The 144,179-nt window shown below is 46.5% G+C and overlaps 4 protein-coding genes across 5 annotated transcripts; 3 read left to right on the forward strand and 1 right to left on the reverse strand.

Annotated features, from left to right (window-relative positions):
* Window positions 1-495: 495 nt before the first annotated feature.
* On the reverse strand, window positions 496-17,353 carry LOC142556981 (acyl-coenzyme A thioesterase 13-like). Its single transcript, XM_075668464.1, has 3 exons — window positions 17,041-17,353; window positions 7,349-7,536; window positions 496-4,359 (listed from the first exon to the last, which is right to left on the reverse strand). Exons 1-3 carry the CDS (start codon window positions 17,107-17,109, stop codon window positions 4,197-4,199), a joined length of 420 nt encoding a protein of 139 aa, XP_075524579.1. The 5' UTR covers window positions 17,110-17,353; the 3' UTR covers window positions 496-4,196.
* Window positions 17,354-19,671: 2,318 nt separating this feature from the next.
* Window positions 19,672-37,291, forward strand: LOC142556983 (glycine receptor subunit beta-type 4-like). Its single transcript, XM_075668475.1, has 5 exons — window positions 19,672-19,743; window positions 26,449-26,620; window positions 31,739-32,069; window positions 34,508-34,783; window positions 36,545-37,291. Exons 3-5 carry the CDS (start codon window positions 31,806-31,808, stop codon window positions 37,067-37,069), a joined length of 1,065 nt encoding a protein of 354 aa, XP_075524590.1. The 5' UTR covers window positions 19,672-19,743; window positions 26,449-26,620; window positions 31,739-31,805; the 3' UTR covers window positions 37,070-37,291.
* Window positions 37,292-44,073: 6,782 nt separating this feature from the next.
* On the forward strand, window positions 44,074-93,660 carry Nmnat (nicotinamide mononucleotide adenylyltransferase). Of its 2 annotated transcripts, none has more exons than XM_075668477.1 (8): window positions 44,074-44,442; window positions 55,580-55,733; window positions 58,303-58,451; window positions 71,716-71,804; window positions 80,673-80,774; window positions 84,271-84,343; window positions 86,773-86,831; window positions 87,229-87,330. In XM_075668477.1, the coding sequence occupies exons 1-7, from the start codon at window positions 44,364-44,366 to the stop codon at window positions 86,793-86,795; spliced, it is 669 nt and encodes a 222-aa protein (XP_075524592.1). In that variant the 5' UTR covers window positions 44,074-44,363; the 3' UTR covers window positions 86,796-86,831; window positions 87,229-87,330. The 2 variants fall into 2 exon arrangements, with proteins under 2 accessions (XP_075524592.1, XP_075524591.1); XM_075668476.1 differs by lacking the exon at window positions 84,271-84,343 and adding an exon at window positions 90,988-93,660 and having other exon boundaries at window positions 44,080-44,442.
* A 2,762-nt stretch (window positions 93,661-96,422) lies between these two features.
* On the forward strand, window positions 96,423-103,219 carry LOC142558067 (uncharacterized). Its single transcript, XM_075670230.1, has 3 exons — window positions 96,423-96,810; window positions 97,846-97,978; window positions 102,992-103,219. The coding sequence occupies exons 1-3, from the start codon at window positions 96,708-96,710 to the stop codon at window positions 103,134-103,136; spliced, it is 381 nt and encodes a 126-aa protein (XP_075526345.1). The 5' UTR covers window positions 96,423-96,707; the 3' UTR covers window positions 103,137-103,219.
* The last annotated feature ends 40,960 nt before the right edge of the window (window positions 103,220-144,179 follow it).

Consider the following 144,179-nt stretch of genomic DNA (forward strand, 5'->3'; position numbering starts at 1 on the left):
GACAACACAAGTAAGGACGTTTGAAGGTGCCAGCAATGGATACATATTCCGAAACTGTTCAACTGGGAAGCAAATTCGCAAGGGCTTGATGTAAACACCGAGGGAGGAAGCACAATCTTATTCAACAATGAAACGGTATGTCGTAGCATTGAAGCATAGCCACAAGGGGTGCTGCTGATGATCAGCCACTTCCATGGTCACCTCGGGCAAACATCTGTGTGAGGTGTTTTACTGTGGCGGCATATCGCAGCTTGAGAAGCGGTGAGAAAACTCTGCTGCACAACCGAGTGACCGTGTTGAAAAATCCTTCCTTGACCTTGGTGCTCCTGTGTCACTTCTTTCATAGGTAGGCTCACTACTTGTCAGCCTATCCCAAAACTCTTGTTTTGCTTCCTTTTAATACACCAACAAGTAAGCTGATATTCGGTGTTTCACACTGTGTGTCACGACAGGTTTGCCTTCAAATAAAGAAATAAGAACCACACAAAATTTGAATGCTTTCCCGCACCAGGAAAATATCCTGGTGCTTTTATTAGTCGTAAGTATTCCAACAAAGTTCGATTGCAGGACTAGTGGAGTTGCTTTTACTAAAGAAAATGCCACGAGTGACTGCACTGTAGCAGTTATTGGACAAGATTCTATAAATGTCACCATTTCTTGGCATGTTTTCTAGACTTGGTGACAACCTGAGAGTTCAACACAAGCTTCACCCACAAAACTGAAATGCAACTTCCCCTTGTGGCTCCACACTCTAAAACAGTTACCATGAGATACCAAAATTCAAGTTCAACTCCACTGTGACACCATGAGATTGAGCATATGTATTTGCATGCGCATTTATAGAAAGTCTCCAAGAATTGAGCAGCAGTGTTTAAATCACTGTGTGCTCAGGTTGTGACCAAGTATGCAAGCATTTCGTTAACAAATTGCGTTTTGTAATGTGTCTCTGATCATAAGTAGAAAACTCAAATTTTATTTTCAGTCACATTCAATTAACATTTTTATCACGTGCAGTGGGACAAACAGAACATAGATTTTCCACTTCAGGGTCTTCTGACCTACCTCCTATCTACATTTACAAATGTAATTTAGAAACATCCCTATAGTTCCTTGCTACATGGCATCAACATAATAGTCACAATAACTGCAATTTTCAAACTTCTCAATGCAAATAAAACATCACAATAAGGTGGTTCCCATGTACCACATGGCATCATATACCATCTCTGAGCACATTCAAACATGGGCCACATGTGGGAAACTAAGGTCAAGCAGGAGCCAATCTAACAGAAAAATGAAAAATTTTTAGCAAAACTGCGCCTGAAACAGCTGGTTATCAAAACCACGACATGCACACTAAAAAAGTACAAATTTGATAGAACACATCCTTGGGGTTTGAGATGAATGCTCAAGCATATGACCAACTATTGTGATAATCAGCTCATTTTTAATGAGGGATTTGTAATGACCCCACAATGTTAATTTGTGTTTTGAATGTCAGCCCACTTTACTATCTGTGCTTTCAATGACAAAACAGCATTCCATCAAACTATTGATTAAATTTGCACTGTAATGTTCACGAATACTTTACTGTCGGCTTTTTATCCGCCATGGTTGCTTAGTGGCTATGGTGTTAGGTTGCCAAGCACAAAGTCGTGGGATCGAATCCCAGCCACGGTGGCCACATTTCGATGACGGCGAAATGCAAAAACAACCGTGTTGCACATTAAAGAAAACCAGGTGGTCAAAATATTCCAGAGCTCATCACTACGGCATCCCTCCTAATCAAACTGTGGTTTTAGCATGTAGAGCCCCATAATTTAATTAATTTTTATCGGCTTTTGACTTGTGTTGCGTGATGTGTTCGACTATATATATATTTTATTTCAATTAGCATTTTCATTTCATTTCAAATAATGAAACTTGAATCGGGGGCAAGACATTTGGGCAGCCTCCATCATAGCTTTCTAGAGCATGGGAGTGGTGCACTTCTGAGACCTATGGCACTGCCTGGCAGAGGAACCTGGAACGGCATAGTTGCTTGGGAGCAAGGGCTGCCAAGTGAACAAGATGCCTTCACTTGTTATGCAGAGCTCCCCATTTCTGATAACTGATGTCTCATTTTACCTTAATTAACTCTGGCCAATGACAGAATGCATGAGCACATGTTTTTTGATCACATGACAAGGCAGCTGTGCTGTTTCATCAGTACATGTGCTGATAAACAGCTGTTCTTGCTACTGCGGCCTTGCAGCCTGGTAGCTATCATGGCTCCCCATTCTTTAGGCACTCTCACCAGAAAGGGGGTACTGCACCACATGCATGGCTATGACCACAAGTGCCGATGCCTTGTCCACCTTGTAACACATGCACAGAAGCAACTGTGTCATTCAGGCTTCCTCCAGTAGGCGGCACTAAACAGTTTTGGAAACGTACCACTCCTGCACTTCAGACGGCCATGGGTGTGCTGTACAGGATACCCTCTCCGTCACAAATGAAATGTGACCATTTGCAAGGTGCTGTTTAACAGAACCCTCCTGTGAAATAAACTACTTCTGCTAGCTCTCCAGTAGTATTACAAATATTTTCATCAGTAGTAAAAGGTCGCTGGAGGATTGCTGTTACTTGCACACATAAACAAGCTCTGTAGTTTATTACACTTGCAGACACTTTCTTTATCTGGTTATGAAGCCAATAGTTAAGGAACCAAAAGCATGCAACATTGCTGTTGAAAAGAGTCCAATGATTTCATTTATACTTGCTGACTTGAGAGACAGAAAACATGTTACCATCTACTAAGGCATGTAGTTTGAATACGTGTAATATTTGCGAGTAAACATGAATTTCTTATTCCATAGTTTTCATTTTTGAGTGTTAGAATATGCAGTTTTGGAACACGTTTTAGACATCTCTGAACGCGAAATCCCATTAGTATCATTACCTGGTGACTGTTCTGCGCTGAACTCCTGCTCAGCTCTCTCCAGTGACTTTTGACAAACTTCAGCAACAAATTGCCGTAGAAAGAACTTAGAAAACTATGTGCAATGTTTGTCAATCATCTGGCGACACCAAAAACATTCCAAAATGCAAAGCTGCTTACGTACCTCTAGGTATGAGAGAGCAGATTTTTTTTTAGGTATCAGTAAACCACTAAAAATGTTATAAGGTGCTTTATTATCATGAATGCGAAACCTGACACCATATCGCTTTGCAAGTACAAAAAATCTCAGGTGACACAGCGCTCAATGTACATTTGCAAATAGATGCCTTAAAAATGCAAATGCTACACAGTGAGTCTAAGCAGCCTGATGGGCCAATTGAATGTGACTGTGCAAACTATGGCATGATACATGAGGTGAATGAAGTACAGATATGACGTCCATGCTATGCTACCTGCACAGCAATTTCAAAACGCTTTATTTTTTTAAATTTCCAGTGAGCACACTTAAATTTCTATACCTACCTACTTTGGTCAGACTAGGTCTACTGGCAGTAACTTCTTCTACAGCATCAGTAGTTTAAGGGTTTAAAACCACCACTCAATTCATTGAAGTGTGGCTGCTTCTGTAAAAGTAAACAAGTTACTTGACATCAGAGAAACCAAAAGCAGCACCAAAAATGTCAAACTACTTGGAGTAGCGATATATGTGCATAATGTCAAGACCTAACGCTTTGCCTTCATGACCAGAAAAGTTGTCTGCAAATGTAGTGTGTGAAGACTTCAGCATGTAACAATATGTAACAACAACAACAACAACAACAACAACAAGTGAAGTCATTTCCCGCCTTCCTGATATTGTGCAACAGTACTGTTCACACAAGCTTGGATGTTCTCTTATGCAACCAACAGAAAACTAACCAAGCCATTCTTTCTCTGCAATCCATTCCACTTTCACATCATACGAAAATTGGTAACCAGTAGATGACAATACTGCATCAAGACGGCAAGTTGGGCCAGTTAGTTAGGATTCATAGTAAGGTTCGAGACAGCGCAACACAAGATGAGGACAAAAGAATAGGTATAAAACGGCGACACAACACTGTGTCATCGTTTTATGCCTTCTTTTGTCCTTGTATTGTGTTGCTCTGTAACGAACCTTAAGATGGCAATACTCTGCAGGGAGTGCATAACGCACCAGCATGGAACGACACACTTTGTGAAGAGTTTCAGTCTTGTACCAATATTGTTGACACTGCTAATTCTCAGGAACAACTAGTGCTGTCTGTGTCCCTTGAACAAGTATCTTCTGGGTGGTTTTGTCCAAAATGTCCATTTCAGCAAAGGCCACTCTACGCCCAGCGCGGATGATCCGTGCCTCCATCAGGATGGTGTCTCCCAGTTTGGCAGGGCGAAGAAACCTGAAACACAAGAGAGAAAAAAATTCAGGAGAAATAAAAAAAATTCAGGTAAATCCTCATGCATTCATCCAAACAGAACAGTACAAATGGGGCAGTGTGATCTATTCTCACTCTTGACATTACCCAATAATACAAATGAAGTTAAATTCTGAGATTTTATGTGCCAAAACCATGAATTGTGCGGTGGAGAGCACGGGATTTGTTTTGGCCAGCTGGGTCTCTTTAATGTGCACCCAATGCATGGTACACAAGCATTTTTTGTATTTCGTCCTCGTGGGAATCTGGCCACTGCTGCTGGAACGATTAACCCGTGACCTTGTGCTCGTAGCACTGCAATGCCATGGCCACTGAGCTACTATGGTGGGTCTATTACACCATAGATTGTTTGTGCTTGTAAATGCGCGGTGCTGTATATAAGGAACAATACACTGTGTTTTTATTTTGTTGATTCCTAAGCAAATAACTATAATACTACAAGACTTGACTTATAACTGCAGGCAAAGCGTGATTGTAATAACCAAGTGGAACCGATGCTTCCTCTGAAGCATTGCATGCTAAGTATGAAACAGAATACAGTCATTCGTGAGACACATGCAATGTGGCTTGTCTAATGACTTTGATGCACGTGCGTTAAACTGTGGAAGATGGCACTACTGTTCTGTCCATTTAGCGAGACTGTTGCAGCGTAGTGGTTATAATGTACGGCTCACAACTGGGTCACAAGTTCAGACTCCATCCAGAGACAAAGACTTGTTTTCAGCACTTTGGCATGTTGTGATGACTGACTGAAAGAAGCGCCACTGTTTGTCTATTCTTACTTAATCCTTGTGAAGTTGTGCTGTTTTTCTGCCATACACTTGGACCAACGTACCCATATGTCACCTCTCATGATCAAAGGAAGGCAGTGTGCAGAGACCAGTTTGTAATCCACTGAACGGCTATGACCATTCAAATGAAAGCACACCACCATGTAATGCTCTTAGCACAAGGGGTTCATGCCTACTGTTGCAGACACAGTTTTCTTTTTGCCCATAATAAATAGTAGAGCGCATCAATGTTCTCAGTAGCAGGGAAGGCTATGACAGCTGATCTGGGAAAATTAAATACTTGGGCTCGCATACTTCTTGGTTACATGGAAGAGGAACACTGTGATGACTCGATGGATATGGAATTCTTTGGTGAACACAAGTTTGCGAGTTTGATTCCTGTCTGAGACAGGTCACCTTCTGATGACGGCTGAATGCAAAGATATTGTGTAGTATGTGCCAAAATTTAAGTACACATTAAATGGGCAATAAAGGGGAACAGCAAGTCAAGCCATGTTAGTAAACCGTGCTTCTGGAATAGCGAAATGGCACCTCTTACTGTGAGAAGGAGCTAGGTAAGCCAGAAGAGAAACAGATGCAAGAAACGGGCGGCTTTCCACACCAGTTTGCCGTGGCATCATGCGTTCTAGCATCCTATGGTATGGTTGGGCCTGGGTCGGTCGGTGGTCAGTCAGTCGGTTGCTGGGCGGGTCCTTGCCAAGTATATTCAACCTCACTTTAAAAGTGCTTCTGGTGCCGGGAATCGATCTTCAGCCCACCGGCGCAGCAGCCTGATGCTCTAACCATTAAACCACAAAAGCATGTATACTTCTCTCATGCCAACACCAACGAGCCCTCTCAGATGGTTGCCACGTGATGATTATCATGAAGGTTCTCCTACTACTGACCTATACCCACCACAATGGGGGGATCGGCAAAGAAAGAGGCTGTACATATGGTGCAAGCAACTAGCCCTTTGAGATGATGGCCATGTGTTGATGAGGATAATGGTTTCCATACCACGGTGTATACCCACAATAGGATATCAGCGAAGAAGTGCGCAATGCATATTGTACCTCCAAGTGGCTCTTTCAGGTGATTGCAGTATGTTGACGACCACGATATCCTACTATGGTACAGAACCACAACAAGGGGTACAAGGGATCGGCCAAGAACCGTGTGTTGATAATGAAGATTCATCACCGCATGTTGATGATTATGACTTCCATACTATGGCATATATAATCAAGGAAGGATTGGAAAAAGAGTGTGTCCATGTGATGATGATGTTCACGATTTCCTACTATGGAAAAGACCCACAACATGCAAGCACGAAGCACATCAGCATGTTGATGATGCTAATGATTTCCATACAATGGCTGCAACCACAATGGGCAATCAGCTAAGACGGGGACTGTATATTTAAAATTTATAAGCACAAATATTGAAATATAAGTCAATATAAAATGTCACATTTTGTAGCATGGGTGAGTGAGAGCATATGCGTGCACCAGTTTCCTTTATGCCAAAGACGAAGGAATAAAATGGCCACATTTCTAGCATTTTTTTAAAATGCTTGATGAAAGCTTCGCTTCGCACAGATTCCAACAAATGCGTTGGATATGCATAATTTTCTTTCATCCTTCATCTCATCGTTTATTGCATCCTCCTCCACACATTGACCTCGTTGCTCTCCTCTCCACTGGCACTCTTTTGAGTTGTGGCATCCCATTCTGGAACACGCCTGCTGTCTCGCTTATGTGCTGGATTTTCTGGCAGCTACATTATAACTGGTTTTGGGTCTCGTACAGCTTAGCTACTAGCAGTATCCGCTTATATTCAAGTTCAATGGAAGAGTAAATGGAAGTCATAAAACACTAAGCTATATCCAGTCCTGCACTATTAGTGGTTATATTATAAGTGGTCTGAACTGTACTATGCTGTACAAGTAGGATGTGAAGCTATAGTCTGAGGTAGCTATAGTCTCTACAGACAGACAGACAGAAAGACAGACGGACGAACGGACGGACGGACGGACGGACGGACGGACGGACGGACGGACTGGGCAGGGCAGGGCAGGGCAGGGCAGGGCAGGGCAGGGCAGGCAGGCATCAAGTGTTTGTGGTCACAGCAATGTGTGTGTCAGTGTAATTTACAGAGCCTGCAGTGTACAGGTGACTCACCTTGCTTTCAGCTCAGTGGTGGAGAACAGCACATTGTCCTCATAGGCAGTTTTTAAAAGTGCACATGTATACAAGTCGATCAGGGTAGTGGCCATGCCACCGTGCAGGGCGCTGTTCAAGTTGCAGTGTGGCTTTTCCAGCTGCAGCTCGAGGTGAGCCACTTGGCTCTCACAGGAGATCAGCTTTACCTGTGACACGTGAACAAAGCAAAGGCCAATGAGCAGCAGCCGGTGCTTTTATTTGTAAAAGCTTAACTGTCCACTAAATGGAAAGCACCAAATCACTTTATACTGATGAGGTATTGATTGGGAACTCCCTTTTTCTTTAATTTTGTGGTAAGAAGTTGACTGCTATAAGAAAAAAAAATAATGCTTCCAACTTATGAATTTCATGCCAAAACCTGGTGCTGGAATGTTTGTGTGGGGTGACAGGTGTATCTGGAGCTGTTGTGGTGCAGTAAAAACTGATGAAGCTTGCTAAATTCTTTCCTTGGATCCTTTAAAATACAACTTAGTCCATATTTACCAATAAAAGATTAGATAAACCTGAGCAGATGACTGTGAAATTCATAATGTTATGGCACACTGGTGCGGGAACTTCAAGGTGACATAACTACACATCTTTTGTTATTGCATCTTTTCTAGCTTATGCCTTCTGTGGTCGTAAGACGGATATTTTCTTGGTATTGCAGAAGGGCACTTATACAACACAAATCTATTGTCTTGTTAGTGTTCCATTTATTCAAGATTTAGTGATTACAGTTATTTTCTTCTTGCTCAAATTTGACAACAAAATTGCATTTTTGGACTGTGCCATTTGATAAAACACTTCGCATGTTTTCTTGCTTATGTTTGTCAGGAAAAAAAAGAATAATCTTGTCATGTGCACTCCTTCTTATTGGAGAAGCATGCTGCCAAGGTCTTGCCACCTATGCATAACTGAAAGTCCAGCCGAACTGTGCAAATAATACAGTCAGGTGCTTTATTGATTTATGAGGTGCAAAATATGCTATATCATTGCAAATTGTCAGCTAAACCAAAGCAGCACTGAGTGTGAAATATCTTAATGTTGTGAAAATAAAAATGCAGGTGAGTAGGTATATACCGGACCAGAAGATTAAGACATGAAGTGGTTAAGTGCGTGAGATACCAAAGCAGGCTTGCACAGTTGCTAAGGAACAGTGCTTGTAAGCTCAAAGAATAAATGATGGGTTGTGAAGCCACACTGTTAGCTGTACCGCTTTGGCCACCTTATTATAATCTAATGCTAATAAAGACAAGATTTGTTGAGTTGAACTGTGAGAGCCCTGCTTTTCATATGCAAGCAACAGATCAGTGCATAAAAAGCCAAAGTGTGTAATTGGCGTGGTAAACATACTAGGCAACACACCAGCACGGCCCTACTTCTTACTACCCTCTGTGACAACCTAGGAATTCAGTGCAAGCTCCACCAACAAATCCACATTGCATCTGACAACTGTGCCTTCCCGATACTTCCCAACAATGCCCAGCATTTAAACAATTTCAACTTCATCATGCCATCACAGAAATGGGCAAGCCTGATTGGCTGGCACAACCATATATACACATATACGAGTTGGGTTGCTCTGTATCTGCAGACGCATTCCTAGGTGGCCAACAACCGTGAAGCTGAACTGCTTGTAGAGAAGCAGACAGTGTGCTTCAGACATACCTCATAATTAACCAGCACTAACAATGTGCTAGAAATCTTTCATTCAGTCATAGGCTCTCTAACACCTGCTCACATGCTTGCTTATGAGTGCACTCACTAACTTTCATTCCACAGCTGCGAGTATGATGATGATGCCATATAGGGTCTTGTGGTGCAACGTTGGCCAAAGAGCAGCAAGAATGCTATGATTTAATCGATGGCGCACTCAATAACAAAGGGTATTTGTGACATTGCTGCATAGTGGCCTAAACATATTCGTTGTTAATAGCATAAAATATGCTATATGTGTATTGCTACTATGATGATGACATGTGAGGTATGCTGAGAGGTAAGATAACCTATGGAGGGTCATACGCTAAAAGATGAGCACCAGTAGCATTACTGCCTAACGCTGACTTTAAATGCAAGTTCATGGATGCACACACTATACCAAGTGGCACTGTCGCAGCGGCAGCCTCTAGTGAACAATCATGCTGCGATCTCCTGGGCTGATGACCTGCAATGTCATATCATGTAAAAAGCTTAAAACTTATTTGGTGTTCAAAAATGGGCCTGTACCTTGTAGGAACATTGCTGGGTGAAGAGGAATGTGATGTTTATAGGCTAAAGGAAACTACTTTTTATGATGAGGTTCTGCTTCCTGATATTTTGTTTAAGCATGGAGAACTGTAAGCCTCTCATAACAACTACCACACTTTGGAGGATCAGCAGTTGGCAAAAAATTGTGAGTGCCCTATGTATGCCCTATCCCAAGTCAACAGAATAGGACATCAGTTTGTCTTGTTTTCGTTATGGAGGGCCGAAATGCTAACTGTGGCTTGATAAGGTGGAATTTATTAAGAGATTAGTTGGTCCCACATATGTTGTTAATATGACCTCATTTCTTTGCATATGAGGGGCTTCCAATCTACGGTAGAAACAGCTACTGAAGAAGTGTTAGGTTTTGTTGTTACTGATGTGGCAATATTACCCTTGATGCCGCTATTGCCAGGAACCCAGAATATAATGACGTGTTGATGAGATGCAAACATAATGCACAGGATGGAGATCAGCAAAATGCAGGGTTTTTGTTCTTTTGTAGAGGCATTAACGCTTGAACAACCCTTAATGAATTGGTGAATATTGCTACCTTTTGTAGTTTGTTTGCTTAATCTGTTTTGCAGCCATGAACAGAGCACAGGCTTCAGCCATGAATATGCTTGTTTCCCTGTGCAGAACAAGATTCTGAGGATGGACAGACTGCAGCATAAGAAACGCCAACATGTAAGCTTGATGCACCTTTATAAAATTCAGGACACAAGTACTTCTCAGACCTGCAAAACCTGAGTTTTCCAGGTTTTCCTTGAGTGATTTTGCAAATTTCCCTGAGTGACACTGAACTTTGTTTTATGTCAAGACGATCTGACACCATGTTGCCCAATGCTATTACTTTCTAGTAAGCATGTAAAAAAAAATTAAAAACAACTTAATCTAGTTTGAATAGTAAGGAGTAGTAGTGTTTACTTTATTCAAACAGAACACAGAAGGGAGGGGTTAGTAAAATGCATAACGAATATATATCTTTAATAAAAAGGTAAAGCCCCTTGCAAATCGAGTCGAACATATTCAAATACGAATAAAATAAGATGCACACAGAAGCAAATATTTTTGAATATAAGCTATTTCCATCAGCTGGTAGCAAGTTCATTGCCTTCGAACCATGTCACAAGTGAGATTCTCTCTCAACAATTTAGAAACTCAACCTCAACTGTCCTGACATACTCTCAGCCCATGCACAATGCCTGTGCTGCATTTCACTGGCGGCGAGATAATCAAAATGACGGCGGTGGTACCTTTGATTGATGCCGTTTCGGACCTGCGGTTACGGAAAGAACTCCGGATAGGCGGACGGCGAAGGGTTCTTGCGTCCGAAACTTCATACATTCTCATACATTGACTCTAAAGGGCACGTGGTTGTGTCGCGAAGCCATCCGAATTATCGGGAATGTCTCAAAAATCGCGCGCCCGGAAAATCGGTCGCTGACTGTACACAGGCAACTCCGCCAGCCGACGACACGGCGTCAAAGACGATTCGTCACAATTTCTCTGTTACTGGAGCCAGCATTAGCGCGACTTTCGTTCCCTAAAATTACTGCTAATTTTCCCTGACAGAAACACAAAATCCCTGAGTTTTCCCTGAGTATTTCCAGACTATTCGATATCCCTGAGAATTTCCGCTTTTCCCAGTTGGTAGACGCCCTGCTTCTCCTGCAGTTCCCTGAAATGCGTGTGGAAGTGAAACTCAGGAGAGTGCTTCGTGACTTCTACAAAGGATGTGTCACATTGTACAAGTTGCGAGTGCGATGGCGCTAACAGCTTCCCTGGAGCCATTAGGCAATGTTCTAGAATTGGGACACCCATTTTATCACTAAGTTTTCTGACCTACATTGAAGAAAACCAGCTTCTTCACTGAGGGTAGATTACCGAATAGTTCCGCACATGTCATATTGTTAGTGGATGCGTAGCAAGGATGTCGAGAGTTAGACTGTACTTTGAGAAAATATGCGAAACTGCTGTACATTCTTTGTAGGTGAAGAGACCACTCATTTGATTCAATGTATATACTCTCAACAGGGCTTGTTTTTAAGGTGCCTGTGGCCAGGCGGATATCCAGACGGTGGATGGGTTCCGACGCCTTTAACGCGCTCGGCACTCCAAAGTGCTATACCACGGCACCGCAATCCAAGCAAATGGACGTTGGCTTTGATGTGCACACAAGATGGTTGGAGTGACGTTCCCTAAAGCCACATTGAAATGGGTCAAGCATTTTGGTGCTAACAGCTTCCCTAGAGCCATTGTTCGAGGATTGGGACACCCATTTCATCACTAAGTTTTCTGACCTACATTGAAGAAGACTAGTGCGCCTTGTCCTGTCTGTGTTCCTTCCTGTGTGCCGTCACTATTGGCGCATCATCTATTGAAAACATTTTATTGACCTCTAGGAAATGTAAAAGACTGCAATTGGTCATTTCCTCAAAAAGCTTACAAAGGCAGCTTGTAAGTGCTATAGGACAGTAACAGTCAGCCATGAAGAATCTTTACAGTGCTTCAAAACTGGGATAACAATCTATATGGAAGATACCCAGCAGACCAGATAGTATTGACAAGCATCGGTAATGTGATTTGTGTGTCAGAAAGGAGGTGCTTAGTCATATTGTACATGATTCTCTCAAGCCCTGGTGCAAGCTTTAAGTTTGGCAGTGCTTAGAAGCACGGTTATAAGGGTCATTTTGGCTAGATTTCCAGTTCAGTAGCTTAAATTCATCTGTTTCTGTATATTTCAGAAAGTGTTCCAAATAGTGGGTGGAGCTACAGACATGCTCAACATGTTCACCAAGATCGTCAGCCTTGTCTTCCAACTTGTTTTCTTGCTCATCTACCAGGGGAAACAGATGGATTTGTTGACCCTTAAGCCTCTTTAGGCCCTTTCATACTTGTGCCTCAATGCTGGAAAGGAACCTCTCCCAGCTTGCCCTCCTAGCTTGCCATTGCATATAGGACAGGCCTGTTGAGCAGAATTTCTCGCATAGAAACTGCTTCAAGGGGTGTCTGAAGTGCTTTATGTGGGCAAGCAACAGACTTGCTGACAATGATTGCCACTTCACCAGAGGATGCAATACGGTCTCCCCAGTCTTTTCAGAAGATGGCATATTGCCGAAGAAAATTTGTTTGATTGGTATTTAGGTGTGTCTTCTGGACACAGAAAACTTTAGGATGATATTCGGTTAGTAGTACAGCTTTGTCATTAAGGTAGTGAATGAATCGTTTAACATTCAAACTAATTATCCGTGTAATCATCGTACTGATAGAAATGTGTTGTGTATGCCAGGTAGAAATTCAGATTCGTGATCAAGGATCTTTGTTTGGATTCTTGATCTTTCGTTTTTCTTTTTTTCCGCAGTCAAGAGTCCGCAGCCAATCCAGTCCTTCAGCACCAAAGGCAAAGATTAGTCTTATTGGCTTCTCAGGTTTGGTACTGTGGATGATGTGGAAGTGGGGGAAGTTCTCATTGAGTTGGACTAAAAATTTATGGCTTGCTTCGGTGCATACCCGCTTAGCAGCAGTACGATTGGGTAAGGCAGGAAAGGATTGCTCATTCATAATGGAGTATATTATGTTATATATTATGTTTGGCAGTGGTGGCACCACCCACCATGGAGCCCAACGAGGGGGCGCTACAAAATTTGGTGATTTGTGACTTGTGCACGCCAGCTGTACATTGCTGCTATAACCTAATGCGTTATATAGAAGGCTGAATATGTTGCACCAGGTTAACCCAAGCCGCCAAGAAAAAAATGGGAGTAAGTGGAGTAGAAGACAGGAAAGACAATAGGGAAGGAATACGTTAGGCTTTTGGGAGGTACAGGAAAAGGTAACCACCGATTTAATCCATGTGAAGCAGAGGTCAAAGAGGTGTGGTGCCTTCGCCGAGGGTCCGTAAAGGTCTAAACACTGGTAATCGGCTCAATCCCCAGGACCCCCTTTTCCCTGGACATGGCTAAACCACAAACGGCTACACGCGGAAGGGTCCAACACCCATGTGCTTGGGTCTGTGGTGCTACAACCCATCAAATGCCTGCTGACGCAGATGCCCTTACAGGGTGTGAATATGAGCAAGTACCAGTTAAAGTAAGTGGCTGAAAGTGTGAACGTGAGGGTGTGCTACAGAGACAGAGGAGGAAATAAACATTTCTTTCAGAAACCCCACGTTTGGTGCCAAATATGACTGAACGAAAAATTGTTGCCACAGCCTCAGTGCTGCACAAATTTGCCAACCAGTATTATGAGCCTCTTCTGCGACATTACCTACTCTTGTAGAAATATACGTTCTTGCACCTGCAGCCTAACATTCAGTGTTAATGTTGAAGCTGCTCATGGCAGATGTTGAACGTCCTGCTGAAATGTAAGCAAGGCATGCCCTTACAATACCTGCTGCACCAACACTGCAAGGTTCAAAGGCTTCAATGTTAGCATTATAAAGGCCAATAAGGAAGAATAGAGGGAGAGTTATTAATCCATTAACTCCAATCTAGGACAAAATTTTTCACAAAATGTTCAATGTGAAACTGCAGTTGGCCTAGATTAGATTTACAGATGCAGTTCGGAGAGCCATGCTTACGGATGTGGTCTGAGGATTTGAAAGCCTGTGCATATGAGTATATGTCAATGTTAAGAAACTGCTTACAGAGAAGCTTTGAGGCACTCCACTAACTTGCTGATTGAGGAAAAGTACCAACTAAGATTCAATAATCACAACTATGCATCCCTAATAGATGTGGGCCTCGTAATGAAATTTGTGACAACATATGCTGTAGTGGCCTCGCAGCCATTTTGAGATTGTCATCTTTTGTGCACCAGAGTACAGGGCATTACAAGAAGAAAGAAACTGAAAAGAAGTCAAATGATGTCAATGCGTTCAATGAGGAGTGAGCCGCTATTGAGTAATTGAGCATTTGGTGTTTCATGCAATTGAGCAAAAGCTTTGTAACCAACATTACAGGTCTAGAAAAAATCCTTTTCTTGGCAATGTTGATATTTTCTCAATAAGCATACATTTGAGAAAGCTTTTTGGACTTAAGAACCTGAAGTTTCAGCCATTATCAATGCTGACACACTTAAAAATTCATTTAAGGCTGACTTGAATTGACATAAGTATGGCACATGAAATAAAAATGACAAATCTAACATTAAAAGGCATTAATATGGCAGTAAGAATTATTAGGCAACTATGGGCAATGGATGTTGCAGTAGAGATTAGGAAGCAGATTTAGAAAGGTTATGTAATGCACAGAAGAGAAGATTGATGGTCTATTAAATTAAGAGAATGGGTGCGAAGGGAAAGGAGAAGGAATTGAGGACAGCAGAGGCTTAGACAGAGTGATCAGATCAGAAAATTAAAAAAAACATAAAATAGAGTCAGCTGGTGCACAACAGCTTATAACCTGAGAGCGCTGGAAGAGGTCTTCGTCCTGCTACAAACATAAATAGGTTGTGATAACGACTGAATATGGTAAAGCACTAAGGAGACAACCAGTCTTAGGAACCAAGGGAATCATAGTCATTCACAGGTAGCCCACACTATTATAATGTTGCAGTTCTGCTATGGATGCAATGTTGAAGCTCTACATAAAATAATATGCCTATATAATGTGTAGAAGTTCACTATATAAATGTTTGATATATCACATTTGTATAATGTTAATGTTCAAAAGAGTACTTCCTGTTAGTGCTGGAAGTATAGCATCAACAAAAATTTACTCAAATGTCATAGCCCATCGGCTGAGTATACTTCTGTTGTTGTGTCTTATTGTTCATTCTTGCCAGTTTTGCTGAAACAAATTACTCATTTAATTAACAACAAACTTTTGCTTGTTTACTTTCTAAATAGCATGCAAATATAACAGCACATGAAACATGCTTTGCTGTGTAAGGCAAGTTAATTACATGTTTTGATAAGAGTGAAAATAAATTCATACACAACATGAGAAGATATCCTGCAAGTGGTAACAGCGCCTACAATCTGTGAATGTTAAACGCAATGTTCTGAAGGCTGAGCCATTTGTTTCAATCACTGACCAACTTTTTGGTTCTCCACATATTTGTAGCGCACATCAAAAGTTAGCATTAACACTTTTACACCAGAAAAATGAAGCCTGACACATTGTGCAGCATGCCAACAACCTACACTGTCAACAGTCTATAGAAACAATAAGCTATGCGAAGTCAAATCAAGATTTCTTCACACAAGGTTCGAGCCACAAGTCATCATAAGACAACAGGGCAAGAAACAGGGATGAACCAGTTTTTATTTTTGTGAAGGCATGCTTCACTGATACAGTAGTATGATTTCTCAGAACTATTGTTCCCTGCACTTTTTTAGCAAAGTTGTGTCGGGAAGTTCCCATGTTTTTTGAGCAGTGGCAGTGTGGTTGCTATTGAGGAGGCTCAAGCATATTGTGCAAAGCAGAGTCGGCACAGCATACAGCACCACACTTTGAATATGGCAGAGAGTACAAAAGTACTGAGCCCGGATATAGTGCTGTGTTTTAAAAGACTTTGATTTGGCAAAAGAATTGCATGAAATATTGTTACACATTTTGTAGCTTTCAGGCAGTAGCAAATGCTCTCATGACTTCTGGAGGGTGACAGCTCCTATGTGCAGCTTTGACGGCTTCGATATTATTGTCCCCTTCAACGTATGGCACGTACCTATTACCTATGCACGCATCCATGCACGTACTCACGTGGGGGGGAGGGGGAGGGGAATTGACCATGATTCGCTGCGTGAGTTGCTAGGATTTGCATGTTTTGTTTCCGTTTCCTGCTGTGATGGCACATAACCACTGCGGGGGTCCAATATATCTACATAACTTTTTATTTGTCGCGGTCCAACTCTAGCACTCACGTAGACCATCGTGCGATGAACCACAGGAAAATAGGGGTAATTCGTAAACTTTTAACTGAGCCGTGTAGGTGCAGTGGCCTCACATGTCGCCAACAACGTCGCGCGCTTGGTCCACGAAGCTACACAGTGCCGCGATTGTGTAGCGATGCCTTTTCCGATGCTATTCCTTTTCGCGCTTTCTCATTCGTCAGGGCGACGCACGCCCCCTGTTTGGGTCAAACGTTCGTCAACGGTGGATGATCAGAGCGGCATAGAATCGAACGGAAGGAATCTCCACGTGACGCGTCAAGTGTTCGCATGTTCGTCTATTTGCTAACTTTTAACGATTCAACGACAAATGATCATAATAGTTCGGCAAACAGCTTAGTTGGGTCGGTTAGCGCGGCTTCGGAAAAGTTAACATAGTAGCGGACTGATACGAGCAGACTTTATCCGTATCCTATGCAGATATGAGGGCTGGGCACGTGGGTTTGCTCTTATCCGTACCGTCCACAGCACGTCCTGTTCCGATCAATCATTACGTGTCTCGGTAAAGTACAAATAACACATCACCCACCTTGTGTATAAATGACTGACAGTAAGGCAAGTCTTTGAAGCTTGCGATCGCGTTAATTGCACGCTGCATGTTCTTCACGTGTGTCTGTTGTGAAACGTGAGTAAACCAATCTTCGACGAAAAGCACATAAGCATGGGTTTGCCCGTTGAACGCTGTCACAGGCTGTTGTCACACGGGAATGAGACCACTACGCGTTTCACGTCACGTTGAGTTGGAGGACTGGTGCCGCTCCATAGATCCCTCCATAGATCCTAAGCTTCCGGCTAGCTTCCGATAAGGCTTCCCGCTCTGTCTATCGAGGTTTCCGTAAATAAATGCAGATCTCGAAGGCTTGGCTATAGTTTTGTTCACATTACTCTAAGGAATTCATTGCTGGGAAAGCCATGTACTAACTCTATTGGGAAAGCAATGTGCTCACATTATATATAGGGCACACATTCAATTAACAAGTGTTCTAAAAAATATCGCAGCCGTATCGTCTCGCTTATGCACGCAGTGCGCAAGAACATAACCTTCGAGCTCGGTTTTCGTACGTTTGAGGGAGCTGTCGCTTTGCGCGTATTTCAACTCGTGCAAATCTATGACGTGTTCTCGGCTTTCAAAAAGTACCTCCGTCGCTTAAAATCCGCACTTTAAATCTAAAGGGCGCCACTCTGGGTTTAAACACCACTTACCAACCTTTAGGAGGCTAAGGCCAGAAGCATGACCTTCGAGATTCTAAAGCACCACACTGTTGCAAAAGAGAAAATGAGTGATGGAGAAGATGAAAATGTGCTATTTTCTTGAACCCTTTTTAGACAGCATGATCCAGTACCTCAAAAGAGGAAAGTGTGCCGTGGTCTGCACGGCTGTCGTGTACCGCACTCTCAGAGGCCACGCAGAGGCGCATAGAACGGTGCACAACTGGACAGCGCTTCACATATCACACACGCGCATACATACATACATACATACATACATACATACATACATACATATGTATACTCTAATGGCAAAAATCATGGGGTTTTAGGTGCCAAAAGCACGTCCTGATTATGATGCACGGCGTAGTGGGGGACTCCGGAATAATTTGGACCACCTGGGGTTGTTTAAACTAAACCTAAGTACACGGGTATTTTCGCCCCCCCTCGAAATGCGGCCGCCGTGGCCAGGATTTGATACCACGATCTCCGGCTCAGCGGCCCAACACCAAGCCGCTCAACCACGGCGGAGCGAATATACAGCTTCGCTTGTGTTCTAGGTGTGCTAGTTTCTAGGAGTGCTAGTTTGCCATTTACAGCTTCGCTTCTCAAGCTCCAAGCTTTTGGACACAGGTGCCGCGAAGCACTGGATCTTAGCCATATACAGCTTCGCTGTAAAATGCGTCCCAATGAAACTTCTATCTCACAGAGGCCCGATGAGGACACGGATCTCGACGAGACGGTCATTAGAGGAATCGCCAGTCCACGGGATTGGCCAGTCGTTTCAGCAGGTGCGAGAGAGAAAATCTAGGGGCGTTTGCGCCTGAAATTTCTCCCTTTGCCTAGGTACCACGGAGGAGCAGTTTCTTTGCTCGTTCTGTCCCTAGGCGTGCCCTGGCGTGCCGGACGAGACGGTCATTGTAGGAATCGCCAGTCGTTTGTCGGGTGCGAGAGGGAAAATCTGGGGGCGTTCGCGCCTTGAATTTCCCCCTTTGCCTAGGTACCACGGAGGAGAAGCCGATTTGCTTGTTCCGTATGCGTGTGTGTATTGTGTTCCGGCTCACTGCTCATCGCGATCACGCCCGATCCTGATCGAATTTCGCGGTCGTGATTGCCTCCTTTGGACAAAATGAGCGAGAGACCCAATCACAGTCGAGAATTTCGATCCGGATCGGTGCCGATCGCAATCAGAAGTATACGTGTGACACTGGTAGTGACAGGGCAACGCCATATCATACTCGCCTTCACGGGAGACCACTGACCAAACGACAACAATCGTTCGCGCCAGTGCACTGTGCCAGCAGTCCACGGGATTGGCCAGTCGTTTCAGCAGGTGCGAGAGAGAAAATCTAGGGGCGTTTGCGCCTGAAATTTCTCCCTTTGCCTAGGTACCACGGAGGAGCAGTTTCTTTGCTCGTTCTGTCCCTAGGCGTGCCCTGGCGTGCCGGCATTTTGCCATGTGCCGGCTGGCGATCCGTGCGTCGTGTACAAGTTTTCCTCGTGCGTCTCCTTGGTGTTGCTGGCACAGTGCACTGGCGCGAACGATTGTTGTCGTTTGGTCAGTGGTCTCCCGTGAAGGCGAGTATGATATGGCGTTGCCCTGTCACTACCAGTGTCACACGTATACTTCTGATTGCGATCGGCACCGATCCGGATCGAAATTCTCGACTGTGATTGGGTCTCTCGCTCATTTTGTCCAAAGGAGGCAATCACGACCGCGAAATTCGATCAGGATCGGGCGTGATCGCGATGAGCAGTGAGCCGGAACACAATACACACACGCATACGGAACAAGCAAATCGGCTTCTCCTCCGTGGTACCTAGGCAAAGGGGGAAATTCAAGGCGCGAACGCCCCCAGATTTTCCCTCTCGCACCCGACAAACGACTGGCGATTCCTACAATGACCGTCTCGTCGGATCTCGTCAAAGCCTGCCACTATAAACTACCTTCGTGGGACCGGGAGCGGGATTTTTTGCTCACGTATTTCAAGACAGGACGCAGAAAGCAAGGGACTGAATTTAGGTAAGAATTTTTTTAACGAATAACAGTTTTTGTGCAAGTCGGTAGAACATAAGATAGCTGCACTGTAAGTTATACTGCTGTTTCTTCTTGTTCTAATTTATTTACTGTTAGGTGCAAATGGTGCGCTTATTCAAGCCAGGAATCGTGTCGATTGCAGTGGGCACAAAAAGCTTACTGCATATATAACGGTCCAATTTGGTCAACGACAACACTTCAACAAAACGCTTAACATGACAAACATGTGCGTAATCACATTCGTCTTCTTCATTAATTCAGACGTCGGAGGATCGAAGATCCCGGGCCCTCCACACAGAAAAAACAAAAACGGGAGTCCGGTCTGACGATTGTACAGGGAGTACACCATAAGAAAAGATTACACCCTTTGAGTCGTATCTTGCCACGCAACGATAAACGTCATCTGTCTTGCCCGCATTTCCTTTCTTTAACGCTACGAGCACGGTACTTTCCAGTAATGAACGGCATGCGCGTTATCAGCATGGTATAGCATTGCCGACAGGAAAAAGTATCGAGCGCCCAGTTTTCAAGAGAGGACACGCAAGCCAGGCAGATGACGATAATCGTTGTGGGACAAGATAAGCCCCAAAGGGTGTAAACTCATTTAAGAGTGCACTCCGTGAATTCACATCGGGTGTCCTGCAAGGCTTGCGGCACCACATATTACTGCCGGCAGCAGTGAGTTGCGTCGCCAAGCAGCGGCAGCCTCCCACAAAAAAGCGACAGCGGCGCAGGTGGATGGACATTCGGACTTATGGCCGGACGCCCCACGGATATCCGTGGATGCTTGGGGCATATGTACGTGGAGTACCGTCGCGTCGGCTGAGGCCAGGTTGTGTCGAAAACGCACGTGCATGCAGTCACCCGTGTATCTGTGCTCTTAAAGTGCAGGAAATGAGGCCCGGGAATGGGGGAATGCTTGGAAATAGGATTTTTCGTCATATTTTGAATATGGTATTGTTTGAGATGAGTCGGGTATTTTCTACGTCCTGTTTGTAAAACCAAGTTGCTTTTGTTTGTGATGTCGCCCATTCACCGCTTTAGCACGTTTCGTCTCGACACGCAGTTTTCCTGCAAGGTCTAAATACCAAAACGACACATGCTTTTAATTTATTTTGTCTTGTGACTGCCGCAGCATGGCCTTAGTTGCCTTTGTGCCACTAAACCCAAACAAACTAACTAACTAACATGCTTTTAATTTTTTTCTTCACCTGATGCCGTCTGGTGGAGCTTCGTCCGGGAGGTACTGCTGCTTACCTGGTGCAACAACATTGGATGAACGCACCAAAATCCCGGAGAGAGCGCACATATTGAGAAAAATAAACATTTCCTAATTTCACAAGGCGTCTTGCGTCTACTTTATGAAATTGCATGTTGCACAGATTAGATGGAGGCTTGTATAAATAGGAAAAAAAAATCCTCACCAAGATAGCACGCGGTTGAGCAGTAGAAGCAAAAACAAAAGCCGCGCTCACCAGCGCAGCCGGCGTAACGCGTACCAACTATAGCGTTCAAAACGCGCGTGCGCAAAACCGAAACCAAATGTGTTCTAATACCAGAGGCTTGGTGCGCTACAGTCGATTCGGCCGTTAGACCAGGCACACTACAGGGGAACCAGGATACGCTATGCCCCCCCCCCCCCCCCCCATAAATCACTCACGAAGGCAGATGCCACTGATTGGAGGCAGCTCCAGACATGACGTTTTCCCAATTTAAACCTACTGATTGAAATGTACCCCGTCAGATAAGCAGCTAAATGCCCGGGATGCGGTCAAAAGCCCACCTTGTATCACAGCACATGGGAATGCCAACTTATAACAGCAGTCCACGAAATCATAAATCCAAGTGCGGAGCAATGGGAGGCACTGCAGGCCAGCGACCGCTGCGAGGACCAAATGGACCTCGTGGAGCGAGCACACAGGGCAGCTGAGGCCGTTGGAACCCTGGACAAAGAGCACCACCCATGCCCAGTCAAGAGCGTCCAAGATGCGTCCCTGATGGACCGTGATAGACTACAACAAAAGATCGTGCAGAAACCAATAAATGTTTTTTGATGCGGCTACTGCTGCTGCTGCTGATGATGATGATGATGATAGACCCTATGGGAGTGTGCGCTCTTGTTGAATGTCCTTTTCTATGACCATGGCTAGAAGTCCTGGCGCTGACTTCATTAGTTGAACGGCGAACTTCGCTCCTCGGTTGGTCACCTTGCCGGCGTCATCCGGAAAGTGGACGTTCCCGTAGTTCCCAGTTCCCGGCTGCGTGGACGGTGCTCCGAGTAACTTGAGGCTTATTTGGTAGACAGGCCCGCACCTGCAGCACGGTTTGCTGCCACTGCCACTCTGTCGTGCTGTCCACGGTTCGGGCGCATTCCACCTATTTCATACGGGCTCGCTTCTATCCCCCAGCGTCTTGTATCGCTAGCCGCGCTTCTGTACAACCAACCCCCCCCCCCTCGCCCCCACAAAAGAAAGAAAGAAAAATTGTCGAGGCTTTCGAAATTAATACAAGCAATAACGCTGTGAGCTTTGCCACATCTGTTTCACTGCCGAAAAAAAGAGATCCTGTTTCTATCGCGGTTGTGGCCTGTGACGGATGCTTATGCTGAACAGTAATCAATGTTGCGACGGTGGTTTGGTTCCCCAGTTTTCTTCATGTTGTATGATGGTATATATGTATAGTGGCCACGTCCAGCAAGCAATCAGTTGTTAATAACCGATAACGCTGTTTCTTCGTCTCCTCTGTCGTCCTTCGTGCCGTAGCTATTGCTCTTATAACTCATGTTAAGCAGTGCCAACTAGCGCACCAATCGATTCTTTGAATGGGTACGACGCAACCCAGAAGAGACAAGCGAACTCACGGGCGTGTTCGTGCAAGCCGGAGACCTCCGCTACACACTTCTCTAAGTGCATCGTGCTTTCGTCGCACATAGCGGCTTCATTGTTACCTGAGTCGTGTTTCCATCAGGGACGCAGAGGATAGTGTCACGCAGTAGTGACGGGGAAGAACACAGCAGGAATACTGTGAACAATTCAGCAACCTTTTAATGGGTGAACCTGTGGTCACGAAAGTAATTTACACTCAAAGCACAACGATAGCAGCGAACATAGTCGGCGATCGTTGGAATCTGATCAGCGGGTCAAGCGCGTCGGCATTTATACATGAGTCGTCGAAGTATCCAGAGTAATCGCTGATGCCCGCGTATCCTCCAGAAAGTGCTGCACAATTCGCGTCGCGCATACAATCAAATTGCACAATGTTAAATGACAAATGGACAAATAACGATGAGAACCATTCATAGCATTCAAGAAACTTCCGATACGTGCAGGCGTGTCTTGCGCCGAGCGATTACGTTTAACATTTGTGAGCCGATGAAAAGGGGTCGCACGAGAAAGATAAACAAGTACACGTGTCAATAGCACCTATCTTTCCCCCACCGAACGTCTATCACTCTATATATATGCATTCACGGGAAGTGAAGAACACTGGTTGAGCTAGGAATGTCTCTTGAGCCAGCGTTTTAACAATGCTACGAAACAGAACTCTACCATGTTTCGTTTAGACTTAATTAAGGACTTAAAGGGGCCAAGCTGGGCTGGTGCGAAACCTTTTGGGCCCGGGCCCGGTCCGGTTCATGTTTAAAACGGCCGGACCGGGCTCAGGCGGCCGGTGCATCGCACTTGCAGGATCCAGCCGGGTCCGGGCTAGAAAAATTGGCGCGTACAGAGGTCTAAACAAGGTTCCGCTCGATGACATCCTCGCCCGCCGGCGGGGAGGACATCCAAGGACCTTATTCAAAGCATATATTAAGCCCTACACATCAGGCTATTTTTTTTTAAATTCGCTTTGGTTGCCCCGCGGCATGAACTCAGTATGAAATTAAGTGCAAGCATGTAGGCCAGTTTCATGCAGACACTGCAAGAGTGACTTATATAATCGTGGGTAGCCCAGCGTTCATAGTCTTCAGCTTGATCACTTGTCAGTATCGCAGCTCAAAGTACACTTTCTCGAATTGTCTTTGTCCCAGGGCATGTCCAATGTAGATGGCGGGAATCCGCTGCAGACGCATGAGAACACTTCGGACACTGAACAAACGTCTTCTTATGGTTGACCCCGAGCACTATATGGAGGGCTAAAGCCCCTCCATACACGTTTCCGCTGAGGCGGTGGCGCGTAGATGCAGGGGCTTTATGGAGGGCTAGTGTAAGAATCGCCCCAGCTCGATGTTCCCGGAGAGGGGTTTCCTCCACTCGAGAAAGATTGTGGAGAAGAGAGCATGCAAGCATGCGGGGCAAGCGGGCACGGGCTTGTCCCGCCGGAGGATAGATTGTTGGGCAATTAGAACAGAGTGAAGGTCAGAGGGAAGGAAAAGAGGAGTTATGAGTATCGAGAAAGAGTGAGCGATGCGGTCCGCCGGGTCACTGTTGTGGTCACCTGCATCCAGTGGACAGTAATGCTCGCATCTGTACAATTGTGAATTTTGTGTATCTGCTCAAAAACACGCAACGTTTTTCTTACTTGCTCGGGCTGCTTAACTGCGCCGATGCTGTCAGTGTAGAGTTGGTTCCGGTGATGTTAGGCGAGTTGACAAGGGTATCATCGCGTCGTGCATATAGCCTGCAGTCAAGATAATAAGGGGTCTGAAAAGTCTGTTGCATAGTTGCGAGAGTGGCTTGGATCTTAGGGTGCACCGCGGACTTGAGAAAGCTATTTGCGTTCCTCTTGAGCCTAACCGCCGCGTCCGTGTAGATCATACACAATGCCCCGTAGGTACGGTGGTTTCAGTAGTTGCAAACGGTTGAACCAGCCGGTGGAGCTTGTCGTCTTGTTAGTGTTTATTGATGTATAATTCCACGGTGGAAGATTGTCCATGCTCACAGTCACGGCACAATCTCCATAGAAATAAGGAAAAGATATGGAGCGCCGCGACTGTCGGTATGTGGTATCTTTTAATTCTCCCTTGCTGTTGCTGTTCGATAGGGTCAGAAATGTTGTTAAGCTGTGCCTGCTCTTGGAGCGTGGATGTAGGTGTTAGACGAGGGAGGGTCATAATTTCTCTCATGGCACTTCTGTTGATAATTCCATCTTTGTCCCACTAGCTGTTGAGCTGTCGGTCGTAGGAACTGCGCTTGATTTATAATTAATGCGAGGCTGCAGGACGGAGCGCACGAGGCAACGACCCACGTGAGTGCGAGCCCCACCACTCCGTGGCGCAATTATGCTAATCAGCTTAACTATTTCTGCTGATGTTTCGCTTATCTTCTTGATCCACTTCGCGCTAGACCCCGACGCGAATTTCCCGGTCAAGAACCCAAATACCTCCTGCCTCGGGAATCAGCGGTGAGCCAATCTTGAGATGGAAGTCGCTAATTCGCAATCGCAAACTACAACTTCTTGCCAGCTTTGTTGGCAACGCGTATGTAGCAAGATTTGTGTATCGATATCCGGAGTCCAGCGGTCTTCACCTATTCGTGTAACACGTCAATTGTTGGCATTATATCCCAATGTCTCTGTGAGTGAGCCACTAGTATGACGTCTTCGGCATACATGAGAAATCTTATATTATCAACGTCTTGGAGTTTACATGCTGGAGGCATGGTTTGCAATATTAAATTATAACGGTGCCAGAGCCGAGCCTTGTGGGATCCCACGGTTTGATGTTTGCATCAAACTGGTGCATGGGCTGCGATCATGAGAGTGCGGTTCATGAGAACCCACCATACTATACTATACTATACTATATATACTATAATATACTATACTATACTATACTATACTATACTATAAGAACCGAATTCATGTCTTTCTACACGTATACAAAATGGTCGGCTAGATAACAGTGAGTGCACTATTTTGCTCACCTGAAGCGGCAAGCCGAGTGTGTGCATGATTCGATCGTAGAATGGTCTCGCGATTTACATTATCATGCGATTATCGACGTGATTCTTCTTTAGAAGTAATCAGGCTATTACATCCAAAAAAGAGTCACGAGTCAGCGCTTAAGCCATTTCAGCGTTCAGAAGTGTTCTTAGCGCAGCTCTGTCGAGGGCTCAGAAGGATAGGTTCGGGCTGATTTGCTGCATCCTCGGATGAAGTGGCGCTGTGTATTGTTTGGCAGTTTCACGTATAGTATCTCGCTTTGTGGCAACTTCTTCTCGTTAATACGTGCCATGCATTCGACAGTTCGAGACGATGATTGCAGACATTGGCAGATAACCACAATTGGCCCAGAAACGAGCGGTATATCAATAAAAAGAAAGAGTAGGGAAAATTGTAGTGAAATAACAATAATGCTGAAGCCAGGAATTATTATTCGTATTGTTAAATTCAGCCTAAGTATTTACTCAGAATAGAGGAATAAGGTAGCTCAAGATCATCTGCCGGCTGCTGCGCCATAAAAATCCCAAACCATCATCATCATCATCAAGATCACCTACGCCGTATGTATGCCTGCCCCCCAGGAATTGTATAAAGCCCCATCACCATTACTGCCGCCGCGTTCGGTCCGTGTCTGCCGCTGCTTCATTGCCAGCACTCGGAAGTGCGCCGCTCGATCTCAGCGTTCTCGGTTCCCTAGCTTTCTTTTTTCCCAGATGGGGACAGGTTTAGTGAGAAGCGACAAGGTAGTGACGACGCCCTCGAAGCGCGACGCGCCGCGGTCCACTTCGATGCGGGGCCGATTTCCCGCAGGGCTCGACGGCTGGACCGATCGGGGCGCGAGCCGGGCCGACTCGAGGGCCGACAGCCACGGGCGTGCTTCCTCTGGCGGCCGCCTGCTGCTCCTGCTGCTGACACTGCTCAGGGACTGCGCCGCGTTCTCCGCGGAGGAAGCGGCTCTCTACACTCAAGTCGTGGGCTCCAGGCGAGTATACACCTCGCGCGCGTTCGAGTCCTTGGTACCGTTCACTGAGGAAATTGCTCCCTATAGTGCGCCGTGGTCCCTGACTTGGGGACCACGGCGCACTGCTACGGAACACGACGAAGTCGTGGATTCCATTTCGGGCCGAGGCAGCAGCAGTGCGATCGTGTCAAAAATGCGACAGTGGTTGCTCGCGTGCTTATATTTAGGAGCACGTCTAGCGGTCCCTCACCTGCAGGATTGGGCCATTGCAAACATACATATTTCGGTAAACCGCACCCGAGACGACGGCGCTTTACTCTTTCTACTGTATGAACGAAAACTGAGCCGTCCTTTGTGTCATCTTCATAGCGCAGCTATTTAATAGGATAGACGCAACCAGCCAGCCATCTTCCGTCCGTGTCTGTCTTGCAGTTATTTTTCCGTGTCATTTAGTCAGCTCAGAGTTTATAGAATATCGCCGAACTTTACCGTTTTGTGAGGCCATGGGTGAAATAGGTTCCGTAGTCCAATTAATTGACATTTGTGGTTGCTACGTCGTTGTAGTGATCACCATCAGGTTGCATGTTCGTCTTCCGCCTACTAGGTAGCTGTGTCTACGGACGAAAGGTAAAAAGAAAAGAACTCTTCTTTCTTACATTTCTGTCCACTCCTGTTATATAAGGCGTCGCTGCCTACCGCAGCGCCATGAGAAGGCGCGCGCTTGGAGCCGCCCAAGGGGGAGGAAAAAGAGGATGGAATAAACGCAGAGGATAAGTAATGTCTCCATTCTTGTCGTACTGAGTAATATGCACGATATAACATAATTGGCGACGAAGATTTAACAACCCATGTGCTACCGGCTTGCCCTTCATCTGTGCCGTCGATTGCTGCATATCATCCTCTACAATGAATATTTCGGGGCTACAACCGCCACCCCCGTTCCTGTCATCACCTGGAGACCCAGTCATCCCATGGGAGCAATGGATTCAAGCGTTCAAGAACTACATAGTGGCGTCGGGCGCCTCCGACCTACCTGCCATGCGTCGGAAGGCGATTCTGCTCGACTGCTTGGGCTTGGAAGGACAACGCATCTTCCAGACCCTCACGTCGGAGGACGACCCGCGCTTTTTGGCTTCGAGCGCCACCGGAGGGACGTTGACGACTCCTGCCCCAGATGGGTTCGACTGCGCTGTTGCGACACTTGAAAGTCACTACAAGAGCTCTGTCAATGTCACCGCAGCGCGTCACCGTTTCCGTCGACGTGCACAAGTCCCAGGTGAGACTGCGCTCGATTACGTCACCGTGCTACGAGGCCTCGTAGGAGCGTGCAACTTCGGTGACTTGGAGAACGACATGATGCGCGACCAGCTTATAGAAGAAACTACTAGCGAATACTTGCGTGAACGTCTTTTACTGAAAGAGTCTCTTACGCTTTCTCGGGCCCTTACCATTGCGAGACAGCATGATCAGGTGACTAGAGAAGCGAGAGAACTTGCACGACATGAAGCACAAGTGCATCACGTTAAAAACACAAACACGTCAAATATGGGAGAAAAGCACTGTGGCGCGTGCACGTGCTATACGACGCCAAGTGAAAGTCGTCGAGCTCTGAAAGAGCAAGGGTGTTATCGTTGTGGCTCTTGGGAACATCTGGCGAATAGCTCTCACTGCAAAGCTAAGACACATAAGTGTCGCAGATGTGGAGAGACTGGCCATCTGGAAAAGCTGTGCAAGTCTTCCCGAAAGTCTGAAAAAAAATTCAGCATGTCACGGAAGGCGACGCAGATACAGCTGACACGGACGATCACATAAGTGTTTGTCACATCTGGAGTCGTAAGAAGGGAATTTATGCAGTGTTGGAAATTGAAGGAATTTCCGTGTCGTTCCTGATTGACACTGGATCATCGGTTTCAATCCTAGCCGAAGAACTTTACCGACGCCATTTCGATACTGTATTTCCTCTGACATCAACATCCGTCCAGCTCCTAGATTATTCTAAGTCAGCAATTCCTATAAAAGGATGTTTCATTGCTCCAGTTCCATTTCATGGCCGTTGCACTTCTGTCCTTCTGTACGTTGTGTCGGGAGGAACAACAATTCTTGGTTTAGATGGTATCGCGGCGCTGGATATGAAGATTCAAGGGTCACCTCTCAGGTGTCTGCTAATGACGCAAGAAACTCCTGTGCTCCCTCCTGAATTACGTTCCGAGTTCGAGCACTTGTTTGAAAAGCAGCTAGGAACTGTCAAAGGTTTCACTCACAAGGTCAGAGTTCGCGCATCTGTTCAACCAGTGGCCAGCAAACTGAGACGACTACCACTCGTCATTCGTGAGCAAGTCTCGGCAGAAGTACAAAAATTACAAGCTCAGGACATCATTGAGCGCGTTGATTCTTCAGAGTGGGTCTCGCCAATTGTCGTAGCCAGAAGAAAGGATGGCTCGATTCGCATGTGCGTAGACCTACGAGAGCCAAACGAAGCTATAGTAGTGGACAGTTTTCCCCTTCCACAAACTGAGGAACTTTTGAACAGCTTCGCTGGTGCACAGCGATTCTCCAAGCTAGATTTAGCTTCTGCATACCATCAGTTACCACTAAGTCCAGAGAGTCGTGATCTTACGACGTTTATAACCCACGACGGACTATTTTGCTTTAAGAGGGTGTGCTTCGGACTGGCATCGGCAGCCGTCAGCGTTTCAGAAGATGATGCATATGGTCCTCCAAGGATGCAAATGCGTCTTGTTTTACATTGACGACATAATCGTGTACGGACGCTCCAGAGAGGATCACTTGGTCAATTTGCGCACTGTTTTGAAACGGCTCTCTGACGATGGCCTCAGGCTCAACTATAAATGTGTTTTTGACGTCACAGAGTTGACTTTCCCAGGCCATGTTGTCAGCGCCAAAGGGTTACTCCCACTGATGTCATCTATCGAGGCGATAACCAAGGCACCATCGCCTACAAATATTAATGAACTTCGCTCGCTGCTGGGACTCGCAGGCTTCTACTCCAACTTCATCCCGTTTTTCTGATGTTGTGGAGCCAATGCGTGTTTTTCTTCGAGGAAACGCGCCTTTCGCTTGGAATGCGGCAGCCCAAACCGGCTTGGAGCAGCTGAAAACGTTGATAACATCTTGCGAAGTTCTTCACCTTTTGGTTTCCCTGTTACCTGTGTACGTTACAACTGATGCCTCGGGATATGGATTAGGTGCTGTGCTGCAGCAGGACAAACGGTCGCGTTCGCCTCACGCACTCTTCAACCGCATGAACGGAAGTACTCCGTCAGTGAACGTGAGGCCCTTGCCTGCGTCTGGGCCTGCGAGCACTGGCACGTTTACCTGTGGGGCCGACCTTTCACCTTGCGGACAGACCACGCTGTTTCGGTTACGCTGCTCTCAACGAAAGGCACAGGTCACCGTCCGTTAAGGATTGCGCGCTGGTCATCACGGTTGCTGTGCTACAACTACATCATGGAATACAGGATGGGTAGCGAAAACGTCGTGGCTGACGCACTCTCCCGGCTGCCCGTACAGAGTTTCATCCATGATGAACCCGACGAAGAATTTGTCTCTTGTCCCCAGTATATAGTTACCATGCAAGAGCTTCAAGAAGCAAGTGCCACCGATCAGGCTATCTCTCAAGTTAAGCAGTTTAACACTATACTTCTTGGCCTGACAAGAAATCCTTGTCAAAAGAGCTGCTACCTTACTTTCACGTGCGATCTGAACTCTCTGTTGTTAGTGACATTCTTTGCCGGGGTGACAGGATTGTCGTGCCTTCAGCTTTGACCCGCCGTCTTATGGATCTGGCTCATGAGTCACACCCAGGAATTAGTCTTACCAAAGCTCATCTTAGGGAGTCATATTGGTGGCCGTGCATGGATAATCACATTAAAGAACTTGTACGCACATGTGTAGCCTGCCAGTCATGTGACAAATCAGCACGTACATCTGCAGCCCCAATGCAACCCGTCACTCTTCCCGAGAAAGCCTGGGACAAAGTTGCTATCGACATTGTGGGACCTTTCACGCAAGCTCCAGCTGACTGTCGATTTACCATTACGCTTATTGATTATTACAGCAAGTGGCCAGAGGTGACTTTCGCACGCGATGCGGCCACGTCTACAGTGACTAAATTCCTACTTGAACTTTTCGCAAGAGAAGGATATCCACGTGGTATCGTATCCGATCATTAACCACAATTTTCTTCAGCGAACTTTGAAGATTTTCTCACAGAGCGCGGAATCACTCATTACTACTCTTCTGTGTATTACCCGCAAGCTAACGGTTTAGTGGAAAGATTTAACAGGGTATTAAAGTCCTATATTCAATTAGCCCTGTTAGAACGTCGTGAGATAAGAACAGCGATGTTTGATTACCTACAAACATATCGCTGTACGCCTCATGCGACTACTGGTGTTGCACCCGCTATTCTTGTTCACGGACGCCAACCTCGCACCAGACTTGACATTGTGGGATTCCCTGACAAATGTTTCACCAATGACCCTTCAAAGGCACTACAACAGTTGAGAGAGCGCATCAAAAACAAGCAAATGACGTCGAAGCGCTACACCGCCAAGGAACCCAACTTCGCCATTGCGCATTCTTAAGGAGCTCTCCAACATGGCGCCTGCAAAATCTATAAACTTAGGTGCCAGCTATTTCTCCGTCTTAATCTCCCGCATTCAGCGTATTGGTTGAAACAGCCACAAGCTGCACACGAGTTAACGGAGCTAAAGAAATGGTAGGAATTATGTTTTACGTGCAGGAATATCTTTCATATAGTTTCAGCCACAGCTATTCAAACGCACTGTATGGGAAACTAAAATTACCCCTGTTGCAGAACCCGAACACTGATTGGTGAAGAGCGCAAATCGTTCTGCTGATAGTCGCGTCGCCTATGGACAACGCTATTGTAAAATGCAAATTTTCTAGCACAACAAAATAAGACATCCGCACGCAGTTTACGCAAAGACAAACATCATTTTCAATCGGCACTTCTGCCAGATCAGGTATATTTCAAACACATTTTAGCGGCTGATGGATGACAACCAGTTTCACGAAGTTTGAAGCGGAGTTTCGGAACCGGTGTCATTGGTAAACTTTGCCCGCTGACGACAGCGTGTGAATACGTGCTCGCAGGTACAGCAAGTCTTCGCCACCGCAGACGGCTGACAACAAGACCGAGGTCTTCATCCAGCTCGAAGTGATGTTTGTGGGCGACATCCGGCAGGCGGCGCTGGGCAGCTTCGAGCTTCACGCCTGGGTGTCGCTGTTGTGGCGCGACTCGCGCATCAACGCCGAGATCCTGCGCCAGCTGGGCCACCGCATCATGCCCGAGTTCTTGGCGCGTAGCGTGTGGCGGCCCAGCGTCGTCTTCGAGAGCGTCGGCGAGGTGGCCCGCTGGGACGAGCCGGACGTCTTCGTCAGGGACGACGACTTCCTGCTGTCTCGCCAGAGAACCGTCTTCCAGGTGCGAGCGCTGTCAGACTCAGCCAGGCACGGCGAAAAAAAAAAAACAGGAGAAAGCGAGGCCTAGCGTTCTCAAACCAGAGAGAGAGAGAGAGAGAGAGAGAGAGAGAGAGAGAGAGAGAGAGAGAGAGAGAGAGAGAGAGAGAGAAGAAACCTTTACTTAGTCGGACAGTTGTGTAGGGCCGGGTTACATTGGATGGTCAGCAGGTTAAGCCTACTGGCGACCTCATAGGCATGCTTGAGGATCGGTCTTGGATGCCCGGGCCCAAGCTGAGCAGCAGGGTCTCCTATAGTCATCTGGAAGCAGGATTTCGCCGAATTATGCAGGGGAAAGGTTTTCGTTGCACCCTCAGAGTACATGGTTGAGGGTATAGCTCTCGCATCGCATAAACGTAGCATACAGTCGGGAGAAAACAGCGTTCTCAAACCCGCCTTACCTGAAGCCGCCCCAGTAGCCCATTTCCTGCTGACTGTTCAGCACATTGCACATTGAGAATTTTACCTAGCTGGAGAATAAAAAAAAAGTTGAAGGGCACGTAGGTATCTCTACGTGGATGAATGCGAAAGCATTGGGACAAAAGGTAAGGGTATATATATATATATATATATATATATATATATATATATATATATATATATATATATATATATAAAAGCTGATAAATAGTTTGCAACGCGAGAACAATACTATTACCTTTAATAAAACGAGTCGTCATCGGATAGACGGCTCAATGCTTTTGCATTCGTTCACGTAGGGATAACTACGTGCCCTTCAATTTTTTTTTTATTCCCAGCTAGATAAAATTCCCAATGTGCAATGCACTGTCAGCAGGAAAGGGGCTAATGGGGTGGCTTCAGGGGAGGCTGGTTTGAGAACACAGTTTTCTCCTGATTGCATGCGGTGATTATATATAATCACCGCACCTACTGGCAGTGGTCCAGTGCCGTCAGCGCCATCGCGGAGGGGAGGGCAGTGTGGGAACGTTGCCGTGATGAGCGGCATCGGATGCAGCCGTGGAAGAAGGCGACGAACGCGTCAGCAGCGGCACGAGAACATCTCTGTGACCACGTGACTTTTTGGACCATCTCCGGGGACGCCGCCGGATATTTTTGCTGCGTGAGCCATATAATGCTTTAGCATTAAGGAGACAGATGATACCCGCGTGAGCGCAGGCTACAAGGGATGCTAAGGATGCTAAGGATACAAGGATGCAGGCAAAGTAGATGCTATATAAGCTGCGCGTTGTTTCTTACGGTCCGCTTCTCTCAGATTTAACGCGCTAAGGCGCTACAAAGAACTACTTTCATTTTACATTTTTTGATAGGCACTTCTCCCGGGAATGCAAGCAACGCTCAGTCAGCTTGGCTGCGAACCGGTAAATAAACCTAGTGGTAAAGCGCCGCTGAAATGCTCAAACGGCTCGGTAGCGTTCTGCTTCCCGCTGAGCATGAGCGTTACGCGCATGCGCACTAGTTTCCGCTGCACGGCTGTGTGGGAATTGTAAGGACACACTGGTCTCAGTGGAGTGTTCCGCAAACGCTAAGCTAAAGCTCTGTTATCGTATACGCATGTCGGTGTGCAACGTTATGTGTCTGCGTCGTATATACTGAATGGCTGTACACTTACGTGAAAAAAAGGGGGGTGGAGAGAACTATAAGGACAAGTGAGCCGCACATATATGGTGGCCACCGTTACCTTATTACCGGGATACTGTGGATGTAAAAGACCACGCCGCGTTGCTGCCAACTACTTGTGACGCTGCGTTGAAAAGGAATGCGTCATAATATATATCCCGTTGCACTAATACTATACCTGTGCTAAACAAAAGCCGAATGTAGCCCTGATGAAGATTAATCTGTCATTTTCGACATCATTTAGGCATGACAAACGGTAGAGCATGCTGTTCATTGCAATATAAGTTGGGCGTGCTGATTGAACTCACCATCACAAGATGTCATTGCCGGCGTCTTTCTTTTTCCTGATATATATTATAAATAAGGCTTCGCATCTGTGGTGTCACTGTAGTAATTCGGTTAATATTACGTGATAGTCATTATCGAGCATGGAGAGATTATGTAAACTCAGATTATAAATCTCAGGGCGCATGCGCACTGCCTTGCCAGCGCCATGTTGCCAAGAGTCTCCCATATTGCCCATTCGTCTTAAGGTTAAGTCAGTCAGTCGCGCTACAGAATGAAACGTGATGAGGCCGTCCTTCGATTCAGAGCTACCTTTTCGTCCTCTAACACCCACCGCCCTCCACAGTGGAATCGGCGGCGTATAGAGAACTTCGTTGTCACTTCGATCTCTTCAGGAGCAATGCCGGAGGCATCAATGTCCTACAGTCGCCTCGACGATACGTGATCGTATAACAAAGGCGACGATAACGATGGCGAAAGCGTGTACAATTACATTTGGGGTGCGCGAATTCTCCGCAGGTCCTGTGCCTGGGCCAGCGGAACAACTTCATCCTGGGCGTGACCGTCTGCAGCCTGGTGGTCAAGCTGCTCCACGAAGCCGACAGCGTGCCCAGCCTCGTCTGGATCGGCAATGACACGGCGAGCCCGTTGCGCGGGCAGTACGACAGCGTCACCGTCCACGGGGACGTGCGACCGTTCCTCCACACGCTCGTCAAGGTCGAGCCCGTTCAGCGCGACGATGCGTCCGCCGTCGGGGGCGCTCCCGCGGTCGTGGCCGACTTCCACTTCTCCAAGGTGCAGACGAGCTTTCAAAGCGAAAGCTTTATACTGGCCGCGAACTTGCGATTTCGCCGTGGCCGTGCTCCGAGGAGGCACATGACGTCACACCGCGTTCCTCGTGGTTGCGCTCGCCTCCGCTCGCTTCGCCAGCTGCGTCGCATGCCTCACAACATGTCGGAGGATTGAAAAGGAGAGCTCGCGTGCGCCGCAACCACAGTTGAGGCGGCAGTATGGACGGCGACAATTCTGTTTAGCAGGAGGAGGCCTGGAATCGACATCGGAACGAGATGAAGAGGAAACGAATCGCCCAGGAAACAGACAAACAGCGCGACGAACGACTGGCTAAACGCCGCAACATAGCTAGACAACCAGACTAACCTGGACTTGCAATCAAGATTAACCAAGGCTAACCATGCTATGTCTTAGCTTTTACTACGTATATCCTGGCATAGCCGAGCTAAGCCACTGCCAATTTTTGAATATGCGGTTACGCTGTCGCATTCGCATCGCAAAAACGAGTAGAGGGAGACCGTTCTACCTCCTGCTCTTCTCTTCGTCCTGGCTACCCCAGTGACATATAGTGCTGCATGCAAACCCGCCGTGGTTGCTTAATGGCTATGGTGTTGGACTGCCAAGCACGAGGCTGCGGAATCGAATTCCGGCTACGGCGGCTGCGTTTCGATGGGGGCGAAATGCGAAAATATCCGTGTACTTAGATTTAGGTGCACGCGTTAAAGAACTCCAGATGGTCGAAATTTCCGGAGTCCTCCACTACGGTGTGCCTCATAATCAGATCGGGGTTATGACGCGGAAAACCCCATGATTTAATTTTTAATAGTGCTGCTGCTACTGCCACTGCTACTGTATACTAGGACCATCTCTGGAATAGCAAAAGTACTTTAGGCATATCATGCAGCAGCTGTAGCTGCAGTACGTGTAACTGTAATAACATTCTATGTGCATGGTGCCGATACTGTATACTATATAATGCTAGTCAAAAGACACACGCATCCCGTAGCGTCTGTCTAGGTCTCGTTCACGTGTGTTGTCTTCTCACTGAGCTATCAAGTTGACCACTCAGTACTGTAACTATCGAGTTACGTATTGTTAAGTTGCAATGGGGAAGGATAGAACTGGCAAAAGCGTGAGTTAACAATTGAACTCCGTGTTTGGGTGAACTTGGAATTTGTGCAAAAAAAAAAAAAAGGAAACGAGCAGTGCTCGATGCACATTTATATGTATACTATAGCAGCGCGAGCACACTTGGTCGTCGAAATTTCAAGTCGCAGGACAAGTCCGTGAATAATTGTACATTAAAGAGTGATCTCTAGAACTGGCGTACACTTGAAAAAAAAAAGTACGTTATTTGCGTTGCACGCTCAAGCTGATTAGACATGGCTCTTTGCTAAGGAATCGGCGAGAACATTCAAAATTATTTTCGGGTTTAGTAAGTTCATCTTGCACTGATTTACACTTTCATAAGTGCCAATCCAGTAAAAGATGTAGCTGGCAATAAGCAAAACAATGTACACGCGTGCCTATGCTAAGTGTCCCAGCTAACGTATAGCCAAGCTGTTAAACAATGGAAACGTCCCTACGATGTTCCTCAGACGAGCGAACACCGTAGGTCTTATAAACATATCTGGCACCGTGCCTTTTTTTTTTAAACAGCTTGGCTAGCGTTAGCTGGGACACCTCATTTAGTCGAAATCTAGACGATTTAACCACACTCGTCCTGTAGCAACCTTTCTCTGTGCCACTGCGCCCCTCCTACAGGTGACGTGGTCGTTCCTGCTGTCCACCTACGTGCCGTCCACCATGGTGGTGGTCGTCTCCTGGATCGCCTTCTGGATGGACGTCGGCGCGGCCGCCTGCCGGGTCACGCTGGCCGTCGCCTGCCTGCTCATGCTGATCGCGCAGGTGGGCCACAACCGCATCGCCAGCCCGCACGCCACGCAGCTGCAGCCCGGCGACGTCTGGTTCTTCGTGAGCGCCGTGGCCGTCTTCTGCAGCCTCCTGGAGTTCGTGGCGGCCCACGGCGCCTACCGCGACCAAGCCCGGGCGCAGGGCGCCGGCGTGACCGGCGCGTCGGCCGTGACCGAGCCCCGCTACCGCGTCTACCGCAAGCCGCCCACCATGAGCGCGCTGACGGTGGTGTGCGACGCGGCGAGCCAGACGGAGATCTCGTACCGCGCCTACCGCGCCAACGAGCTGGACGTTCTCGCGAGGGTCATCTTCCCCATCGCGTTCACGCTCGTGGCGTCCATATATTTCCTGTGGTACGCGGCGTGGTACGAGTGAGCGGAGACAAAGCGGGGGTTTCTTTCTTTCTTCTGCTCTTTGTGGACAGGCGTGGACGTCTCCTGCGGCCCCCTTAGCATGTGTGCTTAAACACTGCAAAAATGTTGAACTTTACTTTCTTTTTACTGTATTAGTTGTGTTAAAAAGCAGTATTGCGATGGATGGCTCATACCTTGTACGTAATCGCGCACTTTGTGTATGCAGGTAAACATCTTTATAGGATCAGTATTGTATGCAGTGGGAAGCTGAACTGCGATAGCGTTTCTCTTTTTTTTTTGTCGTCTCCTGATGTTTTCGTTTCCTTTTTATTTAACCTGTTCTCAACGAAGAGGTAATGTGAACTTCGTGCTTCTCGATCAAGTTTTATTCGATCAGGCCTGATAGGCGCACGTTGGGCAACGCTCTGTGATTTGTCTAAGATGTCCGACACGACCGTCGTTCTAGTCTTATGTGCACTATTGTTCATATAGTACTGCAGCCAGAACTGTGTTATCGCTTTGCAAATATGGCGTTATATTCGTTAAGAACACGCTCATGGCAAATAGAAGAGTGACCTGCTGGCCAAAGTCGCATAAAAGCATGCGAACACCGTCCATATCTTCACGAAACGTAGTGCACGCCTCCGCATGCATGCTCATTCTCTTCGAGCGGTCCTGCTTTATTTCGTTTGCTTTTGAACGCTGTTTTTTTCATTCAGCTGTAATATGTGGTAGTGGAGCGCCGTTTACATTCTCATGGGCACTCTATGCATGAGTAGCTGAGGTATCTTCTGGTTCTCTATAATCGCTCACCAGACGATTCCCGACAGTTCCCAACTTCACACCTATACCACAAAGGGCACGCAAACGCAAGGTTTCCTCATCAGTCGTGCACAGACACGCTTCTCACACCAGTCTGTGTTCATTTACTTAATTTAACTAATTGTTTACTATATATTTCGTTACCCCTTTCCACACGCCCCCTCTGCATTGGCTGTGACCCCAACGCACCTCACATCCACTAGCAATGCCACCTACTCCCGCAATACCCAACTAACCTCTCCCAAGTCACTCGCTAACGCTAACGCCTATATCGATCCAGTGCACCTCAAAGAATGTATCGGGCAGGCTCTCGCCACATGCTGCCAGCGAGACCTTGCCCCGAGGACTCCCAATAAGCATTACTCACAAAATGTGTAAACATGTCTTATGCATATTGTGATTGCCTATGCATTACTAAACTGCAAATTGTCTACGTAAGTGGCCAATTTCGCGTGGTTTGTGCCGAGCGATAGTTTACTCCGCCCATCACGTTAGTGTGCATCAAGCATTTAAGCACCATTGGTCATGCGGATCTCCATCGCGTTCATTTAATAGAACGAATTGGTAATCTTGCGGGCTGGTGTGGCCGAGGTCTGCAATAAATGCAACACAATATTTTCAAGGTGTTTGCCTTGCGGCACAAAGCCTTTGGTGCGTACGAGTTATATATACATGTATAGTTGGTTATGTCTGACGAAAGTTAACAAGGTTCTATGGTGCGGAACATAGATGCGCAGATGGTAGTCAGGTGGGTGGCTTGGGTGTAGCCCCACATTTGATTGGTAGTGGCGCCTTGAGTGCAGTCCGGGACAATTCCACAAGAGCTGCGGTAGGTCTGTGAGGGCAGCTTGGCGAGGGCATAAGGGACAGGTCAGGCACGTAACCAAGGGGGGGGGGGGGCGGCGATAGTAAGACCCATACTCCGCCCCCTCCCCTCCCCGACCAACCCAAATAGCGGCCCCAAAAGCTTTGCGTCAGCAAACATGGCGGCACCCATCGAAGCGACGGCTGTAACCTAGCGCCAAACTGGGTTCGATTCGTGGTAACGCGTGAAGTTCGCAAGCTGCGGTTATCGCTTTCTCTCTCAACTAGCGTGTGTTATGAAGGCTGATTCATTATACGCCGCTGATTGATTGTGGATTTTATGGCTCGTAGGCCTAACACGGCTAAGCTTGGCTGGCATAGAGTTAGTGTTGGCTGCACGTAAAGTTGGTTTGCTCAGAACTAAGCGCAACTAATTGTTTGCTGCTTACAGAATAATATCTAAATTGTAATTAAACGAGAATACACGCAAGTCAAAATTACTATTCCTATAATAAAATGCTATATTTTATTTATTTCTAATAGCTTTTTTTTTTTTTGACGCCGTAGTAGCCCTGTCAGCGCAAGACGCTGACAGACGCTTTATGATGTACATGGTGAGGATGGAGAGGGCGCTAGAAGGAAGTAATATCGGGTTTAATATCTCATACAAACAGGCAGGTGCAGTAATGTCTGCATAAAATAAACCTGGGAGTTGCTGCTCTGACATTGTGTTGCTCGCTAACAAGCAAAGTGATTTGCAACGTCTGGCAAATATCTGTGGATAGGAAGGCAACAATTTAGGTTTGAAATTTAGTGTTAGAAAATCAGGTGTTATGGTATTCAATGAGAACAGTGAACAGACAGTGGAGATACAGGGCCAAGAAATACCTCGGGTAACAGAATATAAATACCTTGGTATATGGATAAACGAAGGCAATGGATATATGGAAACACAGAAAAAAACCATAACAGTCAAGGGAAAGAGAAATGCAGCCACAATGGAAGCACAGAGCGCTATGGGGATACAATAGGTACGAGGTCCTCCGAGGTATGTGGAAAGGGGTAATGGTTCCAGGACTTACTTTTGGAAATGCGGTTGTTTGCTTTCAATCAGGGGTACAAGCAGGACTCGACGGGAACCAAAGGTCAGTGGGTCGCCTCGCATTGGGCGCTCACGGGAAGACTACAAATGAAGCTGTGCAGGGGGATATGGGCTGGACTAGTTTTGAAGTGAGGGAAGCTCGCAGTAAAATTGAGTATGAAGAACGGCTGAGGAATATGGAAGAAAGTAAATGGGCTGGGAGAGTGTTCAGGTATCTGTACAGGCAAAACATTGATTCACAGTGGAGGAAAAGAACTAGGAAGCTTACCAGTAAGTATGCGGCCTGTGGGGTGGGCAACACAGCAACAAAGAAGGTCAAGCGGAAAGTCAGAGAGGCTGAATTAATCTCATGGGTGGCGGTAATGGAAAAGAAACCTGCCATGAGTAACTACTTAAGAGGAAAAAACGAAATCAGGAAAGAAACCATTTATGATAACTCAAAGGGAAGCTCATTACTTTTCGAAGCGAGATCGGGATGCCTTAGAACACGCACCTATAAAGCGAGATATAAGAAGGAAGAAGAAGCATGTGCTTGCTGCGGTAAAGCTAGGGAAACGACGGAGCATATTTTATTAGAATCTGAAGACGTCTACCCAGCGGTCGATTTAGGCACCACGGGCCTCCTTGAAGCCCTTGGGTTCAGCGGGAGCAGTGGTAAAGCAAACAGGTCCGCAATAGACATTAGTAAGAGGCGATTGGAGGAAGAAAAGTAGGGAAACGACAAAAGACGGAGACGTACAAAAGCACAGTTCGCAATAGGGGATCAGAAAATTGGGACGTGGTAGTTCATAGGGTCTTTTTTTTTTCATTCCTTAACCTAAGTAGGATATAAGCAGCATAGTAGAAAGAGCTTGGTAGCGCAACCCACCGCCCCGTTCCAAAGGGGACGCTCATAACATCCATCCATCCATCCAGCTATCCGCAAACGCAAAGCCCTATTCGCTCCGCACTAGAAAAATTGAAAACCATGCGCATACTAGGACACATAGAAGTCCGGTCGTTCATCGTGCACTGTGGTCGCACTAGGGCAGGTGTTATTTCCGATGTCGTGATTGACATCAGCGACGAAGAGCTACGAAGGCTTCTGTCTTCAACAGTGAAGGTCATCGATTTTCACCGCTTCGGTCGATCGACGAGCGTCAAGCTTCTTTTCGAGGCGGACACGCTACCTCATCATGTCAAGGTGGGCTACGTGAGGCACCCGGTGCGTCCTTATGTGCCCCGGCCACTGCAATGCCACAAGTGCCGTAAGCTAGGCAATGTCAGCGCTGTATGCACAGGCCATACGACATGCCTCCGCTGTGCTGGCAGCCATGACGTATCTTCGTGCACAGTGAAAGAAATGAAGTGCTCGAATTGCGATGGACCCCAAGAGGCCAATTCCAAGGTGTGTCCTAAACAAAAAAATGGAGAAAAAAGTACTGAACAAAATGAGCAAGATAAGTATGTCCCACAAGGAGGCGGCAGCGTCAGTGCAACAGCGGAGGAGACCAACGCGTCATCGGCGTGGACAAGCTGTAGGTCCAAACGAGATCTCCTTGGCTCCAATTCCGGAAGTCCAGGAGAAGGTAGTTGACTTGGCATCGATAAATCTCTCTTAACCATTGCTTAAAGCCAGCTGCGCAAGCCCGAAATCGAATGTATGGCCACGCTTGCCGCCGCGCACATGAGCCTTGGACTGTCAGCGCGAGCAAGGACAGCGCAATCAGATGGCACCATCGGACTCTGTTATCAAAACCATGCTGCGACAAATAATCGCCGCCCTGCAGCTGCTACTGTCCGCTTTAAATACGCGTGTGGCGCTAACAGCGGTTAAAATCATGAACGCTATAGACAGTCTCCTGGCTACATTGCAGTAACTTCAAACTCTGCTCGCTAAGATGACTGTGCTGTGGTGTGAAGTGTGCACGTACACAATGCACAGATACACTATAATGTGCAGCCCTCATCGTATTTGCCCTGCCACCACCCTCTTTCCTCTTCTCATCCCACCTCTGTTATTCCCCAAACCCCTTCCCCAACGTGGAGTAGCAGGCTAGAGGGACTTCACTCAGGCCGACCTCTCCACCTTTCCGCCATTAAACACTATCTCTCTCCCTTCACTCCTGCGTGCCCCAACGCTAACACCCGCAAAGCCCTTTGGGGCACCAAGCTATTGGGGCCCCTAATCTAAATCTTTCTATTCTGTCTGCGGTGTTATTTCTGACGCGCGGAGCAGACGACGCGCCGCGAAGCTCAGAGCGCGTCACGTGAACAGAGCGCGACTCGGTCGCAGCGCCGCCAAATTTTTGGCGACAGTCAGGGGCCACGTCGTCGAACCATGGCCTCTGCGACTTAACAAGGTGCACCGCCCAATCTTGGAGGCTATAGGCGAGCTTGTGCAATTTCTCGACCTGTGGCTAGGGTGGCTAGAATTGGGAGGTGTGAAGACCGCGCCGCCGCCGCCATTGCCTAGGGAGGCCCCGCTGCGCGTTCCTCCCACTGGGGGAAAATTTGGCGCTTCCGTCGGGGGCGCGGGTAGGATGGCTAGCGCGGGGGCGCCGTGAGCTTGTCAGTCTCGTAGGCCACGGTGCAGTGCAAAGTGACTCTCGTGGTCGGTGTAGTGCAGCTGTGTTTTTCTAACGTTTCCTCAGTTTTTTTTCAAAGTAGGCGGTGTGAACTGCTGTCGCTATCCCTTGACACCCTGTGAACATGTTACAACGACATGGAAGGTCGACAGCAGTGCCTTGACATTGAAAGTTGCACCCAAGTTGACATATTCACACACATATTCTAGTGGATTCGAAAAGATGCGGGTAAATCTGGCCTTCAATATTTTCAACAGTGCAGTTGTGCACGCCATGGACTTGCACAAAGAAAATATTGAGCAACAGTACTCAAATCTGGAGCCAACAAGGGTGTTCATTGACGTGATGGCTCAAGCAATTGAAGCCATGACATCACGGTTTCCAACTGAAGCTCTGAGATATGCCCACAGCAACTGTGCTCATTTTCGTATGCCGGTGGTAAATGCTTTTCGTGTTTCAGACGTGGCAGTGTTCAAGAAACTGCACTTAACAGCATGCTAGCATTTCTGGATCAGTGGGAGGCCCATGCAAAAGGGCTCGGCTTCTTAAGCAAGGGCACATCAGAAGGTCTGCGTGTGACCATACATTCCACTAAAGACCTCTTGACGTATCTAACTGAGAAGGTTGGGTTCAGGTTCTTGATGACTTCCCGCCTCAGTCAGGACTGCTTGGAGCGTTCATTTGGTATTGTGAGACAGTCCAACGGAGCCAATGATCACCCCACTCCTGCGCAGTTCATCATTATAATGAAGTATGCAAGCTTATGCATTTCAGTCTGGGGGTGCATGGGGACATGGGGGCTTCTGTATCCCTCAGTCTGTCTATACAACCTCATTCAGACACTCGAGGACAGGTTCACCCGTGCATTTAGCCCTACGCGACTGCACGCAAAAGTTGTCAAAAATTTCTTTCTTCTAGCAGCCAATGTGCCACAGATTGGCTGCAGGGAGCATTACGCTGATCTAACAGGATCGGTGTCTAGGTTTTATTGTATAACACGTATTCACTTTTTCCTCAAAGGTTTAAATCAGTGTGCCATACACAACAAAGCCAAGAAGGTTAAGCCCTGTGTTTTGTAAAAATGTGATTTTATGCAATAACTGTGTTATCTCCAATAAACATGTATTAAATCGCAAGCGCTTTGTACTTTCTAGAATTTCTTCACCACAATGCTGATATATTGCATGAACTTCCTCCATTTAAAGTAATGTTACAATCCCAGATATGTGACTTATGTGCGGGCGACACATTCAAGGTTATTCCAATGCGCTGCCCTTGCGCGGCGATTCCTATGAACTATACTTTCGGCAAGGAATAAGCGCGCTAATCTCGGCAAGAGGTGGTTGCAAAAACCGTTGCTGTGTCGGCTGCATAGTCGGTGCTCGCTGTTTCCATGTGGAATGAGAGCAGCGAAACATTAAATTCTCTCAGCATCTACAATGTATAGAAAGAAGTCTGGTCAGATTCTAACGCATTCAAACGCTAAAACTAAGCGCTACCAAATCATTTTGCCGCCCGGAGGTATGCCGACGCCGCGAGAAACTACGGCGCCCTAAACGGCGCCCCAGCCGGCAGCGCCGTCACGCGGCAGGAACGCGTTTTGGGGCCAGCTTCCGGAGGCTGGTCTTCACACCTCCCCATTCTAGCCACCCTACTGTGGCTTCAAAAAACCACATTGACGTCATGATCGCCATTTTGTAGACATCTGACATTTGATCGGCTGTTGTCTTGCGTACTTGCACAAATCCTAAGCCAACGTCAAGTCAACCGAGCAGAAGCAGAAGACGAAAGCACTACGGAAGGATGTGCAACCGGTGCTAGGTCACTCTACCGGTGCGAAGCGCTGCCGTAACGTCTGTGCTATAGTTAATGTTGATTGCCGCTAAGGACCTTTCAACATTCTGCGAGAACGTATCGCATAGTTATACTCGCTGGCCCGACCGTACAGTGTCTACGACGGTCGTCGGCGGCGCCGTCGTAGTACGACGAGTTTCGACCGCCACATTCGGCAAAACGTCGCAATGCCGTCACCCAAGAAAGTGGTGCTCCTGGCCTGCGGTTCGTTTAATCCTGTGACCAACATGCACCTGAGGATGTTCGGTATGTCGACGACGCCTTTTCTATCATTTTCATGCTGCCAGCGACCGCAAGCTGTGCGAAGCTTGTTGATGGCACTTCTGTCGTAAGGCGCACGATATCGTTTGTGGTCGGTATCGCACGGACCTTCCTATCTCGTTTCTGTTGCACTGAACCCCCAGCTGCGCACTCTGGAAGGTATTCACTGTGCCACAGAGTTCGAGGCAGAAAAGGATTCGGGTGCTTTGTTTCACGCGCGCTCGACACTTGACGATTCGATGGCTGACTCCCGTGTTTTCGTGAATATCGTTGCCATCTCCTGTGAACCGTAGGCGTTTTCAAAGTCGTTCAAAACTTGTGACAGCGGTACCGCTGTATTTCTGATTAGAGGCTGCTATTGTTCGTGTGCCTATCTCCTTTTGTACTCGTTGATCGATGCGCGCAGCTGCGGGGTGCGGCGGTAAAAAAAAAAAAAAAAAAAAAAAAAACGATGCGCGAAACTATCCTGTCCAAAGATTCATGGCCTTAGAAACGCGCGCAGGCTCGTGTTGTCTTTCACGAACGTGTGGTTCGTTATTGGATCGCCTTTTGTCTCGCCGGGCTGCGAGGTGCGCATCGCTTTGCATGCCGTGCGTTGAATGAGCACACGTAGTACGTGGGAGGAAGCGGGGATGTCGACGCGCTGAAGATCGTTACACGCGGCCTGGCCAATGTTGTGCAATCTCTTCGTGACACTGGCCTCCTATCGTTCGCTGCTCTCTTCTCCCTCTCTTTCCCTTTCGCTCTCGCTCTTGTTTTCTGTCTGGCGCGGCGAGCCCGAAATGCCACCGTAGGGCAATGCAGTTCTGTGTCGTCCACTGTCAAACGTCCCTCGCCTGCGACTTCAGTTTCAAAAAAGTAGATCATATAGAAAAAAGAATTGAGAAAGGAGGAAAAAGAGGTGATTTTTTGTTCATTTGACGATAACGTCCGCGGGGGGGGGGGGGGGCAATACTTATTCTCGTGTACGAAATGGCCTTCTACCAAAATTACAATGTTTCCTCATGTAGAGCCGGTACTCGTAAATATTGAGTAAGAACACTCAATTAAAGACTCGCTGCTGTGCCATCAGGGGTGGCACGTTCTATGTTGCAACTTCTGTGCAAAATGCAGTGCCCGTAGGTCGGTGAAAACGTGATCTCGCCTAAGAGCCACACCCAGTCAAGCTTCCAGAAAAAGAATGTGGACCTCACATTAGTAAATAGGCCATTGGCACTACTTCGCAATGAACTTTAGAGTCGTTGGCTGTGCAGACCGTGCTTGGTGCCCAGTATTTTACTTTACATTTATTGGTGTATGTTACAATTCTGTTGCTTACACGGGCAGGAACAAATAGGAAACATGGCATAACTTGCGGAACCTGTGCATGTATGCGTCACGGTTCTGGCAGAATATGTTTTGTTATGTCTCATATCTCGTCTGTCTGATGAGTTACAACAAATGATTGAGGACCTTAACAGAGAGAGTGTAAGAGTGGGGTTGAAGATTAATATGCAGAAGACAAAGATAATGATAAATAGCCGGGCAAAGAAACAAGAGTTCAGGATTGCCAGTTGGCCTCCAGAGTCTGTGAAGGAGTATAACACAAACAATAACATAACATAATAACATAAATACAGTCAATCAATAACATAAATACAGATACAATACCCCGCAGGGGCGTCTGCGTCAGCAGGCGTTTGGTGTGTTGCGACACCACGTACCCGAGCACACGAGGGTTGGACCCTCCCGCGTGTAGCCGTGCGCGGCTTAGCCGTGTCTGGGGAAAGGGGGATCCTGGGGGTTGAGCTGATGCGGGGTGTTTGGACCTTTAAGGCCCCCCGGCGGAGGCAACACACCCCTTTGGCCTCTGCTTCACATAGACGGCACCCCCGGACTGACCCACCCGGGGGAAATCTGTAGTTGCCTTTTCCTGTCTCTCTCTCCCTCGAGCCTTCGTCTTTCTCTTACTTTTTCATCTTTCCTGTCTTCTCCTAGCTTCCGTTTACTTCCAATTTTTCCAGGCAGCGAGGGTTAACCTTGTGTGAATAGCCAACCTAGGTTATCTCATATTTGGTTATAGTGATAACTTACAGCTGGCGTTTACAGGACCTGTTTTTTACAGTACCTGTAGCGTCCCCCTGTAGGGCTCCACGGTGGGTGGCTGGCGTTATTGCCGAAAATTAAGTTCTCCTATGGCAAATTCCTTCCCACCCCTCCTTGATCGCCCTCAGAAAAGAGGGCGCACCGAAGATGTATTCAAGTTCTTTGGTCGTGAAAGACCCAACTTCCCACGATTTCACGTGATTCACTCCGAAAAGTCAGACACACAAGTACGCACAATCTCCCCATTTCTAGTTTCAAAGTCTTTAACTGAGGCTCTTGGTCAAGGTTACAAGGCAACAAGGATGGCAAGTGGAGATCTCCTCTTGGAGCTCCAGAATATGAAACAATTTGAAAAGGTACCCAGCCTCGTGTCATTTGGGGACGTTCAAGTGACAGTGACTCCGCACCGCACTATGAACACTACCCGCGGCGTTGTCTCAGACGATGATTTGCTTCAGCTAACAGACGCAGAGCTCTTGGAGGGCTTTAGTGAGCAAAATGTTGTCAATGTGAAAAGAATAAAGATGAGGCGCGACGGTAAAGAGATTGCGACCAAACACATAATACTCACCTTCAATTCAAGTGTCCTACCCGAGTCAATCGAGGCCGGGTACATCAAGCTCCGTGTCAGGCCATACGTGCCAAATCCACTGCGATGTTTCAAATGCCAGCGCTTCGGCCACAGTTCGCAGAGCTGCCGCGGCCGCCAAACATGTGCAAAATGCAGTGCCCACGAACACACATCTGAAGCTTGTGAGAATGCTCTCCACTGTGTAAACTGTGATGGGGAGCACGCCGCATACTCGCATGTGTGCCCATCCTGGAAAAAAGAAAAGGAAATTGTAACAGTTAAAGTAAAGGAAAATATAAGTTTCAAGGAGGCACGCAGGCGGGTATCGTACCTGCCCAAGAAAACCTTTGCCGAAGTGGCGCGTCAGGGGGCAGCGCCACAACGGCCTCCGGCAACTGTCCGACCCACAGGCAGTGAGTCGGCAGTTACGCCATCTGCCCCCGCGGCGGTTGCAGCTAGCGCTGCTCCGTCAACCCAGAATGAGGGACCATCGACCCCGAAGGTGGCCGCCGCCGAGGCTGTCCCAACCTCCCCGGCCCCTTCCAGCGCTGGCAACAGCCGGCGCAGCCAAATCCCGCAGGGTGCCCCATCGACCTCTGGGCTGGTGGGCGCAGGGGTCTTGCCCTCCAAGGCAGGACTCTCTCTTGTAACTTCTCGCTCGCAAGAGCACGTGTCCGGCGCCTCACAAGAGGCAATGGACACAACACCTATCCTCAAGGCGCACCAAGCGCCTAAGGAGCGGCGAGGCTCCCTCGAACGCTTCAAAAAGGGCAGAACTCCCGTTACAGGGCCTCGAAAGAGCTCTGTAACCTAAGACATCACCACCGTTTCCGTAAACACAGCACCAATTTTTCTTTAATATGGATACACAAATCATTCAATGGAATGTCAGAGGTCTTCTTAGGAATCTCGATGATCTACAAGAACTCATCTACCAACACAATCCAAAAGTGCTGTGTTTACAGGAAACACACTTAAAATCCAAACACACAAACTTTCTCCGACAGTACATAACTTTTCGTAAAGATCGCGATGATGCTGTCGCATCATCGGGCGGTGTCGCCATTGTTATCCATAAGAGCATTGCGTGTCAACTTTTCCCGCTACAAACGCCTCTCGAAGCAGTGGCGGTTCGAGCGGTTCTCCTAAACAAACTCATCACCATTAGCTCTCTTTACATACCCCCACATCACAAATTAACGAAACAAGAATTTCAATCCTATATAGATCAATTGCCAGAACCTTATGTTCTTCTCGGCGATTTCAATGCGCACAGCTCCCTGTGGGGCGACTCTCGTACAGACGCGCGAGGTCGTCTCGTTGAACAGTTCCTTTTCTCTTCTGGAGCTTGCCTTCTGAATAAGAAGGAAGCGACATACTATTCTCTCGCAAACAAAATATTTTCTTCAATAGATCTTAGCCTAGTCTCCCCGTCACTACTGTCTGAACTTGAATGGGAAGTAAACGACAATCCTTACGGAAGCGACCACTTCCCTATACTACTAAGAACATATAAAGAACACGAATGTCTACCACAGGCTCCCAGGTGGAAAATTGATACAGCCGACTGGGAGAAATTCCGAACTCTCACCAGGATCTCATGGGATGACATGTCCTCTTTAGAAATTGATGCTGCCGTTCAGTATTTTACAGCCTTCATTATAGATGCCGCGTCTAAATGCATATCTGAAGTAAGTGGTTTCGCATGCAAACGGCGCGTCCCGTGGTGGAACGACGAGTGTAGGACCGCCCGTAAGAAACAAAACAAAGCGTGGGGGTTGCTACGCGCCTCTCCCACTGCGGAGAATCTTATTAACTTTAAAAAAGCAAAATCTGAAGGAAGGAGAACGCGCCGACAGGCCAGAAGAGAGAGCTGGCAGAAGTTTTTATCGGGTATCAACTCTTATACAGAGGAGGGGAATGTCTGGAACAGGGTTAACAGGATAAAAGGACGACAAACTTATTCACTCCCTCTAGTAAATACACAGGGCGATACACTGAAAGATCAGGCCGACTCACTTGGGGAGCACTTTGAGAGTGTATCAAGCTCAAAACATTATTCGCAATCCTTCCTAAAATATAAACAAATAGAAGAATGCAAGCCACTCGTCAATAAATACCGACAGAATGAACCGTACAATTGCCCTTTTAGTGCTGCCGAGTTGAAAGCTGCCTTGAGCGCATGCAAGAGCTCTGCACCGGGATCCGATAGAATCATGTATGAAATGCTCAAAAACTTACACAATGACACGCAAGTAACACTACTTACACTTTTCAACACTATCTGGGACGCAGGGTACCTTCCAACGGCATGGAAAGAAGCCATTGTGGTCCCTGTTTTGAAAGAAGGGAAAGACCCTTCTTCAGTGGCAAGTTACCGCCCGATAGCCCTCACAAGCTGCATGTGTAAGGTATTTGAAAAAATGATAAATCGGCGACTCATCCATTTTCTTGAACAAAACAACATGCTTGATCCCTTTCAGTGTGGCTTCCGAGAAGGGCGCTGCACAACCGACCATCTTGTACGTATTGAAGGACATATTCGTGACGCGCTCGTACACAAACAGTTCTTCGTATCGATATTCCTCGATATGGAGAAGGCGTACGATACGACCTGGCGCTACGGAATCTTGAGAGATTTGACAGAAATGGGCATTCATGGTAATATGCTAAACGTAATAAAAAGCTACTTGTCCAGTCGTACCTTCCGGGTGAAAGTCGGCAATGTGCTGTCACGTCCTTTTACACAAGAAACTGGTGTACCCCAGGGAGGCGTGCTCAGTTGCACACTTTTTATTGTTAAAATGACAACGCTTCGTGCGTCCTTACCACCAGCCATCTTGTATTCCGTCTATGTGGACGACATTCAAATAGGCTTCAAATCCTGTAACCTCGCAGTATGCGAGAGACAGGTACAGCATGGCTTGAACAAGGTGTCAGGGTGGGCACAGAAAAATGGTTTTAAAATCAATCCTCAAAAAAGTTCTTGTGTGCTGTTTACAAGGAAGAGAGGCCTAGTTCCGGATCCTTGCTTACAAATGTGTGGACAACAGATTCCTGTAAACAAAGAGCACAAATTTCTAGGTATTATACTCGACAATAGACTCACTTTCGTCCCACACATTAAACAACTCAAAGAAAAGTGTCTGAAAACAATGAACCTAATGAAACTTCTATCCCAGACTACGTGGGGTAGTGACAGGAAGTGCCTAATGAATCTGTATAAGAGCCTCATCCGGTCACGATTAGATTATGCTGCCGTGGTATATAACTCTGCCGCCCCCAGCGCGCTAAAGATGCTAGACCCGGTTCACCATTTAGGCATCCGTTTAGCCACGGGCGCTTTCAGAACAAGCCCAATTAAAAGCTTATATGCCGAATCGAATGAATGGTCTCTCCACCTACAGAGATCATACAACAGCTTTACATATTTCCTTAAAGTACGCTCTAATCCTGAACATCCCTGTTTTGATACCGTTACCGATATGACGTGCGCTACACTTTTCAGCAACCGTCCCTCCATAAGACAGCCTTTTTCGCTGCGTGTGAAGGAGCTTAGCAATGAAATGCATGTCCCACTCCTCGAGCATCGCTTAATGCACACAATCAAGCTCTTACCTCCTTGGGAGTGGAAGGTGATACAATGTGACATATCCTTTATAAAAGTTACGAAGCACGCTCCTGAGGCCGAAATCAGAATGCATTTCCTAGAACTCCAGCACAAGCATTCCTGTGCAGAGTTCTACACAGACGCTTCGAAGTCAAATGCCGGGGTATCCTATGCAGCCGCCGGCCCATCCTTCTCGGAATCCGACGTTCTGCATCCGGAAACAAGCATATTTACGGCTGAGGCCTACGCATTACTCTCTGCTGTGAAGCATATAAGAAAATCAAAACTTCCAAAAGCAGCGATCTATACAGACTCCCTAAGCGTCGTGAAGGCCTTGATGTCAGTCTATACACACAAAAATCCTGTACTTAGTGAACTCTACACCGTCTTGTGTAAAGCGTACATATCTAACCAGCGTATCGTTATATGCTGGGTGCCTGGCCACAGGAGCATTGAGGGTAACGTTCTGGTGGACGAGATGGCCACGTCAATCGCATCGCAAACTGTTAACCCTGCCGCTGCGGTGCCTGTCACAGATCTGAGGCCTTTCTTGCGAAGGAGATTGCGGGACCACTGGCAACGTATGTGGGACGCGGAAACGAATAATAAGCTCCACCTGATAAAACCACAGTTAGGATTCTGGCCCTCTACTACAAAATCGCGCCGAACAGATGTCCTATTCTGTCGGCTCAGAATAGGACACACGTTTGGCACCCATAATTTTCTACTAACCGAAAGTGAGCCTCCAACCTGTGGTAGATGCGGGGAGAGGCTGACCGTGCTCCACGTCCTTCTGGAGTGTCGGGAAGCCGAATCTGAAAGAATGAAACATTTTTCCTTAGCTTACAGACAGCACATCCCTCTTCATCCAGTAATGTTCCTCGGCCCAGAACCGCTTTTTAACACAGACACAGTCCTAGGTTTTCTGAGAGATGTGATCCTACATGTTATTAGCCCCATGCATTCCTAGCGCTTCCTCTCTTTAGAGGATGCCGCTGGGATAGTTGTACGGTATAGCACACGCCTCCAGACCCTTGGGTTTCAAGGGCTCTAAGGAGGCAGTAGTGCTCTAGCATTTATTATAATCTGATATATTTTACCTATTGTATCATTCTTTTTAAATGCATCGAAATGTTCATAGTACAGGTCATATGTCATCGCCATAATTTTATTACATAGATTTTACGCACTGTAGAGCGTATATTTTAAGGCCCCTTTACAGCCACGTCACACCAATTTCATAGTAGTCATGGTTACACTGCACACCCACTACCACAGACATGGCGCTCTTTGGCCATTCCTGGCCCTTGCGCCATAAAACCCCATACATCATCATCAGATACAATCAGATACATGATACAGGTATGTCGAAGCAGCAGTCGTCCGGGTACAGAAAATATATCGGACTTTCACAACGAAAAGCAGGGACTCTCAGAGTAAGGGGAAACCAACTAGGATCAGCCCGGCACGATTTTTAGTCTGTATTAAGAAAAAATTTTCTGAGCATTTTTTGGAAAATCTGAACTGAGGTAGCTGTAACGAGAGCTTCAGCTTTTTCCGAATATTTGTTTAGTAGGTCTGGTATCATAAAACTTCGTTTTTGATCGCCATATTTTGTATGGGAACGTGACCTGGGTATTAAATTCTTTCGTAGGCAGTACAGACCAGGTTTCACTTGTTATTTGGTTTGCAAAGGTCTTGTTTGGTGCTTATGCAAAATTTCTAGAGCCAGTTTATATCTCTTGAGCCTTCTTGTAACAGAATACTGGGGCTGTATTTTGTAAGGATTCTTTACTCTGATTCTGTCCATTTCTCATCAGCATTGAGTGGTTGATAGCAGTGCATTGTGCCATGTCAGCCAGTGATGAAGGGGTAAAAAAATAATAATGAAAAGAAGTGTCATGCATAAGCATATATCGTCATCATCTTGGCCTACCAAGATTGAGCTTCTATTTTGTTTACACCAGTACAGGGATTCATATGTCCAGAACCACTGTAATGCTTATGCTGTTTATGTTGAGGGAGGAAGCTGCGGCCTTCAACAATCCCAACTGCAATGTGAAAAGTGTGGCAGAATTCTCGTGTCATTTCAGGCTTAGTCTTTCTTTACGGTGCATTTCATCGATGTGCGCAGCTGTGGGGTGCCGTGGAAAAGCAAAATATGATGCCCGAAACTATCCTGTCCTATTTTTACTGCTAAAAAAAGCTGCTTTCTTATTCTGGTGCGATTTGGTCAATGTGGTGCAATATGTGGAGGAGGTGCACTTCGCTACGAGATTTTGATGGGGAGTAGTTTGATGAGTTGTAGATGCTGGACTGGGTAGGATTTGGAAAAGGTAACATTGGGACATAGGAAAGAGAAAACTGGGGAGAGGCCCTGACAGTGCGATTCAACGCTAAAGAAAATTGTGTGGATGATTATGTTATATTTCCTATAGAAAAATTCAGGAAAAGGCAAAAAAAGAAAGGCTAACATGAGCCTGCTCATTATAGTAAAGGGAGTGCTCTGGAAAGGCATTGGTTCATTCCCTGTACCAGTACGAATTTTTCTCCAAAACTGTGAAGCTTTCTTTCCTAGCAATCAGTTTGGATTTTCGTTGTAGCTTTCTGCGACTGAAAAAAAGCTGCACTTTTTCTTTTGGGAATCACCACAGGTGTATCCCTTCAATTTAATTTCAATAAACGATTTCCCCCCTCCCCCCCCTCTCTCTCTCTTTTGTAAAACTGTTCTCTTTGTAGATTTCCACAGAAGTGATTTGCCAGAATTTGTTGTTACCTGTCCACACCACTTTGTCAGCGCTTTTTATGAGAATGTGGTGCTTCATGTGAGTGTCAGACTCAAAGCAGGCAGCAGTGCCTGGCAGAGGTTGATCTCCAAAATCACTTTTGCAGCTATTTAAGAGCCCTCATTCATTAGTGACAGCTTGAACTGTGAAAGAATTTTGCGGCCCTTAGAGTTGCAATTTGTCAGCATTTAAGTTGTGTCCTCTTGCTTAAAGCCAACAGTGATGTTTATTGAAGGGTAACCTGACATTCTGGACCTGCAGTGGTTGCTTAGTAGCTAGGGTGTTGGGCTGCTAAGCACGAGGTCGTGGGATCGAATCCTGGCCATGGCGGCTGCATTTCGATGGGAGTGAAATGCGAAAACACCTGTGTACTTATATTTAAGCGCACGTTAAAGAACCCCAGGTGGTACGAGTTTCCAGAGTCCCCCACTATGGCTTGCCTCATAATAAGATCGTGGTTTTGACACGTAAAACCCATAGTTTATTTTTTGACAGTCAAGATTGGACAGAATGTTTGCCTTTAGGGACTCCTTTAATGTTCGGAAATTTGTGTTTTGAAGACGTTCTTATAAGGTCTGCAACATTGCCAAGGTACTGGTGAAAGATGGGAAGCACGCAAGCTTTGGATATACAGAGTGCAAGAGGTATTTGAGGACATGATTTCCAACCGCTGCAGACGTCAGTAGTTTCATTCCGTCTATGTACTGCATCTTTATCAAGCCCTCCATCACCTAGTGAGCACATTTGTCCTCGGGCAGCTGCTTACAGTCTGATGCAGAATACGAAACACATTCAGTCGTAGTTGCCTTTATTGCCGGTTACACTGGGTTGGAGATAGTAGGAGCCTTCTTGAATGGGGCAAAGTCTCTTGTTCTTGGACTGAGAACGAGGCTCACATCTTCAAACAGCAAACTGCCATCTTTGACAAAGCACTGCCAGTTGTCAGGTGTCGTTCAGATGATTTTCTTCACCAACTGGAGGTCAGTGGGACAAAAGCATTGTTGGCCACTGCCAAGCAGCTTCAGGTGGCAGAGTTGACTCTCAAGCTATCTATGCATGAGGACATTTGGCAGCATTAGGCCTAAGGGATAGGTTTCATTTCTCCCACATAGCCTGTGCTATTCAAGAATGGGCAGCTGTACACTTGTGTGGACACATGTCAGAAGTGTGTTTTGGTTCTCTATAGATAAACCTCCTACATTTATCTATTAGTTGCAATGATGTGAAGCAAACAGGCAATGGAGCCAGAGAAAGCACAGGTGAAATTAATCGTTATGTTTATTTTTGATGGAGATTTGATAGCGCAAAGTGAAACCTCATCTTCCACACTTCACATACTGTGCTTTACAATTAAGCTACCATGGCAGCCATCCTCCTGTCAACATTTTTGGGTATTTGTGGTTGTGCACAAGGCCTGTCTTTTTTTTCCCTGGCCTGCCACCGAGAGCAGGCTCGCTCTTGTGCAAAATAAATTACAATTAACCTTGGGTGCCTGTCCCACTCCCGGCCTGTGGAAAATCCTTTCAACCGCATGTATTACAAAGTATGTGAACATAGAAGCAGTTGACCGGCGAATTAACCCTCCTGTGCTTCCTCATGGCATCAAGATTGCCAGGGGCCTTGCTATGCAATGGAGGGAAAATAAGGAGAACCAAGGTACTCTAGCCACTCTCTTGATTCTTCTCATTCATTACTTTTCTGTATGAATGGTGCAACTCAGGTAGACTAACTAACAGCCATACTTGCCAAAGGCCGCTGTTGCGAAAACAGTGGCCGACATCACCAAGCACTATCTGATCCGAGCATAGAGCCATTTTTGAAGCAGAATTCAGTCAATTAGGATGTAGGTGATTCTGTTCAGAAACAGCAATAAAAAAGAGAGTGTAAAAGCTTTGACTCAACTATATCTAATTTTGTCTGCAATACTGTTCTTCCTGATCTCATTGTGGTCTCAGCTTGTGCATCGTGTATAGGGTAAGCTGTTTTGCATCAACATGGCTTTCTGCCCTTTTTCTCACGTCGGCTCTTCCTGGCCTAGTATCATGATGTGCCTTTGCTGTTTCTGTGCAGAGGTGGCAAGGGACAACCTCGCTAGTCCATCCATGGAAGTGGTCTGCGGCCTGGTGTCCCCGGTGTCTGACGGTTACGGCAAGGCTGGCCTGGCACCTGCCAACCATCGATGCCGAATGCTATCCCTGGCTCTGGCCTCCTCCTCCTGGGTCAGGTTAGTGGCCAAAGAACCGTGGCTTTGTGGAGGAAAGAGTGAGCGACTGAACCACTGGAGAAGGGACCAGCTTTTGCTTCAAACAACCTTTGCTCCTAGCATTTGGCACTGGTCATACATTCTTTTTCACCCTCACCTCGCCTTCCTTGCGCCTCATCTCGGTGAAGGGCACATTTTATTTAAGGTCCCTGTTTTTCCTGAAATCTGGGCACCTTGCCACTTTTATTCAGTGTAGTGAAGAGTGGTACATACTTTGACTCCTCTCCAACCTTACCAACCACTGTGCACAAAGCAGTCGGAAATCAGCAAAAAGATGAAAGGAGTTGAGTGATAAGGTGAGCTATTTAGCATGTGTTTATGATAGCATGAAACACCTGCTTTCATCATCTGGAACATTTATTCTAAAACGATCGGAAGAATTTTTTTTTCCTTATTCTGCCCACCGTCTTTTTGGGCCTTTCTTTCCTTTCCTCCCATTTCATGCCGAGTTATGTGATGGTGAATATATGCTGGATAAACACTTTGCTTTTCAATAGAGTGCTTTCTCTCTCTCTACTGCAAATTGTCTACATCTCAAGCTTTTCTCTGAAATCATGTTTGAAAAAGCAGCTGTTGCTTAATGCACACCTGTACTTTTCGTTAAGTAAATGTTTGGAATCTTGTAAAAACACCACTGGTATTGAAAACAATTTTGGCAGTTTGTACAGGTCATTTTACAACGAATTTTGCTTTTGTGCACCAGTATTCTTTAAGTTAGCCAGTGTGTCATTGCCATTTGAGATTTAGGCTAGAGGATGTAAGCGGGTTTACGTACACAGAAACTGAGACTCTGCTCGAGTCCTGCTAGAACCCAAGCAGATTAATTTGCAGGGTTCATATCTTTAAATCTAAAGCTCTCTGTTAATTTTCATTTGTGCACAGCACCAGCTACTTTGCAATGTTGTGCAGGCATATGTGCCATGTGTAATCTTGCCACATTACTCAGTATGGATTCTTAGGCATAGACAGGACACTCCTTGTGGAAGCTTTCTTTTCTTTCTGCTTGTTTGCACTAAGAGTCTTCAGTTAGGTCAGGTTTTGCAAGTTAATGGCCATTACACATTTATATGTAATTGTGCTTTTTTGTGTGTAGCTATATGTTGGTTTCTATAAATTAAGCTCACTCCTTTCACTGGTTAGACTTAGCAGCTGAAGTTAATTATGATTCTTTAGTTAGTCTCTGCTTCAAGTAAGCAGCCCTGCTTATTGAAATAAAAGAAAGTTTCAGTGCAGCTTACACAGTGCTGCAGCTTGCCAGCAGGGCAAGCATGAGACAAGATCAGGTTCCTTGTTTTGTTCTATGGGCAAAGGATTTTTTGTTTGTTTCATGTGCGTATTTGTGTGTGTGTGTTTGCGTACTCCATCTTTGCCCTGTTCGCTCCACCACACGGGTGCTGTGCGATTGTTGCTGTTTGTTTTTCCTTGTGTGTGTGTGTTTGTGTGTGCATAAACTCTGTGTTCTTTCCTTGAGCAAAGCATAGCTTTAAGTTGGTATGGCTATGATCCTCAGACCTGAATCTTTATACTCCTAAGCTTTCCCCAACTGTGAACACTACCTGGAGCTCTGAAAGTGGGGAGCAGAACAATGCAATCCATTTCCAGGTGTTCAAGAATAGCCATAGGTGGCATTGGGTGCTGCTTTAGTGATACCTCCTTTAGTGATTCTTGCATTGAGGAGTTACCTGAAAGACACCCCTTCACTGAAGTGCCTTTAAGTTGACATTCAGGACACCTTATAACTAAATAATAGCACAGTAAGTGCCAGACATCATTATTGAGTCAGATTGCTTTGTGTGGGTTGAACGATGAAATGTTGGTAGATTGAATTATTGCTTTATTTATATTGTTTATCACTGATAATGTTAAAGGAAGCAAAAAGAGAAGCCATTTGATGATGGCTTAGAGTGGCCTTTGCCCGTGTTTATGCACTCACAGTACAAGTAAGTGCACAGACGTGGCTGTTGTAATGGAAATGAATTCTGTCACAGTTTTTCTACAAGATTTCAAAAGTGGCCATGCCTTATACAAAGGCAAACAAATACGATAAATATGACATTCTAGTTGAAGTTGAAAAAAAAAAAAAAGAGAGTTGGCTGGGTTGTAATCTTACATAAAGCAAATAACTGGTGCTTTCTTTTTTAATCTAGCAGAATGAGGGGAAAAAAAAGAAAGTAAACATAGTTGAGAGGCTGCAGAGGAATAAATGGAGTGGTGATATTTGACAACTTGCAAGCGCATGAGATGTATGGTTGAAGTAGTGCATGGTTAATTGAAGATTTCTGAAAAAGAGGCCTTTGTCCTGTAGTGGAATTAAAAGTAGGCTGATCATAAGGATGTTGACAGCTTCAGTAAAGCGATGGAACTGCTCTCCACCCCTAGAAGCCAAGGCATCACTCTGATTGAAGGAATGTCTTTGAATGCAGGCGCAAGTTTGTCATTCGTTCATGTTATTCGCTCCAGAAGTAATGTCTTCCAACAACTTGTCCGCTCATCTGTTCCTCCGGCTTTTTGCACATCCGACCTCTGCCAGGCTAGACACGTGGGAGTGTGAGCAGGAGAGTTGGACGCAGACACGGCGCGTGCTGGACCACCACCGGCAGAGGATAGCCATTGAAGGGCTGCCCACGCAATCGGGTCCCAAGCGTCGACGGAGGCGGCAGAGTAACGACAACCTGAATGGTGAGCTCCGCACCCTGCGCATTCCTCTGCTCATGCGTCAAGGAATGGACTTCTTCGGCTGCACCCACACGCGGCCATAGATCTCGAGGGGTCTGTTGAAAGGGTGCGATAGCCTACAACTGTTCCTACCCACTGCGGTAGATCAGTGGCTATGGCGTTGTGCTGCTGAACACGAGGTTGCAATCCTGGCTGCAGCTGGCACATTTCATTGGGGCCAGAATGCAAAAACACTTTCTCACTTTCAATTTTAATTTAATTCAATTTCATTGATTAGTAAATTAATACAGAGAGATTATTGTTATACCTGCCCCGCAGGGGCGTCTGCGTAAGCAGGCGTTTGGTGTGTTGCGACACCACGTACCCGAGCACACGAGGGTTGGACCCTCCCGCGTGTAGCCGTGCGCGGCTTAGCCGTGTCCGGGGAAAGGGGGATCCTGGAGGTTGAGCCGATGCCGGGTGTTCGGACCTTTAAGGCCCCCCGGCGGAGGCAACACGCCTCTTTGGCCTCCGCTTCACGTAGACGGCACCCCCGGACTGACCCACCCGGGGGAAATCGGTAGTTGCCTTTTCCTGTCTCTCACTCTCCCTCCAACCTTCGTCTTTCCCTCACTTTCCATCTTTCCTGTCTTCTCCTAGCTTCCGCTCACTTCCAATTTTCCAGGCAGCAAGGGTTAACCTTGTGTGAATAGCCAACCTAGGTTATCTCATATTTGGTTATAGTGATAACGTACAGCTGGCGCATACAGGACCTGCTTTTTACAGTCCCTGTAGCGTCCCCTTGTAGGGCTCCACGGTGGGTGGTTGGCGTTATTGCCGAAAATTCAATCCCTTTATGGCAACCTCTTTCCCTCCGCTTCCTGATCGCCCTCAGAAAAGAGGGCGCACCGAAGATGTATTTCAGTTTTTTGGACGACAAAGACCCAACTTCCCACGATTTCACGTCGTTCATTCAGAAATGCCAGATAAACAAGTACGCACAATCTCCCCATTTCTAGTTTCTAAGTCTTTAACTGAGGCTCTTGGTCCAGGTTACAAGGCATCAAGGATGGCAAGTGGAGATCTCCTTTTGGAGCTCCGTGACCTGAAACAATACGAAAAGCTACCTAATCTAGTGTCTTTTGGTGACTTTCAAGTGACAGTGACTCCACACCGCACTATGAACACTACACGCGGCGTTGTCTCAGATGATGACCTGCTTCAGCTGACAGAGGCAGAACTCCTAGAGGGCTTCAATGAGCAAAATGTTGTTAATGTGAAAAGAATAAAGATACGGCGCGACGGTAAAGAAATTGCAACCAAACACCTAATTCTCACTTTCAATTCAAGTGTCCTGCCCGAATCAATCGAGGCCGGGTACATAAAGCTCCGTGTCAGGCCTTACGTGCCTAATCCACTCCGATGTTTCAAATGCCAGCGCTTCGGCCACAGCTCGCAGAGCTGCCGAGGCCGCCAAACTTGTGCTAAATGCAGTGCCAAAGAACACACCACTGAAACCTGTGAGAACCCTCTCCGCTGTGTAAACTGCGATGGGGAGCACGCCGCGTACTCGCGGTCGTGCCCATCCTGGAAGAAAGAAAAGGAAATTGTTACAATTAAAGTCAAGGAAAATATCACTTTCAAAGAGGCACGCAGGCGGGTTTCATACCTGCCCAAGAAAAGCTTTGCCGAAGTGGCGCGTCAGGGGGCAGCGTCACAACGGCCTCCGGCGGCTGTCCGACCCACAAGCAGTGAGTCGGCAGTTACGCCGTCTGCCTCTGCGGCGGTTGCAGCTAGCGCTGCTCCATCAACCGTGGAGAAGGGACCATCGATCCCGAAGGTGGGCGCAGCCGAGGCTGCCTCAACCTCCCAGGTCCCTTCCAGCGCTGGCAACGGCCGGCGCAGCCAAATCCCCCAGGGAGCCCCAACGACCTCCGGGCTGGTGGGCGCAGCGGTCTTGCCCTCCAAGGCGGGACTCTCTCTGATAACTTCTCGCTCGCAGGAGCACGTGTCCGGCGCCTCACAAGAGGCAATGGACACAACACCTATCGCCACGGCGCGCCAAGCGCCTAAGGAGCGGCGAGGCTCCCTCGAACGCTCCAGAAAGAGCAAAACTCCCGTTACAGGGCCTCGAAAGGGCTCTGTAATTTAATCACTGTAATTTCCATAATCACTACTTCTGTTTCTGTACACACAGCACATATTAACTCCCAATATGGATACACAAATAATTCAATGGAACGTCAGAGGTCTTCTCAGAAACCTTGATGATGTGCAGGAACTTATACAAAAACACAATCCAAAAGTGCTGTGTTTACAGGAAACACATTTAAAAAACAAACACACAAACTTTCTTCGACAGTATCTAACTTTTCGCAAAGATCGCGATGATGCCGTCGCATCATCGGGGGGTGTTGCCATAGTCACTCATAGAAATATAGCGTGCCAACCTTTACAGCTACAAACGCCCCTTGAAGCAGTGGCGGTTCGAGCTGTCCTACTAAACAAACTCATCACCATTTGCTCGCTTTACATACCCCCGCATTACCAACTAAACAAACATGAATTTCAGTCCTTGATCGATCAATTGCCAGAACCCTATGTTGTTCTTGGCGATCTCAATGCGCACAGCAGCCTGTGGGGAGACTCTCGTATCGATGCGCGAGGTCGCCTCGTTGAACAATTTCTTTTTTCGTCCGGTGCGTGTCTGCTGAATAAGAAGACACCCACATATTATTCTCTCGCAAACAGAACATTTTCTTCAATTGACCTCAGCCTAGTTTCCCCTTGTATACTGTCTGAACTCGAATGGGAAGTCACCAAGAATCCTTACGGAAGCGACCACTTCCCCATACTGCTAAAAACACATAAAGAAAAAGAATGTCTACCACAGGCTCCTAGGTGGAAGATCGATACAGCTGACTGGGAGAAGTTCCGAAACTTAACTAATATCTCATGGAATGACATGTCTTGTTTAGGAATTGATGCTGCTGTGCAGTATCTTACAGCCTTCATTATAGATATTGCATCTAAATGCGTATCAGAAGTAAATGGCTTGGCATGTAAACGGCGGGTCCCGTGGTGGAACGAAGACTGTAGGATCGCTCGTAAGAAACAAAACAAAGCGTGGGGGTTGCTACGCGCTTCTCCCACTGCAGAGAATCTAGTCAACTTTAAGCAAGTAAAATCCCAAGGCAGGCGAACCCGCCGACAGGCCAGAAGAGAAAGCTGGCACAAGTTTTTATCGAGTATTAACTCGTTTAGGGATGAGGCCAAAGCCTGGAACAGAGTTAATAGGATTAGAGGGCGGGAAACACATTCGCTCCCCCTGGTAAACACACAGGGCGATACACTGCAAGACCAGGCAGACTCACTTGGAGAATATTTTGAGAGCGTGTCAAGTCAAACAAATTATACACAATCCTTTCTCAAATACAAACAAACAGAAGAACGTAAGCCATTAACAAGAAAAGGTCGAGAGAATGAGCCGTACAACCGTCCTTTTTGTATTGCGGAATTGAGAGCTGCCTTGAGCGCATGCAACAGCTCCGCACCAGGATCTGATAGAATCATGTATGAAATGCTCAAACACTTACACAATGACACGCAGGATACACTACTCACACTTTTCAACACCATTTGGGATGCAGGGTACCTTCCAACTGCATGGAAGGAAGCCATTGTGGTCCCTGTTTTGAAACAAGGCAAGGACCCTTCCTCAGTGGCAAGTTACCGCCCGATAGCCCTCACAAGTTGCATCTGTAAGGTGTTTGAAAAAATGATTAATCGGCGACTCATTCATTTCCTTGAACTGAGCAAAATCCTTGATCCCTATCAGTGCGGCTTCCGAGAAGGGCGCTCCACAGCTGACCATCTTGTACGTGTCGAAGCAAATATCCGGGACGCATTTGTACACAAACAATTCTTCTTATCCATATTCCTCGATATGGAGAAGGCGTACGATACGACGTGGCGTTACGGAATCTTAAGAGACTTGTCAGAAATGGGCATCCACGGTAATATGCATAATATAATAGAAAGCTATCTGTCAAATCGTACCTTCCGGGTAAAAGTCGGCAATGCATTCTCACGCCCTTTTACGCAAGAAACGGGTGTACCCCAAGGAGGCGTGCTGAGCTGCACGCTCTTTATCGTGAAGATGAACACGCTTTGTGTTTCATTACCACCCGCCATCTTTTACTCTGTCTACGTGGACGACATTCAAATAGCTTTCAAATCGTGTAACCTCGCAGTATGCGAGAGACAGGTACAGCATTGCCTGAACAAAGTCTCAGTGTGGGCAGACAAGAATGGATTTAAGATCAATCCTAACAAAAGCTCTTGCGTTCTTTTTACAAGAAAGAGAGGCCTGGTTCCGGATCCTTCCTTAGAACTGTGTGGACAACAAATACCCGTAAACAAAGAGCACAAATTTCTAGGTGTTATATTAGACTACAGACTCACTTTCGTCCCCCACATTAAACATATTAAAGAAAAATGTCTGAAAACAATGAACCTAATGAAACTTCTATCCCATACATCGTGGGGTAGTGACAGGAAGTGCTTAATTAATCTCTATAAGAGCCTGATCCGTTCACGATTAGATTATGGTGCCGTGATCTATCATTCTGCCGCTCCAAGTGCGCTAAAGATGCTAGACCCTGTTCACCATCTAGGTATCCGTTTAGCCACAGGAGCTTTCAGAACGAGTCCCGTACAAAGTTTATATGCAGAATCGAATGAATGGTCACTTCATATCCAGAGAACGTACATCAGCCAAACATATTTTCTGAAAGTCCACTCCAATCCTGAACATCCCTGTTTTAACACCGTTAATGACATGACATATGCTACACTCTTTCGCAATCGTCCCTCCGTAAGACAGCCTTTCTCGCTGCGTGTGAGGGAGCTTAGTGATGAAATGCATGTCCCACTCCTCGAGTTCCGCCTAATGCCTCCAGCTAAGCTGCTACCTCCTTGGGAGTGGCAGATGATACAATGCGACATATCTTTCATGCAGGTTACAAAACACGCTCCAGAGACTGAAATCCAGATGCATTTCCAGGAACTGCAGTACAAACACTCCTGCACGGAGTTTTACACAGACGCATCGAAGTCACGCGAGGGGGTGTCATATGCAGCCGTCGGTCCATCCTTCTCGGAATCCGATTTACTGCATCCGGAAACTAGTATCTTCACGGCTGAGGCGTACGCAATATTGTCGACCGTGAAGCATATAAGGAAATCAAAACTCAAAAAGTCAGTTATATATACGGACTCCCTTAGTGTTGTGAAGTCTTTGATGTCATTCTGTAAGCACAAAAATCCTATAATAATTGAACTCTATTCCGTCTTATGCAAAGCATATGTATCTAACCAGGATGTGGTTATATGCTGGGTGCCTGGCCATAGGGGCATCCAGGGTAACGTTCTAGCAGACCAGATGGCCACATCAATTGCATCACACACTGTTAATTCTACTGCTGCAGTCCCTGTCACAGACCTGAAACCCTTCTTAAGAAGGAAACTGCGAAACTACTGGCAACGATTGTGGGACCTGGAAACAAATAATAAGTTGCATTTAATAAAGCCACAATTAGGTTTCTGGCCTCCTGTAACAAAATCACGCCGGACAGATGTCCTATTCTGTCGCCTCAGAATAGGACACACATTTGGCACACATAACTTTTTACTCACTGAAAATGATCCTCCAACCTGCGGTAGATGCGGGGAGAGGCTGACCGTCCTCCACGTCCTCCTGGAGTGTCGGGCAGCCGAATCTGAAAGAAGGAAACATTTTTCCCTAGCATACCGGCAGCACATCCCCCTACATCCCGTAATGCTACTCGGCCCAGAACCTTTATTTGACACCAACACAGTACTAAATTTCCTGAAAGATGTCGTCCTGCATGTTTTTAGCCCCACATGTTCGTAGCGGGTCCTCTCTTCAGAGGATGCCGCTGCGATATCTCTTTAGTATAGCACATGCCTCTAGGCCCTTGTCTTTCAAGGGCTCTGGCGAGGCAGCAGTGCTCCAAGTAATTTTAACATCCTACATATTTTTGATTGTGCATCATTCTACTACGATGGATTTTAATGTTCACAGTAATCGTCATTAGTCATCGCCATAATTTTATAGCACGTAGATTTTACGCACTTTACAGCGACAATTTTAGGCCACTTTACAGCCAAGTCACATCTCCATAATACATCGTCAACATCACCACTTGTCATGGCGCTCTTTGGCCAAACCTGGCCCTTGCGCCATTTAACACTACATATCATATTGTTATACCTGGTAGATTACAATCTACCAGGTATAAGATGGGATTCGTACGATGCTGGTGTTATCGATAAGGACAGCGCTGAGGCGATACTTGATATGGCCTTCAATAGTGGTTTAAAGCAAATCATTCAGCAACCCACACGTGTCACTTTGTCGAGCAGCACAATTCTTGATCTAACTTTTGTGAGTGAAAACATTCCTGTAGAGGACATATCATGGGAAATAATTGACGGAATTTCGGACCACAAGGTAACCAAATGTTGTCTATCACTACCGTCGTCAGCACGCTCAGAAAAATTGATCACACGAATATATGATTGGAAAAACGCAGATGATGTCGGCATTCTTGACTTTTTTGATTATCACTACCCCAATTTTTCTTGTCTTTTCCATGATAATTCTGTGACAGTAGATGAATTATGGGCGAAATTTAAGACCTATGTACACGAATGTTTATCAAACTTCGTACCCATGAAAAAAAAGAAAGTGCACAAAAGAAACCCTTGGATCACAAGGAATATAATACATATGAAACGTAAAATGTCAAGGCTGAGGAAACTTAAGGGTAAGACATCAAATCCCTGTTTCTCTGACAAAATTAGAAAATTGGCACATGAGTTGAAAGTAGTGATAAAGCAAGCAAAACATACGTACATGAACGTCACACTTAGCAACTTCATCAAGACGGCTCCTCAAAAATTTCGGAGATATTTTAACGCGAACGTGCATAAGCAAAGCAATTTGCTGCAGAAGGATGCTTTCCAAAGAGCAAATCAGTTTAATAACTTTTTTAAATCCGTTTTTACACAAGACAACGGAATTTCACCAGATTTAAACCATCAGCCGAGGGGAACAGGCGACATACTTGGTGATATAGAGATAACAGAATCAGGTATACTTTCACTGCTGCTTAACATCGACATTAAAAAATCTTGTGGCCAAGATGGGATCCCCAATACTTTCCTCAAGAGATACGCAGAATGGGTCTCTAAATACCTCTTACTTATCTTTAAAAAATCTCTAGAATCGTCTGACGTGCCCAAAGACTGGAAAATAGCAAAGATTGTCCCGATTCTCAAATCAGGTGACACAACAAGCCCATCAAATTATAGACCGATTTCGCTAACCTGCACATCTTGCAAAATTCTCGAACACATCATACTAAAACACATCGTAACCTTTGCGGAAGATAATAACTTGCTTAGCATCAACCAACATGGTTTCAGAAAAGGACTGTCTACTGTTACGCAACTGACACAAACTGTGCATGATCTCGCTCTAACAATTGATAACCGCGGGCAGACTGACATAATATTCTTAGATCTATCGAAGGCCTTCGACCGGGTATCCCATCCTAAACTCCTGGGCAAACTACAACACATTCTCGGATCTGGCAGCATAATAAACTGGATAAAAGCTTATCTTGCAGGTCGGCAACAGTACGTAGAAATCGAAAGTCAGCAATCTGATTGGGTAGAAGTGTCATCCGGAGTACCACAAGGAACAGTCTTAGCACCAATTCTTTTTTTACTATACATCAATGACATGGCAGATAACATAAAATCAACGATGCGCATGTTTGCAGATGATTGCATTATATATAGGGAGATTAGGAACCATAATGATCAAGTAATACTAAATCACGAGCTTGCGCAAGTAGCAAATTGGTGTCAGGCATGGCAAATGAAGATTAATTTAGACAAGACTGTTTTTATGAGAGTAAGCCGAAAAAGAACCCCACTAGAATTCACCTACACGATCGAACAGCAAAAATTAAAGATAGTCGATGATTATAAATATTTGGGCATTGTCCTATCATCTGATATGAAATGGGACAAGCATGTGTCACACATATCTTCTAAGGCATTTACAACACTTTGTTCGCTTAAACGCTCTTTAAAATCTGCCTCACCAGACACTAAGATGCTAGCCTACACCTCATTCGTTCGTCCTATACTAGAATATGGTATTACCTGCTGGTCTCCACATACCAAACAGTGCATAAAACGCCTAGAAACAATACAGAGAAAAGCCATCAGATTCATTTATAATAGGTACAACCGTAATGATTCTCCGACAGAACTCCTTGATAAAGCTTGTCTCCCGACTATTTACAAGCGTGCGAAATACTTACGCCTCAAGTTTCTGTTCCACCTCCTTAACGGGGTCTACAAATTAAACAGTGGTGCATATGTATCTTTCACTGAACAGCGAAACACTAGAACTAAACATCATAAACATTTAATTGAATACAGGTTCCACACAGACACATTTAGGTATTCTTTCTTTCCCCAGACAATCAGAGACTGGAATTCATTGCCTAGTGATATCATAATTTGCTCACCTGACGATTTCCTTCCTATGCTGGAAAAATATGTCTATGAATGCGCATCTTGATTTACCAGTATCGCCTGCAGACCCCGCATTTTGTCTCTAATTGGTTTTGATGTACTTTTTTGTTGTTTATCTTATGCTTCTGTATTTCTGTTCATTAACCTTTAAGGCCTGACTCAGGAAGGTCACACCCTTTGTTGTATTACTCCACTACGTCTACTTGTAAACTACAATACTAACAAGTGTATAAGTTTGTCATTCTTATTTTGATGCAATGTATTTTCCCATGTCCTGCAACAGCCTCAAAATGGAGGCTAGCAGTATGTATGAAATAAATAAATAAATAAATTTATGCCCGAATAGGTTACAAAGTAAAAATTGCTGACAGGATCTCTTAAGATGCATGAAAAAAACACACATCAAAGTAATGCAAGCCTGATGATACAGTGCAGTCTTATAATAACAATATTTAAAAGAATGAAATCCAATCGTTACAACCAGTCCTCGTTATATCTGGATTGCTGTAAAAAAAGGTTGCTGAACATTAGCTCCGAACCGAAATTTGCCACTTTCGCTAAAGAATAGATGTAAAAGGTAGGTTGTCAAAAATGAAATGTTTATTTGTACCTCTAACAGCATGTCAAGAGTTAGGCGCGGTAAAATAGAAACCTTTGCTCACTTTTGTGGCAGTTACAGGTTTTGAACTGCTTTGTGCATCGCATCCAGCTGCTCAATCCTTTACACGTGCACAATGTTTTATGCTGACCATCCATTAGCCCATGCCTGAAATCATTGAGCAAGCTGATCCACAACAGCACACTTTGCGGGAACATCGGGGTCAAGGTCAAAGATGGGGGCCATGGTTAATCTTGTTGTCATCGAACTCCTCCATTGAAGCACCACCTGTTTCATCGTTGGTAACGACATGTTTGGAAAGCTCAGTAATGTCAGCGGCTTCCACCATGTTGGTTTCAATATCGTGGGGAGTTTCACCCTGGCGCACAAAGTCTGTCTTTCTGAAACAGTTGTTTGTGGAAAGGATCCGAAATTCCTTTTTCCTTTGATTAGCATAGCCATTGGTTCCAGCCTTCGTGATGTTGGTGCTCCTGGTTCAGAATTGTCGATATCGTTGACTGCACGAGCTCACACTTTTTTGAGTCTTGCAAAATTTGTAGCTGCATCTCAAGTGACACAACTTTGTGCCTTGTTGGCACCATCTTCCATAAACTGAGCTAAGAAGAAGGAATGTGCCGCTGCTTCGAGGTTGGTCCTACGGCGCATTTCTGCGCTCGCTGATGGAGGTAGGGAGATTGTAGGAAGGGTCGGCAGCTACTGCGCCGCTTCACTTTTTCAGCTTTTTCTTCTCTCTCTCCCTCTTCCTTGGACATGTACAGAGCACGATCATGGGTGACGCATAATGATGGAGATTTGAATCAGCTGGCGCCACTTTGTGGCTTGCTGTGCCCATTCGCAATGCTCTCCGTGGCTTTCGCAGTCGGCACGTGGGTGGAGTGTGCTGCCAGGTAATGGTGGCAGATACGAAATAGCCCAGGCAAGCTTTTTGCCCCATCTGGGCATTGTACGTTTAAGGGGAACTTAGCAACGCAAACGTCAAGCTCAGTCTGCATGGCAAACGCTGTCCAGAAGGCAAAATTTTGATCACTGTATTATACATGCAGTCATCACCTATCGTTATGCTTTTCTTTCTCATAACCCTAATGCATAATTTGATACTCTTGAGTTGGCTCATCGTTATAAGTGGTCTGCACTGTATATACGATATAGGACAAAACTGAAGATTATTGAGCAGATAAAAAGCAAAATAACAATACATATGGGATAAGAAATCGTTGAAAATAAATGAAGGCAAGTTACAGAAAAAAACAAAGAAAGAAGAAAGGATAAGTACAAGGAATATATATGTACGTAGGGAATTTTTCGGATCAGTGCAGAAAACAGCAGCAACACAAGAAGAGGGAGGACATAGGACAAACACAAATACAAAAAAGCTTGCAAACTTGCAGAGGCCTTTCATATACAAAAGAAGCGTGATGTTTGCATTTCAGAGTCGTCTATCTCTTTCTGAGATTGTGAGGCGCAAATGCTTCGCTATTTATTCCATGTGGCCTATTGACATGTGCACATAGATGGTGTCTTCCTTTTTTGCCTTTTTCTTAACAAGCTCCAGTTCTTAGACAGTGCTTGTCCTGTGTCCTTCCTTTCTGTGTTGCCGTCATTTTCCGTGCTGATCCAAAAAAATGCATCGATTTCAACTTGCCCAGCATTCTGTCTTACTGCAATACATAGGGAACTGACACATAATAGCTAATAAAGTAGATAGTATAGTACAATGTGGGGTAATGTGAATCATAATTGTTTTAAATAGAAAAATACACGTACGCATTCATAACAATATGCAGGTGACTGTTACAATCACTTCTCTATTCGAAATGGGTACTTGTTTAGTTGAGGCTTAAAGATGAAAAGAGAATTGTTACACTGTTTTAAGTTGGTAGGTAAGGAGTTAATAATAAGGCAGAAAGATGATTATAGTTTGTTTTCCCCTATTAGTGTGTACTTTAGCTAAACGTAGATTGCCTTTAACAAAAAAACATTTAGAGTTTGTATTAATCATTATGTATGGGGGAATTATATCAAGGCAGTGGTAGTATTGAAAAACTTTGAAAACAATAAACCAAGATTGCCAATAAACAAAGTGCCTTGAGTGTAAGTTAAAGAACCCCGATCTGATTGGTCAAATTGGTGGTCAAAATTAATCCATAGTCTCCCACTACCACAGGTCTCATAACCATATTGTGGTTATGAATTGTGAAATAAAAAAATGCTGAGAGAACTGTTTCTATATGGTTGTATTGAACCATTGTGCCATAATGTAAAGCAGAAGGATAGGACCATTTACAGTCGCCAACCAAAAATGTGCATTCTCAGATTAAAAAAACTTTGCAGAGTGTTTGCCAACATTCTGCCAATGAATACCGTTTGAATTTTAAACTGGCTAATGTGTTAATTCAATAGAAATTGAATTTGTTGTTGCACTTGAGAAAAACCTATATGGCACTGTGGGTAGAGTTGCCCGAAGCGCCCAGCCACCCGCAGGGTTAAATATTGCTTTTAGCTGTCAAATTAGTCATTACTCTCGTTGCTGGTGATAAAAATTTGGAGGACGCTTAAGCTTCACCTTTAAGAGTAGAACGCAATAGCATTCAAAGACACCAAACTGCGTGTCACGCTTCACGGCAACTGGAGCGTATGTGATCATAATGTTTACCTGGAAACGCTTGCTGCGAACGTTGTGTACGAAGGTGAGCTTTGTGGTGGAACCATGGCCTCTTGCGTGGGCCGCGGTGTGGGGGAGGCGAGTGCCAGCTGGAGTTAATGCAAGGAACTGGGCATGCCGCTCCGTGGACCCCAAGACACACATCACGCCAGCGCCCGCAAAATGGCGGACGGTGCGACCGGTCTGTGAACGGCGCAGCCAGTTTGTGTGTGTGAAGGGGTTTCTTTGAGTTTTCGCGTAACAGAATTATATTTTCTCATATAGTCAAATTACAATTCGAGAGCTATTATGTCTGTAGGTTGTGTGCAAGTCGTAGTTTACGATTTTTCTGCGTATTTTAGCTTGAGAAATTTAATTAGTTCAGTAAATTCCTTGCATCATATGGAAGGCATGGGTATATGTGGTTCGAAAATCTTTTTGCTGATGCAACGTGTGACGCCAGGTGCCGGATTTTCTGCGACACAGGCTCCTTAACGCTATCACATTAATAATGTCACTGACATGGCAGTGGTTTGTGATACCTGTGACACGCTAGCTCCATTGGTGATAATGTCACGAACAGTCAAAGATCCATAGATGCGTTGGGGGGGCCTTGTGTGAATGAAATACAGATACACAATTTGTGCTTTGGGAGGTTGTAATATGTGTGATGTGGTTGGGCAAGGAATAGTAAGTATATAGGGATTCGTAGAGCGGGATTACACATCATGCATAGGCCTCCATCCCACCCTTACCAACCTGAATTTACAAAGAGAATGCATCAGATGCCTGATGCGGATGAGCCCTAAATAAGCATTGCATCAAACAGTCACAAGAAGGTTTGTTTGCTTCACGAGGTGATGCAGGAGACTCATAAAAGACATGCATATGGCCTTCAACATGACCTTGCGCTAACCTTGATAAAAGACACATTCATTCCAACTCTCGTTATCACCTAAGCAAATCTCTCCTCGACTTAAGATTTCAATCAATATGTTTGATCAGCATAATTTTTTTTTCTGTCTTTCATAAAATTGTTTTTACATGACGTGATGTACACTGTGCTGTGAATGCTTGACAATAGAGCGCATTATCTTCACTTGCAACAGAGATTAGTAAAAGGTGGTTGGAGATTTGGCGGCAGAAAAGTAGGGAGACTATAAACAATGGAGGTGTACAGAAATGAAGTTCCCGATAATGGCTCAGAAAGTTTGATGCTGGGAATTTTTTGTCCTGTTCAAAGAAATGAGATAGGTAAGACATTTGCCAAAGTAAGACAAAGAGCTTGGTGGCGACAGCCACTGCCCTGTTTCAATGGGGATGCTCATAGCATCCATCCATCCGTCTGTCCGCCCAGCCAAATAGGTTCATCTGTGTGTTTCCACTTGCAGAGGCAGCCTTGAATGTTCAGCTGATGCTGCTTTGTGGAGCTGACCTGTTGCAGTCATTCAGTGTGCCAGGGCTTTGGTCGGAGCAAGACGTGAGTCATTTTAGCAACATCCTATGGAAAATAGGTGTTTGCCTTCAAAGTTTATGCACCTTGCCATGTGTGTGTTTGTGCACATGTGCATGCATGGGTAATGGTGTGTGTATGTGTGCACAATGGAAGGCAACTGGTGACACACTATCTGTTTTGTAAGAGTAATGTTCTGGCCTCGCTAGTAGTATGACATCATTTTGTGTGTGTGTCTTGGTGTGTCTGTCAGTCTCCATCTAAAATTTTTTTTTGTAAACACTAGAAAAGAGGCTGTCCAATGTTTCTTCACACCTAAGAAATGCGCAGGCTATTTGTCACATGCAGGACAGAAGGAACAACTGTACGAAACATTTAGCACACAAGCTAAAATGGCTGAAGGGTAAATCTTTGTAACCACTGGTAACATTCTAGCTACTCTGAAAAACGACCTGAACTTGATCATTGTTAGAAGGCACCACCATCATTTTAGGTAACAAGATGCAAGCTACAAAATGTCTGTACATCTAATTAAGGCTAGCAAACAGAAGGCTTGCAATCATCTTATGTGCTCACCAGATCTACCTAATTGGTTTCTGGTCTTAGTCTGATTTCAAGTGTTTTCCAGGGTTCCAAAGGTTCTCTCAAATCCCAAGGGGTAACACTGGTCCAGCGGCCTGAAGCTTGACTAGGTTGGTCAGTGGAGAGAGCCCAGGCACAGACAAGGCAACATAACGAACTATGAAACATTTAATTACATTGTCCGTAAAGAATTGTGTGCGAGAGACAGGTACAGCATGGCTTGAACAAAGTGTCAGTGTGCGCAGAGAAAAATGGATTTAAATTCAATCCTAACAAAAGTTCTTGCGTTTTTTTTACAAGAAAGAGATGCCTGGTCCCGGATCCTTGCTTAGAACTGTGTGGACAACAAATACCTGTAAACAAAGAGCAACAATTTCTAGGTGTTATATTTGACTATAGACTCACTTTCATTCCACACATTAAACATCTTAAAGAAAAATGTCTAAAAACAATGAACATAATGAAACTTCTATCCCAGACTGCATGGGGTAGTGACAGGAAGTGTCTAATGAATCTCTACAAGAGCCTAATTCGGTCATGATTGGATTATGGTGCTGTAGTGTATAACTCTGCCGCCACGAGCGTGCTAAGGATGCTGGATCCTGTCCACCATCTAGGTGTCCACTTAGCCACTGGCGCTTTTAGAACAAGCCCGATCGAAAGCTTATATGCAGAATCGAATGAGTGGTCGCTCCACCTACAGAGATCATACATCAGCTTTACATATTTCCTTAAAGTCCGCTCTAATCTTGAACATCCATGTCGTAATACCGTTACCGATATGATGTGTGCTACACTTTTCCGCAATCGGCTCTCCATAAGACAGCCTTTCTCGCTATGTGTGAAGGAGCTTAGCGATGAAATGCATGTCCCACTCCTCGAGCATCGCTTAATGCACCTAGCCAAGCCATTACCTCCTTGGGAGTGGCAGGTGATAGAATGTGACGTATCCTTTCTAAAAATCACAAACCACGCCCCAGAGGTCGAAATCCGAATGTATTTCCTAGAACTTCAGCACAAGCACTCCTGTGCAGAGTTCTACACAGATGCTTCGAAGTTAAATGTCGGGGTGTCCTATGCGGCCTTCGGCTCATCCTTCTCGGAATCTGATGTACTGCATCCGGAAACAAGTATCTTTACGGCCGAGGCCTACACATTACTGTCTACTGTGAAGCATATAAAAAAATCAAAACTTCCAAAAGCAGCAATCTATACAGACTCTCTAAGCGTCGTGAAGGCCTTAATGTCACTCTATACACACAAAAATACCGTATTTAATGAACCCTATTCTGTCTTGTGTAAAGCTTACATATCTAACCAGCATATCATTATATGCTGGGTGCCTGGCCATAGGGGAATCGAAGGTGACATTCTGGCAGACCAGATGGCCACGTCAATTACATCCCCTGCTGTCAGTACTACTCCTTTGGTGCCTCTCACAGATCTGAAACCTTACATACGAAAGAAACTGCGAAATCACTGGCAACGCATGTGGGACGCAGAAATAAATAACAAACTGCATGTAATAAAGCCACAGTTAGGTTCTTGGCCCTCCCCAACAAAATCTCGGCGAACAGATGTCCTTTTCTGTCGCCTCAGAATAGGACACACATTTGGGACCCATCATTTTCTACTTACTGGAAGTGAACCTCCAACCTGTGGTAGATGCGGTGAGAGGCTGATCGTCCTCCATGTGCTCCTGGAGTGTCGGGAAGCAGAAATGGAGAGAAAGAAACATTTTCCGCTTGCATACCATTATTACATCCCTCTTCACCCAGCCATGTTTCTTGGTAAGGAACCGCTTTTTAACACCAATGCAGTCCTCAACTTCTTAAATGATGTCGTTCTGCATGTTATAAGCCCATTAATTTCCTAGAGCATCCTTGCTCCAGAGGATGCCGTTGCGATAATTGTTTTGCATAGCACATGCCTCCAGGCCCTTGTGTTTCAAGGGCTCTCAGGAGGCAGTAGTGCTCTAGCATATCTTATAACCTGATATATTTTACACATCGTATCATTCTTTTGAAATGCATCTTAATGTTCATAGTACATGTCATACGTCATCGTCATAATCTCATTATACAGATTTTACATACTTTAGAGCGACTATTTTTAAGGCCCCTTTACAGCCACGACACACCAACCTCATAGAACTCACAATTACACTGCGAACTCATTACTACGGACATGGCGCTCTTTGGCCATATTTGGCCCTTGTGCCATGAAACATCCAATATTCATTCATTAATACATAAAGAATCAGCTTGACAAGCTGCTTGTAACGAACAGAAAGGGTGCTTCTTGGAGAGGGGTGCTTTGTATAGCTTCTTGGGAATGCTCTCCAAGCATCAGTTACATGCAATACATATTATAAAAAAAGGAAAGAAGTCTTCGCATTGGGCACAAACGCCAACACAGGTGCCGATGCTAATGGGCCCGCCCATTCCTATATCAAGCACGCTGAAAACTGTCCAAATTGTTGTTGTCTGAATGATAGGTTTAGGAACATGGTGCTGTTGTTTTGGCTGCATGACACCAATGCTCGTCACAGAGGCGAGCCGTAATACCGGCTATACTGCTCTTGGTCAGTTTACCTTCAAGTTTAAACAGAGCTTCCTGCTAGTTATGCAGATTGCAGGTCAAAATTTTGATTATGGCTTGTACATGACACAGAAAGGGCCTGATTGCAGATGACCACAGGTAAAAATATTGCCTTAGTCGGGCCTCACACATCTGTGATTCAATTTCCTTTCTTATGACATGCAGCGCAGTCCACTTATAGCAATACCACGTGTAACGATATATCGGTTATAATGATGAGTCGACCTAAGAGGGTCAATTTATACATTAGGGCTATGAGAAAACTCATATATAACAATACGGTATTCACAGCATGTTGGATATACTGTATCTACTTGCATAATGATAGCACTTCTTTGTCAGAAAAATTGCCATAAATTCAGGGGTGTGATTATTACGCGGGTTAAATTTCCCGCGAAAAAAAGAGAGAAAAACAGAAAAAGAAGTGAGGTCAATTGGAAAAGCACATGCAAGACACGTCAAAAAAAGAAAGAAAAAGAAATAAAAGGTCGGCAATCTAGATGTGCGTAAATATTCATTATTTTCTGATATTCAATTGAATATTGTGCTGTTTAATATTTGCTTCAGCTCGAATTTCATTATTTTAAGTATTTGGAATGAATGAACACACATCATATTTTTTGCGCATAGACCACATCCAAATTACTACGCTTTGGAAAGAAAAAGAAAGGTGGGGGGGGGGGAGAATAATATCCATGTATTACCAATGGAAATAACTACTTAGTGCCCAAATATTTTTAAAAACAGTCTCCATTCAGGAATGCACAAATCGTCCATGATGATGGGAAACAGAGATAGCAGCACTGTACTCCACTGACATAGATGCTGCCGTGAAGCCACACCTTAAAGGGCCCCTCATCATCATCATCAGCAGCCTGGTTATGCCCACTGCAGGGCAAAGGCCTCTCCCATACTTCTCCAACAACCCCGGTCATGTACTAATTGTGGCCATGTCGTCCCTGCAAACTTCTCTCATCCGCCCACCTAACTTTCTGCCGTCCCCTGCTACGCTTCCCTTCCCTTGGAATCCAGTCCGTAACCCTCAATGACCATCGGTTATCTTCCCTCCTTATTACATGTCCTGCCCATGCCCATTTCTTTTTCTTGATTTCAACTAAGATGTCATTAACTCGCGTTTGTTCCCCTCACCCAATCTGCTCTTTTCTTATCCCTTAACGTTACGCCCATCACTCTTCTTTCCATAGCTCGTTGCGTCATCCTCAATTTAAGTAGAACCCTTTTCTTAAGCCTCTAGGTTTCTGCCTCGTAGGTGAGTACTGTTAAGACGCAGCTATTATACACTTTTCTCTTGAGGGATAATGGCAACCTGCTGTTCATGATCTGAGAATGCCTGCCAAACGCACCCCAGCCCATTCTTCTTCCTCTGATTATTTCCGTCTCATGATTCGGATCCGCCGTCACTACCTGCCCTAAGTAGATGTATTCCCTTACCACTTCAAGTGCCTCGATATCTATCATAAACAGCTGTTCTCTTCCGAGACTGTTAAGCATTACTTTAGTTTTCTGCAGATTAATTTTTAGACCCACCCTTCTGCTTTGCCTCTCCAGGTCAGTGAGCATGCATTGCAGTTGGTCCCCTGAGTTACTAAGCAAGGCAATATCATCAGCGAATTGCAAGTTACTTATGTATTCTCCATTAACTCTTATCCCCAATTCTTCCCAATCCAGGTCTCTGAATACCTCCTGTAAGCACGCTGTGAATAACATTGGAGAGATCGTATCTCCCTGCCTGACGCCTTTCTTTATTGGGATTTTGTTGCTTTCTTTATGGAGGACTAAGGTGACTGTGGAGCCGCTATAGATATCTTTCAGTGTTTTTACATATGGCTCGTCTACACCCTGATTCCGTAATGCCTCCATGACTGCTGAGGTTTCGACAGAATCAAACGCTTTCACGTAATCAATGAAAGCTATATATAAGGGTTGGTTATATTCTGCACATTTCTCTATCACCTGATTGATAGTGTGAATATAGTCTATTGTTGAGTAGCCTTTACGGAATCCTGCCTGGTCCTTTGGTTGACAGAATTCTAAGGTGTTCCTGATTCTAGTTGCGATTACCTTAGTAAATACTTTGTAGGCAACTGACCGTACGCTGATTAGTCTATAATTTTTCAAGTCTTTGGCGTCCCCTTTCTTATGGATTAAGATTATGTTAGCGTTCTTCCAAGATTTCGGTACGTTCGAGGTCATGAGGCATTGCGTATACAGGGTAGCCAGTTTCTCTAGAACAATCTGCCCACCATCCTTGAACAAATCTGCTGTTACCTGATCCTCCCCAGCTGCCTTCCCCCTCTGCATAGCTCCCAAGGCTTTCTTTACTTCTTCCGGCGTTACCTGTGGGATTTCGAATTCCTCTAGACTATTCTCTCCTCCATTATCATCGTGGGTGCCACTGGTACTGTATAAATCTCTATAGAACTCCTCAGCCACTTGAACTATCTCATCCATATCAGTAATGATATTGCTGGCTTTGGTCTCTTAACGCATACATCTGATTCTTGCCAATTCCTAGTTTCTTCTTCACTGCTTTTAGGCTTCCTCCGTTCCTGAGAGCATGTTCAATTCTATCCATATTATACTTCCTTATGTCAGCTGTCTTACGCTTGTTGATTAACTTCAAAAGTTCTGCCAGTTCTATTCTAGCTGTAGGCTTAGAGGCTTTTATACATTGGCGTTTCCTGATCATATCTTTCATCTCCTGTGATAGCTTACTGGTATCCTGTCTAACGGAGTTACCACTGACTTCTATTGCACACTCCTTAATGATGCCCTGAAGATTGTCGTTCATTGCTTCAACACTAAGATCCTCTTCCTGAGTTAAAGCTGAATACCTGTTCTGTAGCTTGATCTGGAATTCCTCTATTTTCCCTCTTACCGCTAACTCATTGATCGGCTTCTTATGTACCAGTTTCTTCCGTTCCCTCCTCAGGTCTAGGCTAATTCGAGTTCTTAGCATCCTATGGTCACTGCAGCGCACCTTGCTGAGCATGTCCACATCTTGTATGATGCCAGGGTTAGCGCAGAGTATGAAGTCTATTTCATTTCTAGTCTCACCGTTCGGGCTCCTCCACGTCCACTTTCAGCTATCCCACTTGCGGAAGAAGGTATTCATTATATGCATATTATTCTGTTCCGCAAACCCTACTAATAACTCTCCCCTGCTATTCCTAGTGCCTATGCCATATTCCCCCACTGCCTTGTCTCCAGCTTGCTTCTTGCCTACCTTGGCATTGAAGTCACCCATCAGTATAGTGTATTTTGTTTTCACTCTGCCCATCGCCGATTCCACGTCTTCATAGAAGCTTTAGACTTCCTGGTCATCATGACTGGATGTACGGGCGTAGACCTGTACAACCTTCATTCTGTACCCCTTATTAAGCTTCACAACAAGACCTGTCACCCTCTCGTTAATGCTATAGAATTCCTGTATGTTACCAGCTATATTCTTATTAATCAAGAATCCGACTCCTAGTTCTCGTCTCTCCGCTAAGCCCCGGTAGCACAGGACGTGCCCGCTTTTTAGCACTTTATATGCTTCTTTTGGCCTCCTAACTTCACTGAGCCCTATTATATCCCATTTACTGCCCTCTAATTCCTCCAATAGCACTGTAAGACTCGCCTCACTAGATAACGTTCTAGCGTTAAACGTTGCCAGGTTCATATTCCAATGGCGGCCTGTCTGGAGGGCCCCTCACCAGGCCACATAGCAAATTTTGGTTATACGCTGGAAGTTGTTACGTGCCCTCTAGGGACCATACTGCCGCAAGAATTTTTCTAATTGGTTCAATAATAGCCGAGGTAGAAATATTGCAGTGCCGCGAACCCATGATTTCATGAGGCGAGGGCCACTGCCAAGAGAGAGGCTCTCTCCACCTGCCCTATCTAGCCTCCACAAGCGGAACTCCTTCCCCGTGTTCTCTCATACCGGAGCTCTAGGGTCATGTGATGCATACGTCATGGGCCCCGCACTCATTATTTTTCCCCTCGCTTTTTTGCTGTGCGGTGCACGTCTGCTGACGGCGTCGCATGCGAGCTGTTGTGCTTGTCTTGTTCCGCACAGCACATGATTTTGCACACTGTGCACGAGAAAACTTGACTAGTGATATAAGTCAGTGCTGCACGAATACTGAGACAGACACAAGCGGATCACAGAGCGTGATTGCGTGCTGGAACGCGGTAGAAGATGACATAGTTTCGTTGTCTGCATGCGCGACTACACGACATGAGGACAAGCAGACGAAACCGAAGTACATCTCTCTTGCTGCGGTGTGAAGTGAAACGAAAACACGCAGACATTCAGTTTGTGTGTTTTATTATTTCTCTAAACTTCATTTCATCTATTGAAGCAACAGATTAAACAAATAACAGATGTTTCTTTGAATAATTCTTGAAGTCATGAGTGACCTCACAGCAGTGCAATGTACGTAGGCGCACTTGTGCGATGTACGTCGCCTCTCCGGCTGGGAACGTGGAGGAGAAGGGCAAATGACATTTGGTTTGAAATTTCGGCTCTTTCCACAGCATGTAGCGATGCAATACTTAGCAGACGCAGTCATTAGTGCGCATTGTTTGCATGGCGCTTGTCAGCTCAAAATGGTCAGGCCTAGTGAGGGGCCCTTTAAGTCGAAATTTTCATGTAACTTCACCCTGATTTTTACGGTTAAATTTTTGATGTAGCATTAAACAGTAACTTTGGTGACCGACACCTGGTGAAACAGCATGGTTAGACGCGCACGGGCAAGACTGAGGACAGCAAAAGCAGTGGGCATTCCTACCAAGTTTGTATGTGCGCTTACTGAATGGAAAGAGCTAAGCCCATGGGTTGACGGAAAGTTTCAAGCTGAATTTGTGCAAAACGGCATAAACAGCCGGTGTTGTGCAATCAAGGTCGCACTTCACAGTATCTCAACGACGCATGACGGGCGATTGTGAAACACTTTTGTGGCCTCAACTACAGCAAAATTTTTAGTAAACGGAAGCACAACTGTGAGCAAGAAGCTGTTAACTCTTCTGTGTTGATGGAATTGTAAGAAATGTTGAACTTAGCATTCTTGCATGAGAACGTCTGAATAACTGCACTTAGAAAATAAACAGACTTGAGACCCGTTTCCTTTTGGGTAAGTAGGCCATTTTTTTTTAGATTTGTCAACATCTGGCTCCTGGTGTCAAGGCTTTATGCAAATCCTACTGTTCGAACTGTTTACTTCGGAATGATTCGACACTTATTCCTCGTAACTTCGAACCAAAAGAACTGACAATCACACAAGCCTACAGCAACCACATTTGGATATACGTACAGCTTTATCTCCATGTTTTCTGACATTCATGCTTTAGTTATATTCCGTTTATATTTATATTTATAGTTACTACATTTATATTCCGGTTTATGCAGTACTTCATTTGATATATAAGAGACAATGCAGTGAAGGCTAATGTGACTTCTCTAACATCCAGCTTTCGTTATATATCCATGTTCATTTTATCGAGGTTTGACTGTAATAGACTGTGGCTGTGAATGCATTTTGGTTGGGAAATATCTTCCTCTTGCATGCCCACAATATTTTTGCAATTGGCCCACTGTCAAAAGAATGCGTGCATCTGCTTGCTGATCGCACATCGCTGGAAATACTTGGCCTTGTCTCCCTCACATGCTTTCTTTCGTTTCCGGACTTCCACTCTATCATGAAGATAGAGAACATCCTGACACAGTATGGCCTGGTGGTCGTGACTCGCTCTGGCTACGATGTATCACGAATTATCTACGAGAATGACATCCTCTACCGGCTCCGGGTGAGTGATGACTAGGTGCATTTGGCTGAGCGGAAGCTTTTGGAGAAAAGAATGATTATCGAATTTACTCAATGCAAATGCGCACTTCTTTTTCCAGAAAATATTTCTGAGAAATGTGTGTATTAGATTTGAGTATGAAACAAGGGCTAAAATGGGGACAGGCTATCTTCGTTGGCAGTCAAAATTCTCAAATCTGATTCAATGCACATTTTGCTGCAGCTGAAGAGGTAGCAGCTTTGTGCCCACTCCGCAAGCTCTATTTAGCCGGAGCTCAAAAATATGCAAATGCCATGTAGCTGAACAGAGCAAAGGTAATGTTGTTTGCCGTTGCTTAGAGATACTCAAACTGTTTTTCCATTCTGCCTAATTATATAGTTAGTCTTAATTAATAAACTTCTCAAATGTTATATTAAGGTGAAAAGTGTCAATGAGAAAATTGTAAAGCGACATGAAAAACTCCCGAGACAGCTTTCTGTTCTTCAATTCGTGCTACGTAAAAGTGTTTTTCTGAGCATGAAAGAAGCCCGCGAATGCATGCGAAGTTGCCGCATGATTGGCCACTCGAGGCACTTTGGATGTATTCGCTCGCTTCTTTCAAGCTCAGAAAAACACTTTCATGTAGCACGTATTGAGGAACAAAAAGCTGTATCAGGAACTTTTCATGTCGCTCTACAATTTTCTCATTGACACTTTTCATCTAATTATGATATTTCAGTAGTTGAATGGTTAATTAAGACTACTTATGTAATAAGGCAAAATGAAAAATATACTTTGAGTATCTCCAAGCCATGGCAAACAACATTACCTTTGTTCTGTCCAGCTACATGGCATTTGCATACTTCTAAACTCTGGCTAAAAAGTTGGCTGGGACACCCTGTATATTCTAGACACTATAGTTAAAGTGTCGCAGTCTCCAAGATGTTTAAGGGATGCAGTCCTTCAAATGCCATAGACGTCTCAAGATGAGATGCTCTGGGTGATTGACAGAGATAAGCAGAGGCTGCATTTTCAGGCACTGCAGATGCAGGTTTTAGGTGCCTAAAACAGGCACCTAATACCTCATTTTGGGCACAATATGGGTCAAAAAGGCACTATTTCTGGTACACTATAAAGGCTATACATTTTTTGTAAATTAGACTTGTTTTATGTATTGAATATATGCCGCCCATTTTTGTGGTAACAAAATGGCTGTAGCATTCACTTGTGGGGTCTGAAAGGCAGGAACCTTATTTAGCAAGCCACTGCTGCACAGGGTTTTGTTGGGAACACGAGACGCCACTGTGTTCTTTTAACGCGATAGCATTAAGGGCCCCATCAGCGTACCGTATCCAGCATCGACTGTCTTTTCAGTAAAAATTATTGCAAACTACATGTACCCAACGACTCTTCTGTCACGAAAGTTGCCCATACCTTGTCTTTCATTCTTTACAGAGCTAGTCCTCGGAATTTTGGGACATGAGAGACCAAACTCGTTTTATTATCAATAATATTAATTACTAATGCAAAAACAAAAGGTACACAGCAAAATGTAATAAACACATTGATAGCTAATTAGCAAATTCAGATGACTCAGTTAATTCCTAAATGAAATATTTCTTGCTGCGCACGGAGAACGTACCGTATTTATTCGCGTATAACCCGCACCAAAATGTGAAAAAACGCGTTTAAAAAGTGGGGGTGCGGGTTATCTGCGAATTTTTTCCTTGGGGGGGGGGGGGGGGGGTCGGCTTCACCGCAATGTGCGGCGGCCTCCCCGTGTAGTCCGCCATCCCCATCGTCATCGACGCTTGTCAAGCCGATGAAGGGCCAACGAAAGGCCAGCATTGTTGAGCCTCGCGTTAGGCGCTGTTTAGTGTACTTACCCTAGTTTGCACTGTTTGCCTGCTTTGTTTTGGCATCATGAGTGCGACTCGACGGCAGTGTTTCACAGCGAAAGAGAAGCTAAAGATTATAGCCGCTGCCGAAGAAATCGGCAACAGAGCTGCTGCAAGACAGCATGACGTCGACGAGTCGTGCATTCGCGACTGGAGGAAGAAAAAAAGAGAGTCTCGAAGCAACGAACCGGAACAGGCGAGCGTTTCGGGGTCCGAAGACTGGCGCGTACCCCCACCTCGAGACGCAGCTTGCGAAGTTCATTGAGGAGCAGAGAAGTCGTGGCCACGCTGTTTCGACTCAGATGGCGCAAATGGAAGCCCTGAAGTTGGCCCGGGAATTGAACATTCCACGTGAGTTTCGTGCAAGCCGTGGATGGCTTCAGCGCTTCATGCGAAGACATGGATTTTCTATGCGGCGGCGAACAACCATGTGCCAGCGGCTTCCTGAAGCCTACGAGGAAAAGTTGTTGAACTTTCAACGATATGTGATCGCACTTCGGAAGGAGCACAGCTATTTGCTGTCTCAGGTGGGAAATGCTGATCAAACACCTGTGTACTTTGAGATGCCGATGGACACGACCATGGAAAAAAAGGGCTCCAAATCAGTCAGCGTGCTGACCGGCGGAAATGCCAAGCTGCGCTGCACAGTCGTGCTATGCGCTTTGGCTGACGGCACGAAACTGCGCCCGTATGTGATTTTCAAACGCAAGACGCTGCCTAGCATTCCACTGCCCCCAGGAATCGTTGTGCGTGCGGAAGAAAATTCGTGGATGAACAGTGGCCTAGTCGGTGACTGGCTTCGAGTAATCTGGGAGCGAAGACCAGGTGCCTTGCTGGCACGCCGGTCGATGCTCGTACTAGATTCCTTCAGAGGCCACTGCACTGATGCGGTGAAGGCTCGCCTTGCCGAGACCAGCACCGACCTCGTCATAATACCTGGCGGCATGACGTCCATGCTACAGCCACTCGACGTGTGCCTGAACAAGCCGTTCAAGGCACACGTGAAGCGGCTGTATGCCCAGTGGATGGCCGACGGCATGTACGCCCTCACACCGACGGGACGCGTGCGAAGGCCTGATATTCCATTGCTGTGCCAGTGGATCGTGGATGCGTGGAAAGCGATACCGGCCGATTTGGTGCGCAAAAGCTTTAAAAAATGTGCGATCAGTAATAGTCTGGATGGTTCCGAGGACGACTACGTCTTTGAGAGTGGCGATGAAGCCTCGGATGGCAGTAGTGAGAGCGGCGACGATTAAGAATCGGATAACCAGTGACGTGGTGGCGGTCGTTTGAATAAATGTTCTGAAAACGAAATGATCACTGAGTGTGAGTTGCATCTTTCTAGCGCTCATTTTTTCTTTTTTCAGGTAAACGTGCGGGTTATACGCGAGTTTTTTTTTTTTTTTTTCCGCCGAGTTCAAAGTTAGGGGTGCGGGTTATACGCAGGGGCGGGTTATACGCGGGTAAATACGGTATGCATGTTGTGTGATGATATTATTTTGAAAGGTAATGAATTCCATATTGCTTTGCCAGAGAGGAGGGTTGTAGACTTAGTGTAGACACTAGTGCAGTATGGTGTTATTGCTGCAGTAACCTTGTAATTTGTCTTCCATTTTACGCAGCTGCGCATCACTTTCTTGTGTGCCTGTGAGCAAGAAATGAATGGAATGGAAAAAGAAGATCAAACACTTTTAAGTAAATATTCCTCATATTATAAAGTGACAGGCGAGGGTAACTGCAGGAGCACTTACTAACACATGCTATTTTTAAATTTAATTTCAGCCTAAGCGAGACGTTTGCTCATTTTGATGGTTAAAGAGACACTAAAGGCAAATATTAATTCAAGCCAAAGTGATGGATTAGTGCTCGAGATTGTTTAAGGCATCAATATTAATGCGAACAGAGCTTTAATAATCGAGAAATTGAGGTAAATGCAGTACGTGATTAGAGACCCCCCCCCCCCCCAACACATCCAAATACTTGCCTGATGACGAAAGCACTCCTCAGTTCAATTCTGTTACTAGTACTCAACCACTCATTGCACAAAACATCCTTGTATTGTATTATAAGACAAAATAAAATGCTAGTTGTCCAGTTCTATTTCATTTTTAGAAAAGATGCATTGAAATTACCCTGGACAACGACACAGGTGATCGAAAGGTTTCGTTTTCACTTGACTCATCGCTGCCCATGCTTTAGCGTTTCAGTAGTTTCGTTATCGCGTAGTGCTGTGCTGATTTTGCTGGCTCGCGAAACTCGTGCAAACTGCAAGTAGCAGGGAATTCAACTGCCATCTGATGCCATGGGATGCCCGAACGGTCTACGCCACTGCATCAAAAAGCAGCTGCAGCGGCGAATCCACCGCTCTGTCTTGGCTTGGTACCGCCATCTGTCGGGCGCCGTTTTGCTCACCGACGTCAGCAAAGGGTGGTGATGGCATATGCAACGTCACCACTCCCCGGTTTGGTGCCGGAAGATTTGAATTTCGAAAATGGTATTTAGACCCTTCAGGTGCAATTTTCTTGTAAACTAAGTCTGTTCTTCACACGAAAAAAGCATTGCGAGGTTTCTGGAATGGTATTCAAACAGCCCATGTCAACTTAGTATTTGCCTTTAGTGTCCCTTTAATGCATGAAAATGCATGTCGACCTTCCACCTTCTCTGTATGTCTACATGTCACTCATTTGTTTACTATTCATGCCTTCCAGTCCAAGGGCCTATATTTATTGCCTTGTGAAGGCCTGTGCAGTCTAGTTAGAAGGGCACGGAAAGATACCAACAGACTTGAACTATTTCTGCGGCTACAATCTAATTTAGGATACAGGAATTACTCACTCTAATGTTCCCGGCCTTATGTGAAACTCCCACAGTCCTGCGCTAACTCTCCTAACTCTATGCAGTGATGGCGACACTACACCATGGTAAATACAATGACAAGAGAAACAACAATATAATGACAACACACACTACATCATAACAAAATGGATAGACGGGCAGAACAACCTCCGTTTCAAGCTCATAACTGCGGTAGCCATAAAGTAGTTATTGACTGCTGAAGGAGATCTTTAGTGCAGAAGCTCAGCCTCTCTTAGTAGCAGTAGCTGTTGCCTCTTCGCGATGGCAACATGTTTTTGTGGCTTATTGCTATAACTTGTCACTATGACTGCTTTGCTGCTAAGTATACTTCCGTTAATTTGGTCCCGACCAAAGGTCCCAGCTGGTACCTGTGGATTTCTGTAGGCCCAAGCTTTCGTTATTTTGATCCTAAAATTAGCCTTCGCTGAATAATTTGAACTTGACCGGCCAGCACGCATGTGCCCGACCTCTATAGTGACCCCAATAGCGGCCCCTTCAGTGACTGCATCTTTCTCAGAAGAGCTTAATGAATAGTGAACACATTTCTTGTCGACAATGCCTATTTTTGGCCCACCCTGGGAAGATTTGCAAGCAATAATCGCAGCTGACAATGTCTGATTGTGGTACGTACTTGATTATAATGTCTGCCTTCCTTTTTTAAAAAACAATCGGGCCAAAAATAGTGTGCGCGGCACAATTGGACACAAAACCAAAACTGCCTTTCTAACATGCCTTATCTCATATTAAATGTATTGCAGCGGAGCTGGCACTAAAACACTGTGCCAAACAGCTCACTTTGAGGATACGGCTGCTGTTCTGCAGCAATGTCTCTTGCTGCAAGGTTGAGTGCATGTTTAATTTCTACTTGGTTTAGGAGCTATTATGTCATTCCTACGTTAGTTTTCTACTTTGGACTGTTAGTGTTGGCAAGTTCTGCGAAATGAATCACCAGTGCATGGGGCATATTTTCTGCATCTTATTCCATTCGACCCCCGGATAATTCAGTCACTTTCTTCGGTCCTGTCGGGGTTGAATGAATGGAACTCGACCGTATAATAATCTTCTAGATATCTCAGAACCAGGTTGGAAAATAGCTTCTGCTGTAAATGACAGCACTGCAGTTGTGCTTTAGTGACCCTCTATATTTCGTGCTTGTGCGAAGCTGTACACTCTCAATTTACTTCTGTCTGTTTAAAATACGACGGTTTGTGCATGTCTCTTGGCCAAAATTCCTTGATAACACTGTGATGATTGCACTTTCTCTGCAGCGCCACATTCATGTGGTCACTGAGTGGATCCCCAATGAAATCAGCTCCACAGCAGTCAGGTGAGCTTTGTCTGCCTCCCACTGGCCTGTTAGGGCATGTGTGCATGTTTGCATGCATGTGCAAGCATGCACGTGAGATCAGTTTTGTGACCCTTTATTCTGTGTTGAAATCTCACGACGATGTGCGGGCAGTAAACCACACAATTCAATAATACTATAAGTTTCAGTGGTGTTCAGTGTTGTTTTGTTGTTCAAAAATTATGCGCTGCCTGGGCAGTGGCAGTAGGAAATGTAAGCACCCATGCAAGTGGTGCAACCTGTGTGCTCACTGCCATGGAAGTAATGTCCACGTCTGCTAGATATAAGCACTTCATACATTTGCCTGCTACTAATTATCTTCAGTGTTGAAATGGAAAAAAATGTCGATGACAGCAGCAATAATGGCACCCGCTTTCAGGCGAGCACTGATGCGTGGGGAGAGTGTCAAGTACCTCCTTCAAGACTCCGTGATCGACTACATCCGACAGCATGGCCTGTACACACAGTCTATCATGGACGAGTGAGCATCTTTCACTTCCTTCATTCCTTTTACAACAAAACATCTATGGTGTGGATGTTTTGGCACAGCAGGCTTTAGTAATTTATGTCCATTTCATTATGGAATGCCAGCTGTACCAGACACATGTCCTAGTCTGATTTCCTAGAAGCACTTACCAAGTGTTTCACGCAACGGTTTCAGAGAAGTTAACATTAAATGGCAGCACAGCAGAGTTTAAGGCGCACATTTTTTTGACAGGAGGCAGTCGGGGCTTGAGACAGTCTAAAAGTCAGTGTGTTTTGTAGACACGTAACACGATGGCACTGAAAAAACATCTCACTGAAAACAAAACATCTCACTGAAAAACAAAAGGTTGTGGAATGACAAGCTTTTTCAGTCACTTGTAGAGCAGGCTGAAGTGAAAGGTATTCTTTCACTAGAGAGACGTAAACACCACAGATACAGTCCTGTTCTGGTGGCAGCAAAATGCAGAAAGCACCCGTGATGGCATAGTGCTATCGTACAACTTGAACAGTTGGCTGGTACCCGCCGTGGTTGCTCAGTGGCTATGGTGTTGGGCTGCTGAGCACGTGGTCACGGGATCGAATCCTGGCCACGGCGGCCGCATTTCGATGGGGGCGAAATGCGAAAACACCCATGTGCTTAGATTTAAGTGCACGTTAAAGAACCCCAGGTGATCTAAATTTCCGGAGTCCTCCACTACAGCGTGCCTCATAATCAGAAAGTGGTTTTGGCACGTAAAACCCCATAATCTTTTTAACAGTTAGCTGGTATTGGCGAGGATGCGGGAATTCACTGTTGCTCAACATGCTTACAATTTACGCCTTGGGCATGGAAGCACAATGCTCTTAAGACACTGTAAAAGCAGCTGCATCTGTGGATTTTCTCTTCTGGCAGGTAGTTCCCACAAATCCAGCATTGTCATAAAGTGATCCTTCATCGACACAGGGTCAAGGGTGCTGATCTTGTGTCACATTCTGTACTCCTGGACAGCCGTCTGTGGCATGAAGAGAAAGCTACGGGGGCGGAGCTTCTGTATGTGCGACCATGTCAAGTAGTCCGGCACTATCTGACAGCACTTATAGTTTCTTGTAGCAGATGCTGAACCAGCGTAGCTTCTTTTGTGTGGCGGTTTCGCATTTGCCCACAGGCGGAAGAGAAAAGCAGGAAACTAGGCCAAATGTAACACTCAGTGGTGTGTTTCATTTAATTGTGCTGTTGTACATAAGGTGTTTGTTTACTCTTCTCAGCTTGAGCTAGTGCAGGTGAAAACGTGGGGTGTTTTTCAGAAGCGCACCCACTTGTGTGCGCTTTGCCTCTGTGGCTTTCCCTCCATTGCCACAGAAAGTTGTCCGCGAGTATAGCGAGCTAGTATTTTCATTGCTGGTGTTCGTAGTGGTAGTAAGAATAGCACCCATAGTTTCGTATCTGTACTCATGCATGCATATCAGTTGTGTGTGGGCGTATGGTCTAAGTGCAAAGCACGCCTTTGCAAAGATGCGGCAACGTTTCCACCAGCTTGAATGCATGAAAAGGACTCGGTTGTGTGACATTCTATTGACGGTAGTCTTCCCAACACACAGCGGTAATGTACCTGTGGACAAGCTTTAAGTGGACACTAAAGAAATGATTGAATCAACCTGTTAGAAATCTTTTGATGTTTGTTTTACGCCCAGAGAAGCAAAAATTGTGACTGAACGAGCTGCACAATGCTTCCACAAGTCAGATTGACTTCACTTGAATGGGCTCTCTTGCGTAGCTTTGCTGGCAACCTTGAAGATAGTTTTGTTCTGTGCTCTGCTGCCTGGTTTTGTTTCAATAAAAAAAAATTGCTATGGATCCCGCTCTCATGGGATCCATCATGGGAGGCCCCACAAACCTCAACGAGCTGGCCCACTCCAAGGCGCGAGGTCTCGCTTTCCGCGACCATGGAGAACGCCAACGCCGGCCTGCAGTGGTGGAGAACAGAGATCAACCGACCACATACAATGAAATTGCGCAGCACTTCTATCTCGGCAGGAGAGACTTTCCCCTTCCACACAAGAAGTTAAATAGAGCGCAGGCATTGAGGGAAGATAACCGATGGTCATTAAGGGTTACGGACTGGATCCCTAGGGAAGGGAAGCGTAGCAGGGGGGCGGCAGAAAGTTAGGTGGGCGGATGAGATTAAGAAGTTTGCAGGGACGGCATGGCCACAATTAGTACATGACCGGGGTTGTTGGAGAAGTATGGGAGAGGCCTTTGCCCTGCAGTGGGCGTAACCAGGCTGATGATGATGATGATGATGATGATTGACCCTCAGATTATTGCAAACAGGCTCGCATCCCAGCCCAGCTTTATTCCACAAGCTTTATCCCGACACCTATGCCACTAGTTCTTGCAGGCACTGCAATGACATCGCTAGCCTAGACCATATGCTCTGGCGTTGCCCCTCGTTACGAGGCACAGAACAAATCAATGAGGACAAGTGGCTCTCCGCTATCAAGAGCCCCGATGCCGGGGCGCAACTATGGGCTGTTCAGAGGGCCCACGATGCGGCGGTCGGGCATGGCCTGACTGTCCCAACGTGGGAGCGGCCCACAGCGTGCTGAGTCGCGTACCTCAGGACCTCTATTAAAGTTTTGCATCCATCCATCCATCCATGCATGGCAGTCCAAGAAGCTTTCTGTGATATGGCATGGCCTCATTTAGAAACTGCATGGTGATTTCTTCCATTGTATCACAATGTTTTCTTAGGTTTAAGTTTGCACAAATTTCACTCTGCCATGCAGTTTTTGATGAATAAATAAATCACCATAATTTGTGGTGCATGTGTTACTAAATGTTGGTGACATTTAACCTGCCACAGTAACTACAAACAAGTTGTTCTTGACAAATACTAACAATATTCTTTCTCTGCCTTCTGAAGTGTGAAGCAATTTGTCTAAGCACCTCACCGAAAGCACCACAGGGATTGCCTTTATATAAATATATATATATATATATATATGTGTGTGTGTGTGTGTTTTAATTAACAGACATATTTCTCTTTCTCTCACTTTAGTGTTTTGAACATAGTCAAGTGACTGAATTAGACTGATCATTGCTATGTGGTGAGCCTGCAGTGAGGAATAGGCTTTGTTAATAATTCAGTAGGCCACACTGATGTCTAGACAAAGTTTAGGTACATTATATACTGCCTGCCCATCATTCAAATGCTGGCGAAGTACAGTAATAGTTGCAAAGCAGACACTAGGGGCAGATATCTGTATGCTCTCTTGGTAAGGTACCACATGTTATGCGAATCACTTGTATATGTTTGGTTATATGATATTTTATATGGCAACGTTGAGATAACTTTTCATGAAAAGATGTGCAACTCAATGTTCAAGGCCGTGATATCCATAACATCATGCATCCGTAGTATAGCATCCATAGCAGGCCATGATATCAAGCAACAATGTCATTAGTGCTGCAATGCACACACACAAAATAAAGCTCTACCTGCAGTTGCCATCCTCTCCATGAATGAGCGATTTTTTTTTCTGCGAAGCAAACTGTGAGGGAATCACGAAATATAGTGGGCCACCAGTGCAGCCTCCTCTAGTGCATTTATTCAGTGTGCCGATATGTGGGATGCTGTGTGGCTGAATGACATGGTGATACGCTCTCTCGCAGCATCAACTCGAACCACACGGAGACAGAAGATGGCCAGGAGACAGCCGTGTGACAATTGCACTCGGTGCCCGGACAGCACCAGTACCGGGTGCCAAGCGGTATTGCCACCATCATTAGGACCGAGCAAGCGAGAACCACGCAAGACCCGCATCGCTTGCAGTCAGTTGTGACGGCCGTCCCAGATCAATGGCCCGTCACCATGCTCGACAACGGGGGGCTGTTACAGAATAGCAACAGAGGTACCAGCGCGTGCGCCCCGTGTATGACACTTGGGGACTCTGCCCTAGCGCATTTCATCTCCTGTTTGGTTCTCAAGGAAAAAGCTCGATCGTGCGAGCCTGGTTCCGGCCAGTGACTCTAGAGCGCAACAGCTCGTGGGGCTATTGTGACGGCAAATGTGTTTGCATTCGCAAGCTTGCACTGCTAGTCAGGCAGAAGCTTTAACAGCTGTCAAGTGAAAATGTCCTGCCACTTGGCATCGATTAACATTTCCTGTTCCATCAAACTGCGGAATGCCTTTTTTATTACGGGAGATCTTGCCAGGAGCCAACTGTTGGTTCCTACTGCAAATGTGTTAGAAGTCGCAGTCTGACACTTTTTAGCATGTTGACTAAGCTGAATTAGCTTTAGATGGTAACACATGACCAATTACTAATGAACAACATGTGGAGCAATAAGGTGCCTGGAGTTCATCAAAGGCACTTGGAGTTCATTGAAGGTGCCATCTGCAGGGCTTAGTGCAGATGTTTAGTATCTGTTGTAGCGAACCAACTACTACACAGTTGCTGCATATTGCTGCACGCTTTGCTTTGATGTGTAATGAGCTTTTCAGAACAACTGAAGTAGGAGCCTTGTTGTAAGTGTCTCAAGTCGTCATGCATTGCACTGTGCTGGTTGCATGTTGGCACACATAATGTATCTTCTGTGAGATGCCCTCTGGTATCTTAACTCGCTTTGGAGAATTATGTTTTCCATACTTCATCTGATATAGTTGAGCTGACTGTGTGTGCTGTAGGTGCCTATGTAATTGGGGCACATCAGCCCTGTTAGGGGGCCCATCAGGCAAAAGCATAATAGAAAATGCACATGCTAAGAAAAGAGTACTGCAGCTACTACATAAATCGTGTAGTGTCTACTAGTCTTGGAATTGCACAGCTCTAGTGCATGTCTCACTTAGCCCTTAGACAGATCTGCAAGGACTGTTCGCACTTGTCTCTGATGAAGTGAAACAAAGGCAGCTTTATATTTGCCCTTTAGCTTGCACATGACCTTAATTGTGGGCTCAGCTTCGGCCAGCACTCAAATATTTAATGCTGCATTCTGTGACATCACTATTTCTGGTATACTGGCAGTTTCACTATTCTATTAAGTTTCAGTGTGCTATTATGCAGCATTTTGCTGCAAAATGTAACTTTCTGGTTGCTTGAACTTCTAAGGCTGGTCCAAGTTTTGAAATAGTGTAAATAATGTTTTAGGCATAGCTGCAAGAAAGGTTGGACAGTACTATACAACTTTGAACTGAGAAAGCATGGTCCTCAGCTTATGGCAGAATTTTGGGAGCAGTAAAAAAATTAAGGGGTGTTATAACTGTCAGTCCCGCTGCCCTCTTGCCACAACAGGTTGTGTAGGTAGTGCACCTTGTAGTTCCTACATAGTTCACAATATGTAAAACTACTTAACTACTTGTTGATACTTTGCCATTACCTACCTGTCAGAATTTTGCACCCATTGAGACAGTGATAGCAGCTAGGCTTGGGTATTCACCCCTTGAAACAGCACCTGTGAGCATAGAATTTTCTACAGTACTCAGCAAGGTGTAGAGAACTGCATTACTAAGAGCTGCTTGGTCACTGCAACTCGCTCACTGCAAACTTGAGTAGTTCGTCCCGATTAAAATAGTTGTCTTCCCACCATTTAAAGGCCAGGAATAGAGAGTTAGTGTAGCCAGGCGACAGTCTTACAAATGTTAAGAAGCTGTGGCACTGTCTGTTGGGGCCATTGCCGTTGCTCTTAATTCTCTGTACTGGCCTATTGCTCGTTCTTGATCTGCTGTTCAGCCATGAGTGGCTAATCTTCACTGATCCATGTATGTGGTCTTGTGCGCTGAGATTACAGCGTCCCATCCAGGTTGTGCTCTGTAAATTTTAATATTTGACGTTTCTCTCAGTTTTCTGGAATCTATTGTGCCTCATTACATATTTAATGTGCACCAAGCGAATGTTGAGGGAAAATTTATTTTATCTTTTTAGATTTTTATCAAATGAAGGATCTGTTTGCTGAAAACAAGTCTGTTCCTTTAGTGACACTTTTAACCTTGCACTTAATTATTTTTTGACACTGCTGTGTTAAGGCTTTTGCATGCTTCTTTTACAACAGTGTGTTGTTTGAGGTGGATATAAGTGTCTATAGGATATTAATATGTGTTTCCACCATGTTTTCATTTTTCCTGGACAGGCTTAGATATTGTTGGGCAGTGTTTTAGAGGTAGCTGAACATCTTTGCATGGTGTTGTTTTGTACATGCTACTGAAACCTTGGGAGAAGCATATTATGGGATGTATGGAAAAAATGAACATGAATGTGCATGATGTTTAGTGCTGTGTTTGTATTTGGGTTGAAGCTGGATGCTTGCTCAGAGGTTTTGGATGGATGAAATAAAATACCTGTTCCATGACTCTCCTGCCATAATGGAAAGGGGTGCTTCGAGTGTCATAGAGGTGCCATTTCCCTAGCTGCCTCTGCAGTACCAAATGCTACTGTAATAAATTAGCCAGATCTTAATGACTGTTTCTGCTAAACTTCCCGCTTGCGCATGCTCAAATTTGGCAAACAGGTGGCATCTTGTGGTGTGTTGTATTTAATGCCGCATTCAGATGTGGTACTTGCCCTTTGTGTCCAGAGCAGATAACTACAGTTGAACCCACTTACGACAATATCAAGTGCCAAGAAAATCGCATTTATATAACTGTATCGCACGTGAAAAGCAGAGGGGACAAACATTTAAACATTTCGTTTAGAATGAAAGAGGCACAGTCAAACCCACTTACAGCATTACCGGCTTTAACTATACTCAAACGTAACAATGAGCAGCTGCCCCAAGCTGAACTTTTATGTGCGTTCCTTGCCAAAATAAAATACTACAATGTTCCCATGTCGCATTAGTGGCTATAACAATTAAATCTGGCTACCGTGTGTCTGCGTCAAAAAGAAAAGGTACACGAAATCGATGAAAAATTTGGAGGACGCTTAAGCTTTGCCTTTAAGAGTGGAATGTGATAGCATTCAAAGATCCCCGACTGCTTCTCAGGCTTCCCGGCAACTGCAGCTTATGTAACCGTAATATTTAGCGGGAAATACTGGCGGCAAATGCTATGAACGAAGGTGAGCTTTCTGGTAGAAACGGGGCCTCTTGTATGGGCCGCGATGCAGCGGAGGCGAGCGCCATCTAAAGGTGTTGCAAGGAACCGAGTGCGCTGCTTTATGCCCTTTGAGATGTGCGCGCAATAATCTCGGAGGCCATGGCCACTCTATGGATAGCAGAAACGCTGGAAAACTGGTTTGTTTTGAGTTTCCGCGTAACAGAATTATGTTTTCTCGTATATTCAAATTACAGTCCGACGCTATCATGTCTGTAGGTTGTGTACAAGTCGTACTTTACGATTTTTCTGACGTATCTTACCTTGAGAAATTCAGTTCAGTAACTTCTTTGCGCTACATGGAGGGCCTGCTTGATCGGATATGCGTGGCTCGAAGTGACTTTTGCCGAAGTGACGGTCGACGTTGGACGCGAGACGCCGATGCCGGATTTTCCGCGACACGGGGCCCTTAAAGCTTTCGCGTTAAAAGAGACAAACTCACGGTTTAGCCCGAAAGGCCGAGCATCGATTGCCATAGCATATTAATAGACAGCTGTACGAATAAAGGATAGTAGTTTTATCGGCCGTATTGTAAACATTCGCTTACTAACTAAATTAACAAGCATGGTGTCACGCACAAACACATCTCACTCGATAACTACGGACACACTGTCGAAACGCTGGCGTGAGGAAGAGCGGCAGCAGCAGCGAGCGAATTGACCTTCGTGCTGCCTCCCGCTTCAACGGGAGCTAAGCGGCGGGAACACAGCGCACACGAAGATATCAACACTCGGCGCACTCTGTCCCCATCACAGATAGCTTTTCAACATAGGGCCCACGCGTCCGCGCCATACGCAGCCGCTGCCAGAGTATACGGCTGATAATGGTTAGTAATGGCTCGCATCGAGAGTAGGCAGCGCCATGGACCACGTCTACGTACGAAGTCTACCAGACGTCCACTTTCGTCTGTAGGTAGTCCATAAAGGGGAAGGATACAAAAAAGAAACAAACACCTTATCGACTTTTTTCTGTAGACTGTCTATAGACTGCGAGTAGACAAAAAGAAATAGAAACCTTATCGACTTTCGTCTATAGAAAGTCTATGGACAAAGTATGGACAAAAATAGATCGAAGCTGTATCGACTTTCGTCTATAGGTAGTCCATAGAGGGGAAGCAGACAAAAAAGAAACAAACACCTTATCGACTTTTTTCTATAGACCGTCTATAGACTGCGTATAGACAAAAAGAAATAGAAACCTTATCGACTTTCGTCTATAGAAAGTCTATAGACAAAGTATGGACAAAAATAGATAGAAGCTGTATCGACTTTCGTCTATAGGTAGTCCATAGAGGGGAAGCAGACAAAAAAGAAACAAACACCTTATCGACTTTTTTCTATAGACCGTCTATAGACTGCGTATAGACAAAAAGAAACAGAAACTTTATCGACTTTCGTCTATAGACAGTCTATAGACTTTGTATCAACAAAAGTCCAAATCTATAGAAATGAAAGGTCGTCTATAAGAAGTCTGTAGACTTTCTATAGACAGTCTAAAGTCATTTTTGTAAGGGGTGTCACTGTTCAATTACGTCACGTGCCACAGCACGCATCGGCCAGTGCTCATCTTCCACGAAGCAGCGTCACCATCCAAAGACATAATCCAATTTGAAGGTAAAGATGAAACGCAAGAACCAAACGAGAGACAGTGTACACAATGATCGTTGTGTATATTTGCTTCATTAAAAAAAAATGTCTCTCGTCATTTCATCACATGTAGTTATCTGTAGCATGATCACGGTGTAAGAAGATATGTTCTTACACCGTGAACATGAGTGAACCTCGTCGTCGTCTCGTGTTATAACAGTTATAACATTTCGGTGTTGCAACCGCGCTTCTCCGTTACACGATTTTTTCGAAGTGTTTCTTCCAGTTATGCCAAACACAGCAGCATACGACGACGGAACAACAGGTGAACAAATGCTTACGCATCATTTAGATAAATCCCACAGGAAATTCTGCGAGTAATCTCTTTCTTACGAATTGGGAGGACAACATATCTATATGTGTCAATACCCGAACGTCCATCACAAGTATCAGGAATATTGATGGCATTTCTCCATATCGCTTGCACTTGAATAGAAAGACGCAAGCGGTGGCGAAGTGGCAGCTAAATATCCCACCAAACTCGTCTCTTTCACCGCAGCGCACGGCCAAGCTTCCTTCCGTAGCGACGCTCCCATACGTTCTATTCATATACAGAAAGGGAGCTGCCTCCGCTGCGATGGCTGTACACCGTATAGAAAGCCTCGCGTGCAGATATGTGAGAACTCGCTCGTATATCCAACGGCGCGTACTCGCCAGAGATGCTGCCGGCGACCGCCTACCACTTCGCACTGACGCTGGCGGCCGCTTACGCGACGCCCGGTGACGAAACGAATGGCATCATACCTGTGAGCGTGGATGAAGGTAAGCCGAACGCTCCCATTCCATCTGAACTAAACGCTAGTTTGCTACAGGTAACACGGAAACTGCTTAAAACACGAACGATTCGGGGCGCGAATCGGCAAAGATTCGAAGAATAATGCCACGCACGACCAAAAAAACGTAGTTCATTTATAGGTGGCACGGCAGTTCCCGGTCCGCAGTGGCCATATTAGGGCACTTTTCGCGCGGCTTTTATACCTCTATGGTGACGGATAAACAGCGCACTAAATGGCCTAGGCCAAGAAAAAAACAGACGTAACAGCTGGCGCTGTCAGTATCTTATGATCGGTGAGAGAGTAGATATGAGATTCTGATCTTGCACGCATAGGAGGAAATCGTACGGTGCATATCGGGGTACTTGGAGCTTAGTGGGAGATGTCTTCGTGCTTCAGTGGAAAAACAATTGGCTGATGATGGCGAAAAAAAAATATATGCTATAGATTTAGTACATTATGCACGTGGGGGGTAGGTCTTACCGTGAGCAGAGAGACCAAAGCGTTGCGAAACTGCTCGGAAATCCCTTAAAAAGAAGCATTTATGCGATAAGGTGCGTGTTTAATCATGCCAGTTTTGCAAGTAGTAGATTACATTTCTGTAATGTCAAACAGGCCGGTCTCCTAACTGTCAATGTTGCCTGGATAAGGGAGGAAATGCGGCCGGCGACACGCACCTCGTAATTCTCGCGCAAGCTCTGTAATGTGTGGTTCGTGTTAAGAGGATTTTCTTTTTTTTTTTCCCCGCGTTATGGGAGGCGTCCGTCTCCCCCCCCCCTTCTTTCGACTGTGGAGTGGGGGGTGGAAGCAAGTGTCTTCTTCCCGCCCGGTAAATATGCATATGATTGCTGATTGAACTGGTTCAAAAACCGCACATGTAAAGAATTGTCGTCTATTCTAATGAGATAAAGACAAGCTTTTTTTTAATAATCATTGATCACTGCATTTTACACAAAATTTTGTTGTTGTCTGCAAAGTACGCCAAAGGCATGACAGTTTACGGCGCACGTCGCTCTTTCCAAAGGATACTGCGTACTGCAGACGACAGCGAGCAAGAACGAAGTCGTGAGGATTAAGGACAAGGAAATCTTTGGTGGTATCGACCCTTGCATGTCGTTCGTGTGCTTGGCCGAGAAACAGGTGGTCGTCGCCGAAGGGTGAGCAACCTTTTTAAAGGCACTTGAGTAGCACTTGCGGAAACCTGTTCGCAGAACCCGACGGAGCAGATGATTACAGAGACAGCGCACATTGCCGAGAACGATATACAGGCGTACGCGTTATACACTGTCCTTAACTTTTTGTGGACTTCGTGCCGTAGGTAAACCGTTTGCCGTGCTACTTCGCAATTGTCCGTGCGCCGGATTAGCCCTCTGGGCCACGTATCCTCTGAGCCTGCTGCCTATGGAGCGTATGATGTACCTTGAGCGGCACAAAAACGTTCAAATAAGCTGTACACCGCTATGATTGCGAATTAAGAAGCCCGAAGAACTGTGTAGGCTTCCAGTTGTCAGCAGTTCACGAAAGAAACATCCGACATGTGATGATTCCCCGTCTATCGATCTATTTCTTCTTTTTTTTCTCGTCTCGTGATAACAAAAGGAGTTTCATTTTACTCCACTATAGTTGTACCCGTGAAACGTTATGTATTTTTTTACGCTGTGTTTAGACCGTGCTCAGGCTTCGCTTTTACGCAAGAGATGCTAAACGTGCACATCTTGTTTATTTTTCGGTTGTCATTGGTTGACAGCTGTGTGTGCACCTTTGCACGAGTGCGCTCTAAACGGTTATGTATGTAAAACCCCCGTGCTTGTCATGTGACCTGCTTTATTTTCCTACGTCTGTGTGACCCCCCGTCCCCCCTTTTTAACATTTCTGATAGGCTTTGTGGGTATGTGATAAGTTAAATAAATAAAAACTTGACTGGGAATACTTTTTCTTTATTTTTGCCTTTCTTTTCTCATATATATATGCACGATCTGTGCAAGTTCCTCTAAATTACTAACTAAATTAACAAGCCTGGTGTCACGCGCGCACAAGTAAACATGAACACATTCCCCTCGATGACCGCGGGAACTCGCTGTCAAGACGCTGGAGCGAGCAAGCGCTGCAGCAGCAGCGAGTGAATTGACCTTCGTGCTGCGTCTCTTATCCAACGCAAACTAAGCCGTGAAAACAGCGCGCGGCGGACTCCGGCCCCGTCGCGGATGGCTTTCGATATACAGCGGCCCGGAGTACAACGCGCCCCACTTCCTATACCCTGCCCCCGGAGCTTGTTCCGTCGCGCTTCCTCCCCGCTTTCCTCGCTCGCGCGCGCAAGATTGAGCAGCTATCGCCGGCTCACCTTCGCACGCTTTCACTCACACATACATCATACGGCGCGCGGGGATGATTTTATCGCCCTTGGATTTTATACAGAACCTCACGGCGACGGTATATAAATGCGCCCGGTGTGTCCATACGGTTGCTTTCGCAATAAAACAGCACGGGGGAAGCGGGGTTGGGACACGATCGAATATCGTCTATATAGTTTTGCCAGTAAATTAAGGCTACAACCACGCGCCTAACAAAGCGCTGATAGAAAGGAAGTCGGGGTTCCCTGTAAAGTAATTATTGCTGTTGCCAGTCTACCCAAAGTAGGCTTTTCCGCGAGAGATGGAGTGTGCTATTGTAAACGCCGCCAACGGCGCAAGAAATAGAACGGTTTCGATGCTTTACAGAGCAACTGGCAGTGGCTATCCTAACTGCCTTCCTCTCAGTCGCGGTGCACGATTTCTCACCTTTTTCGTTGGTAGAAAAAAAGAAACAACGTCCAACATTAAAAACTTCGGCAATTTTCTTGAAGCGATGAGATAGTTCATGAACATATGACATGACTGAAACTTTTCTGCGTTTTTTTTTCTTTTCGCCAATTAAGTCAGTTTCACTTGAATGATGGGATTTTACCCTTTTGATGAGTCTATCAGACTCCAACACCAGCACAAGAGCAGGAAAACGTACGTCTTTGAGACGGCCGACTGCTCCTGAAAGCTGTCGTAAACTGTGTGGGCAAGCGACTTCGTGAGGGCTCAATATAGAGAATTTAAAGCAATGAAATTCTTTATCATCTTAGAATGGCCTAACGAATGACCTAAAATAGATTTTTTTTACCTATAGCAAAAGACCAGCACAGATGTTCTGGTTGAAAAACAAAATACCTAAGTCCAGAAACTGATTTTTTTTGGACGACTCACGTGTGAAATTTAAACCGGAAACTCTCTTTGGATGTCTTCATTAGGTTGACATGGTGAAAAGAGTCACTGTACCTCCTAAACATAACCAAATAAACGTCTAAAGAGGTATCAACGGTTACTAAGCGACTGTCTACGAGGGCAACCTCATCACTGTGTTCACTGATGCCCACCTTCGCAGACATCGTCAACTAGTCATGTGGGAGAGAACAGAATAAATCTGATACGTCTAGACTTATAGCATTACAAGAGCCTGTGCTATCAGTAAGCAAGAAGTCAACAACTTAACCAGAACTGGACACTCTAAAAGGGTCTGCGAAACTTGCCGAAACCTTTCATATACAAAAGATACGCGATGACTGCCTTTCGGAACCGTCTATCTCTTTGTTAGATTATAAGACGCAGTTGCTTGGTGATCCGCTCCATGTGAGTTAGTGGCATACGCACCTAGATGGTGCCTTTCTTTCGTGCGTTTTAGAGTGCAGCTCTCTAGGCTCCCGTTCCTGCGTTGAGCGTCGGCGTCCCTCGGCGTAACGGAGCGAAGGAGCAGAGCGAAGGAAGACAGAGCGAACGCGAAGCGTAGCGGGAGGTGAATGACTGCTTTAATCTCGAGCAGGTCAGGCTGCTCTGTAGGGATGTATCACATGGATGATGCATCTGTTGTGATTGCGTTGACAACGTGTGCCATGGCTCCGTTTTATTTCAATGTTTCTGCGCAGCAAACTTCAGCCCGGGTAATCCTTTTCTGCAGTAAAGCTCAGTTGAAGTTTGGCGATTGTCCTTTGTAGATTCTTTCTTTGTCCCCGCCGTCCTTGCACGCGCCGATTTAACCATCTAACCCGCCGTGGTTGCTCAGTGGCTATGGTGTTGGGCTGCCGAGCACGAGGTGGCGGGATCGAATCCCGGCCACGGCGGCCGCATTTCGATGGGGGCGAAATGCGAAAACACCCGTGTACTTAGATTTAGGTGCACGTTAAAGAACTCCAGGAGGTCGAAATTTCCGGAGTCCTCCACCACGGCGTGCCTCATAATCAGAAAGTGGTTTTGGCACGTAAAACCCATAGTTAAAAAAAAATTTAACCATTTTTCATGGTTAAATTTCATGGTTAAATATTTCATGGTTAAAGGCATTCGCCGCTGCAGTCGTTGGGGCATCAACCGGTGCAACGAGAACAGCGGCGAGTGTGCGGACTCGAGGGGCGCATCAAGCCGAGGATGTGGCCATTGCTCTGGCCATCGCCGACCCCGAGTGCACGACTGTGCTCTTTGATTCTAGGACGGCAGTGAAAAATTACGCCAGAGCAAGGGTGTGTGGTGAAGCCACGCGTGTGTTGCGTGGGGTCGATCTCGCGAGTGAAAGTCGGTGTGTGGTGATAAAGTGGTTTCCGGCCCACATGGGCAGTGATGTGTCGGATCGCGGCAACGCTAACCACAACGAGACGGCGAACGCGGTGGCGCGAGGGCTAACCAACCGTGCCGCTGCTACTACAGCCGACCCGTCGTGGTGGTGGGAAACCAAGGACAAAATGACTTCCTACAACGAAATTGTGAAATGGTACCGACTAGAGCGAAGGACTATGCCGCCACCTCATCCGGGCTTGACCCGTAAGGAGGCAGTTTTATATCGACAACTTCAAACGGGGTCGTTATTCACCCCGGTGCTGATGAGGCACGCGTGTCCAAGTGTTTATGAAGTGATTTGTGTTGTGTGTGCTGAAAGGAAAGAGCCACTGCAGCTCACATCCTTTGGGACTGTGCTAAGAATCCGCACGAAGCTGCAACGATAACAACGATCCCGCCGCGGCTCGAGGCCGCAACGGGGTGCTATGACCAAGGTGCCCAAACCCAGGCCGTCCAGCAGATCTCGGCGGCCCTCGAAAGGCAACGACCGAGCGAAACCGGAGGGAGGCTGCCACCCCAAAAGAGGGGCAAGCGCGGTCGACCAAAGGGAATAGTGCGGCCGCGGCCGAAGTAGAGGCGCCACACGCCGCGAATACGTCATGGTCGCGTCACGGTGACGCCTCCCTAACAGGGAAAGGCTAACCGTTCTGCAGGCATTCACAACAAAGTTTCTTCACTCACTCACTCACTCACTCACTCACTCACTCACTCACTCACTCACTCACTCACTCACTCACTCACTCACTCACTCACTCACTCACTCACTCACTCACTCACTCACTCACTCACTCACTCACTCACTCACTCACTCACTCACTCACTCACTCACTCACTCACTCACTCACCATCTTTCAAGCCAGCAACCAACTAGCCCATCTAAGCCTCTTAATTACCCGCCGTGGTTGCTCAGTGGCTATGGTGTTGGGCTGCTGAGCACGAGGTCACGGGATCGAATGCCGGCCACGGCGGCCGCATTTCGATGGGGGCGATATGCGAAAACACCCGTGTAATTAGAATTAGGTGCACGTTAAAGAACTCCAGGAGGGCGAAATTTCCGGAGTCCTCCACTACGGCGTGCCTCAATATCAGAAAGTGGTTTTCGCAAGTAAAACCCCATAATTTAAAGTCTCTTAATTGGGAACTCGATCTCCGCTGCTGCCGTTCTTTATCACACCAGCGTTCTGACAGCGAGTTTCCGCGGTCATCGAGCGAGATGTGTTCGTGTTTGCCTGTGGGTGTGTGACACCGAGCTCGTTGATTCAGTTAGTGAGTGAATGTTAGTAAGCATTTCATGCAGTCGACAAAACTACTAACCGTGGTTCGTATAGCTGTTTATTAATTTGTTATCGCAATAAAATGCTTCGCCTTTCTTGCGGAACTGCGACTTTCTTGTAGTGTTGCCGTTGTTTTCCGTGCTGATTCAAAGGGCGTTTTGCCTAACATGCCTTTACGTATGTGCGTTGTTCTGCCTGCGCTCCAACAAAGTAGGAGGCGTCGTCGGAGATGGTGTCGGTCGCACACTAACTCAAATCTCAAACGCAGGTGCGTTCCAGTCAAAACACAAGGGGCACAATGCAAAACAGAGCCCGGAAGGGAAGCTCCGTTTCCTGCCTGCTGTCCAATACCTTGGTGTAGCCATGAACCGAAAACTTTGGAACCAGCCCCCGAAAGTGCCCGGGAAGATTAAACCCGTGCAGGCGGGGAGCCTAAAGTGACGTTGTCTTTCAGTACTTCCGGCTGGTATACCGAGAGAGCGTAAATAAAAGGACTGACAACTCCACGGCAGAGTAGATTTTTTTAAATAACAGTAGCCTGGTAACGGTACTTGCCTTCTTAAAGGAATACCAAAGGACAACGGTAAGTTGTTTCAGTTTGGTGACGCACTTCTTCAAGTCTCGATTCGCGTTCATTTGTCGGGGTAAAAATGTGGTGATTAGCAGGTCGGGCAAATGACGGGTTGTTAACAGGAAATGCAAATATTTCTTCTTTTGAATTTCGCGCACGAGCCACACTCGTGGTACGTTGTAACCAAGTCATGGATTTCAGAATACTTTGACGCGTTTGTGCCATTTTATCGGCCGAGCCAAATAAAGTAGCAGTTTCACGCGGAAGACAAAGCATCGATTGCGATAGCAAATTAGTGGACAGCTATACCAAGTAAGGATAGTAATTTATCGGCCGTATAAGCTTGAAAATATAGACATGCTAACTAAATTAACAAGCGTGGTGTGACGTGCGCACAAGCAAACATGAACACATTCCACTCGATGACCGCGGAAACTTGCTGTCAAAACGATAGAGTGAGCAAGCGCGGCAGCAGCAGCGAGCGAATTGAGCTTCGCGCTGCGTCTCGAACGAACTAAGCCGCGGAAACACAGCGCGCGGCGGACTCTGTCCCCGTCGCAGATGACTTTCAAGATAGCGGCCCAGGCGGGCGTGCTCGCGGCCGCCCCGTGCAGTCCAAAGTAAACCCACGCCCCCCTCCTCCCCACTTCCCTACCGCCGCCGCCGTCCGGGAGCATCGCGCGCGACGGAAGACGGCGCGCTTCCCTCGCACGCATTCACTTGCACATACAGCATACGGCGCGCGGCGACGATTTTATCGCCCTTGGGCTTTGTGCGGAACCTCACGGCGACGGCAGAAATTTGCCTTGAGTCACGGAGTAAGAAATATTTAGGAGTGGAAACTCCGCAGTTTGCGGCGACCAGAAAAGGTCACAAGCCCGCGGAGCCGTTATCGTGCTGGCGGCGCCTGGCGGCATGGAAAGAAATTACCGCCGTTGAGAGCGCGCCGGAGTGGCCGGAGCCGCGTGCCCGGGCACTGCATTTTTTTTTTCGCTGCGGCTTCTACGACGCGCCGCATGGCGCCGCCACTGTATATGGCCCCGTCGGCGCATACAACAATTGTGACTTTATCTGGTCGCCCGCGCTCGCTCGCGCTGACGGGAGTTTCACCTCCTATATGTCTTACTCCGTGCCTTGAGTGCATGTATATATAACTGCTATCGCAATAATACGGTGACGCTCGTGGGAGGATCGTGCACGGTGTAACTTTATATATGTAATTCGCACGCACGCACGCACAAACACACGTACATGCACACACACACACACACCACACGCATGCACAAGAACGCCGTGCTAAAGCGAGACTTTTATCAAGTACACACACAAAGACTGCGAACAGTCAGACCACGTTCTAAGCCATCGCAACACAATTTATGCACGTCAACAACACTATGCACGACTGCTAATCGTCGGAACATCGCCACACGTCTGTGCGGTACCACATGCAATGACTCCGGCTGACCCATGCACATTGGTACGGTGTACTTGACAGCTGCCGCTGTGGGTAGCGGTTTCGTGCCATTGTGTTCAGAAGGGAGCAGTTAAGGGTCTTTGCCGAGCTCAGATTTCTGAGGCGTGGAAAGTAGGGGAAGAGAATAAAAGCACGGCGCTAGTGAGGCTTGGTTATTCACTACAACAGCTTATTATTTCCTTACATGGCAGATAATATATGCCCCGCAGGGGCGTCTGCGTCAGCAGGCGTTTGGTGTGTTGCGACACCACGTACACGAGCACACGAGGGTTGGACCCTCCCGCGTGTAGCCGTGCGCGGCTTAGCCGTGTCTGGGGAAAAGGGGATCCTGGGGGTTGAGCCGATGCTGGGTGTTTGGACCTTGAAGGCCCTCCGGCGGAGGCAACACACCTCTTCGGCCTCGGCTTCACATAGACGGCACCTCCAGACTGACCCACCTGGAGGACATCGGCAGTCGCCTTTTCCTGTCTCTTCCTTCTCGAATCTTCGTCTTTATCTCCCACTTTTTGACCTTTCCTGTCTCCTTCTCTCTTCTTTTTACTTCCTTTCTCCTGGCGGCAAGGGTTCACCCTGTGTGGCTATCCAACCTTGGGTACACCATATTCGGTTATAGTGACGGCGTACGACTGGCGTCGTGCAGACTTGTATGCAAGCTCTGCCGCGTCCCCTCGTTGGGCTCCGTGGTGGGCGGTCGGCGCTGTTGCCGAATTTTTATATATTTTCATGGAAACTTGTTTCCCCCCACTTCCTGATCGCCCTCAGAAACGAGGGCGCACCGAAGATTTATTCCGGTTTTTCGGACGCCAAATCCAAAACTTCCCCCGCTTTCACGTTATTCACTCTGAAAATTCAGACAAACCAGTGCGAACCATTTCACCGTTCCTTGTGTCAAAGACCTTGACTGATGTTTTTGTCAAGGTTACAAGGCGTCGAGGATGGCAAGCGGCGACCTCCTCTTGGAGCTCCGCGACAAGAAGCAATATGACAATTTACCGAAGCTAGTGTCATTTGGGGAGACCCACATTATAGTAACCCCGCACTGTACAATGAATACCACTCGCGGTGTTGTGTCGGATGATGATTTGCTTGAGCTGACTGAAGCGGAACTCCTGGAGGGCTTCAGCGAACAAAATGTGATCAATGTCAGAAGAATTAAGCTGAGGCGAGAAGGTAAAGAGATTCAGACGAAGCACTTAATAATCACCTTTGGTTCAAGTGTCTTGCCCGAGTCAATCGAGGCCGGGTATATCAAGCTCCGTGTCAGGCCGTACGTGCCAAACCCACTCCGTTGTTTCAAATGCCAGCGCTTCGGCCACAGCTCGCAGAGCTGCCGAGGCCGCCAAACTTGTGCTAAATGCAGTGCCCAAGAACACACTACTGAAACTTGTGAGAGCGCTCTCCACTGTGTAAACTGTGATGGGGAGCACGCTGCGTACTCGCGGTCGTGCCCCTCTTGGAAGAAGGAAAAAGAAATAGTAACGATCAAAGTAAAAGAGAATATATCGTTCAAAGAGGCACGCAGGCGGGTTTCATACCTGCCCAAGAAAAGTTTTGCCGATGTGACGCGTCAGGGGGCAGCGACACAACGGCCACCGGCGGCTGTCCGACCCACAACCAGCGAGTCGGGAGTTACGCCATCTGCCCCCGCGGCGGTTGCAGCTAGCGCTGCTCCGTCAACCCACCAGACGGGGCCACCGACCCCGAAGGGGGGCGCAGCTGAGGCTGCCCCAACCTCCCCTACCCCTTCCAGCGCTGGCAACAGCCGGCGCAGCCAAATCCCCCAGGGAGCCCCATCAACCTCCGGGCTGGTGGGCGCAGGAGTCTTGCCCTCCAAGGCAGGACCCTCGCTGGTAAATTCTCGCTCGCAAGAGCACGTGTCCGGCTCCTCACAAGAGGCAATGGACACTACACCTATCCTCAAGGCGCACCAAGCGCCTAAGGAGCGGCGAGGCTCCCTCGAACGCTCCAGAAAGGGCAGAACCCCGATTACAGGGCCTCGAAAGAGCTCTGTAACCTAATGCACCACTTCCGTTTCCGTAAACACAGCACCAATTCTCTTTAATATGGATACACAAATCATTCAATGGAATGTCAGAGGTCTTCTTAGGAATCTTGATGATATGCAAGAACTCATCCATAAACACAATCCAAAAGTGCTGTGTTTACAGGAAACACACTTAAAATCCAAACATACAAACTTTCTCCGTACGTATGTTACGTTTCGCAAAGATCGCGATCATGCCGTCGCATCATCGGGTGGTGTTGCGATTCTCACTCATAAAAGTATAGCATGTCAACCTTTACAGCTACGAACGCCTCTTGAAGCAGTGGCGGTGCGAGTTGTTCTGCTAAACAAACTCATCACTATTTGCTCGCTTTATATACCCCCACAATACAAATTAACTAAACATGAATTTCAGTCCTTCATAGATGAATTGCCAGAACCTTATCTTGTTCTTGGCGATTTCAATGCGCACAGCTCCCTGTGGGGCGACTCTCGTACAAACGCGCGAGGTCGTCTTGTTGAACAGTTCCTTTTTTCTTCTGGTGCGTGCCTGTTAAATAAGAAAGAACACACATATTACTCTCTTGCAAACAGAACCTATTCTTCAATAGATCTTAGCATAGTCTCCCCGTCGGTACTGCCTGAACTTGAATGGGAAGTTACCGACAACCCTTACGGCAGTGACCACTTCCCTATACTGCTAAGGTCACCTAAAGAAAGCGAATATCGTCCACAAGCTCCTAGGTGGAAGATTGAGACAGCTGATTGGGAGAAATTTCGAACTCTCACTAGCATCTCATGGGCTGACATGTCTTCTTTACAAATTGATGCTGCGGTGGAATATCTTACATCATTCATAATAGACGCCGCATCAAAATGCATATCCGAAGTGAGTGGTCTGGCATGCAAACGACGTGTACCGTGGTGGAACAGCGAATGTAGGATCGCCCGTAAGAATCAGAACAAGGCGTGGGGGTTGCTACGCGCTTCTCCCACTGCAGAGAATCTTATGAACTTTAAAAAAGTAAAGTCTTAAGGCAGGCGAATCCGCCGACAGGCCAAAAGAGAGAGCTGACACAAGTTTTTATCGAGTATTAACTCGTTCAGAGATGAGGCCAAAGCCTGGGACAGGGTTAATAAGATTAGAGGGCGGCAAACATATTCACTCCCTCTGGTAAACACACAGGGCGATACACTGCAAGACCAGGCAGACTCACTTGGGGAGTATTTTGAGAGCGTGTCAAGTTCAACAAATTATTCACAATCGTTTCTCAAATACAAACAAATAGAAGAATGTAAGCCTTTCATCAGAAAATGTCGTCAGAATCAACCATACAACCGTCCTTCTAGTATTGCGGAGTTTAGAGCTGCCTTGAGCACATGCAAGAGCTCTGCACCTGGATCTGACAGAATAATGTATGAAATGATCAAAAACCTACACAATGACACGCAAGTTACACTACTCGCGCTTTTTAACACTATTTGGGCTGCGGGATACCTTCCAACCGCATGGAAACAAGCCATTGTGGTCCCTGTTTTGAAACAAGGCAAAGACCCTTCCTCAGTGGCAAGTTACCGCCCGATAGCCCTCACAAGTTGCCTTTGTAAGGCATTTGAAAAAATGATTAATCGCAGACTCATACATTACCTTGAACTGAACAACATGCTTGATCCCTATCAGTGTGGTTTCAGGGAAGGGCGCTCCACAACTGACCATCTTTTACGCATCGAAGGAAACATCCGCGACGCATTTGTACACAAACAGTTTTTCCTATCCATATTCCTCGATATGGAGAAGGCATACGACACAACCTGGCGCTACGGAATCTTGAGAGACTTGGCAGAAATGGGCATTCATGGTAATATGCTCAACCTCATAGAAAGCTATTTGTCCAATCGCACATTCCATGTAAAAGTCGGCAATGTACTGTCACGTCCTTTTACACAAGAAACTGGTGTACCCCAGGGAGGCGTGCTTAGCTGCACGCTTTTTATAGTGAAGATGAACACGCTTCGTGCTTCATTACCACCGGCCATTTTTTACTCTATCTATGTGGACGACATTCAAATAGGTTTTAAATCCTGTAACCTCGCAGTGTGCGAGAGACAGGTACAGTATGGTTTGAACAAAGTATCCAAATGGGCAGAGAAAAACGGATTTAAAATCAATCCTCACAAAAGTTCTTGTGTTCTTTTTACACGAAAGAGAGGCCTCGTCCCGGATCCTTGCTTAGGACTGTGTGGACAACAAATTTCTATCAACAAAGAGCACAAATTCCTAGGTATTATACTTGACGATAGACTCACTTTCATCCCACACATCAAATATCTGAAAGAAAAATGTCTAAAAACAATGAACTTAATGAAAGTTCTATCCAGGACTACGTGGGGTAGTGACAGAAAGTGTCTAATGAATCTCTACAAGAGCCTAATACGGTCACGATTGGATTATGGGGCCGTAGTGTATAACTCTGCTGCCCCGAGCGCGCTAAGGATGCTGGATCCTGTCCATCATCTAGGTATCCGCCTAGCCACTGGTGCTTTCAGAACAAGCCCGATCGAAAGCCTCTATGCCGAATCGAATGAGTGGCCGCTCCACTTACAGAGATCATACGTCAGCTTTACTTATTTCCTTAAAGTTCACTCCATTCCTAAACACCCATGTTTTAATACCGTTACCGATATGACGTATGCTACACTTTTCCGCAACCGTCCGTCTGTAAGACAGCCTTTCTCGCTGCGTGTGAAGGAGCTTAGCGATGAAATGCATGTCCCACTCCTCGAGCTTCCCTTAATGCACCTAACCAAGCCCTTACCTCCTTGGGAGTGGCAGGTGATAGAATGTGACCTATCCTTTCTAAATGCCACAAAACACGCTCCAGAGGTCGAAATAAGAATGCATTTCCTAGAAATTCAGTACAAGCACTCGTGCACAGACTTCTACACAGACCCCTTTAAGTCACATGCCGGAGTGTCCTATGCAGCCGTCGGTCCATCCTTCTCGGAGTCTGATATACTACATCCAGAAACAAGTATCTTTACGGCAGAGGCCTACGCTATATGGTCGGCTGTAAAGCATATAAAGAAAGCAAAACTCCAGAAAGCCGTTATATATACAGACTCCCTAAGTGTGGTGAAGGCCTTAATGTCACCCTACAAACATAAAAATCCTGTACTTACTGAGGTCTATTCCGACATGTGCAAAGCTTATCTATCTAACCAGCAAATCATCATATGCTGGGTACCCGGCCACAGGGGAATCGAGGGTAACGTTTTGGCAGACCAGATGGCTACGTCAATTGCTCTCCCTGCTGTTAATAATACTTCTTTGGTGCCTCTCACAGATCTGAAACCTTACATACGAAAGAAACTGCGAGGCCACTGGCAACGCATGTGGGACTCAGAGATAAATAATAAACTGCACATTATAAAGCCACAGTTGGGTTTTTGGCCCTCCCCAACAAAATCTCGGCGAACAGATGTCCTATCCTGTCGCCTCAGAATAGGACACACATTTGGCATCCATAATTATCTGCTTACTGCACGTGAACCTCCAATCTGTGGTAGATGCGGTGAGAGGCTTACCGTCCTCCACGTGCTCCTGGAGTGTCGGGAAGCCGAAACGGAGAGAAAAAAACATTTTCCGCTTGCTTACAAACATCACATCCCTCTACACCCGGCTATGTTTCTTGGTAAGGAACCGCCTTTTGACACCAAGACAGTCCTCAGCTTCTTAAATGATGTCGTACTACACGTTACATGCCCAATAAACTCGTAGAGCATCCTCGCTCCAGAGGATGCCGCTGCGATAACAGTTTTGCATAGCACATGCCTCCAGGCCCTTGTTTCTCAAGGGCTCTAAGGAGGCAGCAGTGCTCTATAGAGCACTGCTGCCTATAAGATTGGCTATATAGCCAATCTTATAACCTTATATATTTTTACGCATCGTATCATTCTATTTAAGTGCATCGTAATGTTCATAGTACACGCCATAAGTCATCGCCATAATCTTATTATACAGATTTTGCGCACTTTAGCGCGACCATTTTTAAGGCCCCTCTACAGCCACGTCACACCAACTTCATCGAACTCCCCGCAGGGGCGTCTGCGTCAGCAGATTTGGTGTGTTGCGACACCACGTACCCGAGCACACGAGGGTTGGACCCTCCCGCGTGTAACCGTGCGCGGCTTAGCCGTGTCTGGGGAATAGGGGATCCTGGGGGTTGAGCCGAAGCTGGGTGTTTGGACCTTTAAGGCCCCCCGGCGGAGGCAACACACCTCTTCGGCCTCGGCTTCACATAGCCGGCACTCCCGGACTGACCCACCCGGGGGAAATCGGCAGTCGCCTTTTCCTGTCCTCCTCTCCAATCTTCGTCTTTCTCTTTCGCCTTTTTTATCTTTCCTGTCTTCTCATCACTTCTCCTCACTTCCTAGTTTCCCGACGGCAAGGGTTAACCTCACCCGCCGTGGTTGCTCAGTGGCTATGGTGTTGGGCTGCTGAGCACGAGGTCGCGGGATCGAATCCCGGCCACGGCGGCCGCATTTCGATGGGGGCGAAATGCGAAAACACCCGTGTGCTTAGATTTAGGTGCACGTTAAAGAACCCCAGGTGGTCAAAATTTCCGGAGTCCTCCACTACGGCGTGCCTCATAATCAGAAAGTGGTTTTGGCACGTAAAACCCCAAATATTATTATTATTAGGGTTAACCTTGTGTAGCTAGCCAGCCTTGGTTATGCTGTATTTGGTTATAGCAGCGATGTACGGCTGGCGTTGGCAGGGTTTCTCCAGCAGGAACTTCTGTCACGTCCCCCTGTTGGTCTCCATGGTGGGTGGTCGGCATCGCGGCCGAAAACCCAACTGTACCTATGGAAAACGCGTTTCCTAAACTACCTGATCGCCCTCAGAAACGAGGGCGCACCGAAGAAGTATTTCAGTTTTTCGGACGCCAAGTCCACAATTTTCCTCGTTTTCATGTGATCCACACAGAAAAACCAGCTAAACAAGTCCGAACAATCTCCCCGTTCCTTGTATCTAAGACCCTTACCGAAGTTTTTGGCCCAGGTTGTAAGGCGTCGAGGATGGCCAGCGGTGACCTCCTCTTGGAGCTCCGCGATCAGAAACAATTTGAGAAACTGCCTAAACTAGTATCATTTGGAGAGACCCAAGTAGTAGTAACCCCGCACCGCACGATGAATACCACCCGCGGCGTTGTCACGGACGATGATTTGCTGGAGCTCACTGAGGCTGAACTCTTGGAGGGCTTCAGCGAACAAAATGTCATAAATGTCAAAAGAATCAAGATAAGGCGCGAGGGTAAAGAAATTGCGACCAAGCACCTAATCCTCACCTTCAATTCAAGTGTCCTGCCCGAATCAATCGAGGCCGGGTACATCAAGCTCCGTGTAAGACCGTATGTGCGAAATCCCTTGAGATGTTTCAAATGCCAACGTTTTGGCCACAGCTCGCAGAGCTGCCGAGGCCGCCAAACATGTGCGAAATGCAGTGCCCTTGAACACGCAACTGAAGAATGTAAGAACTCTCTACACTGTGTAAACTGTGATGGGGATCACGCCGCGTACTCACGGTCGTGCCCCTCCTGGAAGAAGGAAAAAGAAATTGTAACCATAAAAGTACAAGAGAATATATCGTTCAAAGAGGCACGAAGGCGGGTAGCATACCTGCCAAAGAAAAGCTTTGCCGAAGTGGCGCGTCAGGGGGCAGCGTCACAACGGCCTCCGGCGGCTGTCCGACCCACAAGCAGTGAGTCGGCAATCACGCCATCTGGCCCCGCGACGGTTGCAGCTATCGCTTCTCCGTCAACCGAGGAGAAGGAACCATCGACCCCGAAGGTGGGCGCAGCCGAGGCTGCCTCAACTTCCCAGGTCCCTTCCTGCGCTGGCAACAGCCGGCGTAGCCAAATCCCTCTGGGAGCCCAATCGACCTCCGGACTGGTGGGCGCAGGGGTCTTGCCCTCCAAGGCGGGACTCCCTCTGAAAACTTCCCGCTCGCAAGAGCACGTGTCCGGCGCCTCACAAGAGGCAATGGACACTACACCCATCCTCAAGGCGCACCAAGCGCCTAAGGAGCGGCGAGGCTCCCTCGAACGCTCCAGAAAGAACAAAACCCCTATTACAGGGCCTCGAAAGGGTTCTGTAATCTAAGGCATCCCGTCCGTTTCCGTAAACACAGCACCAATTTATTTTAAATATGGATACACAAATCATTCAATGGAACATTAGACGTCTCCTTACAAACCTTGATGATTTGCAAGAACTCATCCACAAACATAATCCAAAAGTGCTGTGTTTACAGGAAACACATTTAAAATCCAGACACGCAAACTTTCTCCGTACGTATGTTACGTTTCGCAAAGATCGCGATGATGCCATCGCATCATCGGGTGGTGTTGCGATTCTCACTCATAAAAGTATAGCATGTCAACCTTTACAGCTTCGAACGCCCCTTGAAGCAGTGGCGGTGCGAGTTGTTCTGCTAAACAAACTCATCACTATTTGCTCGCTTTATATACCCCTGCATTACAAATTAACTAAACATGAATTTCAGTCCTTTATAGATGAACTGCCAGAACCCTATGTTGTTCTTGGCGACTTCAATGCGCACAGCTCCCTGTGGGGCGACTCTCGTATAGATGCGCGAGGTCGTCTTGTTGAACAGTTCCTTTTTTCTTGTGGTGCGTGCCTTTTGAATAAGAAGGAACCCACATATTACTCTCTAGCAAACAGAACCTTTTCTTCAATCGATCTCAGCATAGTTTCTCCTTCTATTCGGCCTGAACTTGAATGGGAAGTTACAAAGAACCCTTATGGAAGCGATCACTTCCCCATACTACTAAGAACACCTCAAGAAAACGAATATCCACCACAGGCACCTCGGTGGAAGATTGAGACAGCTGATTGGGACAAATTTCGAACTCTTACTGGTATCGCATGGCATAACATCTCCTCGTTAGAAATTGATGCTGCTGTGGAGTATTTTACAGCCTTTATAATAGATGCCGCATCTAAATGCATATCACAAGTAAATGACCTCTCGTGCAAACGGCGCGTCCCGTGGTGGACCGACGATTGTAGGATCGCACGTAAAAAACAGAACAAAGCGTGGGGTTTGCTACGCGCTTCTCCCACTGCAGAAAATCTTATCAACTTTAAAAAAGTAAAATCCGAAGGCAGGCGAACCCGCCGACAGGCTAGAAGAGAAAGCTGGCAGAACTTTTTATCGGGCATCAACTCGTACACAGATGAGGCGAAAGTCTGGAACAGGGTTAGTAGGATAAGAGGGCGATAAACATACTCCCTCCCTTTGGTAAACACACAAGGCGAAACTCTGCAAGACCAGGCAGATTCACTTGGGGAGCACTTTGAGCGTGTGTCGAGCTCAATCAATTATTCCCAGTCCTTTCTTAAACATAAAGAAATAATAGAACGTAAGCCAATCATACGAAAATCCAGGCAGAATGAACCGTATAACCGGCCTTTCAGTATTGCCGAGTTGAAAGCTGCCATGAACACATGCAAAAGCACCGCACCGGGACCTGACAGAGTCATGTATGACATGATCAGAAACCTACATACTGACACACAAGTTACACTACTTACACTATTCAACACTATTTGGGCTTCCGGATACCTCCCATCCACATGGAAAGAAGCGATTGTAGTCCCTGTTCTGAAGCACGGAAAAGACCCCTCCTTGGCGGCAAGTTACCGTCCGATAGCTCTAACTAATTGTCTGTGTAAGCTTTTTGAAAAAATGGTAAATCGCAGACTTATGCATTTCCTCGAGGTCAACAATATGCTCGATCCTTATCAGTGTGGATTCCGAGAAGGGCGCTCGACGACCGATCATCTTGTGCGCATGGAAGGAAATATCCGCGATGCCTTTATACATAAACAGTCTTTCCTATCGATATTCCTCGATATGGAGAAGGCATATGACACGGCATGGCGTTACGGTATCTTGCGAGACCTGTCGGAAATTGGCATCCGTGGAAATATGCTGAACACAATTGAAAGCTATTTGTCAAATCGTACCTTCCGAGTAAAAGTCGGCAATGCACTGTCACGTTCCTTTACGCAGGAAACTGGTGTACCCTAGGGAGGCGTGCTCAGCTGCACTCTCTTTATCGTTAAGATGAACACGCTACGTGCTTCACTACCACCTGCCATTTTTTATTCCGTATACGTAGACGATATAGAAATAGGCTTCAAATCCTGCAACCTCACAGTATGCGAAATACAGGTACAGCAGGGCTTGAACAAGGTTTCCAAGTGGGCAGACGAAAACGGATTTAAGGTCAACCCCCACAAAAGTTCTTGTGTTCTCTTCAAAAGAAAGAGAGGCCTGGTCCCAGATCCTTGTGTAGAACTGGGCGGACAACAAATCCCTGTCAACAAAGAACACAATTTCCTTGGTGTTATTCTTGACTCCAGGCTCACGCTCATACCTCACATAAAACATCTTAAAGAAAAATGTCTTAGAACAATGAACCTACTTAAAATCCTATCCCACACAACGTGGGGTAGCGACAGACAGTGTTTATTGAATATTTACAAGAGCCTAGTTCGATCACGGTTAGATTATGGTGCCGTAGTATATCACTCTGCCGCACCGAGCGCACTTAAGATGTTAGACCCCGTTCACCATCTGGGTATCCGTCTGGCCACTGGCGCATTTAGGACAAGCACTGTTGAAAGCCTATATGTAGAGTCAGATGAGTGGCCACTCCATCTTCAGAGAACAAACATCATCTTAACGTATTTTCTCAAGGTTCGCTCTAATAAGGAACATCCGTGTTTCACAATCGCTAACGACTTGACGTGTGAAACACTTTTTCATAACAGACCCTCTATGAGACTTCCTTTCTCACTGCGTGCAAGAGAACTTAGCACGGAAATGGATGTCCCAGTTCTCCAACAACGCCTAATGCCCCCAGCTAAGCTAGTACCGCCCTGGGAGTGGCAGCTGATAGAGTGTGACACATCCTTTGTAGAGGTCACTAAACATGCGCCAGAGACACATATCAAAATGCATTTCTTGGAGCTCCAGTACAAGCACTCGTGCACAGAGTTTTACACAGACGCTTCTAAGTCGCATGCCGGGGTGTCCTACGCAGCCAGTGGTACGTCCTTCTCGGAATCCGGTGTACTGCACCCTGAAACAAGTATATTTACGGCTGAGGCCCATGCACTATTGTCGGCTGTGAAACATATCAGAAAATCAAATATTCAAAAAACAATTTTATTTACAGTCTCCTTAAGTGTCGTTAAAGCCTTGAAGTCACACTGTAAACACAGAAACCCCGTAATAATCGAGCTCTATTCCATTCTCTGTAGAGCATACATGTCTAACCAGCATGTCATTATATGCTGGGTGCCCGGGCATAGGGGCATTGAGGGTAACGTTCTAGCAGACCAGATGGCCACATCAATTTCATTGCATGCAGCTAATCCTACTGCTTCGGTCCCTGCCACAGACCTGAAGCCTTTTTTAAGAAGGAAACTGCGAAACCACTGGCAACGTAAGTGGGACGCAGAAGTACATAACAAACTGCACGTGATAAAGCCACAATTAGGTTCTTGGCCCTCCGTAACAAAATCACGGCGAACGGATGTCCTATTCTGTCGCCTCAGAATAGGACACACATTTGGCACACATAACTTTTTACTCCATGAAAATGATCCTCCGACCTGCGGTAGATGCGGGGAGAGGCTGACCGTCCTCCACGTCCTCCTGGAGTGTCGGGCAGCCGAATCTGAGAGAAAGAAGCATTTTCCCCTAGCATACCGGCAGCAGATCCGCCTTCATCCCGGAATGTTACTCGGCCCAGAACCGCTATTTGATACCAACGCAGTCCTAAGTTTCCTGAAAGATGTTGTCCTGCATGTTATTAGCCCCACATGTTCATAGCGGGTCCTCTCTTCCGAGGATACCGCTGTGATAGCTCTTTCGTATAGCACGTGCCTCTAGGCCCTTGTGTTTCAAGGGCTCCGGCGAGGCAACAGTGCTCCAGCCATTTTTACCATCTCATATATTTTCAATGCTATGTCATTCTTTTACGATGGATTTTAATGTTCACAGTATTCGTCATTAGTCATCGCCATAATTTTATATCACGTAGATTTTATGCACTTTACAGGAACTATTTTTAGGCCACTTTACAGCCAAGTCACATCTCCATAATACATCGTCAACATCACCACTTGTCATGGCGCTCTTTGGCCACACCTGGCCCTTGCGCCATTAAACACCACATATCATCATCATCAACTTCATCGAACTAATGATTTCACTGCAAACTTATTAACACGGACATGGCGCTATTTGACCATACTTGGCCCTTGCGCCATAAAACATCAAACATTCATTCAGATAATATATGCGCTTTACCAGACGCTATTCTTTTTATGCGGAACACTTAAAAATCTGTCATATCGATAGGCCGCTGCCTCTTTTTTGCAGATAGGTTACGTGGAGGGGAATATTAGCAGCAAGAAAATTTTCTGTGAACATTTCGCTGATGAACTAAAATTGAAGCGTATTGTGACGTAGGTGAATAGCCAAAATTTAGGAGGTGTATTTAGCGTACGCGAGCGGCGCCAGTCAGTGTAGTAGTGACCTTATGTCTGCTTAGCATAAATCCCAAGACTGGCACCACGTTGGAGGTAGTCGTCTGAAAAATTCAAGAAAATGCCTGGGCGTACAAGTCAAGATTGTCCCGAACTGACAGAGGTACGCTTCTTGGTAACCTGTTAACTGGAAAGCTAATGTATTTCGTAGCACAGTTTAAGGTCGCATAATAGTTTTCGGATTTCTCGTAAGCAGACGTGCGTTCGGTTCCCGGCGGGCCACAGCGACCGCATTTCAAGGGGGAACGAAAGGCAATTTATTGAACCTTGAATTCTGGGGTTTCATTTCACTTGCGAAAACTGCAGTTTGATCATGAGGCACGCCGTAGTGGGAGACTCCGAATAAATTTTGACCACCAGGGGATCTTTAACGGGCCCCCAATGCACGGTACACTGGCGTCTTTTGCATTTCGCCCCCATCGAAATGTGCCCGCCGCGACCGGGCTTCGATCCCGCGACCTCGTGCTTAGCAGCGCTACACCATAGCAGCTAAGCCACCGCGACGGATGAAGACACTTGATTGAAGTCCTTCCTTATTTTGCTTCATTAACTTGACATTAGTAAATTCTTCTGGGATATTGTAAAACGAACACAACGGTTTATTTTTTGGTTATGCAAAAAAGAGGAAGAAAATAATTTCGAGCAACTCGGAAGCAGTTTCAACAGAAGCAATTTCAACGTTCTTTTCGTATGGTCCTCACATTCCTTTCTGACACGGTGGGACAGAAGCGCGAAAACGAAACTTTACGTCAGTGACACCCAAAGAGTTAAGACCGCGTTGAATAACTCCCTGGGAGATATAGATTAATCCGGAGACCCGAACCACGTCGTCACTCACAGCCCCAGCGCTGAACCCCGTGCATCCAACAGTTCCAAAACGCTTCCAATAAGATCGACATAACAAGCGAATGGTTTATTCAGACCGCCAAGGAAGCTGCGAGGCAGCGCTCATTACGGGAGGTCAGAGGCGCCCGCTAGCGGCAGTGCTCGCCAACGTCGACAGGGCCTTGGCCGTGGACGTCACGGCACGCGCGACATGGCGCTTCTTGTCCTTGGGGTACAGGTAGAGCCAGAACGTGGCCACCGACCCGAAGATGGTGCTGAACCAGAGGACGAGTATGAGGAAGAGCGCCACGCGGGGGACCAGGGCCCCCGGCGGTGGCCTCGGGGCTTCCTCGATGAAGTAGACGAGCTTGCGGCCTCCGCCCGCCGACTGGCTGCTGGGCGACACGATGACCCGCGCCCCGTACATCTGCGACGTGCGGAAGCGACGGTGACGACAAAAAAAAAAAAAAAAAAAAGGCAATCCGGCGGGAAGCATCGATAGTGATTGCCAAACATATAGAAGTAGCTTCTATGAAATTCTCTGGAATTCTTTTGAGTGCCGCGTGACGGCTTAAAGAAAGGATGACGCTCGTAGGACGCTTACGAACGTGTAATACGGATCTTTAAGCGTTAGCTGTGATGCGGGTAGAGACCACAATGCAGGTTAGCCTTCTCGCTCTCGAGCTCGGCGAATCGCTTGGAGGTCGCATGGCCCTGCTTCATCCGTTACATTTCAGGGTAAATGATCGTTTATAACGTTTTCGGTTGAAGTACTGCTTTCCAAGAACGGGACGCTACCAGCGCGCGTAGCGAGCGGACGCATGGGACATCGGCTCCGGCGATTTTCGACCGTGGCGGCGGCCCAACGCGTTTGATCCCGACAATTTTGGACTTGACAGGACCAGCAGGTCAGCCGGCACGCAGGGAGACCACTCCCAATCCGGTGGGCCGATTTGTTGACCTTTTTAAGCGTTTTTCCTCCCATCCGCCATAGCGCCGCGACGCAGCCTCAAGGCTGAACGCCGGCGTTCGGCGGCGGGGAGGCCGCTCCAAGCCAACATGGCAAGCGCAAACCAGCAACGCGGCTACGACCCGGAAGGCATGGCATGGACAACTGTGCCGCAGACCAGTCGGGACCAAGCCTGCAACGCTAATGTGATCCGGGCCTTTGAAACAAGAGCCCAGAAACTCCAAGCCTGCACACAAGGGAAGGCCACGTCAGCTCACGGAGGCCACCATGCGCAAGCCGACAAGGCATCCGATGAGCGCGCAGCCGGAGGCCCAAGGCAAGTCAAAGCTGCATGGAAACCCAAGTTTCTCTGCAGATTTAGACCAGACGATGTGGTGCTAATCATCAAACCATTAACGGCGACAAGCTTGAAGAACTTACAACACGGTGAGCTAGGCCTAGCCCTACGACAGCGAGTCGGGGAGGCCGAAGCGGACAACTTTTACTTCACAATATCCCCGGACCAAAACCTGATCATCGTGGGCACGTCGAGCATCCACGCGGCAGACAAACTGGTCGGGGACTTTGCGATAAAAATCCAAGAAGGAGCAGACCTCCATTTGCACGGGCACGTAAAACAGAGCGAAGACAACGTGATTCACGGAGTCATCACAGTGGCCAATCTGGAAACCACCGAGTCCCTGCGAGGGAAGGTGAAAAGCTTTCACGGAGAAAGCACCATCCTGGAGATCCGAAAGTTCGGAACTTCTAACAAAGCCAGAATCACCTTCGAAGGCAAGTACAAGCCCAGAGCTGTACTGTACAACGCGCAAGTCATACCGGTAGCAAGGTACCGCCGCACCATACCAGCGTGTAACTTGTGCGGCACGGTGGGGCATAGGCCAGATACCTGCCCGACACCGAGACAAGAAAACTGCGGACTCTGCGGAACGCTAGCCCCGTTTGTGGAGGGGGTGCGGTCCCCTCACCTGTGCAACCCAAAATGTGCGGTGTGTGGCGGCGAACACGCCACGAACTCCAGAGACTGCACGGCGAAATTTCGCACGAACGCGCAGCAACAACCCAGCAATCAGGAGAAAAGGAGGAGGAAAAAGAAGAAAAAATACAAGAAGACGAAGAAGGGAGGAAGCGGGAATCGCCCGCCCCCTCCACCTAGCAGGGAGTCGACTTCTGATCAACCCAAGCAAAAGAAGACCTGGGCCAGCATAGTCCAGAACGGGATGCGGCAGGTGAGTGGGACCGCCTCTCCTCCTCCTCCTCCCAAACCTTCCTCTCCACCCACACCCAACCCAGTAGAAACAGAGTTACGAAACCAGATAGCAGCCCTAAAAGCGCAGATCGCGGTGCTAACGAGCAAACTAGAAAGTGCGCTAGCTAAACCCCAGCCACCTCAGCAAGAAGAGACGATGGAAAGCGACACAGAACCTAGTCTTGAAAATAAACTAGAAGCTATGATGCGAAGGGTCCAAGAATCCATTCCCACCATAGTCTCACAACAGATAGCGAAAGCGATGACGGTTCGCAAATACGCTAACACGAGGAGACTCCAGACTCCCCGAGCCTACAGGATGCGTAGGGTGATAAGCGAGGACGAGGAGGAAGACCACCAGGAGCAATTTCCCCTCCAGAATAACAACAATCTCCAGATACAACATGGCGAGACAAACTAAAAAGAGTCCCATAACATTAACGCAGTGGAATAGTCGAGGCTTGAAATCGAGGACTAAGAGAGCGGATCTTAGGATGCACCTGTCTACGTACGAGCATACTCCGGCAGTAGTGGCCGTACAGGAACCTGGCGGGAACGTGAGCCTCACAAACTACAAAACGTTCCAACTCGACCCCCTAACGTGCATCTTTGTGCACAAAAACTACACTGCAAATTTGGTAGATCTAGAATTACAAACCAGCTTTTCGCACGTGATGGTGACTCTTCTGCCACTGAAAAAGGAGGATTCGCCGCTACACATCCTGAACGTGTACTGCCCACCTAAAGCAAAAAACGTAACCTTCTCCACACTCCTGAGCAGAGCTATCAGGGAAGCAGGACGAGACCCGTTACTAGTAATGGGAGATTTCAACGCGCAGAGTCCCTCATGGGGCTATCATCGAGAGGACATACGAGGACGGAAGCTAGCGAAGGCGGCGTCCGCGTTAGGTCTAACCCTACACACTGACCCGGCGTGCCCCACGCGGATAGGGAACTCGGTGCAGAGGGACACGTGTCCCGACTTAACCTTCACGAAAAACGCGAGGCGAGTGGAGTGGACGAATACGGAGGAAACTCTCGGTAGTGACCACTGCCTGATCACCATAACGATCCGTACGAAACCCCTTACCAGGCCTACGGGGCACACTATGCTGCCGGACTGGACGAAATTTAGAAAGGAATACGAGGTAAGCTCCATCCAGGAGCAGGGATATCAAGCCTGGACAAAACAGCTGCTGATCAACCTGCGTTCGACGGAAACGCAGGTAAAGCTCTCAGAGGCGGTGACGGACGTGGACACCCACCTCCTCCACCTCTGGGCAGCCAGACGCAGCATGGTCAAAAGATGGCGTAGACAGAAGCATAACCGAAAGCTAAGAGCTCGGATCGCGGCAATCACTAAAGAAGCGGCGGAGTACGCGGCGCAACTCGCGGACGCGAACTGGGTAGATAGGTGCAACGCGGCCGCTGGGCAGATGTCTAGCAAGAACACATGGCGCCTCTTCCGGGCACTCATAGATCCCAACCAGACGCGCACCGAGACGCACAAGCACCTGCAGAGAGCGGTACATGCATTTCAAGGAAATACGGCCCAGCTTGCACTGAAGCTTCGGGACCAGTACCTGACCACAACCCAAGATCCAAGGGGAGACGCTTACAGATACAATGGAGCCCAAAATGCTGAGCTGGACGAACCTTTCAAAATATACGAACTCAAGGCCGCTCTAGCGAGGATGAAACGCGGGACCGCGCCAGGAAGGGACGGGATCTCGGTAAAACTCCTAGCCAATCTGCCGGACCGCACATACGAATCCCTCCTAGAACACTTTAATTCGATTTGGGTGGGCGAAGCTCCATTTCCCACGGAGTGGAAGACGGCGCTGATAACTTTCATCCCCAAGGCGGGCAAGGCCATAGATACGGATAACCTAAGACCTATTTCTCTCACCTCGTGCGTGGGCAAACTGATGGAAGCTATGGTCAGAGACAGACTATCTGAGTACCTAGAAAACAAGCGAGTCTTCGCCGACTCGATGTACGGCTTCAGGCCAAATAAATCGGCTCAGGACATCCTGCTGCAGCTCAGCAGGGAGGTACTAAACCCGATCGAACATCCGAACGGGGATAAGATAGTGCTGGCCCTAGATCTGAAGGGAGCCTTCGATAATGTGACACACGAGGCGATCCTCACACACCTATCAGAGACGGGATGCGGCAGGAACGCTTTCGAGTATATAAAACGCTTCCTCACGGACAGACAGGCCTACGTGAAGATCCAGAACGCGGAACACGGCCCCTTTCTATTAGGCACGAGAGGGACGCCACAGGGAGCGGTGCTATCCCCCTTGCTTTTCAACTTGGCAATGAAGAACCTGCCGGTCCACTTGGAGAAAGTCCCGGGTGTGCAACACGCGCTGTACGCGGACGACATCTCCATTTGGGCCACGCAGGGCTCTCTCGGTGAAATGGAGGCCAGCCTGCAGGAGGCGGCCACCGCGGCGAACGAGTACGCGAAAAGATGTGGCCTTCATTGCTCCCCTCAAAAATCCGAATTCGTGCACATTCGCCCCAACAAAAAATGCACAAACAAGATAGAATTGAGACTTGGATCGGAACCGATACCCGAAAGAAAAGAAATTAGAGTCCTAGGTCTTTTCATCCACCAGCGTCGGCTGGCGACGACCACGCTCGACAAACTAAAGAAGGTGGGAGATCAGGTGGGCCGAATGGTCCGCAGAGTCTCGAACAAGAAAGGGGGACTGCGAAGCAAAGACGCCTTGCGGCTGGCCAATGCCTTTGTAACAAGCAGAATCCTGTACTCGACCCCCTATCTCCGCCTGAACAAACACGACCAGAACATCATCGAGGTGATAATACGCAAAATGGCGACGAAGGCCCTCGACCTCCCGATAACCACGTCTAACCTGAGACTCCAAGGTCTGGGTATGACGAACTCCTTCGATGAACTTAGAGAAGCCCACCTCACAGGTCAATACACGCGATTATCGCAGACGCCGTCAGGACGCCGCCTTTTGGCCCGTCTGCACATAGAACACACGACTCTCACCGAGGAGAGAGTAAGACTCTCTCAGGAATGGCGTTACGCCCTGCACGTAAGACCACTCCCAATTAAGATGTCCAGGGACGACCACGAGGGTAGACGCAGGGCCAGGGCAGAGGCCTTAGCTCACCACTACGGAAGGAAACCCGGGGTATACTATGTGGACGCATCCGGCCCGCACCATGGCGGGTGGTACACGGCGGCAGTGATCCACGAGTCCAAAACGGTGAACGGGCTCACCTTCAAAGCCCGAAGCGTCACTCAAGCAGAGGAAGTCGCCATCGCTTTAGCGGCAACACACTCCGATTCCAAGACAATCATAACCGACTCGCGAGGGGCGTGTCGGAACGTCCAACAGGGCTGGGTCCCGTACCTGGCCTACCGGCTACTGCAAAATAGCTCGTACGTAGGAGGTCCATCCCACCGCTTCATAGTCTGGGCTCCGGCCCACTCGGGGCTAGGAGGAAACGAGGCAGCAGATGCAGCCGCCCGCGCGCTCTCTAACCGGGCAACCTCGTCCCCCGCCTCCTCTGAAGAAGTAGCGGAAGCCACGCCGACCTACACTTACAAGGAAATAACACAATTATACAAAGATAGACATAAACTGTACCCCCACCCGTGTAAAGGATTAACGAGAGCGGAGGAACGCCTGTTCCTCCGCCTTGTCACGAACACCATGATGTGCCCGGCCTCGCTAACGCACTTTGACCCTGCCTTTTCCGGGGAGTGCCCGCACTGTGGGGAGAGGTCCTCGGACCTCTACCACATGGTGTGGGCGTGCCCCTCCAACCCTGCTTTTACTCCACACCCAAACCCCACCCGGGAGGACTGGGAGGCGACCCTACTCGCCTGTTGCGACCTGAAAGCCCAAAAGGCGATGGTCGAACGAGCTATGGCGGCAGCGGAAGCCACTGGGGTCCCGTACTAGGGACTCCACCTAGTGTTTGTGAGGGGAAGGGCACTAAGCCTGACTCCAGAGCACCCTCCATGTAACTCCCTCTTTTCAGAGGAAATAAACGTTTTTACCACCACCACTGCTTTCCAACGTCTGAATGATCGCTGGATTTCTGAACATACGCTGCCGCAGCTGAAGGTGGCATGCCGAAGACGGCATGAGGACAGTGGGATGGCGACGATGGCGCGACGACGCCGACTGTGTGACGACTTGCACTTGTGCTGTGGTCCACGCGGCTCCAGCAACACGATATTCTTTTCTTTTTCTTCTTTTCTTTAATGCGAGGGGTAATGCCTCAGGGCATACAGGGGTATGGGATGCGGGCGAATAAGGATGATTAAATGAATGAAAAAATATTTGGCGTGGTCCCTGCGCCCGAGCAGTGTAGCGGCTAGGATTATGTGTCGAAAGTCCCGCTGCTAGAACTTTCTATTAGTTGATAGCTATAAAAAATGAAACGAGCCTGAATGTTAAAAAAAAAAGATGTAAATAACAGGCTGCCTAGACTATTGAGTAAGCTTATTCGGAGAAGGGACTTTTCTTACAGCTCACCAGCTTTTCTACAGCTATACCAAGTAATAAGAAATTAACCTATTTTCTCAATGAATTGCGCCTTATCTCACGACCGAAACTAAACTGACATTCCATTTGCGTTAGTTTAATTTGCGGCTTTCTTATTGTGCCTTTTTGGATTTGTTTTTATTCATACTTGCATATTTCCCTTGGTCCATTTTTTCCTTGTCCAAGGCATTTTTGTGTATGCGTAAATATGTTATGTGTATTTTTTTGAAAGATTGTACTTTGGCCTATATATATTACATTTTTTACCCGTGTGCCTGCGCACCACTATAGTAGTAGTAAGCGAGCGAAGAAGGGGAACTTACGGGCTTGATTTCGCGAATCATCACCACATAAAGACTAGAATAACATCGGGGAAATTATCTGTTGTTGAAATTGGGATACAGTAAATAATGAAGAAAAGGGAAATGAAAGTGAACGAAAAGATAACATCTCGTTGGTGGGAACCGAACCCACAACCTCCGTATAATAATAATAATAATAATAATAATTATTATTATTAGTAGTAGTAGTAGTAGCGGTAGTAGTGGAGGTGGTGGTGGTAGGAGTAGTAGTAGTAGTAGTTTAGTAGTAGTGCAGTATTAGCAGCACTACTACTAGTAGTGGGACTCCAGCTGCGGCTACTACCGCCACCACCGCTACTACTGTCTGTGGTGTAGCCACAAATCTCTTTCGGGGGAAGGGGGAGCACTCACTAAATAGAGGAGGGTGAGGGAGGGGAGGGGCTGGGGGCCGCATACCAAAGCAGAAAAACGGGTGGGGGGCGGGGGCACGTGCCCGGTTTGCCCCCCCCCCCCCCTAGTCTACGCCACTGGGCCTCTTCGATTTCCGGAGTTTTGGCAGCCCTCTGGCAGCCAGATGGCAGCCAGCTAGTTCCGGTTCTGACAGGAAGTCACATGGGCTGGGATCCCAAGACAACCCGAACCTGCCCGAAGTTTGCAAAATCGAACGCCGGTACAGCTGGCCAAATGTAAACATGCTACCAGCATGGCAGCGCCCGTCGAGGCCGGCGCGCGCTCGGCGTAGTCGGCCCATTTAGGCGTTGCCAGCTTGAAAATATATTGTTGCATTCAGGGATACGATCACTTTCGCGCGATTTCGCGCGACTCGGCGCAGGACGCGTACTCGGCCAACCTCGCTTGCGCAGCGCAACAGATGGCCTCCGACGCAGAGATGACAAGACGCGAAATCGTGATTGTATACTCGAAAGCGATAGCTGGAGGACCCCTGCTCGCAGCGATCACGTCGGCCACCGGCGACATTGATGAGTTGGCGTTGTGTCATCACAAGACATGAAAAAGCAGGTTATCGGGTACGTCTAGCTCATACGCATAAAATTTCGCGCCGACCTGCTTGGGCTTCGATTTCATAAAGTTTGTTGTGGCTGATGGTGCTTCTCATTTAAGGAGCTAGGGACGCGGCTGGCGCATGAAAATGCACGTCGCCTGTGACGAGCGAAACGTTTCACACGAAAAACAACATTGGTCGCAATCATGAGAGCAATAAGCCAATGTACGTGTGTCTAAATGTACCGAGTGCAATCAGTGTATTCTTAGATCAACGGCCTGCAGTTCGAACACATATCGGTTTCGAGCAGCCACAGCATACGACGGAGAGACGGAGCGAACACGGGCTAGCTGCAAAGCCTTCGCTAACTGCAGAGAAAGGAGATATACATACGCGAGATATGTGAAAAGGAACGCCACCAGAGAAAGACGAACCCAAAATGTACCGCAATGTGTGAATGAGCGTCTACAACTTGCGTGGAACACGATGCAGATAACATGCACGCATGAGAGCGCGGCGCGCTGTTCACCGCCGCGAAGGAGCAATCAGCTGGGGACACGCACACAAAAGCTTCGAACGGTTCACCACGGCTCGTATCACACCGCTTCGCGATGCGGAACGGTGCGTTAGCACCTAAAAAGATAACGCTAGAAGTAAGGAAATCCGAAGAGGACCGTAGACAGTTGGCTGAGCGAGGTAAATTTAAGTCCTCAAGCACCCGCCTTGCAATCCGTGAAGTCCCCGTAAAGATGGCGGCGAGCGCCCATCGCCTCTTTTAGTCGTCTGCTAGCCAGAGAACTTCCAGAGAGCAGCCAGACCAAAATCGTCCTGGCAGGTTCTGGCAGCCCGCGGGTAGCCAGAACCGTCCAGCGCGAGCAAAACGAACGCCCGGCGGAAGTGCGTAGCGCGGTGGGCGGAGCAACCCGAGAAAAACGAAGACGCTCTGGCTGGCTCTGGCAGCCCGCGGGTAGCCAGAAGTGGAAAATCGAAGAAGCCCACTGACTACTACGTTCGCACGTGTTAGTGCTTACTGAGCAGTGCACAGGTAATTGTTGTTTCAAACCTTTACTACAACTAAGTAGCTGCTTTATTAGGGATAATTTTATTAACACACTTTCAGATAGACATCTAAACAAAACCAGCCGGTCTCAGTAAGATCTGAACATCAAGTGATCAGCAGATGCTTCTTTTTTTCTTGTGAATAGACAATGTGAATAATGATATAATAATAGGGATCCATAGCATGCTTGCCCACACGATTCGCACTGCGAGGAGTGCATGTATACAAGGCGCTGTTCATCCGTATTCGGATTCTCAGAAACAGTAAGAAAATAAGTTGTTGCACGTTGGCTACTATAATACAGAGGCGTGTGCTTTCCTCGCCGGAATGATGACACGAACTTTAGTGGCACCTCAGTGCTGCTCAGTGAAAGTAATAATCGGTTACATTTGGTGAATTGTGCCTTCAATCACTCAGAGCGTGTCCGATTGCCTGAAGTGTGTGTACATATTGACGTACTTTATAACAAAATGTTAGTTCTAAGTTACGATTGTTAAATTGTTCTTCCTTTGAACTTTTGGATGTCTCGTAAAATATATGTGCCAAAGGTTTCAAATTATGTCCGTGTTACCGAACTGCGTTTTTCCACATCAGGTTGTCATTCTGAAATAAGGCCGCGAAGAAAGATACATTTTCAGTCTTGAGTGAGTTATTACTCGGGAATTTTTAGGTAATATAACTTTGCTGTAATGCATAGAAATGTAATAACGGAGTGTCCTTTTTTTATTCCTTACTCTTTGTCCTCACTGTTCTATTCCTGTGCACTGTTTAGAGTTTGTTTATTTTGTATTACGCGCTATATCTGGAATATAAACCTTCCGTTTCCTGAGCGAATCTGCCTTTGATGCTATGACTGTAGTGGATCAGAAAGCCGTAATCAGGCAAATGAGGACATTTGTGTAGAGCGATTAGAGGTACATCGGCCATCGGCCAGTTAAGTCAAAGATTGTTTGAAATATGCACACCGACATCAACTCTACGTAGTCAACTGATACCTGTCAAGTTATTCCAAGAAATGTATTCCGTGCGCACTTACACCGTAACCCTACATTAGTGCATGCTTACGAGGACGGAGCTCAAGCAGTTAGGCCGAGACAATAAGTGAGACAAGTGCTCATGTTACTTTTCGACATAAGACTGTGTGGTTTGCCGTGTTTTACTGCCGCAATAAACACTATGTGGACTAAACCTCGAGCACTAACTCAAAATAACCTAGCCTAACTCGACCTTGGTTAATGTAACACAACCAAACCTAGCCTAAATTAACCTAACGTGCTCTAATCAGTAGTTCGGAGAGTCGGCTGCCTCGTGTCTTACCTCGGGGCTCAAAAACCCTTCGCCCGTCGCCAACGTATGCATCTTTCTTCCACGGTCTGGCGTTGGGAGGGATAACTTGTGAACGTCAGGTGCCTGCAAGTGTTCGTACATAAGCTGTAACTATAATTGTGGCAATTTTGTGAAATCATCGGGTGAGACAAACATATAATACCGATGTTACACGGGCCACTTTCGATCGCAGTAAAGCCCGGTCCGGATAAGATTCCTCGATCGCGAATGGCTCCTTACTGCAAGCTGCGCAAGAGAGCCAATCACGTTGGTGGAAGTTGATCTAGATCGGGCTCGATTGGGATACATAATATTTCCCCGTGTGCTTGGGTATGAGACGTGTAGGAGAGAAAAGAAACAATGTTGACGCGACTCTCAACCTGGGAATATTTTTTGAAGGTATGGGTTATTTAAGAACTTTGAAAGGCGAGGAGAAGCAAAGGCGAAGCGTGGCCTATATTTTGTAACGTTCCATTTAATTGCCTGTTCTTTTCTTCTCACCACCTGTTGCGCTGAGGGGCCAATTCCAGCGATAACGGCAGCAAGGCGTCGTCAGTGCTACGTTCGAGCCAAGGAAACAGGATGAAAAGAAGGGGAAGGGAACAGAATTCTCAGAAAAATAAAGTCTTCAGGAGGGTAAGGAAGCAAGAAAAATTTCGAAGAAACGAAGCACGAGACCAGTGGTTTTCAATACGCTTGTTCATTTGCTAGAGTTCAGGAGTAATTTGTTTGAGAATGATGGTCCATCAACTAGAGTAGAGCAGATAGATGTTTTGTTGCGATTTGAAAAGTCTTTACAAAGTAAGAAGACAGTCGAGGAATTATTTTTTGCAGACATATAACGCTGCCTTCAGTGGTATTGTCATCCCTCATGTGGTTCTGTAGCAATCAGATCAAATCAACCTTTAGTTTCCAATAAAACAGTGAAGGGTCATTTTGCGCCAAAAGCTACAAGTAACTTGGCTGTGGCCCAAAAGACTCTGCATGGCAGTAGCGAGGAACTACTTACAACACTCCATTCATGTAAACACCAAGACAGTCGACATACACGCATGTAGAATACATTCTAATAGATCACACAGGATACTGTCAAAAACCACAATGGTTTTTAACAGCGTAGCATTCAAACTTCTACAGCTATTTACGTAACGCCATCCACATGTACACACCGAAACATGCTACAGAAACTGTAAGGAAGGATACCTTAGGATGAAGAGTTAAAAAATAGTCATGTTGAACAAATTGTGGGCGTAAAGAAATTACCATCGAGTAGAAATTGTAAAGGTGTATAAAGCTATTACCAGGAGGACGCTGTCATTCCTGATAAGGCAAAGAACACCTCAGCAGAAAATAGCGAGCTTACAGCACTTGTGCGGACGGCTTATCGAAAATACTAAGTGTAATAATAATAAAAAAGAAGCTTTAGGGACTTAGTCGAGCAGATATTATTGAGTTTAATGTTCGAACCTAAACACTGAATCATTTTCGGCAGTTGGCGGCACGTCCAGAGCCAGCACTAAACGATTCATTTTGTTACTGCCAGGTGCGTCAATATGTCAGGATATACTCAAGTGGTGCCACGGACTACGAATACTAAATGCGAAAACACTCGCGCACTTAGATTTAGGCGCACGTTAAAGAACCCTAGGGGGTCAACATTTTCGGGGTCCTCCACTACATCGTGTCTCATAATCAGAAAGTGGTGTTGGCACGTAAAACCCCGTAATTCAATTTTAATTTTTACGGACTACGAATATTCTTCGGCACGAGACGGTTCGTGGGTGTGGCAACTCTGCTGGAAATACGGAGAATTTTTCCCGTTCTTCGTGACTCTGGTTCGCAGCGCAAGGTGGTGCTCTTACCTACGCACACCTATTAACCCCTTAAACTTCGTAAATTAGTGCCAGAAGAATGCCGCCTCCTCCTCGCGCGCTCTGGCCGAGGCCGCAGCCGCGTCGCTATTGGCCTAATAGCATCACGTGGGCCCTCTCGCCTTGCTTCAGCGCCATTTTTGCTCGAGAAGCGTCTACGGAGTGGCGAGGAGCGCATGTTGGCGCCGTTGCTACTCTCGAGCATTGTAGGTGGCGCCACGGTTGAGGAGGGAGCGTGAAAGAGAGGAAAAACGAGGAGAAGTGAAAGCGGAGGAGTAGAGTGTCACTACTTTACGAAGTTTAAGGGGTTTTACGCGCAACGTCACCGTCCCATTAAAAGGGCGTCGCTTTCAAGCAGCAATTGGGGGAGTTGGCGGCACGCCCAGAGCCGGCACTAAACGATTCATCTTGTTACTGCAGGTGAGCTGGGGAGGTATTCTGCAGGAGTCCACCTAGTGGACTGTCCATTTTGGCCGCTGCTGATTGGATGCAGCTGTACGAGGGAGGAGGAGATGAGCGGCCCCAGCCAATCAGCAGCGGCCGAAATGGACAGTCCACTAGGTGGATTCCTGCAGAATACCTCCCCTGGTTCCGCTATCGCCGCAATTCTGTTCCTCTCTTGTGCCGCTGACTGCAAAACTGCCCTTTTGATTGAGCGACCGTGTGTGTGCATTTTTGTACGCTTGTGAGATGGAGGAAAAGCAGTGTACTCAGTGTCGGGATGATTTTTCTCATGAGGACCGATATGTGGAATGCTCCAGCTGTGCATCGTTAGATCACCTCGAACAGGAGTGCTTGGGTGTGGCGGAAGGCATTTTTTTGGCTATGGGCGCGAAAAGGAGAAAAAGTGGCGATGCAAAACATGCAGATCAGTGGATGCGCCCCAAGGCAGTTCTAGTCAGTTAACAGCCATTGCTGAAAAGCTATCGTTGCTGGATTCCATTCGCGAGCAAGTAGGGTCTCTTTCCTTGATTCCCTCCAAGATAGATGAGTTGCTGTGCCTGAAGTCTGAGATCGTAGCAGTGAATACAAAAAAATGCAAGAAATATACGACTCAGTTGAATTCCTGTCAAATAAATATGATTTCTTGCTGCAAGAATCAGCAAATCGTGACAAAAATGTGTCTGCACTGTCGTCGAGAGTGGCGATACTTGAGGATCAGGTCGCTTTACAAGCAGGTATCATGCATTCAAAGCCTTCGAAGTTAAATAAATGCCTTTGAGCAGTATAGCAGGTCCTCGAAATTCATGGATTATCCCAAAGTCCTACTGTCACTGTCTCCGGACTGGCCGCTCAGCTGGGCATTGACTCATTTCTTCCAGGCCACGTCGTAGCCGCACACCGTTTGCCTGGGCAGGGCAAGAAAGCAGCGCCAATTTTGGTGCGCTTTCTGTCGGCATACATAAAGGACAGCTGGCTGGCAAAGCGAAAAAAAATTGCATGCTTTTTGGCGCAGGAAAACGAGCCCTCGATTTGCTGTGTCGAAAACTTGACAAAATACAGCAGAGAATTGCTCTGGGCGACGAAGTCTAAGGCTAAGGAAGTGAATTTCGAGTTCGTATGGGTGAAACATGGTAAAAATTATGCTCGGAAAAGGGAGGGTGACCCGATTGTACGTATGATGGGTACTTCTGATTTGACTCAACTAGTCTGACTGCTTTTTTATTTTCATTTTTTCTGCTTTGTTTGTTGTAGTTTTGCCTTTGTTTCATGGCTGTGTGCGAACAATTCCGTGATTTTCCTTCTCTCTCTAATATCTTTTCAAAAGTTGACGTTAGTGCTTTCATGGTTTTTCATGTAAACGTGCGCGGTATTCGCAAGCACAGGAATTAACTTTGTTTCCAAGTTAGGGCTGTGCGTGTCAGAGCAGGTGTTTTCGTATTGAAACAAATATTGGGCAAGAGCATATTGGTCTGTTTTCCCTCCAAAGTTACCACATTGATTTTATTACGCGAGAAGACGGCCGTGGCAGTGGAATTGCTGTATTTATCAAAGATTGCTGGATTTCGAGTCCTCTGAGCATGACCTTTACAACTGCCGCCTCGCTAGCGCTTCTTATTCACACGCAATATCTTGTCATAACTTTGCTCGCTATCTCAAGGCCTCCAAACCAAAGCGTCAGAAAGTTTGTGGACGAATTTCGCCCACTTGCTTTTCCATCTGGTCAAGTATGCATGTTAGGTGACGTTAACATTGACGTGCTGAAGAAAGAACGACACATCGTAGCTGAATACGTGCACACGCTTGCTGACTTTGGGACAGAAGCCGTCATCAACCTTCCAACGCGTGTCGAAGTTTAGGGGGCATCAGTCGTGTCTTCATGTCTGGATTACGTGAATGTCCTTACCGAGAACGACTAGGTGTTTCCGTTTATTGTTGAGCAAAAGCTGTCCGATCCCTTTTCTGTGGGATGTACTTTTTTATCGTCACAGCATGTTGCCGTCCAGAAACCGATATCAGAAATAGAGGTTGTTGATAACAGAAAACTTGACTTATCGCATTACGGTTGGCGATCAGCGCGGCATTACGATTGACGATCTTTCCTTGCGGAAGTTCCCGCATGTAAACTGTATGACTATTTTATTACTGTTCACACACAGATAGTGCACTAATGTAAAAGCGCGGTCGTCATAAAACAAAAAAAAAACCGGGTTGCCCATGGATAAGTGGAAATGTTCTATCCGTGATAGCAGAAAAAGAATCAGCTGGGGCGCATTATCGTCGTTCCCCTAAGATTAAGTTTCTTCATGCAGCTTATAAGATGGATCACAATAAAGTTACTGCCGTGCTTAGAGCTGGAAGACGAAAACACTTCCAAAATAAGTTTTCTGAATCTAGGAATAATCCAACTAAGGCTTGGTCTGTTGTCAACGAATCAAAGGGTCGTCCCCGTAAAGGTGTGTATGAAACCATTGCTGAAAATTTTGGACCTCCATTTATTCTTCTAGTTGATCAATTTAATCATTTTTTCTCGTCTGCTGCAACAAACTTATCTAGTAATACGTCCAGTGACCTTGTGCCGCCATCGGTGGCTGAGTCTGCCTTTTTGCCAGAGTGCACTGAAGGCAATATTCGTTATATCCTATTCAACGTTAAACTGTGCGAGTCAGTGGGATTAGGTGGTGAGTCTTCGGACGTTCTTCCCAGAAACTTTGAGGTCCTGAAGAGTGTTGTGTTAGCAATCTTAAACGACATTATAGCAACGCAAATCATGCCAGCTGGTCCCAAGGAAGCTCTTGTAGTTCCCCTTTTCAAGAGCGCACAGGTTAATTCTATCACAAACTATAGTTTGTGACAGAATCAGCCTGTGCGCTTTTTTGTGACAGAACGATAGTTTGTGAGAGAATTAACCTGTGCAATGCGCACGAAAGTATCGAAATAGGTCTGTATACAGGCCTATTTCGATACTTTCGTGCATCGCACTGATACTTGAACAGCATATTTTTTCATGTAATACAAAGCTTCATTGATACGCATATTCTCCTATCGCCCAACCAATATGGATTACCCCCGGGCGTGGCACTAGGTTAGCGTTAGATGAACTAATTGATTTCCTTAATAATGCTCTTGAAAACAGCGAATTTGCTTGCGCATCATATTTAGACGTATCACAAGCTTTTGATACCGTGAACCATGATGTTCTACTTTGTAAACTTATAGATATGGCTTCCGAGGGCCTTTCTTATCTTTCCTTGAAAATTATTTGCATGGTTGATCTCAAGTTGTAGTAATCGGAAATATTAAAAAGTAGACAGACACAGTTAATTGTCCAGTGGAGTTCCTCAGGGATTGATATTAGCAGCCCTTTTATTTAGCTTATATGTTAACGATCTCATTCAATCCATTCTTCATTGCCGAGTTTTTCACTACGCTGACGACGCGCTTCTAGTATCCCGTTATGCTAATTATGATCAAGCCGTAGCCGAATTACAAATTGACATTGTAAATGTCATGAGCTGGTACTGTAATAACTTAATTTCTATCAGTCAAAATAAAACTAAACTCGTATGTTTCCACAATCTCCTGAAACGTGTTCCTGTCATCATTCCTTTGTTTCTTCATTATCCTCATTGAAATACTTGCGCCTGCTCTCCTATTCCATACAATTGAAGTTTCAAATATCTGGGTGTTCACTTTGATTACAGCATGTCTTGGGACAATCATTTGGCGAACGTTTGTGAACGGCTGCGCAAAATAGCGTGTTTGCTATACTCTATCAAAGCATTATGCCCAATTTATATAAGGAAAATGATAGCGCATATGCATTAGGATACGGTGTGCTGCGCTATGGAATTTGTTCTTTTTAAATTTCTTCAGTGCCTTGGAGCAATAAGATTGATTGCTTACTAAAATCCAATTCGTGCCGTGATATATGGTGTTCCAATTCCCAACATTTCTAGCCTATTTCTCTGCTCCCGTATGACTTCGTTCAAGTCGTTATTTAAAGAAAGTGTTATTCTCAGGTACCTGTGGAATACTGAATTTCGCCTCCCATATATCCCTGCTCGAACATTGCGTCCAAGAGATCATTTCATTTTGCCCAGAGCGCGGACTAGAATGAGGGACGTGTTCGTGCTTTCTATATGTTCCAAGTGTTCTGAATGAGCTCCCTATCAGTGTGTTCTCTTTAGGCAGTCGAAAAGACGTAAAGTCTGTTATGTTTGATTTGTATGCTTTATTTTCCCCCCTTTCCTTCCTGCTTAGTCCAGTTGTTTTCGGGATGTAAACCGAAAGCGGTGTATGCTCTGACTTGTGCCTTGCTGTCGGGCACTGTCCCACAAGCCATCTCTTGGCTTGGGCAGGCCCATATTTGTACCCTGTAAATCCACAAATGAAGAGTGTATTTATTTATTAATTTATTGGTATATATAAGTTTCGTAAAAAGATCCGTCCCGGCAGGTAAAATATTGCATGCTGTAAATTTAGTACCGATGACCCCGTCTCCGTACTCTGTAGTGGTTCTTTCTTAAACTTACGCAATCTCATCACGCACGGCACGTTGTATCTGTGCTTTTCTTGTGTGTTGACTTCCGCATACCAGTTATAGCTCCGTGGTATATTAACGTTCTGGCTATTTCGACTACTCCTTAGGTTACATCAATCAACGTATAATGGCAAGTGCAAGTATGTAGACTCCGGTCTGCCGCGAAATTAAAGAAAAGTTAAAACCTAGACGCGCGATGTGAAATCGAGTGACCGTACGTGTGCGTGTTCGACCAATGTTGAGCAAACCCTTATTCTAGGCTGTGCGGTCCCACTGCAATAAAATTATTATTATTATTATTATTATTATTATTATTATTATTATTATTATTATTATTATTATTATTATTATTATTATTATTATTATTTCTTTTTACTGGCTTAGGCTCGTGATTCTATGTCGATTGGCTAAGCGTTACAGCAGTCAACCTGAAAGGGCTGAGAAAAATTTTGAATGCTAGAGCAACACAAATGTGGACCATGCATGCGCGGAATGCTCCTGGAGCTGTAGTGTATGTGCTAAGCCACTAAGCCCTCAGGATGTCTCTAGACCTGCCTGAGGCTTCAACGCAAAATCCGTGGTGCAGTTGCAGCAATGAGTGCTATCGCATTTCAGTGGTCGTGTAGGGATAGCGCTAAGCCTAAGCAACAAAATCCTGTTTCTTTTTTCTTGCCGTAGGAGCGCTCGGACTAACTAGAACGTGTAGATGTTTTCATGGCTTCTAAGCCTCTTCTATTTCGCAAGCTCACGACATCCATCTTTACCGCGCATACGAAACAGCACTTTTTTTTTTTCGGGCTGTCATTTTATTTGTTTTCGTCTTAATGCCATGTGTACGACTATAAGATGCGCATGTTGGTAGAGCTATTCGTGGCACACAAAGGCACGTGCACAAAATACGCGGATACAAGGATAACGAGAAGGACAACACAAGGCGCTGGCTTATACCAACTTAAATATCGCGCAGTGGCGACAAATGAGGAGGGAGGACGCCCAAAAGTGTCCGCACGCTCGCGGTTAAGGTAACGCAAATCCGCCAATCAGGAAGCTCGTAAAATAGAGGTTTCGAGGTCGTTGTGTTTCAGTTGCCTTTGCTTCTGTCCACGCCATTCCGCGCAGCGGGCATTTTTCCAAAACGTGTAAGGTTTCTGACATTGAACACAAACTCGATTTTCATCGCCATATTCACGAAAAAGAAATTAAAATGAATTCTGGGCTTTCACCTGCCAAAACCACAATCTGATTATGAGGCACTACGTAGTGGGGGACTCCGGATTAATTCAGACCACCTGAGGTTCTTTAGCGCGAACCCAACGCACGCTACACGGGCATTCTTGCCTTTCGCCCCATCGAAATGCGGCCGTGGGATTCGCTTCCGCGACCTCCTGCTTCGCATCGCAACGCCAAAGCCACTCGGCAACCACGGCGGGTAAAAAAAAGAAATGAATAGATCATTCAGTAATATGCAAAGCAACACATTATGGAACCTACCTTGACACTCCGCGGGTGCCGACCTTGGGCCTGCGGTTGCTGTTATCCTTTCAAACAATGGCACATACCCACTATGAGCGATTGGCGTCTATAATTATTTATACAATAGAAATCAGATAACATATATAGAGGGTGCCCCAGCTAAATTTAGCCAGTGTTTAAGAATATGCCAAGGCCACGTACCTGTACAGAACCAAGGCAATGTTGTTTCTCGTCGCTTGCAGATTATTGTTTGCATTCCGCCTAATTAGATAATTAGTCTCAACTAATCAACTTCTCAAATATTATTGTTAGATTAAAGGTTTCAATGAGAAAATTGTAGAGCAACGAAAAAAAGAGAAAAACTCCCGATATATATCTCTGCTGCTCAATACGTGCTACATAAAAGTGTATTTCCAAGCGTGAAAGAAGCCCGCAAATCCACGGAAAATGGCCGCTCGAGGCTTTTTGCGTGCATTCGCGGGTTCCTTTTACACACGGAAAAACAACTGAGCAACAGAAAGCTGTATCGGGAGTTTTTCATGTCGCGCTACAATTTTCTCATTGATACTTTTCCCCTAACTATAATGTTCGAGAAGTTGATCAATTCATTAGGACTAATTAGCTAATTAGGCAGAATGCTAACAGTAATCTATCTGCAAGCGACGATAAACAGCATTGCCTTGGTTCTGTCCAGCTGCGTGACATTCGATTACTTTTAAACAGTGGCTAAAGTTAGCTGGGACACCTCGTATATCTTAGCATTGCTGAAGATATGTAAGCACCACTTCGAAGGATAAGTTGCGTGTTACAATGTTACAGATAAAGAACAACGACAAAATTGAAAGGAATATGGGAATTTAAAATGCATCAAAACTAAAGAAAAGAAAGACCGCTGCATTACGAGACCTTGCATAATAACAAATAAATTGGCAGAAAAGCTCTCCTTTCTGGCGCTTGTGTTAGCGATTTTTTCTAAAACCCGTAATTGTTGCCAGGCGTCTAAATCTAAGCAGGAACACATTGCAGATGAACCGAGGCATCGAATGCTTTGGCCGCAATACGCGTGAGCCGCTAGACCTTGAAAGACTTTAGAGAAAGAAGCACGCAGATAAAGAAGCTGCGTGCTGCGATATGAAAGCATATCGCAAATTTATCCCCTCATCCGCAATTCATGCTACAGCTCAATAAGATTTAACTGTTTGCATGCTTTCCATGGCGTCGTTTTCTGTTGGCTCCGCATGGTTGCTACAAAAAAAAAAAAAACGAAAAAAACCCCCCCCCCGATGAGTCTGTCGATTTTCCTGTACTGTTTAATTCCGCCATCTTGTCCCATTCACCGTCTTCTCAGCTACTTCTGATTGGCTCGCGTGGCAGCTACGGCCTCTCTGATTGGCTCAAAACGCCGACACGTCGGAATTCGACACCATCCTGAACGTGTTTCTTATCGCTCCAGATCACCAGGCCGCGGGTTTGATTTCCCGCCGCGGCGGCCAATTTCCGACGGGGGACAAATTCGGGAACGCTCCAAACCGTTCCAGGGATCCTCTAAGGTTAGCGCGCATCTCCTCCGCTAGCCCGGCCGTGGCTGCGCATTGCTGTCTGCGCGGCGGAGCGCGTACACAACACACAACCTATCTTGGAGGCAATCTCTAGCGGGTGCAAATCCTGGGCGAGCCGAGATGGCTGGTGGGTGCGTGTGCGCTGTCTTCCAGCGCGCTAAGTGTTGGACGTCGTGTAATCTAAGGTTACAGGAACGCGCTCTCGTTTTCGACCGGGCTGGACGCTTCGCCTTCGCATTCCCGAATAAATGTAGAGCCCATGGCACATACTCTTTCATTTTATCTTCTTCGTGACGCATCATCATCTGCTATCATCGAGCCGCCCATCTCGCGTGGGCTGCACTATGATGTCACGAGCGTATGTTTTGATGACGCGTTTAAACGAGAGGCATCAGAAGCGTTCGCTCTCCTTTGTTTGCGCCTTTGATCAAGCCAGCATTGTGACTGCGGGTGTTGGCAGTCCTCCAGTGAAATGCATGTTTTCTTGAGCACGCGTGACCCCATGCTTCTTTATTGCAACTTACGTATATGGCCTATAAAACTTCGAGTCTTACTTAGACTGCATATCTAATACTTTGCTATCACTATCAGTAATTCGCCATTCGGGCGAAAATGCTACTTCTTTCTGAAAAAGGAAACTTACATCTCATCAAAAGCCTAAAGTCCGCTGCTTCTAGAACAGCTCATTAGGCAAAACGTCGGACATTTCGTCACGTTGCAAAAGCGAATCACAAGTTTACGTTTGCCCGCGGCTTAGGTGAGCTTACGTTAGTCACGCATACGTCAAAACTCAATGAAAATGGCGGAATCTCCAAAATAGAGTTTTATCTCAACGGAAGAGCTTAAATTCCAAATGTCCAGTCGCGGCGGTTCTTTCCCTCTGCTGTTGGAAACTAGACCGCGGAATCGAATTCCGTTCATGGCTTCTGTGCGACGCGGGCTTGTTGATGGTGACGTCATCACGTACACATTTGGAGGGCAGGAGGTAGGTATATATAGGCAATATTGCTGTTTTCAATCAAGCGCATACCAAGTGGACATTATAAAGATATCAAGAAATACGGCTATAAATCAGTCAGAAAAGTGTCAAAATAAGTAAGTTTAATCAGCTCATAAAGCCCCGCAGGGGCGTCTGCGTGAGCAGGCGTTTGGTGTGTTGCGACACCACGTACCCGAGCACACGAGGGTTGGACCCTCCCGCGCGTAGCCGTGCGCGGCTTAGCCGTGTCTGGGGAAAAGGGGATCCTGGAGGTTGAGCCGATGCTGGGTGTTTGGACCTTTAAGGCCCCCCGGTGGAGGCAACACACCTCTTCGGCCTCGGCTTCACATAGACGGCACCTCCAGGCTGACCCACCTGGAGGAAATCGGCAGTCACCTTTTCCTGTCCTTCTCTTCAATCTTCGTCTTTCTCTCTTACTTTAAATCTTTCCTGTCTTCTCTTCGCTTCTTATTACTTCCAGACTTCCAGGTGGCGAGGGTTAACCTGGTGTAGTTATCCAACCTTGGGTATCGTATATTAGGTTATAGCGGCGATGCATGGCTGGCGTCTGCAGGTATTTTCCCGACCTTGTAGCGTCCCCTTGTTGGGCTCGGTGGTGGGTGGCCACCATCGCCGCCGAATTTTCCAATTTTTATGGCTGAAGCTTTTCTCCTATTACCTGATCGCTCCCTGAAGAGGGGGCGCACCGATGAACCTTTCAGCTTTTTTATGCAACCAAATGAGTCCTTCCCGAAATACCACGTCGTTCACAGCCAACACGAAACTAAGACAGTCCGAATGATATCACCTTTTCTGGTAGCGAAATCCCTCACTGAAGCAATAGGCCCAGGGTATAAAGTAACAAAGATGGGAAGCGGTGACCTTCTTCTCGAAGTTCGCGACAAGCCACAGTACGACAGGCTCTCAAAACTTGTAGCGTTTGGGGACATTCCCGTCTCAGTAGGCCCACACAGGACAATGAATACAGTGCGCGGGGTCATCTCGGAAGATGACCTTCTGGAACTTAGTGAAAGTGAATTACTAGAAGGATGGCAAGAACAGAACGTTGTCAAGGTGCAAAGGATTAAAATAAGACGAGATGACAAAGAAATACCAACTAGGCATATTATCATAACTTTTGGAACCAGCATTCTTCCTGAATCAATCGAGACCGGTTACTGCAAGCTACGTGTCAGGCCATACATTCCAAACCCACGTCGATGTTTTAAGTGTCAACGTTTTGGGCACGGGTCCCAAACCTGCAGAGGGCGTGCTACTTGTGCCAAGTGTAGCTCCATCGAACACTCTTCTGACGTTTGCAGTTCAGCAACCCACTGTGCCAACTGTGAAGGAGACCACCCAGCTTACTCGGGATCCTGCCCTTCGTGGAAAAAAGAAAAACAAATAATAGAACTCAAGGTAAAACTAAATCTGACTTTCCCAGAGGCACGCAAGCGTTTCCATTCCAACAATCAGACCAGTTCTTCTTACACCGATGTGGCACGCCGGGGGGCAACGCCACATCGTTCGGCGGCCGCCCAAGTCACTCGGAGAGTGACGGCGGTCACGCCATCCGCCCCCCTGACTGGAACAGCCAGCGCTGTTCCGTCGCCCGCAAATGAGGGCCAGCAGGTCTCCGGGCCTGTTGTACCCAGGGCCACTGCTCGTACAGATCGGCCCACCACTCTCGCGAAAGTGCCTGCTCCGCGGGCAGTATCCACCACCTCAGACGAGGTGATGGATACAAGCACAAATCCGGCGTCTCAGACGCCCAAGGAACGGCGCAGCTCCCTCGAGCGCGCCGGGAAGAAAGAGCGAGCTCGTATCAAGGGGCCTGAAAAGGTCTCGTGAGCTTATATAATCTATATTTCTTAGACACACAGCACAAAACACATACATTATGGATACGCAGATAATACAATGGAACGTCAGGGGTTTACTCCACAACCTGGACGACATTAAGGAACTCTTAAATAAGTATAATCCAAAGATGCTGTGTGTCCAAGAAACACATCTTAATCCTTCACACACGAACTTTCTCCGGCAGTATGCCATATACCGAAAAGACCGCAACGACGCTTTTGCCTCGTCTGGCGGTGTGGCAATAATTGTAGATAAGGGTGTTGCTTGCCGACAATTACAACTTAAAACACCCCTAGAGGCGGTTGCAGTTCGTGCGATACTGTTTAATAAATTAGTAACGATTTCCTCAGTATACATCCCTCCGAATTGCCATCTTTCAAAAACAGAATTCCAAAGCTTTATTAATGAACTGGTCGAACCTTATATTGTCGTCGGAGATTTCAATGCACACCACACCCTTTGGGGAGGTTGTCGTTGTGATGCCAGAGGACGCCTAGTAGAAAGCCTCCTCTTCACTACAGGTGCATGTTTGCTAAATAATAAAGAGCCTACATTCTATAGCGTGGCAAACAAAACATTTTCATCGATCGATTTGAGCCTTGCATCTGGTACACTGGTTCCGTATCTAGAGTGGAACGTGCTTAAAAACCCATATGGGAGCGACCATTTTCCAATTATCATAAAATCAACAAAACATGATCAATGCTCCCCATGCATCCCCCACTGGATAGTCGAGTCAGCCGACTGGAAACATTATAAAGAACTTACCCGCATGACCTGGGAAGACATCTCTGCACTTTCTATTGATGACGCCGTGGCATATCTGACAGCATTTATAGTTGATGCGGCGTCACTGTGTATCCCCGAATCAAATGGATCATCCACTGGGCGACGTGTTCCCTGGTGGAATGCGGAGTGCAAAGAAGCTCGTAAAAATCAAAATAAGGCTTGGAGTCACCTTCGCGAATCTCCAACTGCCGAGAATCTTATCAATTTCAAGAAAATAAAGTCACTAGGTAGAAGAACGCGCCGCCGGGCCAAACGGGAAAGTTGGCAAAAATACATCAGTAGCATCAGTTCATATACAGACGAACGGAAAGCCTGGAATAGGGTCAACAAAATAAAAGGCCGTGAAACTCACCCTCTACCTTTAGTAAACACACAAGGAGACACTATTGAGGACCAAGCTGATTCGCTAGGGGCACATTTCCAGTACATCTCGAGCTCATCCCATTACTCAGATACATTTCTAAGATATCAGCGACAAGCGGAACGCCAGCCTCTGAACCGGAAAGGAAATAAAAATGAACCTTACAACCGGCCATTTAACATGGTCGAATTGCAGGCAGCATTGGACTGTTGCAATAAATCAGCTCCTGGAGGCGATCGAATAGTTTATGAGATGATAGAACACCTACACGCCGAAACACACAAAACACTACTAGCACTCTTTAATTACATATTCTCTGCCAGTTACATTCCATCTGCCTGGAAGCAAGCAGTTGTCATTCCTGTTCTCAAAGAGGGCAAGGATCCAACTTTGGTCTGCAGCTACAGGCCTATAGCCCTGACAAGCTGCCTATGCAAACTCTTTGAGAAAATGGTAAACAGACGCCTAATTCATTATCTTGAGAGCAACAAAATACTAGACCCCTTGCAGTGTGGTTTTAGGGAGGGTAGATGTACGACAGATCACCTTGTCTGTATGGAGGCGAATATCCGAGATGCCTTCGTGCACAAGCAGTTTCTATTAGCCGTATTTTTAGATATGGAAAAGGCATACGACACAACCTGGCGTTATGGAATTCTTCGTGATCTGGCTTGTATGGGTGTCAGAGGCAATCTCTTGAATCTGATCCAAAGCTACCTCTCTAATCGTACGTTCCGTGTGAGGGTTGGTAAAGTGCTATCTCGTCAATTTAAGCAGGAAACAGGTGTGCCACAAGGAGGTATACTGAGCTGCACGCTCTTCATCGTAAAAATGAATTCCCTCTATAGCGTCATACCACGAACAATGTTTTATTCAGTGTATGTGGATGACGTACAGATAGGATTTAAATCATGCAATATTTCTATCTGTGAGCAACATATACAGCTTGGTCTAAACAAGATATCTAAGTGGGCTGACGAGAATGGTTTCAAGTTAAACCCCCAAAAAAGCACATGCCTTCTATTTTCTAAAAAGAGAGGTATATTACCTGATCCTGCTATCTATCTTGATGGACAACGGCTACCTGTCAGCCACGAACATAAATTTTTAGGAATCATCTTAGACACGAAACTAACATTTGTCCCTCACCTTAGGTATCTGAGAGCGAGATGTCTGAAGACAATGAATTTACTAAAGCTCTTATCCCGCACATCTTGGGGAAGTGACCGGAGGTGCCTTTTGAGCCTCTACAAAAGCCTTATACGGTCCCCCCTCGACTATGGATCAATAGTATATAACTCTGCTGCGCCTAGTGCTTTAAAGATGCTAGATCCCATTCACCACATGGGTATACGCCTGGCTACAGGCGCTTTTAGGACAAGTCCCGTAGAAAGCCTGTATGTGGAGTGTAATGAATGGTCATTACATCTCCAAAGGACATATTTAACTTTTTCCTATGCTCTCAAGGTCAAATCAGATGTTCAGCATCCATCTCACTCATCTCTTCATGAAGTGTCTACAGCCAGATTATTTCGTAACCGCCCAGCTATTACACCTCCGTCGAGCCTTCGTTTGACAACACTGGCAGAAGAAACAGGCGTCTTAGT

Source organism: Dermacentor variabilis, chromosome 9 (genome assembly GCF_050947875.1).
Source record: "Dermacentor variabilis isolate Ectoservices chromosome 9, ASM5094787v1, whole genome shotgun sequence".
Lineage (NCBI taxonomy): Eukaryota > Metazoa > Arthropoda > Arachnida > Ixodida > Ixodidae > Dermacentor > Dermacentor variabilis.

Bases quoted from the DNA above. Each gene is read 5' to 3' on its own strand.
- LOC142556981 (XM_075668464.1), bottom strand. From the start codon at position 17,109: ATGCAGCGTGCAATTAACGCGATCGCAAGCTTCAAAGACTTGCCTTAC. The intron at 7,537-17,040 runs GTGGGTGATGTG...CACGTGTCACAG, and splicing joins GTCAGTCATTTATACACAAG to GTAAAGCTGATCTCCTGTGA. The intron at 4,360-7,348 runs GTGAGTCACCTG...CTTGTGTTTCAG, and splicing joins ACCACTGAGCTGAAAGCAAG to GTTTCTTCGCCCTGCCAAAC.
- LOC142556983 (XM_075668475.1), top strand. From the start codon at position 31,806: ATGTTTGTGGGCGACATCCGGCAGGCGGCGCTGGGCAGCTTCGAGCTT. The intron at 32,070-34,507 runs GTGCGAGCGCTG...AATTCTCCGCAG, and splicing joins GCCAGAGAACCGTCTTCCAG to GTCCTGTGCCTGGGCCAGCG. The intron at 34,784-36,544 runs GTGCAGACGAGC...CCCCTCCTACAG, and splicing joins CCGACTTCCACTTCTCCAAG to GTGACGTGGTCGTTCCTGCT.
- Nmnat (XM_075668476.1), top strand. From the start codon at position 44,364: ATGCCGTCACCCAAGAAAGTGGTGCTCCTGGCCTGCGGTTCGTTTAAT. The intron at 44,443-55,579 runs GTATGTCGACGA...GTTTCTGTGCAG, and splicing joins CATGCACCTGAGGATGTTCG to AGGTGGCAAGGGACAACCTC. The intron at 71,805-80,672 runs GTGAGTCATTTT...TCTATCATGAAG, and splicing joins GGCTTTGGTCGGAGCAAGAC to ATAGAGAACATCCTGACACA.
- LOC142558067 (XM_075670230.1), top strand. From the start codon at position 96,708: ATGCTGCCGGCGACCGCCTACCACTTCGCACTGACGCTGGCGGCCGCT. The intron at 96,811-97,845 runs GTAAGCCGAACG...CTCTTTCCAAAG, and splicing joins ACCTGTGAGCGTGGATGAAG to GATACTGCGTACTGCAGACG. The intron at 97,979-102,991 runs GTGAGCAACCTT...TCTCAAACGCAG, and splicing joins CAGGTGGTCGTCGCCGAAGG to GTGCGTTCCAGTCAAAACAC.